The following is a 132,796-nucleotide window of genomic DNA, read 5'->3' as shown; positions in this document are numbered from 1 at the left end:
CCCCTCATAATCTTGTAAGTCTCTATCATATCCCCTCTAAGTCTCCTCTTCTCCAGGGAAAAGAGTCCCAGTTTCTCCAATCTCTCAGCATATGAAAGTTTTTCCATACTTTTTATCAGACTTAGGGTTGCCATATGGCTCCAGAAAAAGGAGTTATAAAGTATTACTACTTTTCCAGTGAATCCTAATAATATTATATTATCCACCTAAGAGCTAGCTATTTTTTCTATCAATAATACTAGGTGGAAAATTGCCTCAGACTTTGGGCTCCTTTTACTAAGCCGTGCTAGCGGGGTTAACGTGCGTGACTTTTCATCAGGCACTATCCCCCACGCTGGCCAAAAACTACCGCCTGCTCAAGAGGAGGCGGTAGCAGCTAGCGCGGCCGGCGGTTTAGCGTGCGCTATTACGCTCGTTAAACCGATAGCGCGGCTTCATAAAAGGAGCCTATAGTGTTGTGTTTGTCCAGAAAAAGGAGGACAGATTGAGACATCCAGGTTTTACTTCCACTAAAAGCAATGCAAGTAAGGAGAACAGATCAAGGGTGTCAGGTCAAAAGCGCGCCGGGACAAAGGCGCGCCCAGACAATTGAGCGCAGCACGCGCCGCTGTGCCAATCTAAATTACTGTTTTTAGCGCTCCGATGGGGGGCGTGGGGGGGAACCCCCCCACTTTACTTAATAGACATTGTGCCGCGTTGTGGGGGCATTGTGGGGGGGTTGGGGAGTTGTAACCCCCCACATTTTACTGAAAACTTCACTTTTTCCCTGTTTTTAGGGAAAAAGTTCAGTTTACAGTAAAATGTGGAGGGTTACAACCCCCCAAACCCCCCATAACGCCGGCGCGATGTCTATTAAGTAAACTGGGGGGGTTCCCCAACAAAACCCCCCCGTCGGAGCCCCTAAAAACTGTAATTTAGAGTGGCGCGGTGATGCGCGCTGCGCTCAATTGTCGGCACGCGCTTTTGTCTTTTGCGCCATTGTCTATGAATCCAGATCAAGACATCTGGGTTTTACTTCTATTGAAAGCAATGGAAGTAAAACCTGGATATCTCAATCCATCCTCCTTTTTCTGGACATATGGTAACCCTACTGCCGCTGGAAGGAGAGGTGACCGCTGATGCTGTGGGTTGTGTCAGGGGTGGGGCTATGGGTAATGCAGGATGGAGCTATGGGTGGACAGGGAGCGTGCCCTAAATCTCCCGCTGAAAAAGTTGGCCCCTGTGGCGGCTCTGTATTTCGAAATTTTTTATGTGCACTTTCCTATATTTTTACTTAAGTATTAAAACATGCTTTTACAGAGATTCCAAGCTACACAGTTCCAGGATGGAGACTTTGGCCAGTCCTGGGTTTGAACTTGTTGTTAGGTGCCATCGACGTATGCTCAAGTCCTAGCGACTCGATGAATTGCGGATCTAAAAAGAAATCATTTTTGTGCTAGTCCAGAAAGGTCCTCCAGCGTCATCCCCATGCTTGTTTTCAACGTGTCCAGCCATTCGATTGCAGGGTTCGGAGCTTAGGTGCCAGTATTTAGGCCAAGAAAACCCTGGCATAAATAGGAGGCACCTAACATTTTGATGCCTACTGACTTTTAAGTGCAATTTAGATGCCGCTAGATGCAATTCTATAAACAGAAGATTGACAGCTGCTGTGCGCCATGTTCCACAGTGGCTATATTTTTGGCACCTTTTATAGAATCGGGCCCCTAGGCCCGGATTCTCAAACTGGGGCCGATAGCAGCAACCGCCTTAAAAGCGGCCGCCAACCGTGTGTCAATCACGCATCGGCACCAGTTGTGGAATTGTGCCGATAAAAAAGGTAGGCACATGAATCACGCTTACATAGGCGCTTTAGGCTGTCTAATGCCACTCCTGGCATTGGCCACACCTACTTTGGCAATCGGCGGCTTAAAGCGCCTACATGCGTGCGCTGTGGCGTTGGGCTTGAAGAATGCTTTCCCATCATTTTACTTGCATTTGCAAGGATCAATAGGCAACAAAGTAAAAGCACTACAAATGGTTAAACTATTACTCTTACAAGTAAAAGTGCTGAAATATTTACTTTAGTAATGAGTTACTTAGTTACTAAATTACAACACTGTTCATATAAAATCTGATGGTAATGAAAACATTAGCTATTAAACCTGGATGTGAGAAATGCAAACACAACCAAAGAGCTGTTTTTCTAGTGCTGTGGGTGTAGCCCACAGTCTGAACAGGAATGAAAAAGTCAGTGTGCTGTTCGGTGACAGCTTGTGCCAGGATGAACTACCCGCAACCTCTTTCTCTCTCCTTGTGTATTGAAGGGATTGGTGGACAAAGAAAAAAAAAACCAACAAAAGACAAAGGGAAGAGGTGACACGTCAAAACCGCGGAGGACGTGCGCCGACAATCCCATGCTGACATTTGCACGTAGAACAATTTGCGCCTCCGCTTTGAGGCCTTCTCTTTTGTGCTCTAAGGGTATGTGTGTGGGGGGGGGATACCCCCACTACACTTAGAAGTGCAGGTGCTCTTGTTGGGGGGGGGGGGCAAGGAACCACCCCCACTACACTGAAAACTCCTGAAGCCCAAAATCAGGGAGTTTTCACTGTACTGGGGGGGGGTTTCCTCCCAACTGGAATGCCAGTAGTTCTAACTGTTGTCAGGGGAATGTGTTTCTCCTCCAACCCCCCCTCACAGCGTAAAAAAGAAGGCCTCAAAGCGGCAGACATGGTGGCGTGCATGTCTCCTGCGCTCAAATGTCGGTGCGGGATTGTCAGCACGCCGTTATCCTCCACACTTTTGACGGTGTACCAAGGGATGAGGAATTGAGGTGATCATGTCACTAACCCCCCCTCCTTTACAAAGCCGCGCTAGCGTTCTTAGCGCTGGGTTGTGGCGGTAACAGCTCGGACGCTCAGAGGAATTCTATGAGCGGCGGCCGGCGCTAAAAACGCTAGCTCGGCTTTGTAAAGGAAGGGACAAATGCAGTATTAAAAGAGAGGTGTCATCTCTGCAGTAATTGAGAAAGCTTTTTTTGTTTTTTTTTTTCCAACAAACGTTTCCTCGATATGTTTCTGCAATATTGAAGCAGCAGAGCATGATGAAGGTTTTCATTTTTGTCTTTTTATGTGATCTTTTGTGTTTTGATTATGCCTGTTATTGAGAGAGACATGGAGGAGCCATTGCTTGCCCTGGATCGGTAGTGTGGAATGTTGCTGCTCTGGGGATTCCACGTGGAATGTTGCTACTTTGGGGATTCCACGTGGAATGTTGCTACTTTGGGGATTCCACGTGGAATGTTGCTACTCTGGGGATTCCATGTGGAATGTTAATAATCTGGGGATTCCAAGTGGAATGTTGCTACTCTGGGGATTCCACGTAGAATGTTAATACTCTGAGGATTCCACATGGAATGTTGCTACTCTGGGGATTCCACGTAGAATGTTAATACTCTGAGGATTCCACGTGGAATGTTGCTACTCTGGGGATTCCACGTGGAATGTTAATACTCTGAGGATTCCACGTGGAATATTGATACTCTGGGGAATTCCACGTGGAATGTTGATACTCTGGGGAATTCCACGTGGAATGTTGATACTCTGGGGATTCCACGTGGAATGTTGATACTCTTTGGGGTTCCAGAATCTCACTCACTCATTGAGATTCTGGAATGTTGCTACTCTTTGGGTTTTGGCCAGGTACTAGGGATCCGGATTGGCCACCGTGATGGACCATTGGTCTGATCAAGTAAGGCTATTTTTATGTTCTTATGTGTTTTGTAAATTGCCCAGGACTGAAGAGGGATTGGATAGACAATGTTTTAAATAAATAAACAAACAAGCAAGCAAACAATATTAGCGCATGAAACAGACATTTGGCATTCCAGATACACAAAATTTAATGCGCGCAATGTATGCAGATGCAGCTCCTCCAGGTGCCAATACAATCCTTGCCCAAAATATTGATTCTGCAGCTAAGGTGTGATCGTGTGCATATTTCCACAGTGACCAGCTTGGTCTCCCATGTTTCTGCACATTTATTGACAGCATTGGATTAAACATTTTTTTGCACACTCTGTAGTAGACTGCGCATGGCTCTAACGCATGGCTTATTTGAATGTTGACTGCAGAAACTTACATCAGCTTCTTAGCAGGGATAGCCACTGCGGCATTCCTCCAGCTCAACCACTGCATGCATGGATCTGATAATGGCCCAAAATGATCTCAGCCTCGCCAAAATTTCTTGTACATAATACTTTTGTGAGATTGATATCTATACACAGAACCAACATTCCAGTTCATGCACAGATATCATTTTTTTCAGCTCTACACACACATATCTGAGCAATCATTATTGTTCCCTCTAGTCAGCCTAGTGGGAGTCCCCCAACTGCAATGACACCAGAGGGAGCCAGTGCTTCAATATTATCTTTTCTATCACTAGGTACAGACAGGTTCCCTGGATTCTTGCAGCATTTACCTAACTCTCACTATTGAAAATGTGATAGTGAAATAGCACCCCACTGGCAACAGCCTGGGTGAAGGACTCCCGCTCAGCACAGAGGGAACAGTGTCACCTTCTATTCTGTTCTAAAAACAAGAAAGCAGCAAAAAGAAAACAGATATTAAATCCTCTCAAACTCTACTGCAAAAGAATACTAGTAATTAGAGAATGACACAGGGACAATTTTTTTTTCCATCCCAGTGATTTTTTTTTCCTGTCCCTTCCCCGTTCCTTCAAGCTCGGTCCTCATCTGCACAAGCCTCAAACACGGTTCATAGACAACGGCGTGAAAGACAAAAGCGCGCGCCAACAATTGAGCGCAGCATGGAGGCGCGCGCTGCACAAAATTACAGTTTTTAGGGGCTCCAACGGGGGGTTTTGTTGGGGAACCCCCCCCCAGTTTACTTAATAGACATCACGCTGGCATTATGGGGGGTTTGGGGGATTGTAACCCTCCACATTTTACTGTAAATTGAACTTTTTCCCTAAAAACAGGGAAAAAGTTAAGTTTTCAGTAAAATGTGGGGGGTTACAACCCCCCACACCCCGCACAACGCTCCCACAACGCGGCACGATGTCTATTAAGTAAAGTGGGGGGGGGTCCCCCCCACGGCCCCCCGTCGGAGCACTAAAAACAGTAATTTAGAGCGGCACCCGCTTCCGCGCTGCGCTCAATTGTCTGGGCGCGCCTTTGTCCCGGCGCTCTTTTGACCTGACATCCTCAAACACTTTAAAATCATAAGTGTTTGCAGCTTGTGCAATTAAGACAGAGCTTACAGGAACGGGACAGGGACAGAGACAAAACTCATGGGGACGGGATGGGGGAAATTGAGTTCATGCGGGGTCAGGGACAAATTTGTCCCCGTCTCATTCTCTACTAGCAATCCACCCCCCCCCCAAATTGAATATAAATCTAATTAAAAATAAATAAATACTCAAGTCCACAAATTAAGATCCAAGAATTAAAGAAACTTGTCGAATAAAAAAAAAATAAAAAAAATAAAAAATTCTTGGATCTTAATTTGTGGACTTGAGCATAAATAGTATATTTGTTAACTTAGGAATTATATTACTATTGTATTTGATATCCATTCTATTCTTGCTTTCTGTACAAGTGTAATACTTGAAATTTAAGTTGAAAATAATAAAAATATAATAAAAAAAAAAAAATAAATAAATAAATAAAGGAAGACTCATGACAAGCAGTTCAGATATTACGTATTTATTTTTATTTATACTTTTAAAACGTATAGACCACCTAAGTCTAAGTGGTGTTCAAGTATTACATTTGCTGCTATGCAATGGATCTGTGAGATGTTTTAACCCTTTCAGGACCAAGGGACATATTTGTCCCATAACTTTAAAATCCTATAAATTTTGATTGGGATAGTCTACAGTTCTAAATTTGATATGTACGGATTCCATATGATACTGCCTTTATGTAAACAAACTGGTTCCGACATTCATTCATTAGCGTCGTTGCTAGATTGACGAGAAGATTCACTTGCCACACTGTCCATAAGCCAGAAGCTTGATTTTTTTAAATAAAAATAATGATATTTCACAAAAAAAATCAATTTTTTGGCATCTGCAAGCCCTTTTTACCATAAAAATGTCGTCAAAACCACAAAAATTGGCCTACGATCCTTATGGTCCTGAAAGGGTTAAGAGAGAAAAGCCAAGAATGCAGAAAAAATCGGGCTGCAAGAACGGGCAAGCAAAAGCAGCTAAAAGCCTGTTAGTGGAAGATGGGCATGTTTAATGCAGGTCATTAATGCATCAATCAATTTTAACACAGCGATTTATTGTTTTTGGATCGCAGAAGTAACAGGATACTTGGGAAAACTGGGCTGAGAACCAGGAAAGCCTGTTTCCACTTCCATGGCTGATCTTTGCAATCTTGGGCAAATCACTCGCATAACCCTCTATTTCTTAAGGAACAAACTTACGCTGGGTTTCGCCAAGCCGCGTAAGAGAATTTTTTTACCCTGGGTCAGCGAGGAAAGTGCTCCGGTGCCCATAGGTAGGGGCTGTCTGGGTGCCTGGAGGGATTTCCTAAACCGTGACAGCTTGTCCGGATTTTGGACGTTCCCGAGCTCGGGGCCACAACTGGAGGCCCTTTGCACATGCACAGACGTCGACGCGATTAGATCATATGCATGTGACATCGTTGGGTCAATGTCCTCGTATGCGCAGAGGACCTCCAGACGCAGCTCTGGGCTCGGAGACCTTCGTGTGGGGACAGGGTGTGGAATGGGACGGAGCTGGAGGCATAGGAATTCAATGAGCGTTGGAGCATTTACCTCACCAGCCTCCGGTAAAATATCTCACGTGAGCCCTTAGATTTTAAGCCTTCTGGAGACAGGAAAACATTTATTTATTTATTTATTCAATTTTTTAGCCCGTCCTCCCAAAAGAGCCCAGAACGGGTTATATTGGTGTATTAAAATTATAAGTAAGATAGGTACTTAGAAATTCCCTTACTGTCCCGAAGGCTCACAATCTAACTAAAGTACCAGGAAAAATGACAATTACAAGAGTAATAAAGAAAGAAACTAGAGATAGAGGAGAAAAATAAGAAAATAAACATAATAAACATCTACTGTGCCTGAATGTATCTTACTGAAAAAGGAGTACACTTCTCCCTCCATATTCGCTGTGATAGGGGATTAACAGACCTGTGAATACAGAAAAACCGTGAATAACTTTTTCATATGTTTTTTGCTGTTTTCTATTAAAAACCATCGTGAATATGGTGAAACTGCGAATACCGTGGTGGGAGACCTGGCCTGTTCCTGAAGGAGAGGCAAAACACGGTGAAGAAAGTGCCGGGAATCAGCAATTTTTCTCTGTAAATGCTTGGAATCGGTGATTTCTCTTTGCAAGCTGATGTAATTGGGGGGGGGGGGGGGGAGACAGCAAGCTAAAAACCGTGAATAATCAAAACCGTGAATGCTGAAACTGCAAATACGGAGGGAGACGTGTAAGCTAAACCTAAAATCTCTTTACAATTTAAATGCAAAGATTTGTGGAAGATAATATTTAACTGCTAACGTGGTTCTTTGCATCTATTCCTCGATTTCTGCCTTCTCTTCCTACTTATAGCTGTCCGGACCCCTGGATATGTCCTCGAAAAGGAGGCCATGTTCGGGGAAATCCAGACGTTTGGTAACCCTACCTTGTATTATCTTACTGAGAGGAGACAGATTCATAACGAATGCAAGGAAGTTCTTCTTCACTCAACGGGTGGTGGACACCTGGAACGCGCTTCCCGGAGAGGTGATAAGACAGAGTACAATTCTGGGGTTCAAAAAGGGACTGGATGACTTCCTGGAAGCGAAGGGGATAACAGGGTACAGATAGAGGTTTACCTTACAGGACATTGAGCGAATAGGGCATGGACATTTTAGGTTAGGTAGGGAACACTTTCAGGTCAAGGACCTGGGGGGCCGCTGCGGGAGCGGACTGCCGGGCACGATGGACCCCTGGTCTGACCCGGCAGAGGCAATGCTTATGTTCTTATGACCTTACTATGATCTTTTGCAATTTGTACTCCTGCGTTATTTGTACAGTATTTGTATTCTCAACTCTTATGTATGATTTTCAGTTAACTTCTGTTAACTGCATCGAACTCCATAGGGTGTCAGGTCAAAAGTGCGCTGGGACAAAGGCGCGCGCAAACCATTGAGCGCAGCGTGGAGGCACGCGCCGCAGAAAATTACTGTTTTTAGGGCTCCGACGGGGGGGAGCATGGGGGGAACCCCCCACTTTACTTAATAGAGATCGCGCTGCGTTGTGGGGGCGTTGTGGGGGGTTTGGGGGTTGTAACCCCCCACATTTTACTGAAAACGTCACTTTTTCCCTGTTTTTAGGGAAAAAGTTAAGTTTACAGTAAAATGTGGAGGGTTACAACCCCCCAAACCCTCCATAACGCCGGCGCGATCTCTATTAAGTAAACTGGGGGGGGCTCCCCGACAAAAACCCCCGTCGGAGCCCCTAAAAACTGGAATTTTCTTCGGTGCGCGCCTCCGTCTTGCACTCAGTTGTCGGCGCGCGCCTTTGTCTTTCGCGCCGTTGTCTATGAACCACTTCATAGTGTATTGTGGTATACAAATAAAAATTTATGTTATGTTATGATAAGGGCAGGAGCGGAAGCAGGAGCCTGGGGCGGCAAGAAATTCATAAACAAGAAGCACAATAGTGATAGGAGAAAGGACTTCAGAGACCTTTTTAAACTACTGCACCACATAGTCGGTCAAATCCCTATCATTAGTCCAATACTCCTACTAAACTCAAAGAATATTTAGAGTTTCAGATAAGTGCTTATAAATTTAAATTAAAGTGGTGTATTAGGCACATTTAAAGAAACTCAAAAATATTTTTAAAAACCTAAAAAAATTTTTTTTAAAAAAAACTCGAAATATTCTTTGAGTTTAGTAGGAGTATTGGACTAATGATAGAGATTTAACCGACTATGTGGTGCAGTAGTTTAAAAAGGTCTCTGAAGTCCTTTCTTCTATCACTATTGTGCTTCTAGAGCAGGGATAGGGAACTCCGGTCCTCGAGAGCCGTATTCCAGTCGGGTTTTCAGGATTTCCCCAATGAATATGCATTGAAAGCAGGGCATGCAAATAGATCTCATGCATATTTATTGGGGAAATCCTGAAAACCCGACTGGAATACGGCTCTCGAGGACTGGAGTTCCCTACCCCTGTCCTAGAGGGGTGTAATTGTTTATGGTCTGGTTCACTTATCCCCTCTTTTACAAAGCTGCGCTAAGCATTTTAGCGCATGTTATCCTATGGATGCGGCATGTTATCCTATGGATGCATTAGCACAAGGGTGTCCAATGTCGGTCCTCGAGGGCTGCAATCCAGTCGGGTTTTCAGGATTTCCCCAATGAATATGCATGAGATCTATTAGCATACAATGAAAGCAGTGCATGCAAATAGACCTCATGTATATTCATTGGGGAAATCCTGAAAATCCGACTGGACTGTGGCCCTCGAGGACCGACATTGGACACCCCTGCATTAGCGGTTAGCGCACACGTAGATTTAGCATGTGCTAAAATGCTTAGCATGCCTTTGTTAAAGAGGGCCTATATCAGTGGTTCGTAACCTTGTTGGAGGTACTGAACCCCACCAGTTTCATATGCGTGTTCACCGAACCCTTCTTTATTCCCTTAGTTTTGCCGGAGCTAGACTAGAATTACTCAACTTGGCATTGCAAATCATGCAATTAGGACGCTGACTCCCATCACGTTCCGTTATACATGTGAATCCATATTGTACATATTCGTCCGACCACTTTTGTATTTTGCTCGACATAGTTAGTAAGGGATTAAAATATTAAGATAGGTATCACACGACGTACCATCACAACAGTTACAATTCGACTACTGTGCGCATCAAATCCCTTGCAGCACAGATAGGCCAAGCGATGTTGCGTGATCACCTGCAGCCAATTATGGACAAGCGGGGCATATCATAAGCGCTTCGGTCACGTTCAATCATCTATCAGTTAAATCACAAATTTTGATCAGGAATTGATTGATGTATATAAGGCGTTAGTTACAGATTGATAGACCAAGAAACCGAGTACACGATCAGTCTTGATCAAAATCACTGAATAACTGATAGATGATTGAATGTGACCGTCGGAGGTGTGTTTTGACCTCCGCCGAACCCGCGAGACTGACTCACCGAACCCCTGGGGTTCGGTCGAACCCAGGTTAAGAACCACTGGCCTATATAGTTTGCACCTATAGTTGCTTTTTTTGCTTTTGCAGCAAGAAATTCACCAAGGACATAACATCTAATATCCTTGGGTCAGCCCTGAAAAGAAAACAGTAGCTATATAGAGTTGGCGGAACTGCCAAGTCCCCAGCCCCACGAGTACCCCGACATCACCTTTCCCAGATCAACCCTGGACACAAAGCACATCTTGCTTTGCTTTCTATATATTGAAGACCATTTCCAAAAGCCCATTTATCTGGGCAAACGGATATGTGAAAACCGCCCACCATCCCTACGGGTAAAAGTGCATTTTATAGACGACTGTCCTCTCATTTCTGATTACTGGTGCGGAATTTGGACAGACATCTGCTCCCTACCCTGTCGTTCGCTGTTCTCAGCATTGGCAGCTCTGAGACTCACGTATCTTTAACTGAGGATAATAACGATCTGTTACACACACTAGTGCTCATTGCAATTAAAACTATTCTCTCTAATTGGAAAGACTTAGCTGCGGTAGAGTATGGGGCATGGGGGGGGATTCGGTTTCCTGGGTGGCCGAATTCGAACGTGTTGCTACTGAGCGGACACATTCAGTGCGGAGATTTGAAAGACTTTGGGCTCCACTACTGGATTTCACCATCTCTCCTTATCGTTCTTCAGACTGATCTCTCTCTATTTAAACAAATGGGTTGATTAGATGGCTCTCAAAATGCTAGCATCATGCAAATGCATTTTATACCTTATATGAATATATGTTTCAGTCTTTTCTTTGTGTTCCCTTCCTTCCTTTATCCTTTTATGTTTTGCACCATCCGAAGTACTAAGTCAGTGTCTCTCAAACTCTCTTGAGCCGGGGCACCCTAAAGGTAGTGGCCACAGCTTGAGGCACCCAGAAGTGTGTGGACGTCGCCGTGATGACATCACATATGCGTGACATCATCATGCTGACATCCTTGCATGTGCAGAGGCCCTCCAGATGGACTCTGAGATGCCAGTAGGGGGCGCCAGCAGGGAAGAGGAGGGGAGAGAAGGAGAGGCACTGGTGTCAGTTGATTGCCTACAGCAGTGTTTCTCAATGACTTCAAGCTAAGTACCCCCTAAGTCTATCAAATATCAACTGAGTACCCCAACCACAGACCTCCCTAGGCCCACCCAAGCTCTGCCCCAGATCCCATCCCTTTTACGAATTGTAATGCAATTTTTTCCATTCATTTTTCATATACACAGCAGATATAAATTCTCAAAACTGACACATTTCAATCACTATATTGAAAATAAACTCATTTTACCTACCGGTGATCCTCTGTAATTAGCTTTAAAGGTGAGACCGGGAGGCCAGGGGGGGAACCATAGGACGTTAGAGAGAAGCGGGAAACATGCAGGCCTTCGGCGAATCGGACAGTGCTGGCGCTGTACCGCATAAGGAAGTCAGCTGGCAGGTGCCTCTCTTCCTCCTCAGTGTGGATCTCAGGAGGCACACAGTTTGAGATACACTGTACTATGGCAATACTACCAGTATGTCCAATGAAACTATGTGCTCGCTGATTCACGTCATATGTTTTGTTTCTTGTGGTTTTGCAAAACTCAATAAAAATTTCTTGAACTTATATAAAAAAAGTACATTTTGAAGATTCTCATCATTTGTGTGAGTGTTATTTTTTTTGCATTGATTTTGCATCCCGTGGAAGCTGCCGTCCTAGGTCACGGTCTGGTTTGTCTGTAGGTTACGCCAGCCCTAAGGGCAGGATTTTGGGCAGTTCCTGAGGGGAGTGAAAAACACAGCTACAGGTACAGACTAGCTCACGATTTTTCACGTTACACCTAATCCTATCCAAAACATCACGAAATGATCGGTGGCACAGATGAAGGTTTATGGTCGTGGCGGTGAGAATTGTAAAACCAAGATGAACAGGGAAGCAAAGATGGGCGTATGAGCAAACACGCAACGGGGAAGAGACAGGGCGAGGTTTTAAGTCGTTTCGAGCATCCCAGAGACAGCGATGAGGAGACAAGTGTACGGTCTGTACATGTGACAAAGTGTTGAAATGAGACTGAAGGAAGCAAATGTACTACCTCCGCTAGGAAAGCTAATTCTTTGCTTAGTGGTAGAACGAATGGTGAGAGGCAGCCTCCACCTTTGAAAAGGTGCCAGATTATAGCATAATTTGGAACAAGATCAGCACTAGGCTGAATTACAGAATGTGATGACAGATAAGGACCATAAGGCGTATGTAATCCCTGCCCAAATTCCTTACTTTTACAAGTGCCAGGGACTCTAATGGCTTTCCCTTCACTGATTCATGATTAAAGACCGTCTGTGCTTCTCCCAGTCTTTCTTGAATTCTTTAAGCGGATTATTCAGTTTTCTATACCGTTCTCCCCGGGGAGCTCAGACGTGTTTACATGAATGTATTCAGGTACTCAAGCATTTTTCCTTATCTGTCCTGGTGGGCTCACAATCTATCTAATGGACCTGGGGCAATGGGGGGGGGGGATTAAGTGACTTGCCCAGGGTCACAGGGAGCAGCGTGGGATTTGAACCCACAACTTCAGGGCTCATGAGTTTAACTATTCTCCGAGTGAAAAAATATTTCCTCCTATTGGTTTTAAAAGTATTTCCTTGTAATTTCATTGAGTGTCCCCTAATCTTTGGAATTTTTGACGGAGTGAAAAATCGATCCACTTGTACCCGTTCTACTCCACTCAGGATTTTGTAGACTTAAGAACATAAGAACATAAGAAGCGCCATCTCCGGATCAGACCTTCGGTCCATCAAGTCCGGCGATCCGCACACGCGGAGGCCCCGCCAGGTATACACCTGGTTTATTTATAGCCACCATATTTTTATATGCCTTTCTCAAGGAGATATGCATCTAGTTTGCTTTTGAAGCCTAGGACTGTCGATTCCGCAATAATCTCCCCTGGGAGAGTATTCCAGATGTCCACCACTCTCTGTGTGAAGCAGAACTTCCTGACATTAGTCCTGAACTTGCCCCCCCTTAGCTTCATTTCATGTCCTCTTGTCCGTGTCAAATTGGACAATGTAAATAATCTTCTCTGCTCTATTTTGTCGATTCCTTTCAGTATTTTGAAGGTTTCGATCATATCCCCACGCAGTCTCCTTTTCTCAAGGGAGAACAATCCCAGTGTTTTAAGTCGATCCTCATATTCCAGTTTCTCCATACCCTTCACTAGTTTAGTTGCTCGTCTCTGCACCCTCTCCAGCAGTTTTATATCCTTCTTTAAGTAGGGAGACCAATGTTGGACGCAGTATTCCAAGTGGGGTCTGACCATTGCCCTATAAAGCGGCATTATAACTTTCTCCGATCTACTCGAGATTCCTTTCTTTATCATGCCCAACATTCTATTTGCCTTCTTTGCCGCTGCCGCGCATTGTGCCGACGGCTTCAGGGTCCTATCTATCAGTACACCCAGGTCTCTTTCTTGTTCACTTTTTCCCAGAGTTGCACCTGTCATTTTGTACTCGTATTCCTTATTCTTACTGCCTAAATGCATTACCTTGCATTTCTCCACGTTGAACCTCATTTGCCATTTCTCCGCCCATTTTTCTAACCGACACAAATCGCTCTGGAGTTCCTCACTGTCCTCCTGCGATCTGATTGCCCGGCAGAGTTTTGTGTCGTCTGCAAACTTGATGATCTCACTGGATGTTCCGTTTTCCAAGTCATTGATATAAATATTAAAAAGGATCGGCCCAAGTACCTATCTCCCCTCAGCCATCTCTTTTCCAAGCTGAAGAGCCCTAACCTTTTTAGTCTTCATCTTGGTCGCTCTTCTTTAAACCTTTTCTAGCGCCACTATATCTTTCTTGAGATAAGGAGACCAGAATTGAACGCAATACTGCAGGTGAGGTCACACCATGGAGCAATACAGCCTTGTTAACCATCCTTTTTAAAAAAATTCCTAACATCCTATTTGCTTTTTTGGCCGCCACCGCACATTAGGTAGAAGGTTTCATCGTATTGTCTGCGATGATACCCAGAGCCTTTTCTTGGGCGCTAATCCCCAAGATGGACCCTAGCACCCGGTAACTGTGATTCAGATGATTCTTCCCAATGTGCATCACTTTGCAGCTCTACCTAGGCTTTGGCATCCCTGGTCAAGCTTGATCATGCTTCAGCGAGAGAGGAGTGACAAGCCCTACCTCTTACGGTTAATTTCGTATTTACTATACTGTCTTTAATGGGTACAATAAAACACTTTACAATCAATATATGACAGGGAAAGGCAAAAACAAACAGGAGAGGACAGAAAGATACGGTAGGCTGAGAAGAGAACTAGGGAAGGCTGAGAAGAGGCGTTAGCTTCCCTGCTCAAAAGAGCTTACAGTCTAGTCAAGACAGGCAAACTGGACAAGAAGGTGCATCAATACAAAATTTCAGGATTGATGTGTATTGGCCTTACCTATCCTAAAGTGTGCTGGCGATTGGTTTGATATCACACTATTAAACCCCCCCCCCCTCCCCAGGTATCTGCACTGCAATTACCGCTGTTTGCCATTCAGTGAAGATTTGGGGTCAATATTCAAACTGATTTAACCAACCAAAGATGGCTCCTGGCCAGTGAAATTGCCAACCACTCATTTTCACCAGCGCTTAACCAGTTAATGCCACTGAAAATGCCCGGTGAGTGCCCAACTCAACACTGGCTATTTTGGGAACATTCCGGGGTCAACTCAGCACTTAACCAGCCAAGGTAATCACAAAAATAGGGCCACATAAAAGCCAGTCCTATCTGCACGCATGTCACCATAGCCAATTATAACTGACTATGGGTTCACTGGCTCTGAAATTCCAGAAATTAAATGCTGGAGCCTGGACATAGAAACACAGAAACATGACGACAAATAAAAGCCAAATGGCCCATCTGCAGCATCCACTATTTCCTCCTCTTCCTATTGGCTAAGGCTCTTAACATTTGCATCTCCTCTTCCTATAGGCTAAGGCTCTTTACACCTGTATTGTGAGGTCATAGAGATTTCTGGTTATAGGCTAAGGCTCTTAACACTTGCATCTCCTCTTCCTATTGGCTAAGGCTCTTTACACCTGCATTGTGAGGTTATAGAGCAAATGGCCCATCCGCAGCATCCACTATCTCCTCTTCTCCCTATTGGCTAAGGCTCTTAACATTTGCATCTCCTCTTCCTATAGACTAAGGCTCTTTACACCTGTATTGTGAGGTCATAGAGATTTCTGGTTATAGGCTAAGGCTCTTAACACTTGCATCTCCTCTTCCTATTGGCTAAGGCTCTTTACACCTGCATTGTGAGGTCATAGAGCAAATGGCCCATCCGCAGCATCCACTATCTCCTCCTCTCCCTATTGGCTAAGGCTCTTAATATTTGCATTTCCTCTTCCTATTGGCTAAGGCTCTTTACACCTGCATTGTGAGGTCATAGAGCTTTATGGTCATAGATAGGGTTACCATATGGCTCCAGAAAAAGGAGGACAGATCGAGATATCTGGGTTTTACTTCTGTTGAAAGTAATGGAAGTAAAACCTGGATGTCTCGATCCATCCTCCTTTTTCTGAAGCCATATGGTAACCCTATACATAGCTGCTCCATATATCCATGCATGCCACACATTTCAACAACAACAAAAAAGATCTTCTGGCTGGTCCCTTTTCAGTGGAGGACAGGACGAGCTGGTCCTTGTTGCACCTCATTGAGTACACCCTCCCAAAATGATCAGACCCCATTTAAAGGCCTGTTGAAGCATTTTCATAGCTTTAGTGGTAACATATACTGCTCTTGCTTAATAACCTTGTTCCCCCTAGTGTCCCTGGACTCCCCCCTCCCTAGCGATAAGGTGCAAAGGTGCATTTCAAAACCCACATGGGCATAGATGGAATGATTAGAGTTACTATATGGCTCCAGAAGGAGGATGGATTGAGACATCCAGGTTTTACTTCCAGTGAAAGCAATGGCAGAAAAACCCTGATATCTCAATCCATCCTCCTTTTTCTGGAGCCATATGGTAACCCTATGGATCATTCACTCTGTCATTCTTTCCTTTACGTCAGATGGCAGCATGTCAAAGAGATAATCCTCCACTATCAGTCCGCTCCTCTTCAGAAAAGGACAGAGGCCTAACTCCAATGGGAGACCTTCCAAACTGTTCCCTTTCAGTTCCAGGCTGGAGATTTGAGTTAGCTCCCCGACCTCAGAAGGGAGGCAAGACAGCTTGTTATTCCCCAAATGCAGCACCTTCAACCTGATGCACCTGAACAGTTCACAGGGCAAGACCTCAATTTTGTTGTTACTCACAATGAAACTGTGTAGAAGTCCCAGTTGACCCATCGCTTGGGGAATGACACTGATCGAGTTATCGCTGAGGTCTAGGTGCCTCAATTTGTGCAGGGAAAACAAGTCATTTGGTAAGGTCTCTATCCTGTTGTGAGACAGAAAGAGCTGTTCAAGGTTCTGAATGTTGCCAATGGTGGCAGGGATAAAAGCGATATTGTTATGACACAGTTTCAAACAACTCAAACGTCGGAGATGATGGAAGCACTCCATATCCTCAACTCTCTGAATACCATTTAATTTCAGGTCTAGCATCTGAAGGTGGGTCAAGTTGAACACTGCATGGGGGATCTTCTCTAGCTCACAGTGATGAAGCTCTAACTCTCGGAGGTTGACCATCTTCTTCAGGTTGTTCATGATGATCAGCTTGGTCCCTTCATTCTGAATGGCTAGTCTGGAAAGGTGGCTGGCCAGTTCCACCACTGTGGATGGGATCTTGGTTAGGTTGGTCTTCAAGGTCAAAACTTTTAGATTCTTCAGCTCTTTCAGGGACTCAAGTGCTATGACTTTGTTATTTACAGAGCTCAGGTTGCCAGAAAGATGGAGCTCCAGAAGGCCTTTCAAGGAGTACGCCCACAATGGAATTTCATCAATGTCAGTAAACTTGATGTGCAGCACTTTCAGGTGATCCTTCAGAAAAGTAAAGGCAACATGTTCCACCTTGGCAGGACAGTGGTACAGATAGAGCTCCGACAGCCAGGTCATCTTGGAGATCTTTGATGGAAACTTCACATCTGAGATAAGTTCTAGCTTCAAAACCTCAAGGTCGGTCATCTGAAATACAGCTCTGGGCAGCCCAGGAAGCATGAACAACTGCAGCTCCAACCGGCCGTTGGCATCTCTGCTGACGTTCTGCCTCAGCTTCTCATATGTCCACTCATAATTAAGATTCATTTCCAGTAGCTTGTTCTCACTCACAGCTGACAGGAAAATGGCGAAACGTTTGGAATACAGCTGATCATATTGATCGGCCATATGAAGCAGGAAGGCAAAATCATTTCTTACATCTGGGATGTCACTGAAACTGCTCTCTTCTCGTACCTTCTCAAAGGAATATTCTCTCAATGACTGAGTGAAAATCCAAAACAAGGTATAGATGCCCACCAGACCATATATGCACACTAGGACCATATAAGTTATCAACAACTTCTGAAGTATAAATGCTAGGTTATGTGTGCAGAAGAACACAGAGTAACCAGTCAAGTTTTGTATGTCTGGTTTGCATATGTGCTTGAATTCAATGGCGCCTACAAACCAAGAGGTGTATCCCAAGATGAGCAAGAACTTGAAAACCTTGAACAGTGTCTGGCCAACATAGACTTTATAGATCAAGTCAGTGTCTTCAGTGTGAGCCCGGAACTTGCGGATCTTTTCAAAGAGGGCTTTCGCCTGCTCTCCATCCTTCTTATCCAGGATGGTAGCAGAGGAGATATCCGATATGGCAAATGGAGCCTCTCCTCTGTAGGAGGAACTAGGGGAAATGGGTTCATCAGTGGACCTATCCAAAATCCTAGACGTGCAGGCTTTTAGCCTCCTGGGTTCCTCCTCTGAGTTCTGGCAGGCTGTTTCAGAAAGGGCTTTGGTTGTCCACGGGGACTCAAAGCACTTCCTGAGGATTGAGAGGAAGTGCTCAATTTTGGAGGAAGTCTTGGGGTATTTAAACCAGAAATTGCTGCTTACCATTAAAATAAGAGAATGCATCAGGGCAAGGTATGGGGAATACTTCGAGTACCAAGGCAAAACTTTCTGGTAGCAAACACGGCTAATATATATATACTGCTGGTAGTCTAGGTTGGTAGGATGACCACTTTTTGCATGATCTGCCATGGCAGAAGTTGTGAGATGTGTAGTCCTACTGGCAGTCCCAGTCACAGAAGGCTGAGGCGTTGGAGCATGCGAAGAGGAAGCACTTGGATTTTTTCCAGCAGATGCATTTGGTAGGTCATCATCCACTGGCAGACAAAGCATGTTGTCCTTGTAAATGAGCAGCGTCCCTGAGAATATGGACGCCATGAGCATCAGTATGACCAGGTAGTCCATCAGCACGTCCCACCATGGCTTCAAGGTCTTGAAGGAGCTTTGGTCCTCGGTCAGAGAGGTTGCTTCCGTGATGGAAAGCATTCCTACAGGCAAGGGAGAAAAAACAAAAACAAAAGGGATCAGATTAGATCCTGGTCTCGACCTGCTTAAGGATGATCTGGAAGTTGTTAGAGAGAAGCTGTATCCTCACCTCACACCGCTTTTCAAAAGTACACTTGGCAAGCGCTTACCCTGCTGAAGGGAGCTTGGTTTAATGTCTGAGACCTTCTGAGCGCAACCATATTTGGGACGTGAAGCCTGATTGGTTCATGCCATGCAAGCCTGTATGTGATGTCATTTGTGACATCACAGCCAAGATGGCACAAACAGATAATCTCGGCCTGAGAGTCCTTTGCCAACATGGCTGCCTCCAGGGGTTCAGAGAAATTTGATGGGGTGATGCTTAAAGAATTTTGACTTCAGTAACAATAATCATTTATTTGATTGCTTGAAGGACAAAATTCCAAGCTGCTTCAGAATACGCCTGGGTTTAGCTTCCTAGAAGAGTTTATCGAAGACCTGGATCTCTCACCCCCCCCCCCCCACTCCTTTCTTTCCCAATCAAAATCCAGAGATTCTCTCTCTTTTGAAAGGTAGCTAGTATTACGTACAGAACATACCTCTCAAAAACTGACTTTTGAAGCTAGCACTCTCTTAACAGAAAGCAGTTGCTATTTTACATGAGCAAGGCGGGGCTCCTGTTGTTTTGGGCAGGTTGCATAGCACAGATTCATCTCTCAGTAGACCAGTGTGAGGCAAGTTGCTCCACAGCACATTTCAAAAACCCACTTCCTGAGGAAGTACGGCAGAGCACAGGCAAGCCTCCGTTCTGTTTTTACCTTTATGTAGTTATTTGGCAAAAAGAAATCACTGTATAAGACACCAGGACTCCAGATGGTGGAAACCTGCTACCACTATGTATGTGCCTTGCCTAACAGTGAATGCAAGTTATTGCTAGGCTGGGGTACTGCAGAGCCAACCAGTCTGAGGATAGCCAGGCTGGGTTCTTCCTCTTTCACATATCATCAAAGGGAAACAAGGTTATGGTTGCAGAATATTCTTTTGCTGGGAATTTCTGATTAAGTGTGGAGAAGAAAAGGGTTAATACAGTAATTATGCAAGTGTGATCCTAATGAAGGGCAGTGCTATTACAGTGGTAGTGCAGTTAGAGAATGACACGAGAACAAATTTTTCCCCATCCCCGTGGGAACACATTTTTCCATCCTATCCCGGTGAGTTCTTTTCCTGTCCCTGCCCCGTTCCTGAGCTCTGTCCTCATCTGCACAAGCCTCAAACACTTTAGAATAATAAGTGTTTGAGGCTTGTGCACTTAAGGCTGAGGAATGGGACAGGGACAGCGACAAAATTTGCGTGGCTGGGACGGGGAAAACATTTGTCCCCCATGTCATTCTCTAAGTGCAATAACTATTAGACTACTTCTCCATGTCTAGTAGAGAATGCAAGTTGTTGCCAGACTGAAGAAGAGAATGACACGGTGACAAAATTCATCACCGTCCCCGTCCCCGCGGATAACCGCGGGAAATAATCCCATGTCATTTTTTAGTGTCTATTTCAACCTCGGTCCTTCTACACCAGCATTCTTCAGAGCAAAGCTTGCGGGTCAGTGGTTGAGGCCATTCATACTCTGATTCTTATGGGAGCCATTGTGACATCACTGATGTGATTGGCTCTTAGGCACTGGTGGAATGAGGCATTATGACATCACATTTCTGCTCTGGATACCAGAGACTGTCATTCTGTAGTGTCTGTTTCAACCTCAGTCCTTCTACACCAGCATTCTTCAAAGCAAAGCTTGCGGGTCAGTGGTTGTGGCCATTCATACTCTGATTCTTATGGGAGCCAAGGATAATGAAGCCATTGTGACATCACTGATGTGATTGGCTCTTAGGCATTATGACATCACAATATCTGCTCTGGATACCAGAGACTGTCATTTTCTAGTGTCTGTTTCAACCTCGGTCCTTCTACACCAGCATTCTTCAAAGCAAAGCTTGCGGGTCAGTGGTTGTGGCCATTCATACTCTGATTCTTATGTGAGCCAAGGATAATGAAGCCATTGTGACATCACTGATGTGATTGACATCACAATATCTGCTCTGGATACCAGAGACTGTCATTTTCTAGTGTCTATTTCAACCTCGGTCTTTCTACACTAGCATTCTTCAAAGCAAAGCTTGCGGGTCAGTGGTTGTGGCCATTCATACTCTGATTCTTCCCTCTCTCCTTAAAGAATGACATGAAGATGGTTTCCCGCGGTTATCCGCGGGGACGGGAACGATGATGAATTTTGTCACCGTGTCATTCTCTAGACTGAAGCACTGCAAAGCCAACCAATCTGAGGATATCCAGAACTTCCTGAAGGGTCACTTTGCTGCTAAACTCATATGATTTCACTCAGACCTAACCATTATATAATTACCACTATCAAATATGTATGTATGTGCTATTAGCACTGAATGACTATTATGTAATCTGTTTATATTTGTTAACCAAAAGTTCCAACAGTGTAAAACCAATTACAATTGAACCTAGCAGAGACAAACTCCCTTCCAATCCAAAAGCATTGCAATCCCTGCAAAACCTGCTGGGAGAGCGTTCCAAAGTATTGCGGTCCATGTAGCCCAGAAGCCCATCTTTATGGTGGCCAATCCAGGTCACAAGTACCTGGCAAAACCCCAAATAGCAGCAACATTCCAGGTGGAATCCCCAAAGAGTAGCAAGATTCCATGCTTCTGATCCAGGGCAAGCAGAGGCTTTCCCCCCCCCCCCCCCCCCCCCATGTCTTTCTCAATAACAGACTCTGCACTTTTCCTCCAGGAACTTCTCCAAACCTTTCTTAAAACCAGCGACGCTATCCGCTCTTTCCACATCCTCTGGCAATGTGTTCCAGAGCTTAACTATTCTCTGAGTGAAAATTGTTTTCCTCCTATTGGTTTTAAAAGTATTTCCCTGTAACTCCATCAAGCATCCCCTAGTCTTTGTAATTCTTGAAGGAGTAATTATGCATATTTATTATAATTATACAGTAATTACTGGTTTGCTGCTTCAGCATTGCCTTGAGAATGAATGTGACTGTCGGACCACACAGGTCTTTGTCTGCCGTCATTGACTATCTTACTAAGAGACTCCCATTCCACAGCATAACCTGCAGTGGCTCTGAATGACCCCTTTCCCCTGATGTACCTTTCAGTAACACTGACGTTGGGGAAATGGGTAGGGCTCGGGCATGCCCAGTGGGGCCCGGGCACTGCACATGCTCAGAGGAAAAAAAAAAAAAATCTCTCTGAGCTATTGGAGAGCTTATCCGCAAATTGGGAGCTGTTGGGACAACACCCATATGTGGCTGACTCATCCTGCTTGTCCTAGGAGAACAGTGGCTTTCTGCCCCTGCACACCTTGCACCAACACTGACCAGTGAGCCCCCAGGCAGCATGCCCTGCACTAACACTGACTGATAACTCACCTAAATAATGACCACTGCCCCCCTCAACCCCCCTCTGTGCCAACAATATAGTGGCCTGAGAACCAGGGGAATTGGGTTTGATTCCCTCGCAGTAGATAATAACACGGGGATAAATTTGTCCCTGCCCCACTCCTGTAAGCTCTGCCTTAACCGCCTAAACCTCAAATATTTATGATTTTTAAGTGTTTGAAGCTTGTGCAGATGAGGACGGAGCTTGCAAGAATAGGGCAGGGACAGGAAAAGAATTCATGGGGATGGGACGGGAAAAAATGAGTCCCCAAGTCATTCGCTACCTCGCAGCTGCTTGTGACTCTGGGAGAGTCACTTAACCCCTCCATTGCCCCTATATATAAAATATAAAACTTCTTTGATTGTATTAACCACAGAAACGTGGTATATCAAATCCAAGCCCCTTTCCCTGTATTCTCTAGTTATACTTTGGAGACCTCCACAGCTAGGAACAGTTTCTTACATAAATAATCACTCCTCGTTGCCAAACATCTCCTGGTACTCTGACTCACTTTTGAAAGGCTGTGTCCTGTATCTTTAGGGTGTAATGCAGGAACTCGCTGCCACAAACAGAGGATTTTCTGTGCCAATTAGACAAAAGACTACAAAGCACACCCTGGCTGTATAGGATCAGGCTGAAAAGAAAAGACTGAATTAGCACAGGTGTGAAATGCAGTGCCTATGCAGTTTCAAAACCACTCTTCCTGCCCTAGGCCCTCCCCTTCAACTGCCAGACAGACACCTGGAGATCCTTTTTAAAGTGGAGAGAGCGCCATAAACTCTATGCCCCAGAGAAAGAAGTTTGGTCTTGAACACCTTATGAAGTAGAACAAATCACTTATGTGATAGGGAGATGATGCCGTACCAGAGCGTTTATCTATATGGGAGGGGCAGGAGGGAGTTTTATCTTTCTACCTGTAGGCTCAGATGGTCATAAGAACCAAGGCACTGTGATAGCTGAAGCCTGTGGCTGTGAAGAACATAAGATAACAATTGCCATACTGGGACAGGCTGAAGGTCCATCAAGCCCACTATGCTGTTTTCAACAGAGGCCAATCCAGGTCACAAGATGCCAAAGAGTAAAACAGATTTGGTGCTTCTTATATGAGAAATAAGTCCATCTTAATAATGGCTTATGGACTTTTCTTTTAGGAAGTTATAAAAAAAACAAACCCCTTTTTTTTAACTCTGCTAAGCTAACTGCTTTCACCACATTCTCCAGAAACGAATTCCAGAGTTTAATTACAAGTTGATTGAAGAAATATTTTCTCCAGTTTGTTTTAAATCTGCTACTTACTAGCGTCATTGCATGTCTCCTGGTCTTAGGTTTAGGCCAGGAATGGGAATGTTGAGCTTGTATTGCCATTTTGTTGATTCTCTTCTCTCTGTACTTTTATTGTAAGAGTTTTCATATCTAATTAAAAAAAAACCCTGACTATAGGGCTCGATATTGAGCGTGGTTTACGTGAGCAGGAGAGGCTCCTGTCTGTTGAAACCACGCTGAGCTGGTTTGCTGCCAATATGCAGTGGTGCTTAACTGGACAGTACTGGTGAGTATCCAGTATCCAAATCCAGACTTCCTTCCTGTCATCTAGCTGCCCCCCATGCCTGGAATAAATCCCTCGAGTTTGTCCACCAAAACGTTTGGGAGGATGGGGTGAATCGATTGGCTGATCCGGGACTTCCAATACCAGTATTTTTATGAAAGAAGATCAGGACTGCAAGTCCCAGCATGCACTGGACTAAGTTCATCCTGTCCTGCTAATACGCATGAATGGGGCGAACTCGTTTAGGTTATAGTGAGTGAGAAACATGAGTTGTCAGCCCAGGGGTACACTGCCAAAAGTTTGACTGACTGCAGTTCCCTAGTATTGAGGTGTCTCTCCTATAATATAATATAAATTCTTCACAATGCGCAACTTACGAACAATAAGGAAATTCTTCGACAAAGAACACTACAGGATCATTGTTCAATCCCTGGTACTAGGACTTGTGGACTACTGCAATATCCTATATCTACCATGTCCTACAAAAATGATCAAAAAACTACAGACCATTCAGAACACGGCTCTCAGACTAATCTATTCCCTCGGAAAATATGACCACATAACTAACGCCTACCTAGACTCACATTGGCTACCGATTAGAGCCAGAATCCAATTCAAACTAAACTGTCTAATCTTCAAAGTACTCAACGGTACAGCACCTGCCTATCTAATCGATCGCCTACACCGGAACCTTCCACCCAGAATAAGAAGAACACTGACACCATTCTCATACCCACCACTCAACGGCACTCATCGTAAAAAGCTTTACGATAACCTCATAGCAACGCATGCAGCAAAACTCGAACCCTCCATAACCAGATTGTTAACCTCAACATCTGACTTCAAAGCATTCCGCAAAGAACTCAAAACGCTACTTTTCAAAAAGCATATTCAAAACACCTAATCTCCTCTTCCACATACACCGACCAGGTCACCCACTCCCTGACACCATATCCTCAACCGACCAAAAAAAACCAAAAAAAAACCTAATTCATCCTACCGATTCATATTACCTACCAACGCCTGGAAAAAGATTTGATATGTAATGTAATATAACTGCTTTCATCCAATGTTACCAAGTCTATACTCATTCTGTAACTATGTCTTACCCTAAATGTCACGTACCCTCCTGGAAATGTCCAGCTTCTTCTTATGTAATCCGCTTTGAACCGCAAGGTACAAGCGGAATAGAAATCACAAATGTAATGTAATTTTGTCACTCTCTCTCAATTTGGGCTTCTATGGGTATTTTGGTATTCTGCTAAAACGCAGCCAGCCAGTCATTTTCACTTTGATTTGCAAGAGGAATTATTGTCTACCTCTTCTCACGTCTTATGTTTCTCCCCCTCTCTTTCCAATAAAACAAACAAAATGCTAGGAATTGTTAAAAAAAAAGGAATGGTTACCAAGACTAAGGCTATTATAATGGCTCTGTTTCGCTCCTTGATGCGACCTCACCTGGAGTATTGCGTTCAATTCTGGTCTCTTTATGTCATGAAAGATATAGCAGCGCTAGAAAAGGTTCAAAGAAGAGCGACCAAGAGGGTAAAGGGGTTGGAACTTCTCTTGTATGTGGAAAGACAAACGGTGAGGGCTCTTCAGCTTGGAAAAGAGACGGCCGAGGGGAGATATAATCGAAGTTTATAAAATCCTGAGTGGAGTAGAACGGGTACATGTGGACTGAGTTTTTTACTCCATCAAAAAATTAGGGGGACACTCAATGAAGTTACAGGGAAATACTTTTAAAACCAATAGGAGGAAATATTTGTTCACTCAGAGAATAGTTTAAGCACTGGAATGCGTTGCAGAGGATGTGGTAAGAGCTGAGTTTAAAAAAAGGTTTAGACAAGCTCCTAGAGCAGTGGTCTCCAACTCCAACCCTTTGCAGGGCCACATTTTGGATTTGTAGGTACTTGGAGGGCCTCAGAAAAAATAGTTAACGTCTTATTAAAGAAATGACATTTTTGCATGAGGTAAAACTCTTTATAGTTTATAAATCTTTCCTTTTGGCTAAGTCTTAATAATAATATTGTCATTTATAGCTAAAGAGATATGATCAAGAAACTGTTTTATTTTACTTTTGTGATTATGATAAACATACCGAAGGCCTCAAAATAGTACCTGGTGGACCGTGAGTTTGAGACCACTGAGTTAAGGGGAAGGGTTAATCTGCTGGCTGGGTGGGAGGGCAGAGGGGAGAACAGGACAATCAAGCCATTGTGACATCACTGATGAGGTTGGCTCTTATTGGTGGAATGAGGCATTATGACATCACAATCTCAGTTCTGGTTCCCAAAGACAAACAGGATGTCATGGTTACAGTTAAGGAAGTGGTCTCCAACTCCAACCCTTTGCAGGGCCACATTTGGGATTTGCAGGGACTTGGAGGGCCTCAGAAAAAAAATAGTTAATGTCTTTTTAAAGAAATGACAATTTTGCATGAGTTAAAACTCTATAGTTTATAAATCTTTCCTTTTGGCCAAGTCTTAATAATAATATTGCCAAAGAGACATATGATCAACAAACTGTTTTATTTTACTCTTGTGATTATGATCAACATACTGAGGGCCTCAAAATAGCACCTTTGAGACCACTGTCCTAGAGGAAAAGTCCATAGTCTACTTTGAGACAGACATGGTTTTGAACTTATACCCTAAGTCAAAGAGGTATTTGTGGTAGCTGCTGTGGGTCCCATAATGCAGCTGGATAGGTGTTGCTGGAAATCCAGGATAGGCTTAGAACATCCCAACTGGAACTGGGCAACTTGGCGACTAGGGTATAAAGATGAGAAATTGTTTCCTCATGTCCTCTCTCCCTTCTTTCACCCTTATTATTGTGATCGTAGCATTAAAGAATGGCACGGGGACAAATTTGTCCCCGTCCCGTCCCCGCGAGTTTTGTCGCTGTTCCTGCCCCATTCCTGCAAGCTTTGCCTTAATCGCACAAGCATTGAACACTTATGATTTTAAAGTGTTTGAGGCTTGTGCAGACGAGGATGGAGCTTGCAGGAATGGGGCAGGGACAGGATGGAGAAAAATGTAGCCCCATTCTCTACTTAGCATATCCAATTTCATACAAACCAAGCCCGCCTACATTATCCAGTTCAAAGAGGGAGATTTTTAGGCCAGTCCTTGATTTCTGATAACCTTCTGCTTGTGCATTATGGAACCTGTAGCACTGATCTACAAACAGGTAGATTCAGGGACTACAAATCCCACACTGCTTTGGGATATAAGTTCAAAACCAGGGCTGGCCCTAATGTCTGCCTCCTAGAATGGGTAACAGAAATTCTGCTAGAGGACTGAGTATGATAAGCGGTATAACAAATTTTAAATAAACTAAACTTAACCTGCCCCTAATTCCACTCCCAAGTGAATTGGCTGATCCAATCCTGATATTGTCTCATTGCATTCTGGGTATTAGATCTGGATTTTTCCCACTGATGCCCTGAGTAGATCAGAGCTTCACTGGGACAAGACCAGGACCAGATTAGTTTGGCTGACCCAGCTTGAATTGGCATCCCTTCCCTCTGGTAACCCGACCTTTGATGAAGAGTGCTTACCTTTAAAACTATCCTCACCTCCTCTCCCTTTCTAAGCTGCCTAATCTCCTGTGTCTCCGGGATGGATGCTGAAGGCTCACAAGAGATGGGTGCCCACCAGGACAGTCGCAAGAGACAAAGTATCAGGGGTGCCAGTGCTTATTTCTAGAGCGTTTTGCAAAGGCAGATGCTGGTGAGGGAACGGAAGTACCATCACGCTTGAGAGAAGGGGGGGGGGGGTGCAAAGGGGAAGAGGTTTGGTAGCAGGTTTCTTGGCTCAATGCCCTCTTCCTGTTCCTTCACCTCTGGCTCTTCATCAGTGGTTTTCAAGCCGGTCCTATAATACCTCTTAGCCAGTCGAGAGTTCAGGATTTCCTTGCTGAATATGGATGAGTGAGATCTGCACGTGTTTTCACGTTGGCTGTCCTGAAATCCTGGCTGGCTGGAGGTTTCTCCAGGGCCGGCTTGAGAAACACTGGTGTAACTGATACCACACGCTGCAACTACTTCACAAGATGCTGAATTGGTCTGACAGCATTCCATGCCTCTTAAGTGCCAACGCAGACGGAAAGGTTTTTATAATAACAGACCATAGGAAGTCTGGAGTTCTCTTGCGATGAGACCACGCCCTTGCCGTAGACGTGTCCTCCCTGGCAGAGATGGTTAGGTCTCGCATGCCAGGGCATGAGTCAGCAGCACACTGCGGAAAGCATTGCTACCCCCCGAAAGCTTATCTCGGTGACCTCGAATCTCTGAGCTGAAGAGGTGTGAGGGCGAGATCTGTTCCCCCCCACAGGCCTGAGGAGAGGGGGGTGCAGCTGGTACATCGCTCCAGGGCCTATGAAGCTCAAGGAGGCCCGATGAAGCCCAAGAAACATCACGATTGTTAGAAATAAATGATAATATACACACATACATGTGTGTAAAATTCTGTATAAGGTCCCACATACCTTCTTTGTACTGGGGCCCGTATTTTCTCTGAGCGGCCCTGATTCCCCCCATACAATTCTCCATATCTACCTCACTCCCTGAGAGCCTCGGGCCCAGGGAAGAAGTTATTATTTATTAGAAGTTTACTAAGCCACATTCCTCTAACACAGGAGTGGGCAAGGCCAGTCTTTGAGGGCCACAGCCCAATTGGGTTTCCAACATTTTCCTAATAAATAGGATTACCAGATTTTGTAAAACACTAAAATCTGGACACGTGGCCCTGCCTCCAGCCCCTCCCAGTCCTATCCCAGCCCCCAAACCTTGGCTCTACAAAGACGCAATCAAAACCTGAATTTCCCATGAGGCTGTCTTTAGCTAAATCTTAATTTTAATAAACAAAATGACCCCCTTCCTCTTGTTTTTCCCATTTCGGTCTCTTTTCTTTAAATTAAATTGTAGCTCCACCCTTTCACCTTCTGTACTTGTATGCATGAGATCTATTTGCATGCACTATTTCCATTATGTGCAAATAGATCTCATGCATATTCATTGAGGAAATCCCGAAAACCCAACTGGGATGCGGCCCTCGAGGACCCATGTTGCCCATGTGGTTCCAGCTGGCTCGAGGTGAGATTTGGGGAGAGGGGAGAAATGAAGAAAGAAATGCTATTCTGAATGGGGGGGGGGGAGAGGAGGGGGAATAAGACCACAATGTCTGGAGCCTAGAAGGTGCTGTAAAATTGTTTCTCTAAACTCTCCTTATTCGGAGCTCCGAGTGAGGCAAGTGAGCATGGACTCTGCACTTTCACTGCCTCGGAGTTAGACCTCCAATGTCGCACAAAAAAGACTTAAAGGGGAATTGTATAAACATGTGCCATTTTAATGTGTAAATGTAAGGAAAAGTGACCCTGACTTATTCATACAGGATGCTCATTATAAGCATTGGCGGAAGGCTAGAGAATGACACAGGGACTGAATTTGTCCCCGTCCCCGCAGTAAATCATGGGAAACCATCCCAGTGTCATTCTTTAAGGAGAGAGGGAAGAATCAGAGTATGAATGGACACAGCCACTGACCCTCAAGGACTGAGGTTGAGATGGACACTAAAGAATGACACAGGATGGTTTCCAGCCACTGACCCTCAAGCCTTGCATTGAAGAATGCTGGTGTAGAAGGACTGAGGTTGAGATGGACACTAAAGAATGATACGGGATGGTTTCCAGCCACTGACCCTCAAGCCTTGCATTGAAGAATGCTGGTATAGAAGGACCGAGGCTGAGAGAGACACTAAAGAATGACATGGGATGGTTTTCTGCGGTTATCCGTGGGTGGAGACCACATCAAACCCTTCTTTTGATTGCTTGAGAAACTGATGTCTGAAGAAGGAGCCGGTGTGATCTAGAAAAGCTATTCCAGCTACATCTTTGAAAAATCCTTAAACACTGAACATAAGAACATAAGCAATGCCTCCGCTGGGTCAGACCTGAGGTCCATCATGCCCAGCAGTCCGCTCACGTGGCGGCCCAACAGGTCCAGGACCTGTGCAGCAATCCTCTATTTATACCCTTCTATCCCCTTTTCCAGGAGGAAACTGTCCAATCCTTTCTTGAACCCCAGTACCGTACTCTGCCCTATTACGTCCTCTGGAAGCGCATTCCAGGTGTCCACCACACGTTGGGTAAAGAAGAACTTCCTGGCATTCGTTTTGAATCTGTCCCCTTTCAACTTTTCCGAATGCCCTCTTGTTCTTATATTTTTTGAATGTTTGAAGAATCTGTCCCTCTCTACTCTCTCTATGCCCTTCATGATCTTGTAAGTCTCTATCATATCCCCTCTAAGCCTCCTCCTCTCCAGGGAAAAGAGACCCAGTTTCTCCAATCTTTCTCTATCTATCTATCTCTATTTCTGTCTCTCTCCCTTTCTCTCTCTTTCTTTCTATCTCTCTCTCTCTCTCTTTCTGTCCCTCTCCACTCTCTCTATGCTCTTCATGATCTTGTAAGTCTCTATCGTATCCCCTCTAAGTCTCCTCTTCTCCAGGGAAAAGAGACCCAGTTTCTCCTATCTCTCAGCATATGAAAGGTTTTCCATCACTTTTAACAGACGTGTCGCTATCCTATGAACATTCTCGAGTAACTGATCAGATTACAGATGTTTCAGCCTGTAAGAATCCAACATAACACCATATAAATGTTACAGCTGGTCTCTTCTGCTTCCCTGTGTCAGAGTTTTCAACGTATAATTAATAGATCTTTGGAGGAAAGGCAGGAGAGGGAAGATATGATAGAGACATTTAAATACCTCCATGGCATAAATGCACATGAGGTGAGTCTCTATCAATTTAAAGGAAGCTCTGGAATGAGGGAGCAAAGGATGAAGGTGAAAGGAGAAAGAATAAGAAGTAACCTCAGGAACTATTTTTTCATAAAAAGGGTAATGAATGCATGGATAGACGTTTTGGAGATGAAAAATGTTTCTGAATTCAAGAAAGTTTGGGACCTGCACAGTGGACCTTTCTGTGCCCTTCTCTTCCTCTGCCAACTCCAGTCTCCGTCCCTTCTGCCTTGCTGCGCCGTATGCTTGTAACAAGCTGCCCGAATCCCTACGGCGGGCTCCATCTCTGGCAGTGTTCAAGACCCAGTTAAAAGCTCATCTCTTTGAGAGTGCTTTCGACTCCTAACTCCTCTCACCTTGGGTTCTGCATCCCCAACCCTATATGTCATGTCTGTCTGACCAAGTTAGACTGTAAGCTCTTCCGAGCAGGAACCGTCTATAAATGTCAAAATGTACAGCACTGCGCACGCCTTTCAGGCTAAATAACTGATAAGCAGAGAAGGGACAGCAGACAGAAACATAGAAACGTGACAGCAGATAAAGACCAAATGGCTCACCCAGTCTGCCCTTCCTCACCATCCACTATCTCCTCTTTTCCCTAAGAGATCCCAAATGTCTGTCCCACGCTATCTTAAATTCAGAAAGAGTCTTCGTCTCCACGCATCTATCACCCTTTCTATAAAGAAGTATTTTCTTACAATACTCCTGAGCCCATCACCTCTTCACTTCATCCTATGCCCTCCCCTTCTGGAGTTTTCCTTCATTTGATAAAGACTCACCTCCTGTATATTAACGGCACGGAGATATTTAAAAGTCTATCATATCTCCTCTTTCCCGTCTTTCTTCCAGAGTATACATGCTAAGTTCTCTAAGTCTGTCCCCATACGATTTATGGCAGAAGCCACTAACCAATTTTGGTGCAGCCCTCTGGACCGACTCCATCTTATTTATATCTTTTTGAAGGCGGGACTCCAATATTCGAAAAATACGGAACAATAAAAAGTGCTGGACTAAGTTTTGTAGCCCTCGATGGAGGCTGCCCCCAACTTTGTTGGTTGGGGCTGAGAACTTTTCAGCGGCCTGTGGTACGGTATTTTTTTTCCCCTTTAGTTAACGTGTCCTTAACTCTTTCTCTGCTGTCTGCCACACCCATTATCTAACATGAATTGAAGTGTTTTTCTAGTCATTATAAACATATACGATGTTTTGCTCTGCATCATAACGATATTGAGTCTTAATGTCTTGCCGGTTAAGCAATGGAAGGGCCGAGAGGCACCACGATTGGTCTGTGTTTATACCATCTTGCGGCGGGGCAGTGGGCGTGGGTGAGAGCTTCTCTCTCTGCGGCTACTGTTTTTTTGTCAAAATGAACAGAAACCTCGTCTTCTGCAGTACAGCAGATAATTAGTTGCAGTCACCCATTCTACCATGGAAACTAGGGTTTAGCAAGAAACAGATTCACTTGTTCCACAATGCACATAATATGGAAAAATGCCAGTCAGTGCTTGGACAGAAGTATTTGAAAGCCCACAGATAGTGTGTATGCATAGAACACATGTGAAATGACCCCCCAGTTATCCCATACCTCGCAAGGTGTCTGAACAAACTGATGCCTCTCTTAGGCACCCAACACAACACAGAAACCACTTCCAGTCTCCTGCACTCACCGGCACTTCCCGCACACACCCCCTGGCCCTCCGACGTGTCATTGTGGGTCCATCCTGCTCTCGGTTCTTCCTCCTGCCCCCTCGCCTAGGCCAGGTCCGATCCAATCCGATATGCTCTTGCCAACCCCCTCCGCCTTGTGGCACACGGCGGCCGCTTGTTATCTCTTTCCCCTGCCACTCACAGACTGCATAAACCACTTCCCTCACACACACAAAAAAAGTTTCTGCTCTCTTGGCCAGGAGCCCTGACTGTTTCTGACTCAGCCGGGCCCATGTGATGATGGGGAAGCCTGTACACCAGTTTCCATGGCTGTACTGTGCCCCGGGGCAGGATTCTTTGAAAAAGCAAAAGCATGCCTCTCTGACAGGATGCAGGGCCACCAGCCGGCAACTTCAGCTCTTCCTCTGCTCCTCTCCCTTTCCACCCTGTCTGATGTCAAACTATGCACTAGTGCTTGCCAAACTGACTTGTGCTGGTCAAACAGCTCTTCACAGAAAGGGCAGCAGGGGCACCCGGCAGCCTCCCTCTGGAGGTGGCAGGAGCCAAGAGAGCAACGGAATTCAAGGAAGTCTGGAATGGGCACAGAGGATCTTTAGTTGCGAAGAAAGGGAAGAGAAAGGCAGAGAGCAAGTGGGCGAGGTGGCATTGAATCAGGAAAAAAAATGAGCATTTTAGACAGGGCTGTATCTATAATCAGATCCTTGTTGTTTCTGCCTTTGTAAAGGGAAATTATGCAGAAAAGATAGGCTGAACCATTAAAAGTTTGAAATTTGTAGGCAGTACAGTATTTTAGAAAAATTGTGAGCCCACTGGGACAGACTGGGAAAAATGCTTGAATTCCTGAATAAATTAATGTAAACTTCAGAGCTTCCCTGTGAGAACAGTATAGAAAATTGAAGAAATAGTGTGAAAAGTTTCAGCCTTTGCTAACCAGAGCTGATATTGTGACATCATCATGCCTCATTCCACCAATGCCTAAGAGCCAACCTCATCAGTGATGTCACAATGGCTTGATTGTCTTATACTTGTCTCACTCTTAATACATTTTGATTTCTAGAGTGGCGCAGTGGTTAAAGCTGCAGCCTCAGCACCCTGAGGTTGTGGGTTCAAACCCCATGCTGCTCCTTGTGACCCTAGGCAAGTCACTTAATCTCCCATTGACCCCGGTACATTGCATAGATTTTGAGCCCATTGGAACAGACAGGGAAAAATGTTTGAGTTCTTGAATAAATGAATGTAAACCGTTCTCAGCTCCTCTGGGAGAGGGGTATAGAAAACTGAATACATAAATAATGTTAACCATCCAGGCTTCAACTCTTTCTCAGAGATACCAAGGATGAAGATTTTCCAGATGATGAAACATAGAAACATAGAAATAGACGGCAGATAAGGGCCACGGCCCATCTAGTCTGCCCACCCCAATGACCCTCCCCTACCTTGCTTTGTGAATAGATCCCACGTGTCTATCCCATTTGGCCTTAAAATCAGGCACGCTGCTGGCCTCAATCACCTGAAGTGGAAGACTATTCCAGCGATCAACCACCCTTTCAGTGAAAAATAATTTCCTGGTGTCACCGTGCAGTTTCCCGCTCCTCATTTTCCACGGATGCCCTCTTGTTGCCGCGGGACCCTTGAAAAATATCTTCTTCCGTCTCAATGCGGCCCGTGAGATACTTGAACGTCTCGATCATGTCTCCACTCTCTCTGCGTTCCTCGAGTGAGTATAGCTGTAATTTATCTAGCCGTTCTTCGTACGGGAGATCCTTGAGTCCCGAGACCATCCAGGTGGACATTCTCTGGACCGACTCCAGTCTCAGCACATCCTTATGGTAATGCGGCCTCCAGAATTGCACACAGTATTCCAGGTGGGGCCTCACCATGGATCTATACAATGACATAATGACTTCAGGCTTACGGCTGACGAAACCCCTGCGTATGCAGCCTATGATTTGTCTTGCCTTGGATGAAGCTTGCTCCACTTGATTGGCAGTCTTCATGTCCTCACTGACGATCACCCCTAAGTCTCGTTCTGCTACCGTTCTTGTTAGGATCTCGCCATGAAGGGTGTAAGTCTTGCATCTAGAACAGGGGTGAGCAGCGTGAATGTCAGAGCTATTCCTCACGGGCTGTTGCTTTATGTAAAGTCGAGGAACCAGAAATGCACAGAGCTCCAGAGACCTTCTGTGATAAATAAATACATCGATAAAAATGTAACAACAACAAAAAAAATAAAAGTGCTAGAATGGCATTTTCTGTGAATATTCCTATGGTCTTGTGGACCACATACAATTTATTGGTGGGCTACAGGTTGCCCACCTCTGACTTAGAGAACAAATCTAGAAAGATTTAAGTGTCCTATTGATTTGAAAAAAGAAAACAGACAGAATAAAATGAAAGTTGTTTTTCTTTGGTGCCTCTGAAAGGCTACAGAGAGAGGTCTATGGACCTGGAGGGCCGCCGCGGGAGCGGACTGCCGGGCACGATGGACCCCTGGTCTGACCCGGCAGAGGCAATGCTTATGTTCTTAAGTTTCGCTGCTTGCGTCGCTAATAGGTTGTCATATATCTTCTTGCGCTGAGTACCTTTGAATGGGGGGGTAGGTAAATGGGGTCGGTGTTCTCCTTTGTCTAGTTAGATTGTTCCAGTTTAGGTGATTGTTTAGATATGTGGGGGCATTGCCATTTATTACTTTGAATAATAGACACTACAGTTTGAATTGAATTCGCGCTTGTATAGGTATGCAGTGGTGATGTGGTCATATTTGCTTAGTGAATAGATCAGTCTGAAGGCTGTGTTTTGTACAGTCTGTAGTTGTTTTATCATGTTTGCGGGACATGGTAGGTAGAGGATGTTGCAATAGTCCACTAGACCTTATTTATTAATATTACACAAAAAGAAAAAAGGAGATTACAGACCATCCAAAATACAGCTATAAAACTAATATATAATGCAAAAAAATATGATCATGTCTCCCCACTACTTAAAGACGCTCATTGGTTACCAATAAGTCATAGGACTCTGTTCAAAACAATGCTTCTCATCTCTAAGACTTTATTGTCCAACGGACCTCAATTTATCTCAAAATCATTAATCCCTTATATAACCCAACGCCCATTACGATCATCTGAACAAAACCTTCTAACAGTACCGTCTCTGAAAATCATAGGTACACGAAGAGCCGACATGTTTACAGTAATGGGACCACAATGGTGGAATGCACTTCCCCAATATATTAGAACTGAACAGGACATTACAACTTTTAAAAAATTACTAAAAACTTATTTATTTAAAGACGCTTTTACTCCTGATTGACCTAAGAATACTTTTTAATATTGGCTTAAACCTTATCGTTTTATTCCTTTAAAAAAAAAAAAAAAACCCACTTACTTAAAGATCATCTTTAATCTCAAAGTGTTTACTTGCTTTAGAGACAGCCTTATCTTGTGTTTTGATAAAGTTAAACCTAGCCTTTTGTTTTTCCCTTTTTTCTAACCCAACATTGTAACTTTATTTTATTCCTTACCCCTCATGTATGTTTTGGATGAAATTTTTAGTGTAATATGTCAATATTTGTTATATTTTAGCTTCTTGAATACTTTTACTCTGAATATGTACATCGCCTAGAAATTTTTTAATAGGCGATTCATCAAATATTTAATAAAACTTGAAACTTGACCTAGGACTAGGGATTGGACCATAATAATAATAATAATAATAACAGCTTATATACCGCAATACCGTGAAGTTCTATGCGGTTTACAAAAGATTAAGCAAAGGTACAAATTGACTGACTTCAAGAGGGGAAGAAGAAAGAGAAGTCATTAGACAGGAAATTCATTGTGGAGGAGAAAAGTGATCAAAAGGACAGTAGGTCGCTATTGAGAGGAAAGAGATAAGTGGATCAGTTGTCAAGATGTTTTAGGAACAGGTTTCCTAAATTCCTCATAAGTAGAGGGCGAAAGTAATTGTTCTAGGTCTTTACCCCATGATGCTGCTTGGTGTGAGAGAAGGAATTCATGGTGTTTTTTCAGTTTGCAACCTCTCACTGGGGGGGAAACGAAGTTGGAATGTGAACTTCTCTTGCCTATATTGCTCTTAGTCGAATAATTTTCTTATTTTTCGCAGATTGCGCATGATTAAAGGCTTTCTGGGTGGTCTTGTTGATTACTCCATAATTGACAAAATTGCACTGGCTCCTAATTAAAGTTAGAAACAGGTTTAAATGTTATCATTATTTAAAATTTGTTGTGGAGAAGCTCCGGCCTATATGGTATCGTTAGTTAACTGGCAGAGATCTACTAAACATGATTTACGATTACTTTCTCTGTTTTGGTTTCCAGATGTGAGAGGGATAAAACAGGAGGGCGGTTTGAAAAGGGTTCATAGACAACGGCGCGAAAGACAAAAGCGCGCGCCGACAATTGAGCGCAGTGCGCGCCGCCGTGCCACTCTAAATTAGTTTTTAAGGGCTCCGACGGGGGTTTTTGTTGGGGAACCCCCCCAGTTTACTTAATAGACATCGCGCCGGCGTTATGGGGGGTTTGGGGGGTTGTAACCCTCCACATTTTACTGTAAACTGAACTTTTTCCCTAAAAACAGGGAAAAAGTGAAGTTTTCAGTAAAATGTGGGGGGTTACAACCCCCCACAATGCCCCCACAACGCGGCGCGATGTCTATTAAGTAAAGTGGGGGGGTTCCCCCCACGCCCCCCCGTCGGAGCGCTAAAAACAGTAATTTAGAGTGGCGTGGCAGCACGCGCTGCGCTCAATTGTCTAGGTGCGCCTTTGTCCCGGCGCGCTTTTGACCTGACACCTTGAAAAGTTCAGGAAAAAAAAGTCAAACAAACATTTTTTAAAAATTTAACAAAACCTATTTTTCCAAAGGGATAGAAAAACTGGACACTTTCTGGACTAACCCCTTCCTTTACAAAATTGCGCTAGCGTTTTAGCGCTGGCCACGGCAGTAACAGCTCAGAAGCTCATAGGAATTCTATGGGCGTCAGATCTGTTACCACCGCGGCCGGGGCTAAAAACACTAGCGCGGCTTTGTAAAGGAGGGGGTAAGTGTACAGCCCTCGATGGAGACCGTGTTGAGAAATATAACTTTTTTTTCCCCAAACATTTCATAACCACCCTCGTATTTGAAACTTTCTCAGTCCACTTGTGCGTATCAGGCAGCAAAATTTTGGAAAGATTTTGCAGGGTCATATTAGAATGATATGTAATTTGAAAATGTTTAAAAAGGAAGTAAAGACGTATCTTTTTAAGAAATATATTATAGGCTAATTGAAGGTGTGATGTTTTATATTAATGTGATTCTGGAGACTGGCTCCATATTGTGTGTTTATAAATCACTATGAACTAACCCCTTTTACAAAACCGTGAAAATGGTTTTTAGCATAGGCTGGCGCACTGAACGCTGTGCACTTCTCCCAACGCTCATAGAATTCCTGAGGAAGGCGTGTTCGCCGAAACACGGACCGTGTAGGGTCCGGTTGGATTTTTATCACTGTATTTTTTTATCATTGTACTTTTTAAATTGAATTTTCATGGTTTTATATGTCAGTGTTTAATAAATTATCTCCAGAACATCTGTAGCCACAGTTTTTGTTTTCATTGGCCACTGTTAGAAACAGGATTCTGGGCTTGATGGACCTTTGGTCTGTCCCAGGACGGCAGCTCTTATGTTCTTATGTGAGCCAAGTCTAGGACACTCAAGCCATTGTGACATCACTGATGAGGTTGGCTCTTAGGCATTGGTGGAATGAGGCATTATGACATCACAGTCTCAGCTCTGGAATGTTGCTACTCTTTGGGTTTCTGCCAGTTACTTGGGACCTGGGTTGGCCACTGTTGGAAACAGGATTTAGGGCTTGATGGACCTTCGGTCTGTCTCGGTATGGCAATTCTTATATTCTTATGTGAACCATTATATTCTTATGACAATCGAGCCATTGTGACATCACTGATGAGGTTGGCTCTTAGGCATTGGTGGAATGAGGCATTATGACATCACAATCTCAGCTCTGGAATGTTGCTACTCTTTGGGTTTCTGCCAAGTACTTGATACCTGGGTTGGCCACTGTTGGAAACAGGATACTGGTCTTGATGGACCTTTGGACTTTCCCAATATAGCAACTCTTATGTTCTTATGTGAGCCAAGAATAGGCCAATCAAGCCATTGTGACATCACTGATGAGGTTGGTTCTTAGGCATTGGTGGAATGAGGCATTATGACATCACAATCTCAGCTCTGGAATGTTGATACTCTTTGGGTTTTTGGCAGGTACTTGGGACCTGGGTTGGCCACTGTTGGAAACAGGAAACTGGGCTTGATGAACCTTCAGTCTGTCTCAGTATGACAGTTCTTATGTAATAAAGTAACATAATAACAGAGCAAATGACAGCAAATTGCGACCTGAATGGTCCACCAAGTCTGCTCAACAGTCACACTCATTAAGAATTCATGATTAAATTGTCTTTCTTTGACATTTCTGGGACATAGATCGTAGATGTCTGCCCAGCACTGTCCTTAGGTTCCAACTACTGGAGTTGCCGTCAAAGCCCCACTCCATCTTGTCATTTTGCGGGACACAGACCACGCAAGGCTTTAGTTCTTCACAACTGGAGTCACCATCTAAGCACCACTTGACACATCAAACACACATGCAACCATTTAAGAATCGGCACACATCTGCCCATGTGCTGGAATGTTACTGGGATTAAAATTTTGGCATCACATAAGTTTGTGCATAACATTTTTGCACTGCAGATAATTACGTCCAGAACAACCTTCCAGCACATGCGCAGATACGCTGCTTTTTCCTCAGACCTGTGCGCAAAACTGATATCTCACCCGTTCTGTCTTCAAAAGTTGTGGCGACTGCTCTGCCCACAGCATGAAGAAGACACTGGCATATAAACTGATTTTGCCAACATTTGCTTATTTCTGATCTGAGGAAGAATGGGTTACCTTTGAAAGCTAATCATAAACTACTTTAAGTTAGTCCAATAAAAAAGGTATTATTTTGTTTCCGTTATGTTTTTTGTTTAATTTCTACAATGTTAACCATGGAATCTGCAGGTTAAACAAAATGATGAAATCAGGATTATTGTTGTAAGCAAGTGCTTTCAATGAAAGTTTCTGTCGCCCCCTAATGGCCCTTTTCTATAACTCTATCATTTACCATTCCTTGTGATTGTAAGCACATAATTGAGACTTTGGATCTTTGCTGGCTAATTTTATTTCTGGTGACCATCGAGGATGTTTACATAAATATTCTTTTGGATGCAGCCTATGGAATTACTGAACTCATGCTACAAAACAGAAGGTTTTATATATATTTTCTATTATTTGCAAACATAGGTCAAAGTATCGGGGCCACCGCTGGCTCCTGAGGTCACAGATCTTTGAGCCAGTAGCTAGGAAGGCAAGTGGTTATCAGCCTTCCCCTGTCACAATAATATTTTCTTTTGGAAGAGGTACAATGATGACATGGGGGCTAGTCTGGGTGGGTTTATGCGTTGCATTTGAGGAAGAAGACTCTGGTCTTCCAAAGCTCAAGCCTTAATAACTGATTAGTTTATAAAGTGTTCCCTGCTTCTGTTCATTTTGCTACATCATACTAACACAGGTAACTTCTTTTATAGATTTTTTATTTAAAAATAGATTTTATTGCATTTTTAAAGTTAACAATGGAAGCACATAAACATATTTACAAGCAATATATGATATATGTATATCTATAGAGATAGTTACTTAAATATGAGACTGTGGTTGAGAGGACTGAAAACTATTCCAGCAAAGGATTATTTGAGTGGGTTTTTATAGACTTTGAGCATCGGGAGCAGCGCGGGCCATTCAGCGTGGCTCACCGCGCTAAAAACCGCCGGCGCAGTTTGATAGAAGAGGGCCTAAGTCAAAGTACATACTTAAAAATAAAAGTATATTTTCATAGTTAAGTAAAAGTACAGTGAAGAACACATAAGTGAAAATTTTTTAAAAAATTGCTTAATACTTTTTGAGTAAAAAGTAAAAGTATAGCAATTACAACAACAAATGCGATTAACATTTTTATCCCAATAACTCAATCACTTCAATTCAATCCACTTTGCTTTCAGTAAAACCAAATTTTGGAAAAAACTGTTGCTCAGGCAAACGTGTTTGTAATTTTCAGGCTGCAGTTTTACTGATGTCTTTTGACTAGGTCTGCAGATATTGATCAAGGGAAAGTCACTCTGAAACACTCTTCAGTATTTGATACTATTAGTCAGTAAAAATCTGGTTCTTTTTTTCAGTATCTTATATTATTTTTTTCAGTTGTTTTAAATATTTTCTTTTTTAGGACTTTGTATTGTTATTATTTAACTCTAATGTTTTGTTGGTTGCAATCTATGCATTTGAATGTAAACTGCTCTTAAACATGTATAGGGCAGTATATAAACAACTTAAATAGAATAGAATTGACTTCCATAGAGCAAGGAACACTTTATCACCATCATTGTTGTTATCATCTGTATTAGAAGCAGTGCAGTCTAATTCATCATTCATATCTTCAATATCATCGTTATGCTGTCCAGTTACAGAGAGGACTTTCACAAAGTTGATATCATTGTCTGATGTAGTTCTAACAATTTCTCATTTGATAGCAAACTCTGAATATCTTTGAGAACTGATACAAGGATGTCAAACATGTGGAAACTCTTCAGTCTTGCTTTCTGAAGACTTATCAATCCAGTGGACAGTCACCCCCATGCAAATTTTCCATGGGACGAACAGCAGTCTGTTTTTGGTAGAGAGAAATGTCTGTTCATCAAGAATTGCGTGACTCAACTCATCGTTGTTCTGTCTGACTGGACACCAGTTACCCTGAACCCCTAATGTTTGACCTGAATAAATAATCCCCACCATCTTATATTCTACACCTGAGCCTGACTCTCTGACTCCCAGGCTGGCACTGGGTGGATTTTCAAAACTCCATAAGAGAGGAAGAAGAATGGTCGGAGTGTCCCTGTGATGGTGCTGATGAAGGTGTAGAGGTGAGATTCATTATCTACATTGTAAAATGAGACCTTTCCTTCCTCATAGTCCAGGAAAATCCCTAGTACCTGGGGCCTCTCTTTTGAGAAAACTGGTATATTAGGGACGGTGAGGGCTGAGTATTTCCCTATGTCCCACAGCTGCATTGTCCAGTATCCCTCCTCTGGTGACAACATTTGGAATGCCTCCTTCCTCCTCACAGAATCTTTGCATACTCCCAATCTCCAGTGAGTTATATTTCCCACCTCCACCTCCCAGTAATGTCTCCCTGAGGTGAAGTTTTCACATCCCAGCACACACTTTTCAATATCAAATCTCTCAGGACTGTCCGGAAGATCCTGCTTTAATTCTCCCAGTTCTAAACTTTTCTGATCATCAGACAGGATGATCTGAGGATGAGCAGTTTTAGGATCAAGAGTCACATCCACTGCAGAGAAGAGAAACATTAATAAACATCAGTAGATGCTTCTCTTTTTTTTTTTTTTCCAATTCTTTATTCATTTAAAAAAAATTTACAATAAGTGTAACAGCATTTATATCTTCTGAGTCTTATTCAAACAAGGAGCTAGAAGCTTTAGAATTTTTAAAATTAATTACGTGGCCAAAAATTCCTGAACATATAAAAGGAAGTCTTGAGGAGCCTATATCGATAAAAGAATTACAAACAGCGTTGAAATCTCTTAGAGTTGGGTCCGCTCCAGGTGGTGATGGATTTACTGTAGAGTTTTATAAATCATTTCAAATCACCCTATTACCACATCTGTTAAATTTATACCAGGCTCAACTGACTAAAGGTCCTTACAGGTACTATGGCAGAATCCTTAACTAGTTTTGCCAAAGCCAAATAAAGATCCCATGTTGGTTTCAAATTACAGGCCTATTTCTTTAATTAATATAGATGGAAAACTTCTGGCTAAATTATTGGCTTTATGCTTGACAAAGGCTCTCCCTTATATTATTGGTATGAACCAAACGGGGTTCATTGCTCAAACAACACCAGACTGGCTTTTCAGTAGACTCTTTTCATTGGCTCCTCACATGATCTTCATTGACTCCTCACATACCCACTTCTAACTTTCATTGGCTGGTTCCTCAGTCACTCACTTATTCTAAGACAGAAACTTAGCTATTGGCTATTATTCACTGGCTGCTTCATAGATCCATTTATCCTATTGGATGTCAGGTTTTCAGTTGGATGTTGAGTGTGGATAAGACAATAGTTTGTTGGGTTCATTCTGGCAATTTTGATTGTGATCAAAATGTGAACTTATTTGGCTGAGATTATTCCATTACTGACTCTTTTCATTATTTGGTGGTCATGGTAGATGCTAAATTATGTTTTTCGACTCATGTTGCTGCTTTACTGCATATAGGATATATGTTGCTACATAAACTAGGTTGTGATGGAGGATTGCATATCCAGCAGGCATTTTAACTTTAATGTATTCATTGTTCACAACACATCTAGATTATGCAAATGCACTTTTGGCAGGCTTATCTTCTGCAAATTTACAGAAACTACACACTTTACAGAATTCTGCTCTTAGGCTATATCAGGAGGTGTTGGAAGATTCCATCATGTAACACCATTATTTATTTCTTATCACTGGCGTGTCAAAGTAGCTCCTGATTGGTGTAGCCTGACTTTAGTACCAGGAAGAGGCGGTCGGAAAATACCACAAAAAGACTGAGTCCGTAATTTGTGAACCGCAAATTCATGGGGGTATACTGTACTTATTCCTGAGATAAACATAGTAACATAGTAAATGATGGCAGATAAAGACCTGAATGGTCCATCCAGTCTGCCCAACCATACATGGTCCATAAATTAATCATTTAATTTAAATGGTCCTTTTTCTTAGATATTTCTGGGCCAGAAACCCAGCGTTCTGCCCGGTAGTGTGCTTAGGTTCTATCTACTGGAGTCTCCATCAAAGCTCCTCCAGCCCATCTTAACCATCCCCATCGAAGCCTTCCCCAGCCTATACTCAACTGAATGGCCTATACTCAACTGAATGGCCATATACTCAACTGAATGGCCTATACTCAACTGAATGGCCATATACAGGACAGTATGGAATCTATTTACCATTTTGAAACCCTGCTAGGAACAGTAAGGACATGTTCAATATAATTTAAATGAAGAAGGGACCTGGACTGTTTTAATAGAAGCAAAGTCTTCATAAAAAGACCATCTCTTGTTAATGTGAAGGGGGGTGGGGGGAGGAGACTCCATCCTGAGTGTGAAGGACCTCAAACCAAGGAAGGGGGAAGTGGGATGATTGATTATCTATAGAACACCAGGTAATAGAAGGTGTGGTAGCTGATCAGTTGCAAGATTATTTAGAGGCCCATGGATTATTGAGGATTCTCAATCTAGATTCTGTTCTTTGTTTAGCACCAAAAAGTATTTGCAGCAATAACGACAGAATTAAGATTATGGGTAGATAAAGGGATTCAGGTATTTGTTGTGCAGTTAGACTTATCTGCGGAGTTTGGCCCAGCGTACCATGATTATTACAGTTAGATGAAATTGGCTTTGCGAGGGAACTGTGAAAAAAGTGGTTTGAGGGTTTTTTTGAAATATAGAAAGTTAAGGGTTGTTTGGGTGAGAAGATCTGATGTGAGTGGCAGATGACTTGTGGGGTACTGCAAGGGTCCTCATTATCCCCCATTTTATGTAATGTTTATTTGGTTCCACTGGGGAGATTTTACATTTCATGTACGTAGATGATATTACACTGCTGTTTCCAACTAAAAATTTGACGTCTGAAATACTGTTGTTAAAAGCTGATGTGTTTAAAAAAGTAAAAGACTGGCTGGCAATGAATGCAATAAAAAATTAACCCTGATAAAAATACAGTGCTATGGGTGGAGGCCAACAGGGGTCAACAGGGAGTAAGTATTGGAGAAAAAATTATTAGGTGGCTGGATTGATGCTAGATTAACTAAGGAACCGCATGACAGTACGAAAGAACATTTTCAATTTAAAGTTGATGAGAAGAATTTATAAGTTTTTGAAACTTGATCATTTGTTGAAGATTATGCAAGTCTTAATATGTTATGTCATCTGGATTATGCAAATATTATGCTTTTGGGTTTGCAAGATAGGCAGCTCTATAGATTGCAGGTTTTGAAGAATGACGCTGTAAAAATTAGATGGGGGGGTGAAATAGGGTGGAACATGCTACACTGTATTTAATCAAAGCTCATTGGTTGCCATTGAGGTCATGAATAGAATTTAAAGGTTTAATATTTGGTTTTACAATTTATATGGAATGGCATCAAGTTATACAGTATGTCCAAGTTTCAAGCCACAAGGCAAAAAACTGTTATGGGTCATGGTCCTTTTTTGTGGAATTTGCTGCCGAGACAACTTAGGTTGTGTAAACCAGTGGTATTCAACCCAGTCCTCGGGGACCTCCTGGCCAGTCGGGTTTCCAAAATCTCTGTCATTCATATTCATTGTGGATATCCTGAAAACCCAACTGGCCAGGTGGTCCCTGAGGACTAGGTTGAATACCACTGGTTTAGACAACACTTGAAAACTTGGCTCTTTCAAAAACATTCTTATTTTCAGAGTTTCAGAGGAAATGTATGAGTGAAATGGTATGGTAGCCGTATTAGTTCACTTTTCAAGGTAATATCGTATATAGAAATAAAACAAAAGCAATAAGATAATACCTTTTTTATTGGTTTCTAACTCAATGCATTTTATGATGAGCTTTTGAAGGAAATGTATGGAATTATTTGGCTTCATTTTTATTGTGTAATTTCATGTTCTGTTGCATTATTTTGTGATCCGCCTTGAACCGGAAGGGAAAGCATAGTAGACATGCAGATGCTAATGTTAATGTTTCTATTTGGTGAAGCGGACTCTGTCTTTAATTGGCCATGAATTCCAACAGATACTATCGGCCTCTTTTACAAAGCCGTGTTAGCAGCTGCCGCACGGCAACAGCCCCAAAGCCCTTTAAATCTCTATGGGCTTCAGGGCCGTTAGCGCAGCACGGCTTTGTAAAAGAGGCCGTATATGTCATGTCTGTCTGTCCAAGTTAGACTGTATGGACCGTCTATAAATATCAAAATGTATAGCACTGTGTACGCCTTTCAGTGATTGGTAGCTGGACAGAGTGATAAAGCTGGATAGAGTGATAAACAAGAATAAAAGTGTTTCAGGAAAGGCCAAGAATATCAACATGGGAGGATGCTTTAAAAAGACAATGTTGGGAATTCTATGGGCTCTTTCTATTTCTAAAGTGTGCCCACTAGAGAGGGGAAGCAATTTGGGAATCAAAGCTTCTAAGAAAGACACACAATCTTTTCCTTCAGCCCCCTCTGCTAGTCCTAATACCCTCAAGTTATTCCAAATAATATTTATGTTACCTGTATAGATAATAGTGGAATATGTGGAATATCTTTTGTTCTTTCATTTGTATGACACTGTTTTTGATTAAAAATCAATAAAGAATTAAAAAAAAAAAAAAAAGACAAGGTTGGGTGGAAATGAGAAAGTAAGAATCTTTTCAAAATTTCAAAAGACATTTAAAGGCATATTTTTTTCAATTAGCCTTTTTAAATTGATGAGATGAATTCAGGACTGCATTCTCCATTTATACATTTTTAATCTGTATTAATTAATTTTTAATTTGTATTAACCTAATCTAATACTTAGGGCCTCGTCTACTAAGCCGCGCTAGTGGTTTTAGCGTGGGAAGCCATGCTGAACTGCCCACACTGCTCCCGACACTCCTATGAGCGCGGGCCATCCTGCGCAACCCTCTGCGCTACAACCGGTAGCGCGGTTTAGTAGAAGAGAGGGTTAGTTTTATAGACCGGGTCATCAACCACATTGGAGCTCGACTCAGTTATAGGATATTATGTATTAGAAATGCTATTCCTTTTTCTTTTCTATTTAAATGGAGTTCTCTTTATAATTTTGATTGAATTATATTGTAAACCGCTTTGATCCTTTCTGGCTGTATATGCGGTATATAAAGATTTTAATAAACATAAACATCTTCTCCCCCTTTGTGTTACTACCGACTTCAATGAAACAGTTAATGAGGGGTAGCTGATATGTAATTACCAAACACTTCTGTGGTCTTAACTAGAAGATTGAGAGAATTGAATCCAAACCCAAAGGGGAAGGGACTAGAGAAGAAGGACCGTCTTCTCTCCTTACCAGAAGGATCCCTCCCTAACCCTGCAGTGTATGACCAGGGGAAAGACACACACTCTTCTCTTATCATAGCAGAGAAATATTCTGTCCCTGTTCTCTCCTTTTGAGATAAAGATTTGACTTGCAACGCACCTTAGTTCAGAAACACTGCATATGAGCTGGCAAGACGCCATGTTTGTATTTTTAAGATCGTGCTTTTTTGCCTATTTGTGTCATTACATCGCCATCTACTGGATATTTACTGTACTCCTGAGGCAACAGACCATGTTGAGTTTACAAGATAGACTGATTCCAACAATTTGATTCTACAAGACATTTTGATTCCTATACTTTGGGGTCCTTTTACTAAGGTGCGCTATCTGATTTAGTGCGCCTTAGTCAAAGGACCCCTTTGCTTAATAATTTATACAGATTAATAAATTTTACATTATCTCTGGTTGATGTGGACAGTTCCTTCCCCGCTTTTTTGTTTTTCCTTTCTGTTCTCTCCTTACCAGAGGGATCCCTCCCTGACCTGCAACGTATTTTCAGGAAACACACATGCTCTCTGTGTTTCAAATACATTTTTTTCTCCCTAACCACACTGAGAATAGCCCCATAGGTGAAATAAGTCATCCCGAGAGCTCATCTCAAAGGGCACAAGTAACATGGGGCTGGAAGGCCCACGTGTTGGCCTGTTGGGATTGGCTCCCAGAGTGTGCATGGAGGGAGGTTCTAATAGGGAGCAGTGTATAGAGCTGCACGGGAACGGGGACGACGGGAATCCTGCGGGACCCGCGGGCATCCCGCGGGTTCCCCCTTTGGGTCACGGGGATCCCGTGGGGACGCCCCTAGGGTCGTGGGGATCCCGTGGGGACGCCCCCTAGGGTCACGGGGATCCCGTGGGGATGCCCCCTAGGGTCGCGGGGTTCCTGCGGGGCTGGATGTACTCAGTCGCGTGGCTCTTCTTCTCCCTACCTTCTCTGCTTGCAGCACAGAGCCGAACGGAAGTCTTCCCGACGTCAGCGCTGACGTCGGAGGGGAGGGAGGGCTGACGTCGGGAAGACTTCCGTTTGGCTCTGTGCTGCAGGCAGTGCAGGTAAAGAGGAGAGTAGCCTCGTGGTTCGAGTGGCTACCAAGGGAGGGGGCAGTCCGCCCCACCACACCCCGCCCCGGTTGCAGCACAGCCGGCCAGGTCCCCTTACTTTTGTGGCACTTCCCCGACCGACCGACAATAGTCCCGGTCCGACAATCCTCCCTGCCCTGTAGCCGCGAATCTAAATTATCTTCTTACAGCAGCTGTAATAAGGTAATTTAGATTCGCGGTTAAGGGCAGGGAGGTTTGTCAGATCGGGACTATTGTCGGTCGGTCGGGGAAGTGCTGCACCCGGGGCGGTAGAGAAGGAGTGGGGAGAAGGACGCTGAAAGGCCATGGGGAAGACGGGGGGGGGGGGAAGGACTCTGAAAGCACTTGAAGACAGAGGAGGGAGAAGGACGCTGAAAGCACATGGGGAATACAAAGGGGTGGAGAAGGACGCTGAAAGGCCATGGGAAGGGCGGGGGGGGGGGGAAGGACTCTGAAAGCACTTGTGGAAGACAGAGGGGGGAGAAGGATGCTGAAAGCACATGGGGAAGACAAAGGGGTGGAGAAGGACGCTGAAAGGACATGGGGAAGACGGGGGGGGAGGTGGAGAAGGACGCTGAAAGGCCATGGGGAAGACAGAGAGGGAGAAGGACGCTGAAAGCACATGTGGAAGACAGAGGGGGGAGAAGGACGCTGACAGGACATGGGGAAGATGGGGGGAGAAGGACGCTGAAAGGAAATGGGGAAGAGAGAGTAGGGAGAAAACGCTGGCAGGGAAGAAGACAGATGCCAGACTATGGGGGGAGCGGAGAGAAGAAGATGGGTGCCAGACCAATTTGGAAGGGGGGAAGAAAGGGAGAGGCACAGTAACAGAGCAAATGGAAGATGCAGAAGGAAGAGAGACAGTGGATGGAAGGAATTGAATGAGAACATGAGGAAAGCAGAAACCAGGCAACAAAGGTAGGAAAAGAATTATATTTCTTTTTTTTTATTTTGCTTCAGGATAAAGTAGTATATTAGTTGTGTTGATAAAAATTTATAAACATTAGAGGCTCTGGTAGAAACCCGTTTGCAAAGTATGTATTCTTCCCAATTAATATTTTCAAATTAATAAAGTCTTTTTGCTTATTTGTAAATGGGTTTCTACCAGAGCCTTTAATTCAGTAGCATAATTAAATGAAATAACTATTTCAGAAGTTTATAGGGACGGGCGGGGATGGAGGGGATTCCTCGCGGGGACGGGTGGGGACGGAGGGGATTCCTCGCGGGGACGGGTGGGGACGGAGGGATTCCTCACGGGGACGGGTGGGGACGGGTGGGATTCCTCACGGGGACGGGTGGGGACGGGTGGGACTTTGGCGGGGACGGGTGGGATTTCTGTCCCCGCGCAACTCTCTAATCGTGAGAGGAGCCACGGTGGCAGCTTTAAACTTTAAAAAAAAATCCAGCAAAGAACTAAGGGAGCCGTTTTCAAAGCCGCCGCCACGGCTCCTCTCATGAGCTGCACTTATATTATGTCGGAAGATGAGAGAGGAGCGGCGGCGGCGGCAGATTTCAAATTAAAATAACTTAGGCGGCCAGGGAGTTTAAGGGACAGGATTGTACAGCTGGACTTGCTCCTGGGCCCGTGTCTGCCCTCCCCCCCCTTTCCCTTCCCGCGGTCCGTCTGGCTGCGGTCCGGCCTGTGGAGGCGATCGGTTGGTGACGTATTAGCGCGCATGCGCACTCCTTCGGCCACAGACCTACACGCACGGAACACGCAAATAGGAGTGCGCATGCGCGGCTAGCTCTTTATTATATTAGATGATATGTGGTTGTAACCAAGACACCATCATGATTGGTTGTCTAAATGGTTGGCAAGATGGAGACTTGACAACCTGCACTTAAGCATGGCTGACTGGGGTTCGCAGAGTGAGGGTGTGGCTTTTGTTACCTTCTTGGGCAGACTGAATGGACCGTGTGGGCCTCTAGCTGTTGTCATATGTTGCATGGTGCTTATTTACACCTATGATTGACCTTGCATAAATGGTCATCCCTAAATTTAGGGACGACAATAAGGATTTGCACTAGCATTTATAATGGAATTTGGTGTCCAGATGCTGATACAGAATAGGTGCCCACCACATGGCTTTTGACATCATGGGGTCTGAAACATCAGGATTCATTGCTGACCGTACACCAGGCACTTAACTGTATTTCCCAACCCCTATGTGTCCTTTCTGTCTCTCCAATTAGATTGTAAGTTCTTCTGAGCAGGGACCGTCTATTGTTTGTTGACTGTACAGTGCTGCATACGCTTTTCAGTGCTATAGAAATGATAAATAGTAGTATCTCAGACCAGGAGTAAATTCTGATGTCTGCATACATGGCTTTCCATATGAAAAAAGTCCGACTTAAAATAAAAAATCCCTTCCCTTCCCCAATGAGACTCGAGTGGGTCATGAGCAGCACTTCACACCACCAGTAGAGGGGGCTGTGTCACTGGAAACCAGCTGCATGATCATATGAGTTCCCACTTCCCTCCCCTGGATTTCCTGGGCACCAGAAGGCTTGTTGATGGGCATGGCTGTACTTAAGTATCTGTAGTGCTGCCTGCCCCAAATTTTCAAAGGAAAATCTATCGGATATATCCTTTTGAAAATTAATTTGCAGGCCTCACAGAAATTTCAGGAATTACCCCAAAATTACAATGAATCCCTGACCCAAAGAGCTTACAATCTGTATTAATATTACTCTGCCCCTAGAGGATTGTATGTGGAGATATGAGCACATTGTGACCTCAGACAGTGAAGATCTCCCGGGAAAAATATATGGAAGGAGGATGAGGACTGACAAGCAAAAACAAATGGAAAATAGTCTTTTTATTCTTAATATTCCTCTTGTTCAGTATTTATGACAGATCACAACACAGTGACATTTAACACAAATTAGAGAAATACAATGAGTCTATGACCTGCTGAGCTTAGTCTAAAGCAGTGTTCTTCAACCGTCGGTCTGTGGACTAGTGCCAGTCCGCAGAAATTTTCTGCCAGTCCACAGGGCCAGCACATCCATCGGGAAGAAGACAGTGTTCTTCAGCCGCCAATCCATGGTGCGTTCAACACGGCGTCTTCGGGCCGGCTCCCTGAGTGCTGCAGTGCACAAAGCCGTGGGAAAAGGCTCCTACGCGCGTCCTGCGCCTGAACCAGAAGCCTTCTCTCTGATGTCGCAACGTCAGAGGGAAGGCCTCCAGATGAGGCATGGGACACTGCCCACAGCTTTGTGCAATGCAGCACTTGGAGAGCCGGCCTGAAGATGCCGCGTTGATCGCATCGTGGACCAGCCCGAAGATAACACCGGGGGCAGACCAGAAAGCAAGGCACAGCATGGAGGGAGAGAGACAACAACAGTAGGGGGAATGCTTTTATTTTTTTTTTTTATTTAGTGATTGATTTGTCTGTTCAGGAAGAAATGCATTTGTTTCTTTTCCTCTGGGGTTGTTCTGCTTGCAGTCTTGCATCTAGGGTTTGTTTGTATATATTAGTACTTAGTTTTTGGTCCTGCATTTGCATGGGGTTATCTGTTTTCTGGTAGGAATGAATATTGAGAAGCATACAGTGTGCTTTGTGTATTTTAATTTTGTGGTTAACTATTATATGTTGTTAATACGATTATATTGTGTGTGTGTATATATGTGAAAAATGAATGGAAAAAAATGGTGTTACAATTAGTACTATTATGGGGGCGGGGTCTGGGGTGAAGATTGGGTGGAGATGGGCACGACTTAGCCCAGTGTTCTTCAACTGCCGGTCCACAAAATAATTATTTTATTTCCGCCGGTCCATAGGTGTCAAAAGGTTGAAGAACTCTGCTCTAAAGTCCTATTCCCTCCTCTGAGAAGATACAGTTATAGATTTTCATGATATTCATGATGGGGGTAGTATTCAGCTGGCAGCATTCTGCATGTTGTGCCATGTCTGGGCACTGCCAATGTTCAGGCTATCACTTATCCCGTGAAGTGCATTATTCAGCTCTTAACTGCATAAGCTAAAAGGGACAAAGATAGGATTCAGTCTAATGCTGCCCAACTTGTCTGGCTAACTTAGCTGGCAAGTGCCAAGTACTGGCACATAGCTGCATTAAGTGCCACCTGCCCCAGACCACACATAAAATAGCTGGCTATGACTATCATGGCTAAGTGCTGCTTATTCCCAGAGAGCCCTACACAAGCGATTGAACCAGGCAGGAGCCTCTTCTGGCTGTTTAATATTGACCCCTAAATATTCAGAACCTGTAATCCCATCTCTGTCCCTTTCATGGTGTCACTGAGCCCCCCTCCTCACATTCACAGGCTCTCATTCCCAGGCTGCCACTGGGCAGATTGTGAGAGGTACGTAATAAGAATAGAAGAAAGGCCGGAGGGTCCCTGTGAAGGTGGCGGTGAAGTTGAAGAGATGAGATTTATTATCTGGATTATAAAACGAGACCTTTCCTGCCTCATAGTCCAGGAAAATCCCCACTGCCCGGGGGCTGTCGCTTAGGGACAGAGGAGTATCAGAGAAAGTGAGGTCTGAATTTTCTCCATGCCTCCGCTGCACTGTCCAATATCCCCCCTTAGGTGAGTGTAAGATCCCCCCCTTCCTCCTGACGGAGTCTTCACACACACCTAATATCCAGCAGCGCCCATCCCCCACCTCCACCTCCCAGTAATGTTTCCCCGAGGTGAAGCCCTGACACCCCAGCACACAAAGATCAGTGTCAAATCTCTTAGGATTGTCTGGCAGTATCTGTCTTGTGTATCCACAACTGATACTTTTCCGATCCTCAGACAGGACGAGATTAGGATGAGCAGTTTCAGGATCCAGAGTCAAGTCCACTGCAGAGAGGAGACACATTAATAAACATGAGCACACACACGCTTCTCATTGGCTCCCCACACAAAGACTCTAATCCTCATTGGCTGGGTCCTCAATTACTCACTAATTTTATAACACCAGTTCCACTATAAAAAGATTAGGTTCTTACCTTGATAACCTTCTTTCCTGTAGATTGGTGTAGAGGTCCTAAACAATTGGGTTTTTGCAGAAGGCATCTATCATTTTCTTTGGTTCCGCCTCCTTCCTTAGTGGGCTGTGCTGTAATCCTTCAGTTTGTACCAAAGCAATTAAATAGCACTCTATAACCAGAGAACATAAAAAGGAGGGGGTTCAGGAAAACTCCCCAAATAACAACTATTGTTCTATTCTGCTCTTTGAACAACATATATAAACCACATGAATCTTGGAACATTCAAACTTAAAACAAGGTGGACCAAACAAGCCACCTACCTGACTGCAACCCACACTAATAATACTCAGGTTCCTGAACTGAAGAAGCCTCATTGCTGTGTGTCCCTGCTTGATAGAGAAATAAAAACATCTGTTAAGCCATACCTGACTGGAGGCAGTCAACTCTACTGTATTACTCTTCTTGACATCCTAGCAGGTGAAACCAACCAATAGACAGGTGGGTTTCAGGACCTCTACACCCGTCTACAAGAAAGAAGATTATCAAGGTGAGAATCTAATCTTTCTTTCTAGATGCGGCCCCTAGCTTGGGGCCTTCCAAAACCCGGACAAACTGCTGGGTTTTGGAAATCTGTCCAGACACCTGGACAGTCCTCTAAAAGAGGACATGTCCGTCAGGCTCTCAATCTCTTAAGAGTCTTGGCACAACAGACATTAAGCATACTGGTTCACTTCTCTCAGTGAAACTTTCTCACCACCATAAACATTCGGAATGCTTTACTCTTTCCCCTTTTATGGCACACTAGACCCTACCTCTTCAGCTAACAAAACACCCTTGAAGCACGAACAGCCTTCTTATTCCACAAATCGCAACTTCCTCCCTCAAAGAAATCTCAACTGTTTTCACAAATCTCATATCCTGACACACCTCAGCATAATTATTGTAAAGCCTTAAGGTAAACACCTCACAGACCTCGGCGGTGCTTCTTGTGTGAATATCAAACTCAGGTAACTCAGGAAGCTACTAAGTGCAACATTTCGTCCCTTTGGGGCCAAATGCAGTTCCTGTTCACTCAGTCCTGCAAGGCTTACAAACAAAGATTTGGCATAGCCTATCTCTAGACGTTTAAATGCTAAATATAAAGTGTGGCCCTTTGCAGGGCATGAAAAAAACTCAGCTTCCACATCACTCTACAGTGTTTGAAATAGTTATAAATAAAATCTAAATCACAGAATTATCATCTTTCTTTTCCTTCTGGTAAAGAAGCTAAAACTCTCCATGCAGTGGGCAGGAAAGTTTTCTCAGGAGCTCATCAACTTCAAATCCTTCATGACCAACCTTCTAAGCTTTATTCAAAATTGGATTCGACCTTCTAGCAGCAGTTTGATCACATGACTCCGTTGCTCCAGAGTCTCCATTGGCTCCTGGTTTATTTTAGAGCTGGTGTTGTTTTTAAAATCCTCTATGGCATCTTTACTCCTCTCCTTCCTTTATCTTGGAACGCTTACAGACTTTCTTTTGCTAGAGGTAACCAACAATTTAAATGATCTCTTCCTTCCAAAAAAGGGATTAAAGGAGTCAAGATTTTTAGTCAGTCTCTGATCTTTAAGTTTTCTCAACTTTGGAATGATCTTCCATTTCTTTTGAGGAGTTCCGGCACACTTCAATTTTTTCGCAAATCTTTAAAAACTAATTCATTTGCTAAACACTTTGAAAATTAATTTCCCAAAATTTAGTCTATATTTGGTAAGTTAATTATTGTAAACTGAGTCGAGCTTTATATTAGATTAGATTTCTAATTTTCTTTCTACTATGGGAGAAATCACATTCCACCTCAGTACTAACAGATACGATTTCTATGATACAACTTCCCATCTGGGCGTGGTGTCTATTGCAGCCATATTTAGACCCTTCTCCCCATCCTGCTATTAGCTTCGTTCTGCCCACAAGATCAGACCTTTTCTTCTATTCCCCCCCATGTGCAAACATCCCTCTGGCACACACTGCATCGTATCTGCCCCCCTCTTGCAGCATCAGTTCCTATATCAGGCCCATCTCCAAGCTCCAGCCCCCCTATTCCCAATCCCAGCATCAGACTTGTCTTCCAGACCTATCACCAATATAAATCCTCTTCTCCTAGCCGCTCAGCACCTTTAAATCACCCGCAGAGCGATGGGAGTTTATCTTTCTGCCGCTACCACTCTGCTTCTTAGAAAGCTATGGTTGCCAGCTACATTTGGTTGTTAAAATCAGAGCAAGAACATTTTGATAGGGCTAAACCAGTGTCTCTCAAACTTTCTTTTAGCTCCGGCACACTAAACAGAGCAAATGTTTTCCATGGCACATTAAAATTAACATTATAAAATTGCAAAACCAACAAAAAATTAAATTTGAGAGTTATTTATTTAAAGTTCTTTAAGCTACTCGTAAATATGGGGAATTGTAACAACAGTGAAACTAAAGTAGATGGAATAGAATTGCTAATCAATGCGATGGATGGGCTTGGTTTTGAGCACAAATTAACTCAAAACGCGGCCCAGTAGTCGACAAGCAAAGACGCATTTTATCATCCACCATATGCAGTCGTTATCTTTTTTTTATTTTTAATTTCTGTCAAAGCTGAAAATCCAAGTTTGCAAAAGATAAGAAGATCCAAACGGTAACAAAGCTTTGATTACTTTGTTGCTCAAGTTAGGATGACTGCCGTTAGTTTTCAAGGACCAATCACGCCAAAGACGCTCATAATTTTAACAGACGTACATGTCATCTTTCCCAGTGTATACTTAGGAAGGGAATTTTTTAAAATTCTGGCATCATCTCATGGCGCACTCGGAATCTCTTTGGGGAACACCACAGTTTGAGAGACACTAGGCTAAACCCATGTGGCACTCTCCACTCCCCCCCACCCCATGCGGATGCTACAGAGGAGGAAATGTACTTTGCCATAGGTAGGATTGTATCACACTGTACCTGCATAGAATCTGCATTTTCTCCATTCTGAAAATCAAACGTAGAAACATAACAATCAGAGCCCTGGAAACTTTTCATTAACTTTTTTGATAAATTTAAAGAATCGAACCTTACCAAGTTCCCTGGAAAGAGATTCTGTGTAAAAACAGAAAAGGATAAAAGAGGTATTATTTTCTCTAAATTACTAATAGTATAACCACTTGAACATACAGAACAATGTTTATACAGGCATAAAAAAAATATGTATTTAGAAAGCATCAGGGTACATTTTTTAGCCAGCGTGATTTCTGTATTAAATTATAAATTCCAGGATGAGCTGGTGTTAGTGTACTGGTCTGTTCATGACATTTTCAGGGCATAGCCTGTAGAAGTCTGCCCGGCACTGGACACACTCCCCAATTCCTGGAGTTGCCATCAAAGCCCATCCCAATATGTCTAGCCATAATCACTGCTCGGATAGAAGTCTGTCTGTGCTCCTCTCCTCTCTTAGCCTGTGAGTTTCCAGAGATAGTAGAGGAATATTTTACCTTTCTCTTGACTTTCCTTCCTCAAGTAGGTAACGACCAACACAACCAGTAAACCACACGGGATTAGCACAGACACCAGGAGAATGGAGAGAGAGGTCACCCAACGGGACACGCGCTGGTAAAATGCATCTGAAAAGAAATAAAACCAGATAAGGTGAACTTTAAATCATTCCTGGAGCACATGAAAAACCTCTGCTATTCTTTAAAAGCTAGCTACGCTTCACTTGGCACAGGTTTTTATTTCCGAGTGCTTCTTGGGGTCTTCTGAGGGGACACCCACTTTTCCTACTATTGGCATTTCCAGGGTTTTTATCTAATCTTGAGGACAGACTTAAATATCTCAATCTGTATACTTTGGAGGAAAGACAGGAGAGGGGAAATATAATAAACATCTACATGATGCAAATGTGCATGAGTCGAGTCTCTTTCATTTGAAAGGAAACTCTGGAATGAGAGGGCATAGGATGAAGTTGAGAAGTGATAGACTCCGGAGTAATCTGAGAAAATACTTTTTTACGGAAAGGGTGGTAGATGCATGGAACAGTCTTCCGGAAGAGGTGGTGGAAACAGAGACTGGGTCTGAATTCAAAAGGGCCTGGGATAGGCATGTGGGATCTGTCGGAGAGAGAAAGACATAATGGTTACTGCAGATGGGCAGACTAGATGGGCCACTTGGCCTTTATCTGCCATCATGTTTCTATATTTCTATGTTTACATGCCTGTGAAGTAAATATTCTTTTGAACCTGATTTTTTTGTACAAGTCTCTGAGGGATAGATCTCAAGTGGCGAGCAGTTAAAGAGATCCTGGCTAATCTCCTAGATCTGCTACCTTGAAAGTCTAGCTGTGAGACCTGAGGGGTTTTGACCTTGTTCGACCTGTGAGAGAAACATATTTTCAATTAGCCATCTAGGATGGTCTCAAGCATTTTCTTTGTTTCCAATTCAGAATGCTCCCATTTGGTCTTGCCAAGGCTTCTTGCACCTTTACTTAGGCGATGGTGGTGGCAGTGCAAGTCCTGCATAAGAATGGGATCAGATTTCGCCTCTACCTTTATGACAGGTTGATTCAAATGAACTTGGGATCTAGAGTCCAGGAGGGCTACAGATCACATGGGTCGTCTTTCTGCAGAGTCCTGGTTGGGTTGTCAATTTTTAAGAGTCATCTCAAGCCATCTCAGGTCACTGAGTACCTGAAAGTTTGTTTCAATACCTGCTAGGAGCTAGTTTTCCTTCCTTCGACTCAGGTGAGCCAACAGAGGAAGTCTGAGCAGAGAACAAGCCTGTTGTCCAGTATCTGAGCCTTTCTGATGCATCGCCTTCATGGCTGGAGCCTACATTTGGGTATTGGAACACCACCTCTATAACCCACTTATGCCATGACTATCTTCTTCTAATCTCTCACATTAAGGAGGCAGTCAAGACGTAGCAGGAGTTAAGTATTTGGAATGGCCTCCAAGGGCATTTAAGATTAGTTGGTAATCTACAGTACTTCAAGAAACGTTTGAAAACTCGTCTGTTTGTTCAGGTTTTTTGTTTGGGTGAGTGAGGTGGGGGACTGATGTTGTGTAGCAAATTTAGACTTTGAATTGATTTTATTATAAGTTGCAAGTGGATGGCATACCTGGCATAGTACTGACTTAAAGTTAGATTAATCTCCTTCACAGAAAAGGAATCAAACAATAAACTAAACTAAACTAACCTTAAGTTTATATACCGCGTCATCTCCACAGAAGTGGAGCTCGACACGGTTTACAGGAATTAAAAAAGAAGGGAACTCCAATGGGAGGACGAAGGGCTTGGTAAACAGGAAGGAAAGAGGGGACTTAGAATAATGGAGAGGGGGGGAGTAGTTACATTTTGGAGAAAAGCCAAGTTTTCAGATGTGGAACACCACCTCCCTCTCTTTGCTATTTAGCTAAAAAAAGAAATACCTGCAGGGCAACATTGCCCTAGGTTAGCCAAGCATAGCAAAGAACCCATTCAACAAGTCCAAAATTATCATACTTCCTGAAAACGCCAAGGTGCAGTCACTGGTTGGGACAGGATAAAGCTAATCGGTGAATTATCTGAACATTCTCTAAGAACACTCTTAGGCCAGAATGGACGGTGGCCTCGAACAGTGGGATAGACTCAAACTGCTTGAGCCAAAGAGCAAAACACAGAAGAGAGTGTAAAATCAGGCTCAGAAAAATATTCGACGACTAGAAATCCACCAAGAGTGCCAAAGGAAACACACCCTGCTACTTTATTGCACTTATTTAGCGGTACAAACAGCATAAAGAATACTTGGAAATGATGGGTCACTTGTGTCACCTTTGGTTACGTGGGCAGAGCAGCAGAGAACACCAGAAAAACTCGGTTACTGGAAATACTGGACAGTAGGCTCCAGCCATGAGGACGATGCATCAGAAAGGCTCAGATACTGGACAGCAGGCTTGTCCTCTGCTGGCTCACCTGAGTCGAAGGAAGGAAAACTAGCCCCTAGCAGGTATTGAAACTGTCCAAACCTTTCTGGTACTAGTTAACTTACAGTCTGTTCTAGGTTGGTATTAATTTCCTACAATTTTGCCCTTGGGTTTAAGTTAGTTTTTTTTTTTTTTTTTTTTTTAAACTTTTCTTCTTAATTCTCTTATTTTGGGAGCAGCTTTGACACACACGAGGTGGATTTTATTGGGAATATGTTTGTTTAGAGAATGGCTGTTCCTGCTATACATGCCATCATTTGTTTTCACCACAACTCAAAGTTATTTTACAAAAAGCTCCATTGTCAAAAAGGTTTTTTTGTAAAATACCTCACAAATTGTAACCATCCTAACTTAAGAGTTCAATTTTTCTATCTAGATTGCTTATGTAAATTTGGGCTTTTAATTCTTAGGATTCTTAATCTGACCAAAATATAAAACTGTTCACCTGGGGGAAAAAACGAGGTAAAGCTGTAGAGAAGAGATTAATGGGGTTGAAACAGGAAAGAGGACAGGGTTAGAGAGAGTCCAATTTTTGATAGGATAGAGGGTTAGGAAAGGCGGGGAAGCATCATAAGTAATTCCTAGGACGTCTTGAAGAAAGAGATAACTAAGACATAAGAAGGGAGAGGGCAGACACCGATTATAGAAAAGAAGGACATTGGCTTTATGCATCTTCAAACAGGAAAGTTTTAAAATTAACCTTGAATTTATCTAAGGATGATTTGCGTTGTAAGGATGTAAACCTCTTAGATAACCTTGATACCTAATAAATAAATAAACAGTTTGATCTTGAATCCTAAATAAAGAATGTTATATGCTAATCTGTGATTTATTGGAACACTTTTCTATTACTGAAAGTTCTCTCTTTGCTGTAACTGACCTGCTATAGAAATAGCCATTTCTCTCTCTTGGTTCAGGAGGGCGTTTCTGATGTGACAGGAAATCTTGCCATACTGATTGGTTCTCATCAGGAGGGACGTTTTGACCTTGATTAGGCCATCGTGCTCTTGTGTCTCTGTGTCAGATGCTGGTATCGGCCTCTGTCCGTCTTCTTGTCTCCAGATCACTTCAGGCTCCGGATACCATCCAGAAGATTCGCACAGGACCCTTATCCCTCTGTCCTGATGGTCGATCACTGAGATAGAAAGAGCACTGCCCAGACCTAATGAAAAGTAAGAATATGACAGATTCATTTTCTGATTAGTGGCATATTTTAAATGCGATAGTCAAGACAAAGAAGGAACAGGAGTGACTTGACCTATGATGTTAAAACTTTTTAACAAGCAACCTGAGTAGCCTATCCCAGTATCACTTTTCCAAGTGGTTTTAAAGGTCACCTGTGCCCCCATCAGAGGCATACCCATAGTATTTTACGTGGGCACACAATTCCTCCCCACCCACCCCACACTTTCTGCCTCCTGCCCTAACCCCTGCACCAGTGACCCCCGCCAACTAATAAATACCTGAGCTGGCAGGGATCCCCCCAGCACTAGCTTCTCCCCTCTTGCACATGCTCAGTTTTCAGGCATGGACAGTGCCACCAGCTACAGCAAGTAGGGGAATGACCTGTTCTGGCAGCCGGAGGATCTCTCCCAGCAGGCGGGGCTCGAATTTTGGGTGGGCCACCTGTGCCTACACCACTAGTCCCCATGTATCCGAGTATTCACAATCTTCATATTCCTTATGTCCCTTCCTGTTCTTCTAGCTCATCCTCTCGTAACCGTCCTCTCCTTGTTTGAATAAATCCCGAGAATCTGCTTTTAGCTACCTGGGACTCAAGCTTTGGTACTCTCTGCCTCCCCATCTCAGACTGCAAATCTCTCTGCCTGTTTTCAAGTCCCTAATGCAAACATCTTTCTCAGGACACCTTTCAGTCCCCCCTCCGCCTAACCTTCGCTCATTGTCTTTCTTCTTCTCTCATTTTCTCTCTTTGCTACCTCGCCTGTTTAAATTGAAGCTCTGCTGATTTTAATTGGCTGGGTTTTTAAAAAAAAAAAAACATTTTTGCTGTTTTTAATTGCTTTGTCAACTGCTTAGTTACCATTCCTTGGCCCTTTTAGTGGTAGATGTTCCAAATGCAAAAAAAACAAACAAACCCCAAATAAAAACTCAAAAGCTTAAGCAAATTCATTACATACTTTGCAGCTTTTTCTCTGCTGGATTTCAAAGAAATATTTGCTTACAAAGTAGTTACTTGATTTATGGGTCCTTCAACTTTTTCTGAACACCAACAAGGGTTTAACAATAGAGAAAGGGACAAAGCACCACCGACAGGGGTAAGAAAGGCAGGCTTTCACTCTGTCGGTCTGGAACCGGGTCTGGGAAGAGTGCATTTTTAAAACTGTCAGGATCAGTGTGTTGGGGTCCATATAGGCATGTGAACGTGACCGTCTCTGCTGTGGTAGTGGGCGTCATTTAGAGCAGTGTGCCGCAAACGTTTTAAAGCCACAGGACCGCGGCTGGAGGGCATCCGGAAGCACACGGACGCTGACGTGATGATATCCCGCGCACATGGGGCATCATCACGTAGATGCCTGCGCATGCGCGGATGTGCGACTCCTACTGCTGCCGGTGGCGGGGTTCTGGAGAGGGAGAGGTGCGGAGAGCAGGAGAGGGACCGGTGCCGGCTGACTGCATATAAAACGTGCCTCTCACAGCGCCGGCACCTCTCCTCCTCAGGCATGTCGTAACACACCTGCCACAGCAGTTTACGATACACTGATTTAGAGTATGCTATGGCTACATGTGTAACTGGGAGACGCACCAAAGCCTATAAGCCCCCCCCCCACATGTAATGACCCTTCACAGTTACTTGTTATGGTACGTGATACCTTATAGAAAAGGACCTAGTGCATACTGGCACCTGTCAAACACGTGTCAAAGATGCCAGTATAAATGGTACGGACCTCTAGGAACCAGTTTGTAGAACTGCCCCCAATATGGCGGTGTTGCGTTTCCTGCGATAAAGGCTGCTTATGTCTTTCGATCAACGTAAGTAAAAGAGAAAAGATGGGGAAAATTAAAAAAAAGAGTCAGAAGAGAACGGAAATCTACACCTACTGGCTCGTTTCAGCTCCACATTTGCTTCTTCGTAGTTTTCGGGGGATTGAAAGAAGCAAGTGTACGTTCCTTCATCGTTGAATCCAACGTTGTTTATCCTCAGCGACACACTTCCATTGATGTGATTTGTGATCAGCTCCGTCCTGCCTTGGTATTCTGGGCTCTGTTGCCCGATTTGATCTTTCTGATTCTCATATAGGTGAACCACGTCATGGAATCCATTTCGGAACCACCTGATGTGCATGTGCTCGGTACTCATGGGTGGCAAGAGGCGACAGGATAACATGGCATATTCACCCAGAACGGCGACCACTGGCTGATCGGGGCCAATGACTTTAAAGCGTTCTACTAATTACAGGATAAACAAATGGAACAACATTAATTAGCATATTCATTGCTCACATGTAATAATGTAAATGTAGAGTTACATTAGCTTTACATAAGTTTGTGCGTTCAATTTTAAAACTATAGACCATAAACTATTACAAAGCATTCACTTAATCAAGGTTCAGAGAACAGAATGACATGAGACTGGGGACTTGTGCTAATTGCAGAATTACCATAGGAATGGGGCGGAGTCAAACCTTGTGGAGCCAAGGTGGGGCTGGAGTTTGAGTTTGCGGAGATAGGGACCAACTTTTTCCCTGTGTTATTCTTGGGTGAGAAAACAGAAACAGAAAATGGAGTTAGATAAAGACCATACGGCCTCTCCATGCCATCTCTGCCCCCCCCCCCCCCCGGGCACTCCGCTCATTGGATAAGTCTCTCTTCTCCTCCACAGCCAATTGCCTAGAACAAACTGCCTGACTCGACACGTCAAACTCCGTCTCTGACAGTCTTCAAATCCAGACTCAAGAGCCCAGTTCTTTGAAGATGTTTTCAATTCTAAACTAGAATGAGCATCGAAGCATTTATCTCGCCAACCTGCGCTAAAACACTCTACCGCGGCTTGATAAAAGGGGCTGTTAGGATATACAGACTATGAAAATGAATCGCAGGCATTGCAAGGGGCTGAATAGATCAGAGGGAGTCCTTTTCCCCCAAAATCCAACCGAAACAGCAGGAGTCACTGAACACATTCTACTCCGTTAGTATCTAAACTGCACACGTGCAAAGACCACTTGTGAAAACGAATCCGCAGATCTGTTTTCTGAAAATTTTCTCCAGAAATGAAAAGTCCAGAAAATGTTAAGTGAGTAACTCTTACCCGCATTTATAATTTGCAACGGACGAAACATCAGAAGAATGAAGAAAAATTTTGTTCTGAGGGAGTTTGGCAAAGGCATCGTCGGGACCTGCGAAAATACAATAATCACATCACGTAGAATAGAGTGAAATCAAATTATACTGCCTTAGAAAGATCTGGAGGCTGCCAGGAGAATGACTCAGCAGGACACGGCAGAGCTGTCTGTGTGTCTAAGTACTACCATGTTTCCCTGAAAATAAGACAGTGTCTTATATTAATTTTGGGTCCAAAAAGCGCATTAGGGCTTATTTTTGGGGATGTCTTATTTTTTTTCATGTACAACGATCATCTCTCCCTTCCTCTCCTCCACCCCAATTCACCCTCTCTCCTTTCTCTCCTCCATGTGCAACGTTTTGCATCCCCTCTCACCCATCCCTTGTGCAACATCTTTCTATCTCTCCCACTGACATCAGGCATGAGGGTCGGCGAGGTTCTGATGCGCGGGGGGACGGGAGGGAGGGATGGAAAGATGCTGTGCAGAGGGATGGGTAGGAGGGTTGGCGGGGTTCTGTTGCACGGGGGAATAGGAGGGATCGAAAGATGCTGCACGAGGGTGAGAGGTGAGTTATTTGATATACCGCCATTTTTAAAATGCTGCACATGGGGGGGGGGTTGAGTGGGGAGAAAGCGCTGTTGCCAGCGAATCGGGCAGCACTATTGTCTGGGATGGAGTCGGGGACATTCGGGAGGGGCTTCGAGGGTCGATCTAACTAGGGCTTCTTTTTGGGGTAGGGCTTATTTGGGGGGAAACACAGTAGGAAAGCAGAGAGCAGGATGGAGGAGCTTCTCTGGTTTTGCTGCCTTTGAAAGTTATGCGCAGGGGCTGAAACGGAGCATGGAAAGCAATCTTTGATAGAAGAAATTCTCCAGTGCTTCATATCTTACACTGTCCTATTTTTAATTGAAGTCCTTACTCCGGCTATCTTATCGCTAATTTATGTATATAAACTTGTTTCCAGGACGGGCTAAAAAATGGAATGAATGAATGAATGAGGTACATTGACGAGTCTCTATAGGAATAACCAGGGGCACTGCAGGGCAGGAATGAGGTGTACAGTAGAGGTGCTGTCTCTGCGTTTCAGTACCAGCACAGTAGGGCCCAGTGTGGAAATGTTTCAGATTAGCTGATTATTTACTTCTGGAAAACTGTATAAACATGAAAAAGGCCCTGCTGCACTGTGAGCATCTCCCTTCTGCAGGTTGATGAAAGGAGGACTCACTATCTAATATAATAAAACGGTAAGCCGCACATGCGCACTTCCTATGCGTGCGCTGGTTTTCCGTGAGCTGTAGCGACCCGCAGGTAGGAGTGCGCATGCGCGGCTTACGGTTCAGTTTTTCGGTCTGGCCTGCTCCCTGCCGAATTGCATTTTTTAGTTGAAAGACGCAGCGGTGGCTCCTCTCACGATCTTTGTCTGCGCCAGACTTCCGAGAGGAGCCACCGCCGCGTCTTTCAATTAAAAAAAAAATACGGCAAGGCGAGCAGGCCAGACCGAAGCTCAAGACTGTGGGAAGGGAAGGGAAGGGGGGCTGACAAAGAAGAGGACTCCAGCCGCGAGGAGCCGAACGGAGCAGCCAGATCGCAGCAGGCCAGAACGCGGGGGAGGGGCCGAACAGAGCAGGCAAGATCGCGGTAAGAGAAGGGAAGGGGTGGGGGAAATGCTGCAATTGCTGCACAGGGACCTGGAGGGGAAGACATATACCGCTGCTGCTGCTGCACAGGGAAGTTGGGGGGAGGGAAATGCTGTTGCTGCTCCACAGGGAAGAGGGGTGGAAATACTACTGCATAGGGAAATGGAGGGAAAGAATAACAGACAGACAGCAGAAGGGAGGGAGACAGACAGAAAGGAAGAAAGACACAGGGGCAGGGAGAGGGACAGAAAGACAGACAGAAAAAGGAAGCCAAGGAGAGAGAGAGAGAGAGAGACAGCAGGAGAGAGAGAGAGACAGAAAGACATATATTCTAGCACCCGTTAATGTAACGGGCTTAAAGACTAGTTATGGTACAAGATTGTTGTTTGGAAATGCAGATCCCCCCCCCCCCCCCCAGTCACTCCCAGTAGCAAAACTCCCCTCCTCTCCCTTGGAGCCTTTTATCCTACCTCTTGAGTTCAGCCTTCAGCCCAAACGTCTCTTAACAGTTTTGGCCTGCAGAATCCGGAGCCATTTCTCTCTGCAGTTCTGAAACAGAAGAACAGGATATAATTGTCTCTTTGAATATCCAAATGTCAAAAAAAAACAAAAAACAACCCATTAGGATCCAAAGAAGGTCAGCCAGCAATTTCTTTCTTGTTTTTTTTAACTTTTGCAGCATAAATCAGTTTGGTTTTCTCTTACTTCCTATCAGCTCGTTCTTCATTCTTTTTCTGTAACTTGAAAGTGAAAGTGTTTTTGTGACTTGGGAGGGCTGAGCCTCCTTCAGGCTTTATTGCTGATACCATATTTGTACAGGAATTTTCTTCTTCCTGCCTTCTAACTACACACACAGACAGCACTGATGAGAGCAGAGTAAGCAGGGTAAGAGACGGTCTGTATGTATGAACAGAACTATTGATTTAAAAAATATATTTAAAATTTCAGCGTTACAAAATCTACCAAATAATCAAACAAAGCATGCTTTTCAAAACAAAACATAAGAACATCCTTACTGGTTAGACCAATGGTCCATCAAGCCCAGGGGCCCATTCTCACGGTGGCCAATCCAGGTCCCTAGTACCTGGCCAAAACCCAAGGAGTAGCAATATTCAATACTACTGATCCAGGGCAAGCAGTGGCTTCCCCATGACTTTCTCAATAACAGATTATGGACTTTTCCTCCAGGAACTTGTCCAAACCTTTCTTAAAACCAGCTACGCTCTCCGCTCTTACCACAACCTCTGCCAACGCGTTCCAGAGCTTAACTATTCTCTGAGTGAAAAAATATTTCCTCCTACTGGTTTTAAAATCAGGGCTGCATTTCGAATAAAATGTAATCACGATCACGAATGATCAGGTGATTAAAGGTAAGTTGCTCCGCATGATTCTGGGCAAGTCATTTACTCCCCTCCTTTTACAAAACCGTAGCGTGGTTAATAGCACCGTCCGCGGCAGTAACAGTTCCGACGCTCACAGAATTCCTTTGAGCATTGGAGCTGTTACCACCGCGGCTGGCGCTGAAAACCGTGCTGTGGTTTTGTAAAAGGGGGGGGAGGGGAGGGGATTAGGGCCCCTTTTACAAAGCCACATTAATCCATAGGAAATGGATGGGTTTCGGTGTATTTGCTGCAGGGGAATCGCTGCTACCAAGGATTTGTAAATGGGACCCTTAAACCTCAGTTGCCAAAAGTTACAAGGAGCTACAGTAACCGCAGGATAAATTTTTCTTTTTTTTTAAGGGGGCATTTCAGTCAGGAAAACCCGGACATGTCCTCTTTGTAGGGGATGCCTACATTAGACGCCTCTAGGTGCCCTGGTCGAGGATGCCTAGCGACACCTAACTTCAGAATCCGTGCTCAACTTTTAAAAAAAATTGGCATGGTAATTACCTGTGACGGTTTTCCGTCAATCCCCCCCAAATTTAAATAACCAATCAAGAGACTGGCGCCGACCTTGAGTTACCAAGAACGCCTCAGAAATCTGGGATTATTCACCCTTGAGAAGAGAAGTCTGAGAGGGGATCTAATAGAGACTTTTAAAATATTAAAAGGAATCGACAAAATGGAGCAAGCTCACTCACCGACAAGGGGAAAGGATGGAGAGCAAGAAACAGCGTTATTCACTTTGTCAAATGTGGCTCGGACAAGAGGTCATGGACTGAAGCTGAGAGGAGTCAAGGCCATGACAAATGTCAGAAAGTTCTGCTTCGCACAGCGGGTGGTGAACGCCTGGAACTCTCTCCCAGAAGATGTGGTGGAGGAAACCACCATTTTAGGTTTTAAGGTAAAATTGGACGCACTTCTTCTTGCGGGACACATTGAGGGATACAAATGATTAAGGTATTCGCCCAGGTACGCCTGGCTGAGCCTCCGCTTGTGCGGACCACCGGACTGGATGGACCCCAGGTCTGATCCGGTGCAGGCATTTATGTTCTTATGACCTCTTAGGACACCTAGTGATGCCTGTGGAGAGGGGTGGCGAATAGGTGTGGTTGTCTTAGGGATCACGAGGTGTCTGAGTTCAGTGCCAGAAAATTAGACCAAGTACAATCAGGCTTAATATACAAGTGCCATCCTCTAGAATGCCTAGCAATACCTAAGTTTGTGTAGGTGCTGGTAGGTGGCGCCTAGTGCTTGATTGACAACAGATGTGCTTAGGCGCTGTTTAGAGAATCTGACCCAAAATCCCTTCCCGTTCCCAATAAGCCTCATGAAAAGTATGTGACGAATACTCCACACCACCACTAGAGGAGGCTGTGTCACCAGAAAGGAACTCTGGCAGGCCGGCTGCATCATCAAAGGAGTTCCCCCACCTCGCACCAAAGCCAATCTTACCGCATCCCCTGAACTTCCCGGGCACCAGCAGGCCTGTTGACGGATATGGTCATACTCTGCCTCCAGTTTTCTAAGAAAAACCTCCCCCCAAAACCTCTATTACAATTAGTTAGCAGGCTCCATGGAAATTCTAATAATTACTTCCAAAGTTGAATGAATCCCTGACTCTAAGATCTTATAAGCTATTCTATATTAATATAGATCAGTGTATTGCAGACTGTGTGCCGCAGCAGATTCCAGTGTGCCACATGGTGCCAGCGAGGAGGAGAGGTGCCAGCGCCGGCTGACTGCTTATAGGATGAAAGGCACATCCTGTAGTCGGTCAGCCCGCACAAGCGCCTCTTGTCCTTCTCTTAACCTCTCTTTCTGCAGCAACTCCCAACGGCGGTAATAGGAGGCTCAGGGCCGTGGCTGGAGGACATCGACATAATGATGTCATACAAGCGTTTGATGTCATCGTGTCGACGTTTGTGCATTTCCGGGTACCCCGCAACTGCGGCCCCGAGATTAGTGTGCCATGGCCTAAAAGGTTTGTGACACACTGATATAGATGGATCACACAGGTCTTTATCTGCCGTTATCTACTATGGTAATAGGACTATGAAGGAATTGAACAAATGGCGCTGAAGAAACTGAGTGAAAGCACTATTAGGTAAAGGGAGTGTTCGGTGTGGATCAGGTGCCTAATTTCTGGGTGCCATACTTACACCTGCTAAAAGTAGGTAGAAATGCTGGTGCCCTACTTAGGCTCGATTCAGGCGAATTCTGTGACAACGTTTTGGAACGCCCCTGGCCAGACCAGGGCCCTTTTCAGATCTGCACAATTAAAGATAGGCGCCGTGTTTATAGATGCGCACACAGATTTTTTAGAACGCCAATTATTGATGTCTCTGTGCTCATGGGTCAATTTATTTGCGCCTGCACATAAATTTTGGCGTGATGAATAGAATCTGGGGATTAATGGGGGTATATGTGAACAGCGTGACCTCGGACAGTTAGGATGTATTGGGAAAAATGTATGGAAGGAAATTGAGGACAGACAAGCAAAAAAAGTGAACGGGAAAAACTTTTATTCTTAATATTCCAGTTGTTACTGTTTCAATATTTATGACAGATCATAAAACAGTGAGATTTAGCACAAATTACAGAGAAGTACAATGAGTCCCTGCCCTGCTGAGCTTACAATCTAAAGTAATATTCCTCCCCCAGACGACTGAGCTACAGATTTTCATGTCATTCATTATATATTCAGAATATGTAATCCCATCTCCACCACTGAGCCCCCTCCTCACAGACACAGAATCTAATCCTATGTTTGTCATAAAGTAGAGAGCTTTTCCTGGTTACAAGTTTTATAGAAATAAATAAATATATTATCATACTAAAGCCTCAGAAAATCTTGCGATTATTTCATTGTTTCTCAGGGCACTAACATAGCAAAGTTCAGAACTGAAGGATTAACACCAGGGGCAGGAGAATGGAACCTCAGTTAGTGGACCAGAACCAGCAGAGAGAGAAACAGGATCCAGTTCTAGGCCATATCCAGCAGGAGTGTGGGATATGGACAGGAAACTAATTTAAAAAAGAGCTAAGTAGTTTACCATTAAGCAGGAAGGGGTAAAACGTGGACCTCACGGACCTGATGGACCTCGCAGATATAAAACCACACGTCCTTAAAAATCTGAGGTCCGTGCCTCTTGTAGTTAGTTTCTGGGTCTGACAGACCTCGGTGACAATTTAGCTCTGACGGATCCGTCTCAGCATAGGGAGGGAAAAGTATTAGGATCTGTCAGCGCTACAATGTCATCGAGGTCTGTCAGAGCCATGGACCTCGGATTTTTAAATTTACTGGGGCTGCAGGAAACCGGTTTAAAGGATTCGATTTAGAGCCGCTCCAGCACTAGTCTCTGGCTCTGAAAGACCTCTATGACATCTTAGTGCAGACGGATCCTAATACTTTTCCCTCCCTATGCTGAGACGGATCCGTCAGCGCTAAATTGCCATCGAGGTCTGTCAGAGCCAGAAACTAACTATAAGTGGCACGGACCTCAGATTTTTAAGGACGTGCAGTTGTAGATCCGCAAAGTCCGTCAGGTCTGTGAAGTCCACGTTTTACCCCTTCCCTCATTAAGCTTTTGCATAATGGGAGGGGGTGCTTTGGGGCCTGAGCCCCCCCATGTCAGGCTCAGGCCTCCTCCGACACTGTGGCAGCCAGCAGTGCTCCCTCTAAAGATTGGCTGGGCACGTGCACATTTTTTGACTTGTGAGCAACAAGTTAAAAAATCCAACGATTTTCCAGATTTGCGTGAGCGACTGTGTAAAGTCTGTGAGCGACACTCCTAGAATGCATGAGCAATTGCTCATTTGCTCAGCTTAGAGGGAACATAGGCAGAAAGTACATGGCTGGCGGGGGGTGGGGGGTACTCATGTTCCGCCAGCTGAAGAGTTTCCCTGCGGGAGTCAAGCCTGTATGCGTGGAAGTGCTGGGTGTCAGGGGCCAGAGCAGCCTGATGACTTCTGCAGCTCAGGCAGTGTAGGCCGAGCTCCAGTAGGGAAACTCTTTGGCAGGCAGGTTTGATTGGTTGGTGGAAAGGGGTGGCAGGGGAGTGAGAGAACATGCTTGGTCCCTCCAGTCCCCTCCAATCAATTTCTGACTACACCCTTGCCCCTCCTGATCTAGTGACCGCCACTGAACTGGGCAGGAGCTGCTTCTAACTGTGTAAGTGTCTTTAAATATTCACTCGTAGTATTTCTGGTCAGGGATTTCTTTGACTATGTTCAACATCTCACAATCCTGCTAGAAAGTGGAGATGTTAATGCTGGGCCCAAGTCTTTCATTCCCAGGTTGCCACTGGGCGGATTGTGAGGGTTTGAAAATAAACTGAGAAAAAAGGTCGGAGTATCCCTGTGAAGGTGTCGGTGAAGGTGAAGAGATGAGATTTATTATCTGCATCGTAAAATGAGACCTCTCCTGCCTCATAGTCCAGGAAAATCCCCACTGCCCGGGTTCTCTCAGTTAGTGAGATTGGAGTCTTAGGAAAAGTGAGGGCTGAGTATTTACCAAACCTATTCTCCACTGTCCAAAATCCCCCCTCAGGTGACTGTTTTTTGATCCCCTCCTTCCTCTTGACAGAATCTTTACACACGCCCATTGCACAACCAGACCCATCTCCCACCTGTACCTCCCAATAATGTCTCCCCGAGGTGAAGCCCTGACACCCCAGCACACAACAAGAAATTTCAAATCTCTTTGGACTCTCTGGCAGAGTCTGGCTTGTGTATCCCCATCTGAAACTTTTCCAATCCTCAGACAGGATGAGTTTAGGGTGAGCAGTTTCAGGATCCAGAGTCACGTCCACTGCAGAGAGGAGACACATTAATAAATATGAGCACACGCTTCTCATTGGCTCCCCACACACCCAACTCCAATTCTCATTGGCTGGGCTCTCAATCACTCACTAAATTCTATAACAGCAGCTCCACTATTGGCTATTATTCACTGGCTGCCTCAGGTTTTCAGGGATCCCATAGGACTCAGGAGAAGATTCTCAAAACTTAGCGTGCCTTTAACGTGGTCGCTAAACCTGCCCCAGCTGGTTTAGCGGGGCAGAATTTTACCGGCTGATTATCAGAACGGCTCACCATGATCTTTTCCGAGCTTCCTAGCTGTCTCCGAATCTGGCATACAAATGTAATACAATGAGGCCATCAATATTAAAATGTTAGTAAAATGTGCACTCTGGGCCATTCCCTAACCTCGTTGTAGCACATTTGTGGGCAAATTTTTCCAGCAAGATCTGAGCTGTCATTGCCTTACTTTCCCTCCCACTGCTGCCATTGTATAACCCCCCCCCCCTCGACACCCCCTTCTGGAAGTGGGAGGGATGCCCATTCCCTCCTGCCGCCACAGTCACACAACTTACTGCCTCCCTGGCAGTGGGAGGGATGCCCACTCCCCCTGCATGCCCCCAATGACCCCCCACCTCCCTACCTTCTTCATGAAGGCCAGCCAGAGGGATGCCTACTCCCTCTGGCCAATAGGCCTGCCTCTTCAAAATAGAGGGCCTTTCCCTTCCCGGTGCATCCTGGGATACACTAGGGAGGGCCCTAAGGCTTTGATTGGCCCAGGCACCTAAGGCCCCTCCTATGGGAGGGCCAATCAGAGCCCGGTGCATCCCAGGATAAACCAGGAAGGGAGTAAGCATCCCTCCGGTCAGCTTTTGTGAAGAAGGTGGTGGTGGGGTCATCGGGGGCACAGGGGGGTTGTCAGAGGGATGAGTGATGGTAGGTTGTCAGAGGGATGAGTGATGGTAGGAGGGAGTGGGCATCCCTCCTGCTGCAGGGGTGTGTGTGTTTGTGCTGAGATAGGAGCAGTGGGAGGGAGTGGGCATCCATTCCCCTGCCAGAGGGGTGGGTCAGGGGGTTGTACAGTGGTGGGAGGGAGTGGGCATCTCTCCTACCAATCTTTGATTTGAGGTCTCTTTTTTAATTATTTGCAGGTGTATTCTGCGCATGTATCGATCACTATCAGCAGCAACTCATCCCATGCAAAATTAGCGACCCTCCTTGACTCTTCGTGAACCTCATTGGCATGCGCTGTTTTTAGAGAATTACTCGTCTTTTTCAAATTGTTAAATTTATAGCCGCGGCAGCAATCTGTTGGATTTTAGCGCGAGTTTTAGAGAATCCAGTCCTGAGTGTATTCATACGTACTTCAACGAATTCATAAAAGAGAAGCTCTGATTGGTTAATTCCCTGCCAGGCTTCCTGTAACTCACAACCCTACTGGCTCCCTGTATCCAATCACATTCTAGATGTTAGGTAAAGGATCTGTACACCAGTCTCTCCTGAGCAGACAGGAGAAGGGCATCTGCACAGAAAGAACCCTCTCCTCAATTCTCTTTTCACCTTCCTGGTTCCTTTCCACTTGACTTCATTCATTTGCTTGATCACCTATCGTATATAATTCAGAGGAACTTCATCTTCATCTAAAACACAGATCTAAATTCCTGAACAATTACTGCACAGTGAGAATAAAATACAAAGCTCAAAATGTGCGGCTATTAGAGAAATAAACATACTGAGCTTTGTACTCTCTCCTTACCAGAGGGATCACTTCCTGACCCTGCAGTGTAATGTCAGGAAACCCACAGCTTCTCTATCACAGGTGATACTCTCTATGAGTCTAACACAACCTCTACAAGTGTCCTGTGAGACCACCCCGAGAGCAGCTGCAAAGAGGAGGAAATTCACCTTGCCAGGGAGATTGTGTCAGACCCTTACCTGCAAAACTACAGCGTCTTCTCCACTCTGAAATCAGAGAAACACAACAGTCAGAGCTCAAAAAATCCTTAAGCAACTCTTTGATATATTTGAGAATAGAAACTTACCAAGTTCTGCATGAAGAAATTCTACAGAAAAATAGAAATAGACAAAAATTAAAGAAGCCAGTTTATGAAAGAAAAAAAAAAAAAAAATGTCCACCACTTTACTACCCTTAACAAGGTCATTATTCAAAAGATTTATCTGGGTAAGTGTGGAAGTCATTCAAACAAATCACTGGATTTTAAACCCTCTCCTGCGGTTCATAGACAAGTCGGCGAAAGACAAAGGCGCGCGCCGACAACTGAGCGCAAGACGGAGGTGCGCGCCGAAGAAAATTACAGTTTTTAGGGGCTCCGATGGGGGGTTTTGTTGGGGAGCCCCCCCAGTTTACTTAATAGAGATCTCGCCGGCGTTGTGGGGGGTTTGGGGGGTTGTAACCCTCCACATTTTACTGTAAACTTAACTTTTTCCCTAAAAACAGGGGAAAAGTGAAGTTTTCAGTAAAATGGGGGGGGGGGGTTACAACCCCCACAACGCCCCCACAACGCGGCGCGATCTCTATTAAGTAAAGTGGGGGGGTTCTCCCCCCCACACACACCCCCCGTCAGAGCCGTAAAAACATTAATTTTGTGCGGTGCGCACCTCCGCGCTCAATTGTGCTGCGTTCAATTGTCTGCGCGCGCCTTTGTCCCGGCGCGCTTTTGACCTGACACCCTCTCCTGCTCCGTAGTTAAATGAGTTCAAAGAAGCGTGGGATGAACACAGAAGATTTAGAATCAGAAAATAATATTAAAGATTGAACTAGGCCAGTTACTGGGCAGACTTGTACGGTCTGTGTCTGTGTATGGCCGTTTGGAGGAGGATGGGCAGGGGAGGGCTTCAATGGCTGGGAGGGTGTAGATGGGCTGGAGTAAGTCTTAACAGAGATTTCGGCAGTTGGAACCCAAGCACAGTACCGGGTAAAGCTTTGGATTCTCGCCCAGAAATAGCTAAGAAGAAAAAAAATAATAAAAAATTTAAATTGAATCAGGTTGGGCAGACTGGATGGACCATTCGGGTCTTTATCTGCCGTCATCTACTATGTTACTATGTTGTCGTGACATAATTTAGCCAGAGAGTGCTGTACAACTAGAAGTGGAGTGAGAAGGGATACAGGGTGCGGTCATGGTTTAGTTCAGTGCTGCCCAGCTAAACTTACTTGGATAAGTCTGATCAGATAATATTCAATAGCAAGAATTATCAGGATAAGTGGAGTTGCTTTCCTGTAACGAGGGTTCCGCGTAGACCAGCAAACTGTGTGCCGCAGCAAATTCCAAGTGTGCCCCGATGAGATGCCAGTAAGGAGGAGAGGTGCCGGTGTGGGCTGACTGCTTATAGGATGTGCCTCTCGCAGTGAGAGCTCTTCTATTCGCCGGTGTCTCTCCTGCTCTCCCCACGCCTCCCCTCCTGCAGGATCCCCCACCAAAGTGACGGGTTCAGGGTTGTGGCGAGATGGGCCTTCACGCACTTCCGGGTGCCTTCCAGCCAAAAAGTTTGCAGGACACTGGCGTAGACAGAAGAATGCAGCCAGAGCTTTTCTGTAGAAGCCTTTAGGTTCCTTCTGAGTGTTAACTGGCCATAATAATAATGACCACATCACAGAGGCATACCACGACTCACAGTGGCTCCCAATACAAGCAAGAGTATTGTTCAAATTCTGTTGCCTACTATTTAAAGCTATAAATGGAGACAGTCCAACCTACTGGAAAAACCGACTAACTCAATGCACCTCTACCAGATATAGGAGAACCCACACACTATTCACACACCCACCAACCAAAAATGTCAAACGAAGAAAAATGTATGACAACCTACTGGCCACCAGACCAGCAAAACTGGACAGACAACTCACCAATCTGCTGTCTTTGACCACAGACTACAAAACCTTCAAAAAAGAAACAAAAACCCTACTCTTCAAAAAAATACATAAAACCTATATAACAAAACCAGATCCGTCCCAAGCTCCACCTACAATATGATATATTCCCTAACAAATCAAAAAGGCTCAAACCACTTCTTATGTACCCCACCTATGTATCTCCAAATATCATGACAATTCTCATATAATCCGCCTTATGTATCTATATTATCGTGACAATTCGTATGTAATCCGCCTTGAACCGCAAGGTAATGGCGGAATAGAAATCACTAATGTAATGTAACTTTATTTTTCTATACCGCCAACACCCAAAAAGTTCTAGGCGGTTTACAGAGAAAAAGGCAGATTGTTGAACCAGGTCGTCTAACCATACTTGAACTTGACCTGCTTGATAAGCCAAAGATCGAGCAAAATACTTTTTATAGCGGCAATTTTGGGGATTAGGAAAAGTAAAGCAACCAGTACGTCGATTAGACCTAGTCGAACAGTTTACATACATATTAGTATGTTTTTATACTGGGTGTTGACAAACATGGCATGGCAGGACATGGTCTAAAACACATATGATCCATTTACCATTATGCCTGTTTTAAAAAGATACATTTCAAATGAGGCACTACCAGTAAACCAATGTAATTGTGGGTTATCAGCAAAATATAAATATGGAAACCAAGGTAACTGAGAAAACAGTATGAAAGACACAATAAAAGCATAGTAAGGTTTTTAGCACCAGCCACAGAAGTAACAGCTCTGACGCTCAGAGAATTGCTAAGAGCATCGGGGCTGTTACCGCCTTGGCCAGCGCTAAAAATCACGCTACGCTTTAGTAAAAGGGAGGGGAGGGAGGGTAAATCTGTTCAAATATATACATACAGAATAGATAGCATTGGTATTTAGTTAGATGTGCATTTTTTTCTGGTTTTATATAGCTACCTGGTATTAACCTATGTTTGTCAGCCGGAAGCCCGAGGTCATAATACAATTGTACAGAACCATGGTAAGACCTCATCTGGAATACTGCGTACAATACTGGAGGTCACATTACCATAAAGATGTACTGAGAGTCGAGTTAGTTCAACGAATGGCCACCAGGATGGTCTCGGGGCTCAAGGATCTCTCGAATGAGGAGAAGCTGAATAAATTGCGGCTGTACTCTCTCGAAGAACGTAGGGAGAGGGGAGACAGAGTTCGTAAGTCAGGTATTCTTAAACCGAGGACAGCCTGTATATCCATATTTATATTTGTTTTTTCTTTTGTCATTAAATATATTTTATTGAGCAAATACAAAATCAAGAACAAAAAAAGAACAACAAGGTAGCTCAAAATTGTATACAAAAACCATCAAACCCACCCTACCTCCCACCCTCCCCTCTCACTGATGCCAAACAAAATGAGGTAAATAAAAGAATAATATCCTAACAGTTCAAAAGGCGGCTACGAGCCACCGGAGATAGTGTAGACCAAAAGGGCTTCCAAATTCATTGGAAGGCTCGTCTAGGCAATGAAGAAATGTCCTGAATACCTCTTCGCTCCCAAGAAAGCAACGTAATCATATGACTACGCCAAAGGGAATAGTCAGTAGCCTCCACTTCCATCCACTTAAGCAAGATGCATTTGATAGCAACCACAGCTATCCAACGAAGAAATGCAGAGGCTCCAGGTCTACGAGGATGAAAATGCAAAGAGGCTCCAAATAACACCAGGGCTGATCTCTGAATTGTAATGTTCCAGATGTCATCCACAAAAAGAAAAACAGCATCCCAAAAGGTCTGTATAGATGAACAAGACCAAAACATGTGGCCAAGACCAGCATCCGGAGTACCACAACGCCGGCAATCCGCAGTTGAGCAGAGCCCCGCCAAAAAAGCCATTATTCCATTTTATTTTATCCTTGCTAGGACACTGTGCTGGAACATGGCTGTATTGGGTCAGCCAATTAGTAAAGGTTCCTTATTGGCCCCTATGGCTAAAGTCTCCACGTCCTTCAGCTACTTTCGCTCTTTGATTTTCTACCCAGATGTACTATAGCCGCTAGTTCCTCACCAGCACTGTCTAAAGCAGTGTTTCGCAAACTTTCTGGCAAGCAGCTCACTAAGCCCAGTGCCCTGGCCAGAAGGCACCTGGAAGTGCTTTATCACGTCAACGTCTGCACATGGGTGAAGGCCCATCTGGCCGTGACCCACTTTGGTGGAGGGATCCGGGAGGAGGGGAGGTATGGGGACAGAAGGAGAGATGATGGCGAGGAGGAGAGTCATCCGCACCATTTGACTGCCTACAGGATGTGCCTCCTACTGCGAGAAGCACGTCCTTTAGGCAGTCTGCTGGCATGGATGACTCTTTTCCTCGCCACTGTGTTGTGGCACACCTGAAATCTCAGGAGGCACACTGGTGTGCCATGGCACACAGTCTGCGATACACTGGTAAGTTACCAGGAGATCCTCACACCCACCCAACCAACTGATCAATCAAGGCCTAGAATAGCTTCAGCCTCAGTAAATAATTATAAAATTACTCACGAATGTCAGCAGAAAGCGTTGCTATAAGAAAATAAAACAGGGAAAAATCATGCATTCATTATGTACCTCAGGTCCTCTCCCACATCCACTATAACAGCTGGCTCCTCTACCACACTCTCTAAAATCTTATTAGGTGATAGTAAAGTCTGCCACTTTCATGTCAAGAAGACAAGTTGCCATCAGCCACCGAACTGTCTACATTTCTATTCAATGACTTAGGAATTGGAACAGTTTCAGCCTCAGAAAATAATTTTAATATTACTTACCATTATCAGCCGAAAGCTTTGCTACAAGAAAACAAAAGAGGAGAGAATCAGAGCAGGCAATCCGCGACTTGAAAATTCGCCCAGGACTTACTCTCAGGGGATAAAATTCATTCCTTATTATCTCAGGTCAGAAGCGTAGCCAGGTTTTGATGTCAGGAGCACCATTTGGCGGAGCGGTCGCACCCCTTTTGCCCCGCCTACAGTAGCTATGCATCTGTTTCAGCCCCTCTCCCACATGTACTGTAACCACTGGCTCCTCCCCAGCAGTATCTAGTGACACATGAGGTCCACCATCTTCACACCAAGCAGACAAGTTACCAAGGGATGCTCCCACCCACCAGTCCCCCAGCTACCTATATTTCTAATCATTGACTTAGAATAGTTTCAGTCTCAGAAAATAATTTTAATATTACTTACCATTATCAGCCGAAAGCTTTGCTACAAGAAAACAAAAGAGGGGAGAATCATTGCATACAACTGAGCTGTACAGATTTCTTCTCCATCTGGAGTGTCCACCAGTTGCAGATCTTCAGATCGGTTGCAATTATGAAAAACTGAGCAGAATCAATCCCAGGAAACGGCAGAAGGACTTCTCTAATACATTCAAAGTTTTGCGAGATCCATGGAACAAGAAAAGTTGCATAATGTACAAGTCTGTCCCCCAGTACCTCTAATTAGTGCCAATTAGCATTAAATATTGGCACCAATTGGTTTTGTTAAATAATTAAGTTGTGTGCATTGATTTGCACATGCAACATATGGCACTACTGTATATATAGGATCTGGGGGGGCAAGTGAAGAAATACTTCCTCTGATTTGTTTTAAAAGTACTATCTCTAAGCTTCATGGGATGTCCTAGTACTATTTGAAAAGGTAAATAATCACCGCCCGTTTCTTCATCCTCCCCTCCCCCTTTCTACCTGTCACTTAAGTGATGAAATGCATTCACCGTGGACCTTGGCCCTCATCCCACAAATAATTTGCTTTTCAGATTCCCCTTCTTGCATTTTCTTATGTTGGTGACAGCCAGCTCTTCCTAAAATGCTATCTAGGTGAGATCCACCACCCTCAAACTAGGCAGTGAAGTTACTGAGCAATCCTTGCATCCATTGGCCGTCCAGTTCTCTACATTCCTAAGGACTGATTTAGAAACTGGGAGAGTTTGAGCCACACAAAATAAAGACACAATTACTTACCAACATCTGCAGAAAGGTTTTCTACAAGAAAACAAAAGGAGAGAATTAATCGGTGCTGAGAGACAGCAACATTAGAAGAGAATATGAACTTTCCTTTAAGACTTACTCCCCAGAGGTGAAATGCATTTACTGTAGACCTTGGTCCTCATTCCCCATATACACTAACTTGCTTTCTGGAACCTCCCTCATGTATCTTCCCATGATGTTGATAATCTATTGTGGTGTGATAGCCAGCTCCTCCCTAGAACTTCCTAAAATCTTATATTGGTGAGATCTACCACCCTCAAACAGTCAGTCAAGTTACTGGGCAGTCCTTCCATCCATTGGCCATCCAGCTCTCTACATTCCTAAGGATTGATTTAGGAGCTGGGATAGTTTGTGCTATGCAAAATAATTACACAATTACTTACCGACATCTGCAAAATAGATTTCTACAAGAAAACAAAAGGAGAGAATAAATCAGTGCTGAGAGACAGCAAGATTAACAGAGGATTTGAACTTTCCTTTAAGACTTACTCCCCAGAGGTGAAATGCATTTACTGTGGACCTTGGTCCTCATCCCCCCCCCTAAACAGTAATTTGTTTTCCAGAACCTCCCTCATGCATCTTCCTACGATGTTAGTATCTATATGTGGTGTGACATCCAGCTCCTCCCCAGCACTTCCTAAAAGCTTATCTAGGTGAGATTTATCATCCTCAAAGCAGGCAGTCAAGTTACTGAGCAATCCTTATATCCACTGTCTATCCAGCTCTCTACATTCCTAAGGACTGATTTAGAAACTGGGAGAGTTTGAGCCATAAAAAATAATGATACAATTATCTGCCATCATCTATTATGCATGTTACTTTGACTATTCCTTTAAGACCAGAGAATTAGATCAAGGAAGTACGCTAGATATAATTTACTTAGATTTCAGCAAAGCCTTTGACACGATTCCTCATAGGAGGCTCTTGAACAAACTTGACTGAAGTTAGGACCCAAAGTGGTGAATTGGATTAGAAACTAGTGAACAGACAGATGGCAGAGGGTGATGGTTAATGGAATTTGCTCAGAGGAAGGAAGGGTATAATACCTCAAGGATCGGTACTGGGGCTGATTCAGTTCAATATGTTTGTGAGCAATATTGCCGAAGGGTTAGAAGGAAAGATTTGCCTTTTTGTGGATGATACCAAGATAGTAACAGTGGACTTGCCCCCCCTGAGGAGATGCTGACCCATGCCGCTATTGCTATACCCATGGTGGTGGTGGTGGGGGGGGGGGAGGTTTTCTGGCTGGCTCCAGAGCTGGAGCTGAAGGACAGTGCTGGATCTGGGCTGGGGGGAAGAGAGGTGTTAGACCCCTGGGGTGGTTGGGGCTGGAGGTAAGGGAGAGAGACACTGGACTTATGTGGAGGGGAGACTACAGCTGAAGAGAGAGGTGCTAGACCTAAAGCTGGGAGCTGGAGGGAAGGGAGAGGTACCAGATTCACGGTTCAGAGCTAGAGGGAAGGGAGAGAGGGGCTGGATCCTTGGGGAGTGTTGAGAGAAGGAAGAGAGGTACTCTATATGGCTTCTCTGGGTATAAAATTATCAAAGCTGAAACTGCAAATATACATCTATGCAGATGATATTACTATTATTGTGCCCTAGTACCTCACCGTCTCATGAGGTGAAACATTATATATCATCTATACTTGATCTTGTAGAAAAATTGAATTCAGAAAAAACAAAAGTCTTTCTGGCAAGTCCATCTAATAAAATTAAGGAGACTTTAAAATTGAATGGGAGGGATTATCCCATCAATCCCACCATAAAAATTCTAGGAGTCACTCTAGATCAAACTTTAACCTTTGAAGCCCACACTGATGTTTTGGTTAAGAAATGCTTTTACACATTATGGAAACTGCATTCTTTGAAATCATACTTTAATTTTGCATCTTTTAGATTATTGGTGCAGTCTCTTATTTTGAGCACTTTGGATTATTATAATATCATCTACTTGGGATCTTATAACCATCAAGAGATTGAGAATCATTCTATATACAGCCATATGTTTAATTTTGGGTTTGAAAAAATCTGAACATATTACACCATATTATAAAAAATTACATTGGTTTCTGGTGGAGGCCAGAATTGCATTCAAATTTGTGTGTTGCGTTATAAGACACTCTTAGACCTTGCACCTGCTTCTCTTTTAAATCACTCTCTTTCCAGTGAATGCTCACTGCATACATGGAACTCCCTTGTTCTCATTTTCAACTTCAAAAGGATAGACTTAGGTATCTTATGGTGAGTGGGAGTTAGGTGTTGAAAGCAGCCTTGAAAAAAAAATAGGTTTTTAGCTTAGAGGTGAATACTGCTAGATCTTGACACTGACTCAGGAAGTTTGTTGCAAGCATAAGAGTGCAGCAAGATAGAAGGGACAGAGTCTGGTGTTGGGAATGGAGGAGAAGGATATAGATAAGAGGGACTTACCTGATGAATGGAGTTCATGGAGGTAACATAGGGGGAGATGAGTGAGGAACGGTATAGGGAAGTTGCAGAGTGGATACACTTGTAAGTCAGTAAGAGGAGTTTGAACTGTATATGGATAGGGAGCCAATGAAGTGACTTGAGGAGAGGGGTAATGGTGGAATATAAGTCATGCAGCATAATTTTGAATGGATTGAAGGGGAAGAGATGGTTGAGCGGAAGACCTGAGAGAAGCAAGAGGTGATAAGAGTGTGGATAAGGGTTTTGGCTGTGTGCTTGGAAAGGAGAGATCGAATTTTGGTACTATTATAGAGGAAGAAGTGACAGGCTTTAGCGGTTTGTTGGATCTGAGCGGAGTAGGAGAGAGAGGAGTGGAAGATTACCCCCCCAAGGTTGCAAGCTGACAGGACAGGGAAGGGAAGATTGTTTTCTGTCCCATCCCTATCCGCTGCTTCTCCGCCCCCTCCTACTGCCCATGCGTGAGTGGACCCACTCCCACTCCTTCCTCGTATCTCTTTAACATTTGTGGTGTGAGCAGCTAGACGTGTTGTTCCAGTTCAGGCACATATATAAGATACACTGCCCTGCCAAAGAAGAACAGAGGGCTTCACTGAAATGTAGGCATTCTCAAAGGAACCCCTTGTGTGTTGATGTTGATTAAACTAAGATCCTTTCAGGAAAGTTCAGAAAGACCTCAGGTATTGTTGAATAACTAGCATGCATTGTGTGTTCCTGCAAGGGGTGCTATAATACATCTCAATTCTGTCATTCCTCAAAATGCAAAAGCAAACAAACACAACTTTCAGACAACACTACTAGAACCATGCACCAGGTCCTACCGGCAGAGCATTATACCAGCAGGTTCAGGGAGCCTGCGGGGAACCAATTTTTTTTTTTTTTAATTCAATTTTCTATACCGTTCTCCCAGGGAAGTTCAGAACGGTTTACATGCATTTATTCAGGTACTCAAGCATTTTCCCTGTGTGTCCCGGTGGGCAATGGGGGGATTAAGTGACTTGCCCAGGGTCATAAGAAGCAGCATGGGATTTGAACCCACAAACTCAGGGTGCTGAGGCTGTAGCTTTAACCACTGCACCACTCTAGAAATCAAAATGTAGTAAAGGTGAGCAAAGTATAGGACAATCAAACCACTGTGACATCACTGATGAGGTTGGCTCTTATTGGTGGAAGGAGGTATTATGATGTCACAATACCAGCTCTGGTTTTCAGAGACTGAAGCTTTTCACACTATTTATTTATTCAATTTTCTATACCGTTCTCCCAAGGGAGCTCAGAAGAGTTTGAATGAATTTATTCAGGCACTCAAGCATTTTCCCCTGTCTGTCCCGGTGGACTCACAATCTATCTAATGTACCTGGGGCAATTAAGTGACTTTCCCAGCGTCACAAGGAGCAGCGTGGGTTTGAACCCACCACCTCAGGGTGTCAAGGCTGTAGCTTTAACCACTGCGCCACCCTCTCCCCCTAACCAATCTACTGTAACGATGTTTCACTGATAACACAATACAGACCTACATGAAACCAAACAAAACTTCTACGGTTTGTACCTTGCATATAGCTGGTCAGAAAAGCCAGTCCTGAGTAGATTTCCAAAAACAATGCAGGTTCTGGAATGAAGGCGCCTTAGCATTAAGCACGCGCTAAATCGGTTAGCGAACCTTAATAAAAGGACCCCACCAACCCTCACACCGTAAACCTGACATGCCATCCTAAAGGGGGTGCAGTATCTTCAGCTGGTAGACACCTTCTCCCTACTCTGACTCTGAGGTTCCTAAAGAAATCCTTACAGGGGACGGGACTTGTATACCACCATTTTGTGGTTATACATTCAAAGTGGTTTACATATTTTGTAGCTGGGGCAATGGGGGGATTAAGTGACTTTCCAGGATCCCAAGGAGCAGTACTCGGGGTGCTGAGGCAGCAGCTCAACCACTAGGTCACTCCTCACCTGTCAGGTGACAGGTCTCAACTAAAGTTCAATTACCAATCTCTGCAGGGACCCTCCCTCCCTCCTCTCTCTTCCTGTGAGTCCACTGAGGCATTGATAGAGTTTGGGGGGAAGGGGTAAAACGCGGACCTGACGGACCTCGCGGATCTAAACCCGCACGTCCTTAAAAATCTCAGGTCCGTGCCGCTTGTAGTTAGTTTCTGGCTCTGACAGGCCTCGGTGACAATTTAGCGCTGCATAGGGAAGGAAAAGTATTAGGATCCGTCAGCGCTACAATGTCATCGAGGTCTGTCAGAGCCGCGGACCTCAGATTTTTAAATTTACTGGGGCTGCAGGAAACCAGTTTAAAGGATTCGTTTTAGAGCCGCTCCAGCACTAGTCTCTGGCTCTGACAGACCTCGGTGATGTTTTAGCGCTGACGGATCCTAATACTTTTCCTTCCCTATGCTGAGATGGATCAGTCAGCGCTAAATTGTCACTGAGGTCTGTCAGAGCCAGAAACCAACTACAAACGGCACGGACCTGAGATTTTTAAGGACCTGCAGGTTTAGATCCGCGTTTTACCCCTTCCCGAGTTTGGGAATGACCATACCTTCCTTTTGTCTTTTCTTCTTCAAATGGTAAACGACCAACACAACCAGCAAACCACATGAGATTAGCATCGACAGCAGAATGAGGATGAGAGAGACCATCCAACGGGACACCTGCCGGTAAAATGTGTCTGAAAAAGAAATTAAACCAAGGGACGTGAACTTTATTACGCTAGGATATCGCTTATAATATTTGAGGATCCTTCATCTGGTAAGGGATCCGATTCTAGGAGGTGCAACCAAGTTCATGACATACGGCTAAATTCCAGATAGGCTGGTTGACGGCACTAGGCAGCATTTCTTTCATGGCAGTTCCACGAGGCTCAAAAGCTACTGTAAATTCTCGCTCCCAAGTACCGGCAATTGGGTGTGTAAATGACAGTATCCTATAATATTATCACGCCCACTTGCTTACCACACCCCTGCGCCATTCATGCCTCTCCCGGTCCACATCCCTGACCCACCCGCACCCTGATTTGCCCATCCCCTTTCCAGGTCCACACCTCTAACCTATCTATACCACTCCCAGGTCCCACCCCCTTTAAAGTTGCACACCATAGAATGTAGGTATTCAATTTATGGAATAGGGGTAAAGGTCAGTTACATGCGTGACCACAAGTTAGTATCGTTCCTTTGCTTGTTAAAGCCAATTGATACTTCTCGCCAATTAAGTGGAAATACTTTTTTACAGAAAGGGTGGTAGATGCATGGAACAGTCTTCCGGTAGAGGTGGTGGAGACATAGACTGTGTCTGAATTCAAAGAAAGCCTGGGATAGGCACGTGGGATCTCTTGGAGACAGGAAGAGATAATGGGTACTGCAGATGGGCCATTTGGCCTTTAGCTGCCATCATGTTTCTATAGTTCCATAATCAGAAAGTTCTATGACATCACAATGCAGGTGTATAGAGCTTTAGCCAATAGGGAGAGGAAAAGATAGTGGATGCTCCGGATGGGCAGACTGGATGGGCCATTTGGCCTTTATCTGCCATCATGTTCCCATAATCAGAAAGTTCAATGACCTCACAATGCAGGTGTAAAGAGCCTTAGCCAATAGGAAGAGGAGATGCAAATGTTAAGAGCCTTAGCCAATAGAGAGAGAAGAGATAGTGAGCTGCGGATGGGCAGACTGGATGGGCCATTTGGCCTTTATCAGCCACCATGTTTCTATGTTCCTATTAGCAAACTAATTTATGAACATAAATGACTCTATTCTATAACTGTTTGGCCAATTGTCCACTTAAATTTGGCCTTTATAAAATTTGGGGGGTAAAGTAGATCGTTTTATATTCCTGAAACGTTTCTCTGTTACTTTAACTGACCTGCTATAGAAATCATTGATCCTCTGCCTTGGTTCAGGATGATGTTTCTGATGTCACAGGAAATCTTGCCATACTGATTTGTTATAAGAAGGGACGTTTTGACCTTGATTAGACCATTCTGCTTTTGTGTTTCTGTTTCAGGTGCTGGTATCAGCCTCTCTCCATCTTCTTGTCTCCAGGTTACTTCAGGCTCTGGATACCATCCAGAAGATTCGAATAGGATCATTATCCCTCTGTCCTGATGGTCAATCACAGAGATGGAAGGAGCACTGCCCAGTCCTAAAGGAAAAGAATATCCATATTTCTTTCTTATTTCATAATCAAGGCATAATCAAGAAGGGTATTACAACAAAGACAAAAGAAGTTATCCTGCCATTGTATCGGCCGATGGTGCGCCCGCATCTGGAATACTGCGTCCAATATTGGTCGCCGTACCTTAAGAAGGATATGGCATTACTCGAGAGGGTTCAGAGGAGAGTGACACGTTTGATAAAAGGGATGGAAAACCTCTCATACGCTGAGAGATTGGAGAAACTGGGTCTCTTTTCCCTGGAGAAGAGGAGACTTAGAGGGGATATGATAGAGACTTATAAGATCATGAAGGGCATAGAGAGAGTAGAGAGGGACAGATTCTTCAAACTTTCAGAAAATAAAAAAAACAAGAGGACATTCGGAAAAGTTGAAAGGGGACAGATTCAAAACTAATGCTAGGAAGTTCTTCTTTACCCAACGTGTAATGCAGGTGGATACCTGGAATGCACTTCCAGAGGACGTTATAGGGCAGAGTACAGTACTTGGGTTTGAGAAAGGATTGGACAATCTCCTGCTGGAAAAGGGGATAGAAGGGTATACATAGAGGTTTACTGCACAGGTCCTGGACCTGTTGGGCCACCGCGTGAGCGGACTGCTGGGCATGATGGACCTCAGGTCTGACCCAGCAGAGGCATTGCTTATGTTCTTATGTTCAGCCGCCACTGCTGCAGCCAAAGCAAGAGCTTCCTCTTCTCTGCACACCCCCCCAAACACAGATAACAACAATCTTTCTCTAATCCTGCCTCAGAAACACCAGTAATCAAAATTTTGCACTATATTTGTCTATTTTTCTATAGTTGTTACTGCATATTTTAAAGTCATCTGGCTTGACCTCTTTGAAAACCCCCGAATACAAATGATAATTAACATTTTCTCTGCGTACAGTGTGCTTTGTGTTTTTCAAAAATTTTGTGGTTGCCATTATGTATTAAGATTATATTGTATATATATGAAAAATAGATGCATTACAATTAATACTATTATTATGGGAGTGGGGTCAGGGGCGGAGTCTAGGCGGGTCTGAGGCGGAGCTTGGGCAGAGGTATTTGGCTGATATTTATTAGACTTAGGGGGTACTTGGCTTGAAGAAGTTGAGAAACTTTGACCTAAACAGCAGCATTTGGGAGGTGGCAAAGAGCAGCTGCATGCATTGCAAAGCAATACGGTAGATCCTGCCAGCCCCAAAACTCAGTACATAACTTCACCTGCAAATGGACAATTTTCAAATAGTTCACTGACGTGAATAAATGACTTTTCAAAATGCCCATTTTTACACACACAATTATTTATAGATAAATAGTATATGTAAACCATTTTGACTGTACCCACAGAAAGGTGGTACATCAAATCCATGACCCACGGCCGTTAAGTCAATATTAGAACAAACGGCGAAAAGATGGAAAGTCAAAAAGAATCAAAGTAGAGAATGACACGGGGACAAATTTTTCCCCATCCCCACGGGAACTCATTTTCCCATCCCGTCCCCGTGAGTTCTTTTCCTGTTCCTGCCCCCATTCCTGCAAGCTCCATCCTCATCTGCACAAGCCTCAAACCCTTTAAAATCATAAATGTTCGAGGCTTGTGCGGTTAAGGCAGAGTTTACAGGAATGGGGCAGGGACAGCGACAAAACCTGAGGGGATGAGACGGAGAAATTGAGTTCCTGCAGGGACAAATTTGTCCCCATGTCATTCTCTAAATGAAAGCTTCCACTTACCAGCTACTTTCAGCTCCACTTTTGCATCTTCATAGTAAGCATCTAATTGAAAGTAGCAAGTATATATTCCTTCATCATCGAGTCCAATATTTCGTATCCTCAGTGACACGCTTCCACATGAAATGTCATTTCTGATCAGCTTTGTCCTGCCTCGGTATTTTGGGTTCTGATGCTCGCTCTGATCCATCCCATTCTCATACCGATGTACAATAAAGTTGAAATTGGTTTGGAACCACCTCATTTGCATGTCCTCAGCGTTGAGGGCTGGGATAAGGCGGCAGGGTAACACGGCATCTTCACCCAGAATGGCAACCACCGGCTGATCAGGGCCGATGACTTTAAAGTCTTCTGTTACTTGTGGGATAAATAAATGGAAAGAAATGAATTAGCAATGGAAGATATGGGACAGATTGATGGGTTAGTTAAACTTTATAGTTTATAATTCATATTCTGCCTTTATACAACGCGAATCACAACATTACATACATAATAAGATACAAAGCCAAACAGTATACAAAACATATTACAAAGCATTTGTTAACAAACAAGCATCAACAGAAACTCATTGCCTTAGAGGAAGAGGGTCTTGATATCAGTCGACAGCATAAGAGTCCACCACATCAGGAGGCATATTTCATCTGGCGGAAAAGATATAAAGAAATATATAACTGCCAACGCCAGGGGTCTCCAAAGTCCCTCCTCAAGGGCCAAATCCATTCAGGTTTTCGGGATTTCCCCAATGAATATGCATGAGATCTATGTGCTTTCAATGCATATTCATTGAGGAAATCCTGACTGGATTCGGCCCTTGAGGAGGGACTTTGGAGACCCCTGGTCTACACTAATTGCAGAGGCCCTGTGACAAGAAAATGATTCATAATTCCAAATATTCTCCTCTGTAAAACTGGAGAATCATTAAAATGTTCTTATTGGATTGAACAAATACTTTTACAGCACCCACTGCTGGAAGAACGAGCCACAGAGGGACAGGCAGAGCCTCCTTTGTCCTGACCCAGACAACAAAACATTACTCTACAAATCCAAGCATGAGGCCAGTTATAAAGTCAGGTAGTTAAAGAGCTGATGATCCGAGGACTAGATTTACTAAAAGGTCCTATCATATTAGCAAACACTAACATGTATTATTGTCCATAATTTACCATACTCAAGGTCCTTATTTATGCATTGAGACCTATTTACTAATGTAACATAGTAAAGGATGGCTGATAAAGACCTGAATGGTCCATCCAGTCTGCCTAACCTTACCCACTCCTTAAATTACTGATTTAATTTAAATTCTCCTTCTTCTTAGCTATTTCTGAGCAAGAATCCAAAGCTCTGCCCGGTACGGTGCTTAGGTTCCAACTACTGAAGTCTCCATCAAAGCTTAGTCCAGTCCATCTACACCAGGGGTGTCCAACCTGCAGCCCGAGGACCACATGCAGTCCCGTGAAGTATTTTGTGCGATTCCAGTCGAGGGCGATGCAGTGTTTTCCTCTGCTGCCCCTGGGTGTTTACCATCTTGCCGTCTTCCTCCTCTCTCTTGCCAATGCAGCCCAGGGAAGCCAAAAGGTTGGACACCCCTGACCTTTACCATCCCAGCCATTGAAGCCCTCCCCAGCCCATCCTCTACCAAACAGCCATATACAGACACAGACCGTGCAAGTCTGCCCAGAACTGGCCTTAGTTCAATTTTTAATATTATTTTCTGATTCTAGATCCTGTGTTCATCCCACACTTCTTTGAACTCCGTCACTGTTTTTCTCTCCACCACCCTCTCTGTAAATAAGAATTTCCTAACATTGCCTTTGAATCTACCACTCCTCAACCTCAAATTCTGTCCTCTGGTTTTACCATTTTCCTTAAAAAGATTTTGTTCTACATTAATACCCTTCAAGTATTTAAACATCAGAATCATATCTACATGCTAACATGGCTTTGTAGCTGAGGTACTAGTGAGTGAAGTCACTTGCCCAAGGTCACAGGGAGCAATTGAGGGGGGGGGAATAAGATATGATCCTGCCTTCCCTGGTTTCGCTCTGCTGGTCTAATCACTAGGCCACTCCTTCACTTTGCCTTCTCTCTCCCATTGTGGCCATGGCTGCTGCAGGCACATTTGGAATGAATTTTCAGGGGTTTAAGAGCCAGCTTTGGTACAGAGATGTCAAAATTGACCCCTGTAAAAACCAGCTAGGGTTGCGTTCTGAAATTTAGGATCTAGAGCGTGGACAGTTATGGGGGTGGAGTTGGGTGAGGAAAGGTTCTATGTTTTGCACTGATTTTCAGTACCAGGCACCTAACTTAGGATGCTTAAACTATGAAAATGAATTTTTTGGGGGGGAGGGGTCCCATGGGCTGTAATAGATTAGAGAGGTTTATTTTTCCCCAAAATTCAGTCCATACAAACAATAGGTGTGAGTGACTACACATACATTAAACTTCACAATATTCAAAGACAAGCATGCATGAAAAGAATCCACAGATTAGTACCAAAATACACTTTCTGAGAATCCACCAGATATGAAAAGCCCAGAAAATCTTGAAGTGACTCTTACCCGCATTTCCAGTCTGGAAGTGATGAGAAATCCACAGAAGAATAAATCTGGGAAGAGAGGACAGAGACATTCTCCAGGGGGATTTAGGAAAACCCATCTCCAGTGGCCCTGAGAAGAATACAATTATGTTACCTAGAAAAGAGTGAAATGAAGTTACTCTGACATAGAGAGCTCTGGGGGCTCAGGGGCAGGAGAAGGTTCCAGAAGGATGTGACTGAGATGCATTGATAGAGCTGTGGTGGGGAAGGAGGACCTCAGGACTAAAACAGTTGGGGAGAAGGGGGGTCGGGTGGGGTGTGGGGCTGCAGGATAATGGTGAGAGGTGCTGTCTGTATATCATTCTTTAACAGGACAAAATCATTTAAAATATAACAAAGATAAACTTTTCCCCATCATATTCAGCCAGCTGTGATCATCATTCTTATTAACATTGACTACCAGATGAATGAATTTATTTATTTAGATATCTTACCCACCTTAATGAAGAGCTTCCCCCCTCTATATTCATCACTATCTTTACCTGGACATTAGGTAAATGTCTGGGTCTTTCATGGCCATCAGGAGTTACCCAGGTCCAGTCAGTGTTGAAAGCCAGCACTTGGATACGTTTCTGGTCAAGGCATGGCTGCTATTTATCTGAACACCAATGATCAATATCTGTACTGCCAGATAACTTCAGGATCTACCCAACTTCAAGCTGAACCACATCGGTACCAACCAGATAATGCTATGGTGGTCCAACGTCATATTCAGTGGCACTCTCTGATTAAATGCCACCAAATATCTCGCTGGGCCTCAGTCAGAGCTATATAACCGGGTAGCAGTGACTCCTCCCCAGTTAAATCGGGTTATTTGTTCCCATTACTAATAATAAACTGGATGTGTTATAAATTCCTCTGATACGATGAGAAGGGTGGTTAAGAAAGTGTAATAAATACCAACAGAGCTGTGTCTGGGTTTTAGCACTGGATTATTAGGATCGGTGTTCAAAAGTCCCTGCTCTGGTCACACCAGATTTTAAGAACATAAGAGTTGCCATCCTGGGAGAGACCGAAGGCCTAGCAAGCCTAGTATCCTGTCTTCAACAGTGGACAACCCCAAGTTACAAGTACCTGGCAAGATCCCAAGGAGTAAAACAGGTTTTATGCTGTTATTCTAGGAATAAGAACATAAGAATTGCCACTGCTGGGTCATCGTGGTCCATCGTGCCCAGCAGTCCGCTCACGCAGTGGCCCTCTGGTCAAAGACCAGCGCACTAACTGAGACTAGCCCTACCTGTTTACATTCCGGTTCAGCAGGAACTTGTCCAACCTTGTCTTGAATCCCTGGAGGGTGTTTTCCCTTATAACAGACTCTGGAAGAACATTCTAGTTCTCTACCACTCTCTGAGTGAAGAAGAACTTCCTTATGTTTGTACGGAATCTATCCCCTTTCAACTTTAGAGAGTGCCCTCTCGTTCTCCCTACTGTTTCCCCAGGCCATCTCAGTAATTCACTTGGTTTTATATCCTGTCCTCTCAGGAAAGCTGAGAACGGGTTACAACTTTACATACATAGCAATGCATGGTAAAACATTTGACAAATATGGTATGGTGTGACATAGCATGACGAGCATTGTATGACAAAACATAAGATGGCAGCTTATATATACAAGCTTAGCATAGCATGACAGACATAGTTTTACAAGTGTGGCTAGCATAGCATGGAAAACAAAGTATTATATATACAAGCAAACCATGGCAGAGCAAATCAGGCCAGTAGAAGGCCGCGAAGCAGCGTGTTTACAGTGCTGCGGCCCCTGCTGGAGTCAGGACATTTGTTGGGACCGCGGGAAGGGAGCGGCAAGGGACTAAGGGAGCAGGCCACACCGCGGGATGGGAGGGAAAGGGAGCTGCTTTGGGGGAGGGGTGTGCTGGGAGGCAGACAGCTTTGCTTGGTGGGGGAAGACAGAAGGGGGGGACACGGAGAGACAGTCAGGGAGGAACTGGAGGGGGAGAGGGAAAGGGGGCTGCTTTGGGGGAGGGGTGTACTGAGAGGCAGACAGCTTTGCTTGGTGGGGGAAGACAGAAGGGGGGGACACGGAGAGACAGTCAGGGAGGAACTGGAGGGGGAGAGGGAAAGGGGGCTGCTTTGGGGGAGGGGTGTACTGAGAGGCAGACAGCTTTGCTTGGTGGGGGAAGACAGAAGGGGGGGACACGGAGAGACAGTCAGGGAGGAACTGGAGGGGGAGAGGGAAAGGGGGCTGCTTTGGGGGAGGGGTGTACTGAGAGGCAGACAGCTTTGCTTGGTGGGGGAAGACAGAAGGGGGGGACACGGAGAGACAGTCAGGGAGGAACTGGAGGGGGAGAGGGAAAGGGGGTTGCTTTGGGGGAGGGGTGTACTGAGAGGCAGACAGCTTTGCTTGGTGGGGGAAGACAGAAGGGGGGGACACGGAGAGACAATCAGGGAGGAACTGGAGGGGGAGAGGGAAAGGGGGCTGCTTTGGGGGAGGGGTGTACTGAGAGGCAGACAGCTTTGCTTGGTGGGGGAAGACAGAAGGGGGGACACGGAGAGACAGTCAGGGAGGAACTGGAGGGGGAGAGGGAAAGGGGGCTGCTTTCTAGCACCCGTTAATGTAACGGGCTTTAACTCTAGTAATAATAATAAAGCTTTATTTATATCCCGTCATACCATGTGCTATGCAAAACTGCAGTTCTGGTCAGGCTGATTTAGGACAGTTGCCAAATTCTGAAAGCAGCAACTACCCGGACTAAACAGGAGCCTGAGAGTCCTTGGTTTAGAACTGTGCTCTATGACCCCCTGGGGGAGAACCCTCCCCTCCATCCATAGAAACCACAGACTAATCTGCTGCTCTGGTTTCTGGAGACCTCATTTATTTATTTGGTATGAAGCAATAAGCTATTTGGAAGAGAGACAATTTCTCCTTTTCACCCTACATGCCATTCTTAAGAGCACCAAGTCCCAAACTCTGCTCCCAGTAGCAAAATCCCAGTTCCTCCCCTTCTGTAGGTCTACTGAGAGCTTAACAGCAGGCAGTGAGGTTTAGGAGAATAGGGGACATGGAGGGGGTGGATTCATCCTACCTCTTGTGCTCAGTCTTCACAGAGGAAGTCTCGGGAAGATCAGCTCTCTCAAAGCTGTCCTGTCTTCCTTCCATCATGTCCCAGCAGTTTGGAAATGTGAAAACATATTTGTCCACCTAAATGTTTAGAACTCCAGGATGTCATCCACAGGTTTTCTTTTACCTTTTCCAGCACAAACTTTACTTGTTTCTTAAGTCTGCTTCCCTTCTCTATCTGAAAGTGAAAGGAACTGGAACCTCGTGACTTTGAAATTTTGTGTTTGCTTTATAGCAGGATATACAGGTGGAAGAAACTCTCAGACAACCATCCAGCATTGACTGGAAAATGTATTTTCATACTAAAGAGTCTACAAAACCATACATATCTTTTTCTCTTTTCTCTTTCCTTATGAGTGGATGGCTTAGATCTTTTCTATCTGATTTTATGGTGTTCCTTTCTTTTTCATATGCTTTATTGTAAACCACCTGAATCTTGGTAGGCTACACAGTATATCAAATTTTGAATAAACTGTAATCACACATGAGAATAAGAGCTCCACAATCAAAGTAACTATTGGTTTGTTTGTTGAGAACTGCAATCACAAGGGAGGTGATTTGAGGTTTAGCAGCTGAGTTACCTGTTCTCTACATCAGTGGTCTCCAGCTCAAACCCTTTGCAGGGCCACATTTTGGATTTGTAGATATTTGGAGGACCTCAGAAAAAAATAGTTAATGTCTTATTAAAGAAATGAGGTAAAACTCTTTATAGTTTATAAATCTTTCCTTTTGGATAAGTCTTAATAATAATATTGTAATTTATAGCTAAAGAGACATATGATCAAGAAACTCTTTTATTTGACTTTTGTGATTTAGATATACATACCGAGCGCCTCGAAAGAGTACCTGGCGGGCCGCATGTGGCCTCTGGGCCTCGTGTTTGAAACCTTAGCAAAGAGTTTGGTGTTGACATTAATCAATGAGATTGGTCTATAATTTTTCATTTCTTGAGGATCCTTATCAGGTTTCGGGAAAACAATTATCATGGCTTCAGTGAAGGAACCAGAGGAATGGCCCTGGGAACATAAATGATGAAAATAGGACAGCATATGTGGGAGGAAAGAGCTGAGGAAGGCATTATAAAATTCGGTTGTGAGGCCATCAGGGCCCGGTGATTTATTTGTAGCTAGGGATTGGATGGCATCCTGAAGCTCAAGGGCTGTAAAAAGTTGATCTAATATAGCGTGGTCATCAGAGTCTAATGAAGGATGAGATAATTGAGAATAAAGATCCATATTCTCAGTCGAGAGAAAAGATTCAGAGGTATATAGATGTTGATAATAAGAAAGGAAGTTAGATATAATGGTGGTCGTAGTAGTGAGTAATGTACCTGAATGGTCTTTAATAGCAGAAATGAGATTCTTTTCATTTGATTTTTTTAAGATAATTTGCTAAGAGGTGTCCAGTTTTATTGTTATCAGCATAGTAGGAAGCGGCTTGCACAAAGGTACAACGTGCGGCCGAGTTACTGAGAAGGGAATTATATTGAAATTGAAGATTTTGTAATTTAGTAAAAGTAGGCATGTCAGATAAGTTGGATAAATGTGCATATTCTGTGTAATGAATAAGTTTTTCCAATTCAGTTTGGCGTCTCTTCCTGTTTGAGCTTAGGCGGCTGAAGAATTGAATTATAGTCCCCCTAATAAATTCCTTAAAGGCATCCCAGGTGTTGGTCCAATTAGTATGATCGGGGAGGTTAAACTTTAAAAAATTCCAAAATGGCTGTGTTGATTGTGTCTATAAAATGGTCCTCAGTAAGAAGAGAAGCATTAAATCTCCAGTGTTTCAGGTGGGGTTCTAAAGAAAAATCATTGCAGCGGAGAGTGATAGCGGCATGATCAGATATAGTGATATCTTTAATTTCTGCTGTGAGAAGATTATCATTTAAGGATGAGCTAACAAGGAAATAATCAATCCTGGTATATGTGGAATGTGAGGGTCGAAAAAATGGTATATTGATTGGTATCTGGATATGAGATTCTCCAGGGATCAATGAGTTGCAGTTGGTCTATAATATCTCTAAGATCATACCATGATTTTGTTTTCTTGTAAGGAACTCTCGATTCTCCTAGGACAAGCAGGATGAGTCAGCCACATATGGGTGTTGTCCCAACAGCTCCTAATTTGCGGATAAGCTCTCCAATAGCTCAGAGAGATTTTTTTTTTTCTCTGAGCACGTGCAGTGCCCAGGCCCCACTGGGCATGCCTGAGTCCTACCCATTTCCCCCTGCTTTCCCATAATCCCCAGTCTTTAGTTTCCGCCCGTTCCCATCGGTCGGATTTTCTACAGCTCTCCATTACAACTTTTCTACTCATCACCTTGAAGATGCCTAAATCATCTAAAGAAACGACTGGCTTTATCTAAAACCTTGTTTTCTCAACTTCACCTGCTTCGCCTGATTACCCTGCACGGCTCGGTCTCCACAGCCAGGCGAGGGATGCACAGAGCGCTAGGCGCAGGTCCAGTCGGTACATCCCTCGGCTAGGGAGTCACCTATATGTGGCTGACTCATCCTGCTTGTCCTAGGAGAAAGTGTAGTTACTTACCTGTAACGTAGGTTCTCCGTGGACAGCAGGATAGTCAGCCACACAACCCACCCGCCTCCCCATACGGCCGACCCGGCCACAGCTAGGAACATCCTGGGGATTAGGGGGAAGCAGGGGGAAATGGGTAGGGCTCGGGCATGCCCAGTGGGGCCCGGGCACTGAAGAATATGATTAGCAAGGCTGTGAAAGAAATCCAATGCATTCAGGTTAGGTGAGGGTCTGATCAGAAATGGAGAGTGTAACACTGACCCAGCGCCCATGTGTGTCATGAGAGCTGTGAAGCACTGTCACTGCAGAGTTTTCTTTGATCAGTGTAAGTACACCATTTATACCATTGATAGCAGGGGAGTAACAGGGAGCAGAGAACCCCTTTTTAGTGAATGGGTCTCCTGAAGGAGAACAACATCTGGAGTAAAGTCATCTAAGTAAGATTATATTTTCCTTTTTTTCATGATATTGTTAAGACCTTTGACATTAAGAGAAATTATTATTATTTTTAAATTCTTTATTGATTTTCCAAATGTCAATAGTGCAAGACACAATAATATATAACACACATTCAACTTACAAATGTACATAAGCAATCATTCCCCCCCATCCAATGCTTAATCAATAAAACACAGAAACATAGATTTTCCCAATAAACTTGCATTAAACCACCTGCCGCGCCAGCTGCAGGGGTTAGCGCATGATAAATGTCTGATGCGCTAACCCCGCAAGCGCGGCTTGATAAAAAGACCCCATAATGGGGACATCATTTGACACTCTAAATATAACCAATCAGGGAGATGTTCCATGAGTTCGGGGAGGATCCAATACATATCCTGATGTAGTATATAGGCCTTATGATACCTATAAAATTAGGAAAATTTACCCCACCCACTGCAATTGGTTTTTGAAAAGATACTAAAGCAATTCTTGCAGTTTTACCCAGCCAAATAAATTTAGTAAGAACGCTATTTAATTTCTTATAAAAGGACCCCTGAAAATAAACTGGCAACATACCCATTTGGTAACAAATCACAGGCAAAATTATCATTTTAACTCTCTGAACTCTCCCCCACCAAGACAGATGCTTCAACATTTCTGATACCTTTAGCAATAAGGATCTTTCATTTACTGTCATCATTTCTTCCAACGTTTTCTTAATCCAAATGCCTAAGGGGTCCTTTCATCAAGCTGCGGTAGGGGTTTAATGCGCGTAACACCGCACGTTAAACCACCTTCCGTGCTAGCCACTAATGCCTGCATTGAGCAGGCGTTAGTTTTTTAGCTGGCCGCGGGGGTTAGCGCGTGATGAGATGTCCGATGCGCTAACCCCGCTAGCGCGGCTTGATAAAAGAAGCCCTAAATATTTTATACCCTCTTCCTTCCAAAGAAAAGGGAATGTGTCAAATAATCCTTTTGGACAGTGTACATTTAGCGGAAGAACCTCTGATTTACTCCCATTTATTTTATATCCAGAAAATTTTCCGAATCTATCAATCAAATCTAGTAATGATGGAATGGTAGTTTCAGGATTCCTCAAATGAAGCAATATATCATTTGCATACGGAAAGACTTTATATTCCCAACCTGCATAAGGAATACCCTGCATCTCCTTTACCTGTTGAATAGCCAAAAGCAAGGGTTCCAGAACAATATCAAACAGCAAAGGAGATAATGGACATCCTTGTCTAACTCCCCTCTCCAGACGAAAGCGTTCTGAAAAAGTATTATTACTATATAGTCTAGCAAAAGGGGAACTATACGAAGTTTGAATCATTTATATAAATCCGGAACCAATACCAAACCAATCCATTGCTTGATACATGAAGGTCCACTCCACGCGATCAAAGGCCTTCTCTGCATCCAAGGACACAGAGAAGGCCGGATCTTCAATGGCTTTTGTTAAATTTAACATGTGAAAAGCCAGCCTGGTGTTGTTTGAAGAATGCCTTTGAGCAACGAACCCCGTTTGTTGCATACCTATAATATAAGGGAGAGCCTTGGCCAAGTGCAATGCCAATAACTTAGCCAACAATTTCCCATCTACATTGATCAAAGAAATTGGCCTATAATTTGCAACCAACATGGGATCTTTATTTGGCTTTGGCAAAACAATAGTTAGAGATTCTGCCATAGTACCTGAGATGCAACCTTTAGTTAGTTGGGCTTGATATAAATTTAAAAGATGAGGCAAAAGGGTAATTTGAAATGATTTATAAAACTCTACAGTGAACCCATCACCACCTGGAGTGGATTCAACTCTAAGGGACTTTAACGCTGACATTAAGGGAAATTATTGTGAGAGGCATGAGAGATTATTCAAAAGCGTTTGGAGCCATGGTATAAAGACAGGTTGGATTAACGGAAAGGAGCTCTGAAAAGCAATAACAAGTATTAGCATTAACATCCTGAAAGAAAGAAGTACTAAAGCATACAATAAGGCAAATGAAAATAGCCTGCTGCACACAGCAAAACTCGGGTGGCTGGAAAAACAGTGGCCAGACAGTCAAGTGAAAGAAAGCAAAACCAGCAACCAGATGAAAGATATTACATATATGCAACTTCCATATAGCAAATAGCTAATAAAGTAGATAAACAACTGAATATAAAAGTCCAAGAAACACTGTGAATATTAGCGATACCAGTCAAGGAAGGAGTCTGGTAGACAGCCAGAGCAGAGCACTGTGTTGTAAAACAGTGGGAGATAAGATCTCCATTAGGCACGTGTAAACAACGAGTCAGAGTGAGAGATCAATTGTCAGGATCAGACAGAGTCAATTGGAGTCGGTAGCTTGTCTTTGATGAAGGAGGATAGCTGCTCGGGATCAAGGAAATCCTTGGTCTGGTTTTGGTATGTAAATCGCATCCGTGCATAGTAAAAAAAGATCAAAGCGTGTGCCTATTTTCTTTAGCTGAGGTTGGAAAGCAAGGAGCTGTTGTCACTGTGGTTTTATGGAGATCTGGTAGCATCATAATAGTGATACCTTCATAAGTGAGGGGTGGAAGCGATTGTGTCTTTTGCATAATTTCCAGCACCTGTGGATATCTTAGAATTTTAAAGATGATAGGTCTGGGGTGTCTGTCTCACAGTTGGTGCGAAGATGGAGTCCTGTGCACGCATTCAATTTCAAAGTCCTTTGAAAACTGCAGGTTTAAGAGTATAGGAATGAAGGATTCAAGGAAGCTAATTATATTATTGCCTCTCTTCCCTCTGGAATGCCGAGTAAGCGGACGTTATTCCTCCTGGATCTATTAATGGCTTCCTCGAGTTTTCTTTCAATTGCTAACATGCGCTTCACGTGGCTTTGGAGGGCTTTGATGTTAGGTTCAGATGTCACCATCTTTATTTCCAAGTCAGCAACTTTTGCTTTGAGTGTTGTAAGTTCAGAATTCATCATTGCCAGTTCGTCTCTGATCTCATTAGTGGCATCTTTGGTTTCAGTCATAATATCCTGGAGAGCGTTAATTGCCTCCCAAAGATCATTCTTGGAGGGAATTTCAGGATTGCTAGCAGGTGATTTTGCAGGAGATTGAGGCTCTGGCTTGTGCCTTTTGCTGGTTTGTTTAGAAGCCATCAATTAAGCAGTTGATGAGGCAGGATAATTTAAATTCCAGTTGAAGTAAATAGGTCGGAAGATAAAGATAATAAAAGAGGTTGCTGGAGCTAAGCAATCAAGTGACCATCTTATTCGGGCTCAACAGCGCCCCCCGCAAAGCAAGGTTTTACTGTACTTGAGACTAGAAACTTGCCAAGTTCTGAATGAAGAGATTCTGCATAAAAATAGAAAGAGATAAAAATTGAAGAAGCTAGTTTGTATAAAAAAATGTCTATCATTTTACTACCCTTAGCAAGATTGTTATTCAAAAGATGTATCTGGGTACCGGTAAGTGCGGAAGCCATTCAAACAAGTCATTAGATGTGGTTGGGGGTAGACGTAAGAGTAATGTTAGGAAATTCTTTTTCAAAGAGATTGTGTTGGATGCCTGGAATGTCCTCCCAAGGGAGGTGGTGGAGAGGGAAAAGATGATGAAGTTCAAAAAAAGTGTGGGATGAACACAGAGGATCTCTAATTAGAATATGAATGATCAAACGTTCACAGTCTGAATCCTACAAAGGAGATGGTTTCCATAGGCCAGAGTGAGCTTCAACTCCAGTAGTTGAATTAGTGACGTAGGGAGGATGAAAGGTGCCTAGGGTGGTGCCACCTCCCCTCCTTCCCCACCCCCCTGTGGTACGCACTCATTCCCTTCCCTTTCCCTTTCTCCGTACCTCTAACTCCGCCGGTGTGAGCAGCATTACTAACTTGATGCCACCGCCAGCTCTCCCTCTTGACGTCCCTTCCTAGGCACAGTACCGAAGTGACGTCAGAGAGCACTGACGCTGGCATGAGGAGCAGGTTGGAGTTGTTGCTTGCACTGGTGAAGAGCTACAAGTACAGTGGAGGGAAATAAAGGCGCGCACACGGTGGGGGAAGGAGTTGGGGGGAGGGGGCGGAATGGAGGCGGGGTGCCGGTGCCCCCAGTAAGACGGTGCCCAGAGTGGACTGCCTCCCCTTACTATGCCACTAGTTGGAACCTAAGGACAGTATTAGATAAACCTCTAATGTCTTTGACCCAGAAATAAGAAAGAAAAAAGACATTTTAATTTAATCATGAACTTGTATTACATGTGATTACAGGGTAGAATGGATGGACCGTTCAGGTTTTTATCTGCTGTCATTTATTGTGTTACTATGATATTAATCCCTTCTCTCCTGCTCTGTAGTTAAATGTTGTCTTGACATAATTTAGTCAGACAACTAGAGGCAGAATTAGAAAGGATCCAGGGTGCAATCAGTTTAGCTAAACTATGCTGATGTTCAATGCTGACTTTCTAAAGTTACTTGGATAAGTTTGATCAGATAATATTTAATAGCAAGAATTATCAAAGGAGTCGCATGATGGTGGACACCCGAGTGGACGCTTCGAGGGTGAGCTTCGCTTCCCCTGCTTCCTCCGACTGCTTTATTGCTTGTAATGCAAATGGAACAAGAGAAACTTCTCACTATTCTGTTAGTCTAGACCACAGCAATTGCACTGAAGGATAGCAACACCTCTCCCAGTTACTAGATGATAAACTTGCCAAACTGCACTTAGTCCTAGGGGAACGAAAGGACAGTATTTCTGGATATGCGAATCGGCTCCAGCAGGTAGAAGAACACCTCTCAACCCAAGAGGATCACTTGGGACAGCGTGAATCCAAATACCAGAGTTCAAATTAAAAATTATGGAAGACCCGGTGGAGGACCAGGAGAACCGCGGACGGCATAACAACGTGTGGGTTAATGGAGTTCCCACAGTGGTGAGAGAGAAGAAATTAACGGATCTGGTGGAACAATGCATACCTCAGGCTTTGGATCTTCCACAGGATGCGGAGCCTGCCCATGTGGAGAGAGTGCACAGTTGATCTGTGGCATGAAGAGGGCACGAGGCCGTGGCCTGTAATTGCACGCTACTTAAATGATGCCATCAAAACCAAGTTGTTGGAACTATATCGCCAGCACAGATCCTTGGAACATAAAGGCACAAAATTGCTATTATTTCAAGATTTTTCAGCTAAAGATTTGGCGCAGTGTCAAGCTCTTGCACCGTACTGCTCCCAATTGCATGCTCATAGCATCAAATTCACACTGAACTATCCTGCCAGATTACGGATCACGCATAACAATAGCTTGGTGACCATGAGCACACCTGAGGAGCTCCGTGTTTTCCTAGACAAGCTACCTTCTTAATTGGGTTCATAGACAGTAACGCGGAAGACAAAGGCGCGCGCCGACAACTGAGCGCAAGACGGAGGCGTGTGCCGAAGAAAAAGACTGTTTTTAGGGGCTGTGATGGAGGGTTTTGCTGGGGAGCCCCCCCCCCCCCACTTTACTTAATACAGATCGCGGCGGCGTTGTGGGGGGTTTGGGGGGTTGTAAGCCCCCACATTTTAGTGAAAACATAACTTTTTCCCTGAAAACAGGGAAAAAGTTAAGTTTTCAGTAAAATGTGGGGGGTTACAACCCCCCAAACCCCCCACAACGCAGCGTGATCTGTATAAAGTAAAGTGGGGGGGGTTCCCCCCCAACACACCCCGTCGTAGCCCCTAAAAACAGTCTTTTTCTTCGGCGCGCGCCTCCGCACTGCGCTCAGTTGTCTGCTCGCACCTTTGTCCTGGCACGCTTTTGACCTGACACCCTTAATTGGGATGTTACAATAGCTTGCGATTCTGAGAATGAGGTAAGGGGCCAATGTTGTCCAATCCTTTAGTGCTATTTGGGTTTTGCTGTTTTACCCAATCCTGTTTGAAATATACTGCCAGATACAATTGGTGAACAGTGTGTCAAGAGCCTGAGAATCTCTGTTATTTCCTATCACAGATCCTCTTTGGGACCTTTGAGTTCCGAGTAGGTATTTTTCTTTATTTTCTGGCTAAACGGACCTTTTTTAAGGACTTCTGAGATTTGGGTCATGTTGACTCACTTGCTCTCCATCTTTGTTGTGCTGCTAAATGTCTAGTGTCTGGAGGGTATTCTTTCCTTGACTAAGTGGAACAGCTTATAGTATTCATTATGTGGGCACACGTAGCCATCACTCTGTGGTCTGCTTTTGTGTTTTCGACTACCTTGTGCACCTTGCAGGAGTTTCCCATTTAATGGGCTAACCTACTATCCTTTTGCTCACCTACGTAACAAAGCTGGCTGCAGATGAAACTCAGACCTATCCATAGCTAGGACTGTCTCACCACTGGTTGGAGGAGACCCTTCCAGCTTCAGCTGGGACTTGAGGTGGTGATCCCGGCGTACAGACAATTACAGTGGAAGTTAGAGGCTATTTGTTTCAACAAACTGATGGATTTATTGTTTTCTATCTGTGTGTGGATAGGGAGGGAGGGAGTGGGCTGAGTGCTATGTGGGCTCATAAGAGTTTGGATTGTGGTATGAGGAAGGGAGGGTTTCATATGAGGATGGATGGATGGGGGAAGAAGTTTGTGAAAAAGAGTATATGGTTTGATATTTGGGTTTCTGGTTTGGACAAGGATAAGGAGGGGGAGGGTTAGGCATGGGGCTGTTAAGAGTTCTTGTTTGTGCGGATAGGTGTTAAGGGGGATGGGTGGGATGATTCTGAGAAAAGGGAGGGCAAATGTAGCTAGCATACTCTTATCCCCTCTGCTACAAAACTGCGCTAGCGATTTCTAGCACGGGGAGCCGCGCTGAATGGCCTGCGCCGCTCCCGACGCTCATAGGACCTCAATGAGCGTCAGGAGCAGTGTGGGCCATTCAGTGCTGCTCGTTGCGCTAAAAACTGCTAGCGCAGTTTCGTAGAAGAGGGGGTTAATGTCTTGGGTACCTGTGCATTATAATGATGGGTCAAACACTGGGGAGTCTCTGCTGGCTGGGAGGCCACTCCTGGGGTATCAGTGTCATCTTACTCTTGATACGATACTTTTTGCTCACCAGTGGAGATGACTAAATTGCGCATTACATGCTAAACATGGATGGAATTCACTCCCCTGTGTTACCGACAGGTCTGCCTGGTTTTTTCTTTTACTAAAGCAATGGTCATCTTCATCAGCCACCCAGCTCCCTACATTTCTATTCATTGATTTAGGAAGTGGAATAGTTTCAGCTTCAGGAAATTATTATAAAATTACTCACCATTATCAGCAGAAAGATTTTCTACATAAAACAAAAGAGAGAAAAATCACTATATACAATCAGATGATGGTTTGAAAATTCCTGCAGGACTTACTCTCATGGGGAAAAAATTAATTCTCTGTTTATCTCAGCTCCTTGCTCAACAGCCAGCTCCTCTCCCACACTCTCTAAGATATTATCTAGGTGACATGTGAGATCTTCCACCTCCACACCAGAGGATCCTCACACTCACCATCCACCCAGATACCCACATTTCTATTCATTGAGTAGAATAGTTTCAGCCTGAGAAAATAATTACAAAACTACTCACCATTTTCAGCAGAAAGCTTTTCTATAATAAAGAAATAGAGAAAATCAATGCACACAGTGACTTGAAACTTTCTCCAAGACGTGCTCTCAAGGGATAAAATTAATTCCCTGTCTACCTCAGATCCTTCCTCAAATAATCACAGCAGTCAGTTTCTCTCCCACACTCCCTAAAATATTTCTAGGAGACATGTGAGGTCTTCTACCTCCACACCAAGGGGATCCTCACAACCACCTGCCAACCAGATACCTACATTTCTATTCATTGACTTAGGAATTGGAATAGTTTCAGCCTCAGAAAATTATCATAAAATTACTCACCATTATCAGCAGAAAGTTTATCTACAAGAAAACAAAAGAAGGGATAATCAGTGCACACAATCAGACGATGACTTGAAACTTCCTCCAGGACTTGCTCTTAAGGGATAAAATTCATTCCCTGTCTACATCAGACCCTTCCTCACATACACCACAATAGCCGGCTCCTCTGCCACACTCTCTAGTCTAAAATATTATTTAGGTGACATGTGAGGTCTTCCACTTCCATACCAAGGGGATCCTCACACCCACTTACATTTCTAAAGATTGACTTGGAATAATTTATGTTACAATAAATAGTTATAAAATTACTCACCAACATCTGCAGAAAGCTTTGCTACAAGAAAACATAAGAGGGGAGAATCAATTACTAAAGCAATGGTCATGTCCATCAGCCACCCAACTACCTAAATTTCCTTTCACTGACTTAGGAACTGCAATAGTTTCAGCCTCAGAAAATAATAATTAGTCACAATTATCAGCAGAAAGATTTTCTAAATAAAACAAAAGATTCAAAAGTAATTTAAAAACATTTCTTTTTAAAGATGCCTTTGATATTTAATCTTTTAATACCCAGGTCATTGATTTTATTTTATTAATATGCCTTTATTTCTTTCCCTCGTGTACCTTTCCTTTTTTGTTCTACTTTTCTATATTACATTGTATTTCACATCCCCTTTTTACCTTATGTTATGAATATGATGATTTAATTTTTAACCTTATTGTATTGTTCAAAGTTTGTATTGTATTGTATTGCATTGTTTCCCTTTGAATGTATTTTAAATTGTTCATCGCTTAGAACTATGATTAAGCGATTAATCAAAAGAATTAATAAATTTGAAAAAAAAAAACCCAAAAGAGGGAAAAATCACTATATATAATCAGATGATGATTTGAAAATTATTTTCAAGTGAAACAAATTAATTCTCTGTTTATCTTAGGTCATCACTCACTAAACCACAAAAGTCAGCTCCTCTCCCACATTCTCTAAAATATTATCTAGGTGACATGTGAGATCTTCCACCTCCACACCAAGCAGACAATTACTCAGGGGATCGTCACACCACCAGCTACCTACAATTCTAAGGATTGATTTGGAATAGTTTCCTTTACAATAAATAATTATAAAAAGACTCACCATTATCAGCAGAAAGCTTTGCTAGAGCAAAACAAACTTGCGGAGAATTAGAGCATACTAATGAATTGTACAGATCTCTTCTTCTTCATCTGGAGTGCTCACCTGTTACAGATCTCCAGATCATTTGCAAAGAGGCAGAATTTTCCTTGTAGATACCTCTGCAGAATCTATCCTAATCTAATTCAACACTTATAGACCACCGTACCCCTATACTTGTGCCAAAGCAGTTCATAATAAGATCATCAATACATGTATAACAAAGAAATTTTAAAAACAGTTATGCCCGAAATCTATAAATGACACCATTGTCATTGGCTGCCTTAAAAGTGGCCATTGATTGTGTGTCTAGCACACAATGACACCATTTAGAGAATCGCACATTTGGGAAAGGTAGGCGCCAGAAATGTAGGCCAGGGTTTTCAAGGCCAGTATCTCCAGTGCCTACCTTTGAAGTGAATTGTTCCTTTAAAAAAAAATGTAGACAAAAGAAGAAAAAAAAAAGGAAGATTATTCCAAGTCTGAACTGCTTTATAAGAAAGAATAATAATCTTAATATTTTTTTACAATGAGCTGACTTGAATTATGGAAAAATCAACAGATAGCAATTCTTTGTCCTATAGGGAACTCATCCAGTTGAGATAAGCCATCAGGAGCCATACCATTAAAAAAAAAAAAAAAAAAAAACACCTTTGGCTCTACAACCTGCTCTAAGGCACATACAAAGCGTGAGCCTGAACCAGAACCCGTAAAGGCTGTAGGACCCCCTCCCCCCTTCCCCACACATATACATATAGTGCCCCTCCTCTTATAGGGCAGCATGACCACTAGTGGTGGTACTCTGAGTTTACCGCTAAGACCAAGGTACCTGGCAGATTCAAAATGGCACCTTTAGGCTCCTAGGAGAACGTCCTCCATCTCCCAGGTTAGAGCTAAAGGGATTATCTCTCGTAGAAGCCCATTTTCAGGTAGTACTATCTGCATTCCTGAAATCAGAAATTCCTAATGTCTCTGGCCGTGGCACCACAATTTCTGGCAAAGAAATGCTTTCTTCTGTTTCCATATAGAATAGAAGTTTATATTCTGTCTTTTATTTTATTTTATTTTTGTTTTGTTTCATTTTAAGCTAGGATTGAAAGATGGATCAAGGTCCCTGGAACAAGAAAAGTTGAGTAAGATGTGCAAGTCTGTCTCCTACTGGGAGCAGAGTTGGACTTTTTATAGTCTCTGATCATTTTAATTGCACCCCACTGATACCACTCTACCAGAGCTTCTGAGACCACACCAGAACCTTCCACCAGGAAGACAAACATTTGTCAGACATTTATAAACCAGGAAATATGTGGATAACGAGCTAAATAGCCACATAAATTTTTAGAAAACTACTTACTATTATTCTCAGAAAGATTTGTTATAAAAAAACAAAACAAAAGAGAGACAAGGAAAGAATTAGTGAACGTAGAGACATTGACAATGTTTTGAACATTTTTCTAGGGCTTACTCATGAGAACATAAGAATTGCCATTCCAAATCAGACCAAAGCCATGAAGCTCAGCCTTTTGTTTCCAACATTGACCAATCCAAATTATAAGTACCCAGCAGGATTCCAAAGAGTAAATCCACTACACCTCTTAGGAAAGATGTATGGACTTTTCTTCCAGGTACCTGTCCAACTCCTTTTTAATCCCAGATCCAATTCCAACCACCTATTCCAATAACAAATTCCATGAGTAAATTGTTCCCATCCAGCTGTTCCTCTCATACCCTGTGAGTCTCCAAAGACACTGTCAAGGTTGGGGGGGGGGGGGATGGAGGGATGGAAGAGGACTATTTTACCTTTCTCTTGCCTTTCCTTTCTCAAAAGGTAAACACCCAACACAGCCAGTAAACCACACAAGATTATCACAGATATCAGGAGAATGATGAGAAAGATCACCCAACGGGACACCCGCTGGTAAAATAAATCTGAAAAGAAATAAACGAAATAAAACTAGATAAGGTGAACTTTAAATCATTCCTGAAGCACATGAAAAAACTTTGCTATTCTTGAAAAGCTAACTACACCTCTCTTGACATGGTCCTATTTCTTGAGTGTTTCTTAGCTTCCTTCTTTCCTGAAGCAGCAAAAGCATTGCGAAACAAGGCTCTTGTTGAAGGGGGAAGACTGTGCCCTGATCCCTGGCTTCATTTGGATTACAATCTTGTATTGGGGACAGAGTGTTTATGGCCACCATTGGATCCTTTAAGACTTTAACCTGGCAACCATTTGGCAATAAGTACTGATGGAGCAGCAATTTTGACTAAATCTGTGTGATTTTGCGGGGTTTTTTTTGTCTTTTTGCTGTTATTTTGTGTTGGCCAAGGTCTGAGTTTTTTCTTTTCTGTATTTAGCTCAACTGGTGGATGGAAGCAAAGGTTTTTCTCATGAGGGGGTCTTTAACTAAGGCACGCTAGCTGATTTAGCATGCACTAAATGCCCATTATATCCTACGGATGTGTTAACATTTAGCACGTGCTAAATTTGCCTTAATAAAAGACCCCCTATGTTTATTTGCCTTTTGAGTTTTTTACTGTGCTCCCCCCACCCCAGTTAGAGGAGCCTATTATTTGAACATTTTGAAGCCATTTATGGTTCATTTCAGAAGCAGTGCTTGGTTCTCTGAGGTTCGTTTTGTATTAAGATAAACCTTTGTTTCTAGAGTGGTCTTGGCAAACGTTCTGTGTGCCTAGTAGGAGTGTTTAAATATTTTGGGGGCAACAGCACCAGTTTAAGCATTTACTATAAAATTTTATATCCCAACAGAATATGTTATTTTGGGGGGAGTCTTGTTCTGGCACCAGTTAGCCTACAGTATGTTCTAAGTTGGTATTAATTTCCTATAATTTTGGCCTTGGGGTTCAGTTGGTTTTTTGAAAAAATTTCTTCTTAATTCTCTTGCTGTTATTGGAGTGGCTTTGAAATTAGCATGAAAGGTTCCTAGCTGCACCTCTCCTTATAGTGATTATAATCAGAAACCTCTGTCTCCATCTGCTGGCAAGGGGACAAAACCCATAGGTTTTGGAGTAGTCTGTCAGGATTCAAGGAAAGGAAATTAAGGATAAGAATAAATCTCATCATTTACACCTGATCCCATGTATGTTTGGAGTTGGGGTTTGGAGGGACAATTGTGCTTACTTCTCTGGCTTTTAAAACCACCTTGAAAATGCATGATTTTGATGTTTGGAGCTTGGCTTCTTAAGTAGCTTTCTTTGGATATGCAGGTTTGTAAAATCTGGCTTTCACAAGTGTAAATGTTGGCACTTAGAATTTTAGATTGCAAAATCCACTATTTACCTGGGTAAGTGTCATGCCGAGCCCACATGCTACATTTCTTTGGGAAGGAGGGGATGTAACATGTTTGTTTGGAGAATGGCTGTTCCAGCTATACATGCCATCAAATGCATTTGTTATTACCAAGGCCTCAAAGTTATCTTACAAAAAATTCCATGGTCAGAGTTTTTTATAAAATATATTACAAATTGAAAATATCCTAACTTACCCCTCCTTTACTAACGTGTAGTGCGGGTTTTAGCATCGGCAGTGGTAGTAACTTCTCCAACACTCATAGAATTCCTATGAGTGTCAGAGCAGTTCCCTTTATCCCACTTTCTTGGAACTCCTCAAATCCTAATACCACCAGACCCACCCACAAACTAAAACTATCTTTCCCTTCACTAAAAGGCATTTCCCGTGCAGGAAAACTAGGGACCTCCCTCCCCTTCAGAATCACTGAGCTCTGGAACAACCTTACCTCCCCTCTTCGGAACCTGAGCTCTCCAACTTTTCTGCAAACATCTGAAAACCTGGCTATTCTCAAACATGTAATACTTACTCCTTCTCTGGCATTCTAAGCTCTCCTAATATTCTTCTCACTTTATCCTTTAACCTTCATTGGAGTTCCTTTCTCTCCCAACTCTTGTAAACCCGTGCCGAGCTCTACAATTGTGGTGAGGATGCGGTATACAAACCTAAGGTTTAGTTTAGTTTAGCAATTACCACCGCAGCCGGCGTTAAAACCCATACTACGCGTTAGTAAAGGAGGGGGTTAGAGTTCAATTTTTCTACTTAGATTATTTATTTATTTAAAAAATTCCTTTTCCACTTAATAACTACACAAAACATGCATATTTAGATACATACAAACATTGCAAAAACAGTATCATAAGAACCCCTTTCCATAAACGAATGTGCTTACAAAGCTCTAAAATAACTTTCACAATAAAAAGCCTTAACAAATAAAAAGGTTTTTAGTTGCTTTTTAAGACATTTTTAAGTTAGCGCGCCTTAGTAAAAGGACCCCTTTGTCCCTACATAATCTCAAGTATCCTGGCAGTGCATTCCACCAACGTGGACCCGCTACTGAGACTGCTGATATTGTGTCTTCCTAGAGTGTGTTACTTCAAGTGACAGTCGCTTTGCAGACTGAGATCTCAAGGATCTAAGAGGTGTATAATGTTTCAACATTTGAGTTAGATACCAGGGAGCCACCCCGTAGATCACCTCAATCCTCATGCCAATTGGCAACCAATGCAATCGTTTCAATACTGGACTGATGTGCTCATTCCAGGCCATTCCCGTAATCATTCTCGCTGAGGCGTTCTGAACGACTTGCAGTGTTTTAATATTAACTTTCGCAATGTCCATCAACAGTGAATTATAGAAATCCAATTTTGTCACAATAATACTTTGTACTACAGATTACTTATGTTAACTCAGGCTTTTAATATTTGAGATTTTTAAAATCTGAACAAAATACAGAACTTTTCACCTGGGGAAAGACTTTGTATTACTGTGCTATGTAATAACCATTACCATGTAATAACCTTCTCTGGATCTCATTCTAGTTGTTTTGCTGACTTCATGATATAAAGTAGATTTCAGTCACATGAACACTTTATATTACTAAAACTTCTCTCTATTACTGTAACTGACCTGCTTTAGAAATCACCAATTCTCTCTCTTGGTTCAGGAGGGTGTTTCTGATGTGACAGGAAACCTTGCCGTGCAAATTTGTTCTCATATGAAGGGAAGTTTTGATCTTGAACAAACCATTCTGCTCTTGTGTTTCTGTTTCAGATGCTGGCATGAGACTCTGTCCATCTTCTTGTCTCCAGGTCACTTCAGGCTCTGGATACCATCCAGAAGATTCAAATAGGACCATTATCCCTCTATCCTGATGGTCATTCACAGAGATGGAAGAAACATGGCCCAGACCTTATGGAAAAGAACATCAGAGTAGAAGGAGCCATGTGAGAGGGGCTAGTGATATATGCTATGGAAACTCAATATTAAGTATTAATAGACTAACAACATAGCATAGGCTCCTCAGCTTATTTGGTAGCGTCTTATTGTCCATAACTGTGTTTCCATAACTTCCAGTTTACATTTCATTTTTTTTTAAATATTGTATAATTTATTTGTTCACTATGTTTGTGCATTCTAAATGTTTTATTACGGGTATTATTTCTGCTCTGTGTTTTATGTATCTACTTAATTTTTACCCATATTGTTTTCACATTAGTTGCCTCGCACATTAAGACACACATTTGTCCTACCCATATCCCTCTGAGATGTATGATCCCTATGAAATACAAAGACCTGACTGGTAAGGGGGTATTCCAGGACCAACTTGGGAGACAGTATGTCTGGCAGCTCATGGAAGTTATCTAGGTACCACAGGCCCCCTGGGGCTCATAGTCAAAAAATAAAGATGTCAAAAATACGTCATAAGTTGGCACTTGCATGTCCTAATTACAGGATGTCCAAGCACTGATTTTTTTAAAGCCATTTTTTCTGGATGTCTAGCGAGGCATTTAGCCCACTGTACATCCAGAGTTCCAGGGGGGATGTTGGGAGGCATATTATGGATGGGCTTTGGGTGTGTTTAATGTGGACATCTTCCTATGATAATTGAACCTTTCCCAAGACATCTTGGATGGAACTTAGACATTCTGAAGTAGATCTGTTTTAGAAGTTCCTAAGTGCCACAAAGGCACCCAGTCTGACCAGATGACAACTAGATATACAAAGGTATGACCCCACTGGTCACTGACTCTTCTCCCATCCCCCAAATATCTGAATGAAAGAGTACATACCTGTCTCTAGAACAACAGCACCTGGTATGGGAAAGCCTAGTAGAGCTGCTCACAGGTGCCTTAAGAAGCCTGATGGGTGGGCTAGTGAACCATAGAGAGGAGAACCCAGGCCCATAAGCCACTCTAGATAGTCAGATGCCATCGACTTGTGTTCAAGTCTTAGCGACTTGATGGATTACAGATCTAAAAAGAAATCAGTTTTGTGCCAGTCTGGTAAGATCTTCCGGTGACATCCCCATGGTCGTTTTCAACATATCCAGCCATCTGGTTGCAGGTCATCCTCATACACAATCCTCCGCCTCCAACACTACCCATCTGCTGCTTCATCATTAATCTAACCACTCCATTTATTGTGGAAAGTATGAGGCCACCAAAACTCTACTATACTGCTTTATAGGCTTTTGGGATGGTAGACAGGTGGATCTAGTAGGTTTTGGGGGAGTTTTGGAGGGTTCTGCATAAATTATAAGGGGTTATGGTGAGATATACATCTAGCACTCTATGTGACGTTCATATCAGTACCCTCTAAGGTGCCCCACTGCTCTACTGGCATGTCTGTATGGCCAGTCCATCACAATGATGGCCACTCCCATGTCCAAATGGTCTAGATTTGGACGTTTTCAACTTAAACAATTCTGCGGTTGAAAATGAGGCATAAAGAAAATATTTTTGGATGTCTAGTGGTTCGGCTTTTGAAAATAGACATTTCTCTGTGCTTCCAACTTTGGCCATTAAACATCCAAGTCTGACTTCAATATCCTTTTTGATAATGGCAATTCATATATCATATATATATATATATGGGAATGCTGTAGTATTAAAATAATTTTTCCCAAATATTTGAGATAATCCATATATCTAACCTTGGCATACTTAAAAACAGTAATTTATGTAGTCCCATAAGCCCAGTTCATTAGCCAGGTACTGTCACTGAATATTTGGGGTACCCAGGTAACTTACAGGTCTGATCCCTGACCACCCCTGTACTAACTAGACAATACCACAGCAGAATCCCTGGATTTCCAGTTCCACTGTCTGGACAGAGCAGGAGATACCTGGTAATTGGTGATATTCAGTCTGTTAACAAGGTAAGTATCCAAATAAAGTTAGGATAGCAAAAAAAACTGTCCTAAACTTTATCTGGATTTGGTTCTGAATATTGTTGGTACCCAGATAATTGCTGGCAGCCAGGGTGTACCCCCAGAAATTCCTCTATGGTACAACCCAGTGCTGAATCTCCAGCTACAAATAGAAATGCCAGAGTCGGTGTTTGCAATCCATGCTGACCACAGTGTTTAAATAATGCCTGAGTGTAGTTTGATGGCACGGTTGCACATTTAAGGGAAGACATAGATATTTTACAAAAGACTTCACATTTGGTAGCTTTTTATAAAGCAGGCTGGACTTGGTCGTTCCATTTCTGACCTAGACACTACAGAAAATAGGAGCCTTATTTGTCTCAGTGTCAGAGAGCCCTGCAGTGTATCCACAGAGTAATAAAGGCTCCTTTTGTCCTCCTATCAATGTTATAGAAAACAGAGAAAGGATGGAAAGGCAGAAAAGAATGAAACTTCCACTTACTGGCGACTTTCAGCTCCACTGTTGCTTCTTTATAGTGAGGATCGATCCGAATGAAACACGTGTAATTTCCTTCATCGGATAATGTTATATTACGTATCCTCAGTAACACACTTCCATTGGAAATGTGGTTTATGAGCAGCTCTGTCCTGCCTCGGTACTCTGGGATCTGATGCTGCTTCTGATCCACCCCATTCTCTTGCAGGTGCACTACTGAGTCGAATTGGGTTCGGTACCACCTCACCCGCATGTCCTCAGCACTGGAGGCTGGGATGAGGTTGCAGGGTAACACGGCATCTTCACCCAGAACGGCAACCACCGGCTGATCAGGGCCGATGACTTTAAAGTCTTCTGTTACTTATGGGATAAATAAATGGAAAGACATTAATTAGCAATAGACAATATGAGACAGATTGATGAAACATGCAAAGTGATGTATAGTATAACTTTCTACGCTAATTGCAAAAGAAAATGATCCATAATTCCAAAAATATTCTTCTTTGTAAATCTAGATAAACTTTACAGTGTTCTTGTTGGATTGAACGAATACTTCTACAGATTCCAGTGCTGGAAGAACGAGCCAGAGAGGGACACAGAGGATCCCTTGTCCTGACCCAGTCAACAAAGCGTTAGTTGGATTAAGGTTTTATTATTCACCTTCCAAATCCAAGCGAGAGGCCGGTTATAAAGTCAGGTGGTTAAAGAGCTGACGATCGAAGGGTTAGATTTAGTAAAAGGTCTTATCATATTAGCACACACTAACATGTATTAAGGTCCTATTTTATGCAGTGGGACTTATTTACTAATAACGTGTTAATATCATTAGCACACGCTAACATGGCAGCACAATTTATTATATGTAACCTTAGTCTGTAGCTGAGGCACTAGCAGGTGAAGTGACTTGCCTAAGGTCACAGGCAGCATCCGGAGGGAACAAGAGATGGTCCTGCCTTCCCCGGTTCTGCTCAAGTGCTCTAACCACTAGGCCACTCCTCTGCTTTGCCTTCACTCTCTCATCATGACTGCCGAGTATTTTACAGGTGCATTTAGAATGATTTTTCAGGGGTTTAAGAGCTATCTGTGCTACAAAGATGCCACTTTAGAAACCGACTAGGTTCTAGAGCAGGGGTGTCCAATCTTTTGGCTTCAGAGGGCCGCATTGGCTGAAAAAAATGTTTCTGGGGTCGCACTAACGTGCAAACGCTGCAGCAAGACAGAGGAGGGAGCCGGCAAGACAGTAAACACCGGGGGACAGCAGAGGAAAACACTGTATCGCCACACAAAATACTTCATGGGGCCACATGCGGTTCTCGGGCCACAGGTTGGACACCCCTGTTCTAGAGCATGGACAGTTAAGGGGGTGGAGTTGGGTGAGGAAAGATTTTCAGTACCAGGCACCTCACTTAAGGCACCTCACAAAGTAGGAGAATGAATTGGGGGTGTTCTAGTGTGGTTTGTATACTTTGCCCCAAATGTTTAGCTCACACAAACAGCAGGTGCGAGTGAATGCAATATTCAAAGAGAAGCACACTTGTGTAAAGACCACGCGTGAAAAGAATCCACAAATTTGAACCAAAATACTCTTTCTGAGAATTCCCCCCGATATGAAAAGCCCAGAAAATCATGAAGTGACTCTTACCCGCATTTCCAGTCTGGAAGTGATGAGAAATCCACAGAAGAATAAATCCGGGAAGAGAGGAGAGACACATTCTCCAGGGGGATCCAGGAAGGAAGGAATGTGGAGACTGCTGCCACATAAACCACAAAACGTGGAACAACAGAAGATACAGCAAAGTGGAGAAAAAAAGACTTCAGTAGAATCTGCAACTACATTAATATAGCAATGCCAAAAAATTGCAAGAGCAGTCAAAAAAACCCATCAGTGTTTAATCAAAAATTTTGCAGACAGTCTCCCATTACCTATGGGCAGTTCAGATATAAGGAACACAGGAGCTATAATGCTCTCTTTAAAACTTCCAATGAAGCATGAAAAGGCAGCAATCACTTAGCTCTGTAGCTTGAAAACAAATCCTGCTCCACCTGTCTCGACAAGAGCCTGTTTTGCACAACGCATCTTCAAGAGTCAGACACCTTCGCATAGGATGGTGATCAAAAATGGCAACAGAAACGTTGAAATTTAAAATTCCCGCCTTGCTATCTATCGTCACATCCAAGAGAGCAAGGCGGGTGTTTTAATTCTCCACCTCCAGAATCTTTCACAATTGGGCATCCTGCCAGAATAGAGAGCTAGACGAAATTTATCATAGGATAACTTCGCACAAACACTTTCCATTCCTTCGGTATCACTGTCTGAAAGTAGAAAATCCATCTCTGTTCTTTCATTCCGAGTCTCTTCCGGATGTCGCTCGATGTTGATCATAAGGGCAAACATTCCTATAAACAGAACAGCAACTTGAAGGATCTTTTGTGTCCTGCAGTGGTTTGGCAGAAGGAGGGACAGGTGAGGGTTCAGGGTTTTGTCTACCTTTTCCAGCATAAACTTTACTTGTTTCTAAAATCTGCTTTCCTTGTTTTTCTCAGAGAAAGTGAAAAGAAATGGCACCTCTGGACTTTGACACTTTGTCGTTATTTTATGGCAGGTGTAATTTATACAGTTGAAACCTTCACCCACCCATCCAGTGCGGAATGGAAAATTATTAACCTACTGAGGAGTCTACAGAAATGTACACTTTTTTTCTTCTCTTTTTCCTTATGAGTAGATGGCAGGAGTGGCAGAGTAGAGCGGGAGGTTCTGTACCCAGTATATCGACTATGCACCCCTTTAGAGCTTACACCCGGGGCCGACCGCCCCTATGCCCCCACCTTGGTACGCCAATAGTGTTGACTTTGTAAGCAGTACCACACTATCCAAAACGGGGATAAATCTATATAGATCACCTTGTAATTGCCAGATAGATTCTATAAAAGACACCTAAAGTTAGGTACCTAGATTGGCGCGTAATTTAATTATTTAAAAAGCTTAATTGGTGTCAATTATGAGCAATTAGCACCTCCTAACTGGCTTAAAATTAATGGGATGGTAGGCACCTAGATCAGTAGACATCTGCCAGGTTTAGGTAGGTGCCCAGTCCAAGGTGCTTAGCAGAAAGTGGGCGTGGTTAGGCTTAGATCGTGGGTGCGTTTGTCATGTTGGTGCCTATTTTGACTTAGGTGCTGGTATTTAGGCAAGAAAACCCTGGCATAAATAAGGCACGCCTAAGGTTTGGATGGCTACGTCCACTTTAGGTACTGCTAGGTGCGATTCTTGAAATGGTGTCTAACTTAAGAGTGACATGCGCTATGCGCCGTGTTCCTTGGCGCCTGTGTTTATAGAACTGGCGCCTAAGTGTCGATCTTGCAATGGCGGTTCTGTCTGCTGGTGCTGGATCAACGACTGGGGTAAATGCTCACGTCTTAACTGCAAGTATTCTAGAAGATGCACAGATAAGTGCCAGGCAAACCACTGACCCACCAGTGCCCCCCCCCCCTGGTTCAAGCCCCTCCATATTGCATGCTATGGAATATGTATGCATATCTTCTAAATCCTTACATGTACACACGTAACTGCTAACCAATTAATAGAGGTTATATTCAATACTTGGTTGTTAATGTCAATTAGCAGCTTGTATCCAATTATGTTACACAAATAATTACCAGTATTCTATAACCTTGTGCAGCTTTGCACACTAGTGGCAGTTGGCATGCGGCTTTATAGAATCAGGGGAAAGGCTGTAATTGTCTATATTTGGCTTAATCTTGCTGAATGCCACCTTTCCAGTAGCACATTCAACAGGTTTTCACTTATGTGAGTGGTGTGGCCACACAGGGCACAGAATAACCTAAGAATAACCACACGGGGTCGGACCCAAATAGTAGCAAGATTCCATGCTACCAATTCCAGGGCAAGCAGTGGCTTCCCCCATGTATGTCTCAATAGCAGATTATGGACTTTTCCTCCAGGAACTTATCCAAATCTTTTTAGAATAAAAGAGTAGTCATACCGGGTCAGTCCAATGGTCCATCTAGCCCACTTTATTGTTTCCACAGTGGACAATCCAGGTCACAAGTACCTGGCAGAAATCCAAAGAGCAACAACATTCCAGAATTTCAAAGAGTAGGCAAGATTCCGGAACCCCAAAGAATAACAACATTCCAGAATCTCAAAGAGTAGGCAAGATTCCGGAACCCCAAAGAGTAGCAACATTCCAGAATCTCAAAGAGTAGGCAAGATTCCGGAACCCCAAAGAGTAGCAACATTCCAGAATCTCAAAGAGTAGGCAAGATTCCGGAACCCCAAAGAGTAGCAACATTCCAGAATCTCAAAGAGAAGGCGAGATTCTGGAACCCCAAAGATTAAAAACATTCTAGAATTTTAAAGAGTAAGCAAGATTCTGGAACCCCAGAGTAGCAACATTCCAGAATCCCAAAGAGTAACAACATTCCATGGGGAATCCCCAAAGAGTAGCAAGATTTCATACTATCTATCCAAGGGCAAGCAATGGCTTCTCCCATGTCTGTCTCAAAAGCAGACTCTGCACACACAAAGTTTTAAGAAAGCAAATTAACATCCAACACCCTCATTACTGATGTTTCTGAGCTCATTATTTGCACATGCATCTTGATGTGCACATAAGGTCATGCACAGAATTTTGACATGATGTTTAGAATTTGGGGGTTCATGGGAGTATATGTGTACAGCGTGACCTCAGACAATGAGGATGTACCAGGAAAATTATATGAAAGGAGGATAAGGAATGACAAGCAGAAAAGTGAAAGGAAAAAAACTTTTATTCATAATATTCCAATTCTTAATGTTCCTGTATTTATGACATCATAAGATAATGAGATTTAATACAAATTGCGGAGAAGTACAAAGTCCTGTCCCCTCTCACAATCCTGCCAGTGATAGGAGATGTGAATCCTGAGCCAGTTCCCTCATTCCTAGTCTGCCACTTGTCGGATTCTCAGAGTTGTATAAGTATAGAGAAAAGGTCGGAGGGTCTCTGAGAAGGTGTCCGTGAAGGTGAAGAGATGAGCTTTATTATCTGCATTGTAAAAGGAGACCATTCCTGTCTCATAGTCCAGTAGGATCCCCACTGCATGGGGGAAGTCCTTTGGGTAGAATGGGGTCCTGGGGTGGGTGAGGGCCTGGTGTTCACCACTATACATGAGTGCCACTCCCCAATACCCCTCCCCTGGTGACTGTGGGCTCCTCCCCTTCCTCTTCACAGAGTCTTTACACACTCCCACAGCCCAGTCTTTCTCAGCCCCCACCTCTACCTCCCAGTAATGTCTCCCTGAGGTGATGCGCTGACACCCCAACACACAAAGGTCGGTATCAAATCTCTCGGGATCGTCTGGCAAAATCTGTCTTATGGCTTCTTTTGTGACGCTTTTCCGATCCTCAGACACCAGGAGATAGGGATGAGCAGTTTCAGGATCCAGAGTCACGTCAACTGCAGAAAAGAGACATATTAATAAATATGAGCACACACTTCTCATTGGCTCCCCACACACTGTCTCTAACCCTTATTGGCTGGTTCCTCAATCACTTACTAATTCACAAAAGAACCTCAACGAGTTAATGAAAGGGAGGATCTGATTGGTTAATTCTCTGCTTAATAAATCAGCAGTTACAAAAACAACATCTCCCTCTCCTCTATTCAGTTTTTCTCAATGATACTAAATCAATGCGACTTTTACATCTTGGACTCTGCTATACTGTTAGATCTTACTATTTTTTTATTGCATGACAGAAGTGGTTCTGAGGTTAGCCTTGGAGGCTGCCATGGCTCTGAGGAAATTAGCCTTGATTTTGGATGGAAGTGAATCATTGGACTGATGCAATTGGACACTCAGGAGCATATAATGCGCTTGGTAGCCGGCCAGCCTGGGTCAAAGGTAATGAGCAGCTGTGATGTGTGATTTAGGCTTTTGGTCTCCCATGGGCAGCATAGAATGATCCACTTATAGTCATGTTTACGCAGGACTTCTTCTGCTGGTGTCGCATGCGGAGTGGGAAAAAAGTTTGGAAGCACTATGAACTGACTGATGTAGAATTCTGAGATTATCTTGGATAGGGATTTGGAATAAGTATGTAGGGTTAATTTTTCTGGGAAAGAACTGAACGTAAGGCAGAGATAAGTCACTAATATCTGGTCATCGTTGCCCCCTCTGGCTGATATTACAGTGAAAAGGAAAAGAGTAATCCGGGTGAGAAGCTGGTCCCAGCAGTTCAAAGAGTGATCACATTAAGCAAAGTGAAGACTACATGAAGATCCCAGGCTGGTGATAGGCCCAACACTGGTAGTTTTATGTCTAGGAAGCCCCTCATGAAGCAGGACACAAGAGAGAGTGAGGAGAATGATGGAAGTGAAGTAGTTAAGACAAGACTTGAGGCATAGGGCAAGTGAATGAATCTTGGACTTTGGATGCAGCCCAGTGCCAGAAGCAAGTCCAATTGAACTAACAGGACCTCCCTGTAGAGGGTCTTGAGGCTGCAGGGAGGATGTCTTTGTCTTGAGCCACAGGAGAACTCGAGCACACTGGATCCCTCAGATGATGACACCCTACGATGTGCCTGCATCTCCCCTGCTTGTGTGCTGCTCAATATATTGCTTGGAGGGAAGTTAGTCTGATAATTCTTGCTTCTGAATTTATCTGACTAGACTTTTTACATTACATTACATTAGAGATTTCTATTCCGCCATTGCCTTGCGGTTCAAGGTGGATTACAAAAGAATTACAACAAAGGTATTACATGAAGAAGATATCTGGTAATTTCTAGAGGAGATACGGAGTAGATGAGGTTGTTTTGGGGAATCGGGAAGGTATTAGGGAGTGGTATTGGGAAATGGGAAGGAGTTAGCGGTATTAAGTCCGAGTAAGTTTAGCTGGACAGCGCTGAATGTTGGCGGACTTTAGCTAAGCCATGACTTTACCCTGGATCACTTTTAATGATTAACTACCAGTAAAAGCATTCATGAATATTGAAACTGATTGGGCAAAATCCATATCCAATTAAATCACCCATTTATGCCTGTTTAAAAAAGATACATATTCAAATGAGGCACTACCAGTGAACACATGTAATTGTGGGTTATCAAGAAAGTATAAATATGGGAACCAAGGTAACCGAAGAAACAGTATAAAAGACACATGATAAAAATGTATAATTCTGTGCAAGTATATACATATTTATTTTTAAAATTTCTATACCGTTTTCTCCAAAACGGTTTACACGGGATTACATATGGAATGGATATCATTGGTATTTAATTAGTTGTGCATTTTTCTAGTCTTATACAGCTGTTTATATGTTTATATATTTTTAATATGTGATTTTATGTATATATCCATATATATGTATTAGTTTTTTCTTTTATATTGATTGTTTTTCCATTTTATTCTAGCCTTGCTAGGACCCTGATGCAGACATTGTGCTGAAACACGACTGCGTTGGGTCAGCCAATTAGTAAACAATCCTTAATTGGCACCTGAAGCTCAAATCTCCACTTCCTTCAACTACTTTCGCTCTTTGGTTTTCTACCCAGTTTCTCTAGCCTCTCATTGTACAGCAACTCCTCCAGTCCCTTAACCATTTTTGTCGCTCTTCTCTGGACCCTTTCGAGTAGTACTATATACCATAGCGTGTAATTGTACCATAGCAGCTAGGTCCTCACCAGCACTGCCTAAGAAGTTCACTATCGTTGCACGATAAAGGTAAGTTACCAGGAGATCCTCCCACCCACCCAACTGACTGACTAATCAAGGCCTAGAACAGCTTCAGTCTCAGTAAATAATAATAAAATTACTCACGATTGTCATTAGAAAACTTTGCTGCAAGAAACAAAACAGGGAAAAATCAATGCACGCAAACAGGCAGTGACTTGAAAGTTCCTCCAGGATTTACGACCGTGGGATAAAATTCATCTATGTATCTCAGGTCCTCTCCCACATCCACTACAGTAGCCGGTTCCTTTACCACACTCTCTACATCATACCCAGGTGATGCCACACCAAGAAGACAAGTTGCCAAGCAACAGTTATGTCCACCAGCCACCTAACTACCTACATTTCTATTCATTGACTTTAGGAAATGGAAGTTTCATCCTCACAAAATAATTCTAAAATAACTCACCATTATCAGCAGAAAGCTTTGCTACAAGAAAACAAAAGAGGGGAGAATCAGAGTACAGTAATGAGTTATACAGACCTCTTCTTCTTCATCTGGAGTGTTCCACCTGTTGTAGAGCTCCAGATCATTGGCAAAGAGACAAATCTTTATACAGTATCACTTATGAAAAACTGAGCAGAATTACACTCAGGAATTGGCAGAATGACTTCTCTAATTCTGTTTCCTTATAGAATATAAATTTTTCAAGATCCATGGAACAAGAAAAATTGAATGAGGCACGTCTGTCCCCCAGAAGGAGCAGAGTTGGACTTTATGTAGTCTGAGATCATTTTAAGTGGTCATTTTAACTATTACACTTATGGTGCACTTTGTGAGACTTCCAAAATCCACCCAGATTCCACTGTATCTACAAAAAAGTGATATCTGCAAGCATAAGAGTTATTGGTGTGATGTACAATTGGGTGGGTTTTGGATGGCACGCCACGCAATCTTAGGGGGTTATGGTAAACTGTGTGCCTGGGACTTTTTGTGTGAGCTTCACTGCATGCGCCTCAAGGTGTCCCAGTGCTCTGCTGGGATGTCTGTATGGCCAGTCTACTAAAAATGCTGGCCCTCTCCTACGTCCCAATGGCTTCTTTTGTGCATTTTTTCATTTGACCTATTTTTTAAGGTTCAAAAAGATAGACGCACTGAGGACAAGCACATCTGAAATATCGCCATTTAAAAAAAAACAAAAAAAAAAACACCCCTCAAAATAGATGTTTTACAGTTGGGCATGTTTGGTACTGGATTCTTGTGCCTGTTTTGCAAAATATCCAAACTCATATTTGGACGTCATATTGAAAATCCCCACCCCCGGCACATGCTATTTTCACAATTCCTTTAGGACTTTCTCTTTAGAAATGAAATGCATTATTTATGTACCTCAGCCCTCTAGCCACAAATAATCTGGATTTCAGGACATCCTTCCAGCATTATCTTAGGTCATTGGTATCAATGTGTGCCATAACAGTCAGATCCCTCCTGGCACCCAAAAAGATCTGAGTTCTGCCATCTTAGAACAAGCAGGCAAAAGACCAAGAAATTCTCATGCCCAGCTATCGACATTTCTAATGGCTGATTTAGAAAACAGTTTCAGCCCCAGTAAATAATTATACAATGACTCACCATTAACCGCCAAAAGGTATTCTACAAGAAAACATAAGAGGGAAGAATCAGTGTACACAAACAGAGACACTGAAGTTAGCAAAGAAGTGAAGATTCTCCATGGACAAGCAAGATGAGTCAGCCATATATGTGTGGCTGACTTATCCTGCTGTCCACGGAGAACTCCTGTTACAGGTAAGTAACTACGTTTTCCTTCAGCACTTAATCCCCAGGAATGCAATGCAGTACTATATACCATAGCGTGTAATTGTACCATAGCAGCTAGGTCCTCACCAGCACTGCCTAAGAAGTTCACTATCGTTGCACGATAAAGGTAAGTTACCAGGAGATCCTCCCACCCACCCAACTGACTGACTAATCAAGGCCTAGAACAGCTTCAGTCTCAGTAAATAATAATAAAATTACTCACGATTGTCATTAGAAAACTTTGCTGCAAGAAACAAAACAGGGAAAAATCAATGCACGCAAACAGGCAGTGACTTGAAAGTTCCTCCAGGATTTACGACCGTGGGATAAAATTCATCTATGTATCTCAGGTCCTCTCCCACATCCACTACAGTAGCCGGTTCCTTTACCACACTCTCTACATCATACCCAGGTGATGCCACACCAAGAAGACAAGTTGCCAAGCAACAGTTATGTCCACCAGCCACCTAACTACCTACATTTCTATTCATTGACTTTAGGAAATGGAAGTTTCATCCTCACAAAATAATTCTAAAATAACTCACCATTATCAGCAGAAAGCTTTGCTACAAGAAAACAAAAGAGGGGAGAATCAGAGTACAGTAATGAGTTATACAGACCTCTTCTTCTTCATCTGGAGTGTTCCACCTGTTGTAGAGCTCCAGATCATTGGCAAAGAGACAAATCTTTATACAGTATCACTTATGAAAAACTGAGCAGAATTACACTCAGGAATTGGCAGAATGACTTCTCTAATTCTGTTTCCTTATAGAATATAAATTTTTCAAGATCCATGGAACAAGAAAAATTGAATGAGGCACGTCTGTCCCCCAGAAGGAGCAGAGTTGGACTTTATGTAGTCTGAGATCATTTTAAGTGGTCATTTTAACTATTACACTTATGGTGCACTTTGTGAGACTTCCAAAATCCACCCAGATTCCACTGTATCTACAAAAAAGTGATATCTGCAAGCATAAGAGTTATTGGTGTGATGTACAATTGGGTGGGTTTTGGATGGCACGCCACGCAATCTTAGGGGGTTATGGTAAACTGTGTGCCTGGGACTTTTTGTGTGAGCTTCACTGCATGCGCCTCAAGGTGTCCCAGTGCTCTGCTGGGATGTCTGTATGGCCAGTCTACTAAAAATGCTGGCCCTCTCCTACGTCCCAATGGCTTCTTTTGTGCATTTTTTCATTTGACCTATTTTTTAAGGTTCAAAAAGATAGACGCACTGAGGACAAGCACATCTGAAATATCGCCATTTAAAAAAAAACAAAAAAAAAAACACCCCTCAAAATAGATGTTTTACAGTTGGGCATGTTTGGTACTGGATTCTTGTGCCTGTTTTGCAAAATATCCAAACTCATATTTGGACGTCATATTGAAAATCCCCACCCCCGGCACATGCTATTTTCACAATTCCTTTAGGACTTTCTCTTTAGAAATGAAATGCATTATTTATGTACCTCAGCCCTCTAGCCACAAATAATCTGGATTTCAGGACATCCTTCCAGCATTATCTTAGGTCATTGGTATCAATGTGTGCCATAACAGTCAGATCCCTCCTGGCACCCAAAAAGATCTGAGTTCTGCCATCTTAGAACAAGCAGGCAAAAGACCAAGAAATTCTCATGCCCAGCTATCGACATTTCTAATGGCTGATTTAGAAAACAGTTTCAGCCCCAGTAAATAATTATACAATGACTCACCATTAACCGCCAAAAGGTATTCTACAAGAAAACATAAGAGGGAAGAATCAGTGTACACAAACAGAGACACTGAAGTTAGCAAAGAAGTGAAGATTCTCCATGGACAAGCAAGATGAGTCAGCCATATATGTGTGGCTGACTTATCCTGCTGTCCACGGAGAACTCCTGTTACAGGTAAGTAACTACGTTTTCCTTCAGCACTTAATCCCCAGGAATGCAATGCAGTACTATATACCATAGCGTGTAATTGTACCATAGCAGCTAGGTCCTCACCAGCACTGCCTAAGAAGTTCACTATCGTTGCACGATAAAGGTAAGTTACCAGGAGATCCTCCCACCCACCCAACTGACTGACTAATCAAGGCCTAGAACAGCTTCAGTCTCAGTAAATAATAATAAAATTACTCACGATTGTCATTAGAAAACTTTGCTGCAAGAAACAAAACAGGGAAAAATCAATGCACGCAAACAGGCAGTGACTTGAAAGTTCCTCCAGGATTTACGACCGTGGGATAAAATTCATCTATGTATCTCAGGTCCTCTCCCACATCCACTACAGTAGCCGGTTCCTTTACCACACTCTCTACATCATACCCAGGTGATGCCACACCAAGAAGACAAGTTGCCAAGCAACAGTTATGTCCACCAGCCACCTAACTACCTACATTTCTATTCATTGACTTTAGGAAATGGAAGTTTCATCCTCACAAAATAATTCTAAAATAACTCACCATTATCAGCAGAAAGCTTTGCTACAAGAAAACATAAGAGGGAAGAATCAGTGTACACAAACAGAGACACTGAAGTTAGCAAAGAAGTGAAGATTCTCCATGGACAAGCAAGATGAGTCAGCCATATATGTGTGGCTGACTTATCCTGCTGTCCACGGAGAACTCCTGTTACAGGTAAGTAACTACGTTTTCCTTCAGACTTAATCCCCAGGAATGCAATGCATTCGGCATGTACCCCAGCCCTCTCACTACAAATGATTTTACTGTTACGTATTCAGTGGCATTTTCCTGGGTCACAGGAGTTGCTGCAGGATAAGGGCCACCCAGATTTTGAATGGCTTTATCTGGATCACTATCCAGACGGCACCAGGGTAGTCCAGAGACAGAATCAATGTTCACCATTAGTATCTAAATAACTGGATATGACAGGATAAAGAGTGTTAAATTATCTGGATGGTTATTCGCAGAATGGCACTAAATATCGCTGTTTAACCTGTTGCTTGCGCCAACATCACTTCCTGGTCGTGGGACCAGAAATTGATGTCAGGCCGGTGAAGCAGCAGGTTAGAGATGCTGCTCACTGCCGGCAATCATTTAAAAAGGTAAAACTAGGAGGAAGGACATGTGTAGTATGGAAGGAATATGGGAGAAGAGCGACTGCAGTGGGGAAGAGTAAGAGAGGTGCACATCACAGTGATGCTGGATGCTTATTGCCACAGGTGCCTCCTTCCCTCACCGCACCCCAAATATTTGAGTATATATCTGGCCAGTACTCAGATATTTGGGGATAAATCCAAATGCTAACAATGACGACAGAGATTGAACATTGACCTAGAAACAAACAGATAATTATTTAAACACTGTGATTGGTATGTTATTCAAATACCAGCCAAAGGATTTAAATATAATACATATCTATTCAGGGTCAAGCTGTTTCTCCACTTCTTAATTAAATAGCTAGCAGAGGGGAGGGTAAAATCTCTGTCTCTTAGAGTCACTTCCCACTGGACACAAACACAAACTCAAGGGAGGCTTCAAACCCAACTAGGCCCAAAGGCTGAGCCCACACACATAGTACTTCTTCTCTTAACACATCTTCCATCATACTGTCAGGGTTTGGGGTTTACTGTACCTTTCTCTTTTCTTTCCTTTCTCAAGTGGTAAAAAAACAACACGACCAGCAAACCACATGAGATTAGCACAGACATCAAAATGAGGGTGAGAGAGACAATCCATCGGGACACCCGCTGGTAAATTGTGTCTGAAAAAGAAAGATTAAACCAAGTGGCGTGAACTTTAATTATTCTAGGATATTGCACCTAATATTTGACAATCCTTAATTGGATAATGGAACTGAACCTGAGGAAAGACATGGTAACAACCTTCTCTGGATCCAATTCTAAGATATGATATAGGGCTAAATTCAAGATAGATTGGCTGAAGTTATGTCCCAAATATTTGGGTGCTAAGCGGCATTTCTTTCATGGCAGTGCCATAAGGCTCAAAGGCTGGAGTAAATGCTCACAACTAAGGACTGGCAGTTAGGTGTGTAAAAGACATAGAAACATAATGGCATATAAAAGCCAAATGGTTCATCCAGTCTGTCCATCCACAGTAACAATTATCTCTTCCTCTCTCTAAGAGATCTCACATGCCTATCCAAGGCTTTCTGGAATTCAGACAGTCTCTGTCTCTACCACCTCTTCCTGGAGACTTTTCTACGCATCTACCACCCTTTCTGTAAAAAAAAGTATTTCCTTAGATTACTCCTAAGCCTATCACCTCTTAACTTCATCCCATGCCCTCTCATTTCGGAGCTTCCTTTCAAATGAAAGAGACTCGACTCATGTGCATTTATGCCACGTTGGTATTTAAATGTCTCTATCATATCTCTCCTCTCCCGCCTTTCCTCCAAAGTATACAGATTGAGATCTTTAAGTCTGTCCCCATACACCTTATCACGAAGACCACGCACCATTTTAGTAGCCTTCCTCTGGATCGACTCCACCCTTTTTATATCTTTTTGAAGGTGCAGCCTCCAGAATTGTACACAATATTCTAAATGAGGTCTCACCAGTCTTATACAGGGGTATTAATACCTCCTTTTTCCTACTGACCATAGCTCTTCCTATGCACCCTAGCATCCTTCTAGCTTTCACCCTCACCTTTTCAACCTGTTTGGCCACCCTAAATTTTGGCGCCTTTTATAGGGGGGATAAAGTAGATCTCATTCACATGAAACTTTATATTACTGAAACTTCTCTCGGTAACTGACCTGCTATAGAGATCACGGACTCTTTGTCTTGGCTCAAGATGATGTTTCTGATACGACAGGAAATGCTTCGATGCTGATTTGTTCTCAGAAGAAGGGAAGATTTGACCTTGAATAGGCCATTCTGCTCTTCTGTTTCTGTTTCTGATAATGACATCAGGCTTTGTCCATCTTCTTGTCTCCAGGCCACTACAGGCTCTGGATACCATCCAGAAGATTCACACAGGACCCTTAACTCTCTGTCCTGGTGGTCATGCAGAGATATGGAAGGAGCACTGCCCAGACCTAAAGGAAAACAGAATGTTCTAGATTCATTTTATGATAGTGACATATATGAAACAGAATGAAGATTTTACCACCTGTAGCTGATGGAGATAAGGCCCAGAAATCCTGATCAACAGCAAAACTGGAAATACTAGAGGTCCAGAGCACTGATAAATTTCAGGTGTTAGGGCACCATTTGACTCCCTGGCACCTATGGGGTTTTTTTTTGTCTTGCATTTCTATATATTTTTTTTTAAGTGATCACTGCTGAAACCAAAACAAGAACCTCCTCTCTTCTGCATACTATAGCTATCTGAGAGTTTCAGTCACTTGGTTCAGGAATTCTCATGCAGATAGGAGGCTGAAATCAAGGCAAGTTGTTTATACAGTTAAACAAGATATAAATATATGAAATAAAATGTAAATTTAAAAGAATGATATGCAATTATGATTTTTTTTACAGGGTGTTCTTGAGCCCATCATGTTTATTGAATTTGATTATTGAACTCTTGGAGGTACCGGGAGATTAATGAGCTGAACATTAAGTGAAGAGTGTCTTTTCATCTAAGGTACCCAGTATTCTTACAGCAGCTTTGGTGTGGTGTCTCCTGCAATAAAGTGTCCTTGAATCTTTCAGTCAACAATAGAATAAACAGAAGAGAACAAAAGCTTCCACTTACCGGCTACTTTCAGCTCCACTACTGCTTTTTCATAGTAAGTATCAAGTTCAAAGAAACAGGTGTATATTCCTTCATCATCGAGTCCAATATTTCGTATCCTCAGTGGCACGCTTCCAGAAGAAATGCAATCTTTGATCAACTCTGTCCTGCCTCGGTATTTTGAGTTCTGACGCTCGTTCTGATCCATCCCATTCTCATACCGGTGTACAATAAAGTCGGAACTTTTTCGGAACCACCTCACTTGCATGTGCTGAGCACTGAGGGCTGGGGAGAGGCGGCAGAGTAACACGGCATCTTCACCCAGAACGGCAACCACCGGTTGATCAGGGCCAGTGACCTTAAAGTGTTCGGTTACTTATGGGATAAATAAATGGAAAGACATTAATTAGCAATAGACAATATGGGAGAGATGGATGAGACAGGCAAAAGATGTATAACTAAATACGCTAATTACAATAGCCGTATGTCAAGAAAATGATCCATAAGTCCAAAAATTCTCCTCTTTGTAAAGCTGGATAATCTTTAAAATGTTCTTTTTGGATTGAATGAGAGAGAGACAGAGAGGCAGGGACCCCTTGTACTCTCCTGACCCAGGCAACAGTTATGGGGTGGAATTCGGTGAGGGTAAGATGTATGTTTTGTATTTGATTTTCAGTACCAGGAAGCTAACTTAGGATGTTCAGACTATGAAAATGAATGGGGGGGTGTTTCGGTGTGGTGTGTATAGATCAGAAAAGGTTATATTTCCCCCAAATTCTAGCTCACACAAACAGCAGGTGTGAATAACTGCACATACATTTAACTTCAGCGATATTCAAATAGAAGCACACACACATAAAGATTACACATAAAAAGAATCCACAAAATTAGTACCAAAATACACTTTCTGAGAATTTCCACAGGTATGAAAAGCCCAGTGACTCTTACCCGCATTTCCAGTCTGGAAGTGATGAGAAATCAACAGAAAAATAAATCCGGGAAGCGAGGAGAGAGACATTCTCCAGGGGGATTCAGGAAAACCCATCTCCAGTGGCCCTGAGAAGAATACAATTATGTTCCCTAGAAGAGAGTGAAATGAAGTTACTCTGACATAGAGAGCTCTGGAGGCTCAGGGGCAGGAGAAGGTTCCAGAAGGATGTGACTGAGAAGCATTGATAGAACTGTGGTGGAGAAGGAGCACCTCAGGACTAGAATAGTTGGGGGAGGAGGAATTTGAGGGGGGGCTGCAGGGTAATAGCGAGAGGTGCTGTCTGTACTAGTATTCTCCTATTATTTATACCAATCTTTATCTTTGTTATATTTTAAATTATTTTCTCCTGCTAAATTTTTCCCCACCATATTCAGCCAGCATTCTTATAAATACAGTGACCACCAGCTAAATGAATGAATTTATTTATTTAGCTTTCTTAACCACCTTAATGAAGAGTTTCCCCTGGATATTCGTCACTGGTCTTTACCTGGACACCAGAACTAAATATCTGGGTCTTTCATGGCTGTCAGAATTTACCCAGCTCCAATCTGTATTCAGAGTAAGTGTCTGGATAGCTCTCCAGCCAAAGTATGGCTGCCTTGGATCTGGACACCAGTGCTGTTATCTGTGGTGCCAGATGACTTCTGGATCTACCCAACTTCACCATCAACCATGCCAGTGCTAATCAGATAATTCCATGGTGGTCCAACACCATATTCTAGGCACTCTCCAATCAAATTCCACCATATATCATGCTGGGATCCAGTTAGTGCTGTATAAGTGGGTAGGCGTGATTCTTCCCCAGTTAAACCAGTTTATTAATTTTTTCCTATTACTACAACTACTTCCATTCAGTTGTGTCTGACCCTTTGGACACTCTTTAGGCCAGTCCTCGCCACACTTCCATATTTTCCACAGCTTCTTTCAATTGCTTGATGTTCATTCCCATGTCATTCTTGATGTTAACCAGCCAATGGGCCTTTTGTCTCCCCTGCTTCTTTTTACCACTGACTGTTCCGAGAAGCACCTCCTTTTCTAGTGAATTTGCTCTTATCGCATGACCAAAATAGCTCAGTTTCTGACTGGTAATTTGTCTTCCAGGAAGAGTGGTAACGACAGTGTAAGAAATTCTAACAGAGCTGTGTCTGGTTTTTAGGAACCACAGACTAACTTCAGCCCTGATTCTGGAGACCTCATTTATTTGGTTTGAGGCAATAAGTTACTTGGAAGAGTGACAGTTTCTCCTTTTTACCCTACAGTTGCTCACATCCCACTCAGCATGCACATCCAGTCACTCATAAGAGCATAGAATATGACGGCAGATAAAGACCACACAGGGTCTCCAGTTTGCTCATCCACACCAACTGCTAAACTCTGCTCCCAGTAGCAAAATCCCAGTTCCTCCCCTTCTGTAGGTCTACTGAGAGCTTAACAGCAGGCAGTGAGGTTTAGGAGAATAGGGGACATGGAGGGGGTGGATTCATCCTACCTCTTGTGCTCAGTCTTCACAGAGGAAGTCTCGGGAAGATCAAGTCCCTCAAAGTTGTCCTGTCTTTCTTCCATCATGTCCCAGCAGTTTGGAAATGTGAAAACAGGAACATATTTGTCCACCTAAATGTTTAGAACTCCAGGATGTCATCCACAGGTTTTCTTCTGCCTTTTTCAGCATAAACTTGACTTTTTTCTTATATCTTTGTCTTTCTGAGAGAAAGTGAAAGCGACTGAGACCTCTGGACTTTAAAACTTTCTCCTTACTTTATGGCAGGTGTAGTGTATACAGGTGAAACCCTCACCCACTCATCCAATGTTCAATGGAAAATGTATTAATGCACTAAGAAATCTATAGAAACATATATCTTTTCTCTTCTCTCTTTCCTTGATTGCATGGCTTTGGTCTTTTCTATCTGGATTTTATGGCGTTCCTTTCTTGATGCAATCACACATTCATTCTGCCATATACAGTAATAAGGAGCAGAATGAATGTGTGATTACATCAAGCATTTCTAAATGGTGTTTTGAATATTGCCCTTATTTTAAGTCTAAGATTTAAGAGTTAGTGCCAGTAGCCAAGTTCCTTTCTATATGACATGCTTTATTTTAAACCGCCTGAATCTTACTAGGCTAGACAGTCCACGCCTCCCTTTCAACTGCAGGCTATGGAATTTGTGTGCATGTCTTCTAAATTAGAGAATGACACGGTGACAAAATTCATCACCGTTCCCGTCCCCGCGGATAACCGCGGGAAATAATCCCATGTCATTTTTTAGTGTCTATTTCAACCTCAGTCCTTCTACACCAGCATTCTTCAAAGCAAAGCTTGCGGGTCAGTGGTTGTGGCCATTCATACTCTGATTCTTATGTGAGCCAAGGATAATGAAGCCATTGTGACATCACTGATGTGATTGGCTCTTAGGCACTTTTGGAATGAGGCATTATGACATCACAATATCTGCTCTGGAGACCAGAGACTGTCATTCTGTAGTGTCTGTTTCAACCTCAGTCCTTCTACACCAGCATTCTTCAAAGCAAAGCTTGAGGGTCAGTGGTTGTGGCCATTCATACTCTGATTCTTATGTGAGCCATTGTGACATCACTGATGTGATTGGCTCTTAGGCACTGGTGGAATGAGGCATTATGACATCACAATATCTGCTCTGGAGACCAGAGACTGTCATTCTGTAGTGTCTGTTTCAACCTCAGTCCTTCTACACCAGCATTCTTCAAAGCAAAGCTTGAGGGTCAGTGGTTGTGGCCATTCATACTCTGATTCTTATGTGAGCCATTGTGACATCACTGATGTGATTGGCTCTTAGGCACTGGTGGAATGAGGCATTATGACATCACAATATCTGCTCTGGAATGTTGCTGCTCAATCTCAGCATTCTTCAAAGCAAAGCTTGCGGGTCAGTGGTTGTGGCCATTCATACTCTGATTCTTCCCTCTCTCCTTAAAGAATGACATGAAGATGGTTTCCCGCAGTTATCCGTGGGGACGGGAACGATGAATTTTGTCACTGTGTCATTCTCTATTCTAAATCCTTACAATGGACATTTGCACATGTAATTGCTAATTAATAGGAATTAGCGCCAATTAACACCAATTATATTCAATACTTGGTTGTTAGTGATATGGGATCTCAATCCAGGGATCTCAAAGTCCTTCCTTGAAGGCCGCAATCCAGTCAGGTTTTCAGGATTTCCCCAATGAATATGCATTGAAAGCAGTGCATGCACATAGATCTCATGCATATTCATTGGGGAAATCCTGAAAATCTGACTGGATTGTGGTCCTCAAGGAAGGACTTTGAGATCCCTGCAATCCGTTTAGGCTATAAGGGAATAGAAATTTTTTTTTAAATAAATGAAATAAATTAGCAGCTTGTAGCAGTTGGGCACACAGCTTTCTAGGATCAGGGGAGATGCCTTAATTGTCTCTGTTTGGCTTTTTCTTGCAAATGGCAAAACAAAGAGGGAAAGAGAGCGCAAACCACAGGAATAAAGATAAAAAGCACATGGAGGTTGTTGATGCCCAACATGTGAGATATACTGTCACCCTGCACATCTCTTTCTAAATTGATGCATTGTTCAAAGAACATATGTTTTCTCAAACGTATGTGCTTTTTATTTTCCATGTAATGAATTAATGTTGATTTTATTATTTTCATATAGTCATTTTATGATGATGGTATTTTATATGTAAATTTATTTTGTATAGACTCCTGACGCAGGCATATTTGCCAAAACACGGCCCATATCAGGTCCAAGAAATAAAGTTTGGTCACCTGGACATGGAAGTCTTTTATTTCGAGATACCCACATAGCAAACTAGTCCACAATTGCTGCCTATCATGACCCAGTGACTAGCAAACCTTTTTCTCAGCATCTTCTGGTGACACGGTTTCTAAGGGCCCTCACTAATCTCCGGCCTCTCCTTTATTGGATCTCATCATTGTCTTGAATTGACCCATGGACACACCCTTTAAACCTCTAGGTACTGCTTCTCTCACATATCTGACACGGAAGACAGTCTTTGTCACAGCTGATCAAAAAGAGATAAGTGCCGCTGGATATCCCCTACCGGCCGACTATTTAACGAGGCAGGATCTTCTTCTGTCTTGATTAAATGGCTTTAAATATCAATCCAAGCTATTTCTGTGACTGACTTTTCTTATCATGTTTAACACCAATATGGGAAATCTTCTCCCCTCTCAAGCTCCTGCCAGAGACTGGAAATGTTAATCCTGAGCCCAGTTCTCACATTCTTAGTCTGCTACTGGTCAGATTCTCAGAGTTGTATAAGTATAGAGGAAAGATCAGAGGGTCTCTGAGAAGGTGTCTGTGAGGGTAAAGAGATGAACTTGATTATCTGCATTGTAAAAGGAGACCATTCTTGTCTCATAGTCTAGGAGGATCCCCAATGCCTGGGAGAAGTCCCTTGAGTAGAGCGGGGTCCTGGGATGGGTGAGAGCCTGGTGTTCCCCACTATACATGAGTGTCACATCCCAGTACCCATCCCCCCGTGACTGTGGGCTCCTCTTCTTCCTCTTCACAGAGTCTTTACACACTCCTACAGCCCAGTCCCTCTCAGCCTCCACCTCCAC

At 43.4% G+C, this 132,796-nt stretch overlaps 6 protein-coding genes across 17 annotated transcripts; all 6 read right to left on the bottom strand.

The window, feature by feature from the left end:
• Positions 1–15,767: 15,767 nt before the first annotated feature.
• LOC117350574 (volume-regulated anion channel subunit LRRC8D-like) lies at positions 15,768–32,300 on the bottom strand. Of its 2 annotated transcripts, XM_033924908.1 has the most exons (3): positions 32,136–32,300; positions 22,632–22,754; positions 15,768–18,670 (listed from the first exon to the last, which is right to left on the bottom strand). In XM_033924908.1, exon 3 carries the CDS (start codon positions 18,666–18,668, stop codon positions 16,239–16,241), a length of 2,430 nt encoding a protein of 809 aa, XP_033780799.1. In that variant the 5' UTR covers positions 18,669–18,670; positions 22,632–22,754; positions 32,136–32,300; the 3' UTR covers positions 15,768–16,238. The 2 variants fall into 2 exon arrangements, with proteins under 2 accessions (XP_033780799.1, XP_033780800.1); XM_033924909.1 differs by lacking the exon at positions 22,632–22,754.
• A 7,617-nt stretch (positions 32,301–39,917) lies between these two features.
• Positions 39,918–50,647, bottom strand: LOC117349916 (E3 ubiquitin-protein ligase TRIM39-like). Of its 2 annotated transcripts, none has more exons than XM_033923646.1 (2): positions 49,612–50,647; positions 39,918–41,602 (listed from the first exon to the last, which is right to left on the bottom strand). In XM_033923646.1, coding segments are annotated over exons 1-2 (549 nt in total). In that variant the 5' UTR covers positions 49,613–50,647; the 3' UTR covers positions 39,918–41,054. The 2 variants fall into 2 exon arrangements, 1 of the variants encoding a protein (XP_033779537.1); XR_004537202.1 differs by having other exon boundaries at positions 41,466–41,602; positions 49,542–50,647.
• Positions 50,648–51,141: 494 nt separating this feature from the next.
• Positions 51,142–65,087, bottom strand: LOC117349914 (butyrophilin subfamily 1 member A1-like). 2 transcript variants are annotated; one of them, XM_033923642.1, is made up of 9 exons: positions 65,013–65,087; positions 64,778–64,856; positions 62,637–62,724; positions 61,430–61,777; positions 59,250–59,531; positions 55,904–56,032; positions 55,491–55,511; positions 55,377–55,403; positions 51,142–52,275 (listed from the first exon to the last, which is right to left on the bottom strand). In XM_033923642.1, the coding sequence occupies exons 3-9, from the start codon at positions 62,713–62,715 to the stop codon at positions 51,755–51,757; spliced, it is 1,407 nt and encodes a 468-aa protein (XP_033779533.1). In that variant the 5' UTR covers positions 62,716–62,724; positions 64,778–64,856; positions 65,013–65,087; the 3' UTR covers positions 51,142–51,754. The 2 variants fall into 2 exon arrangements, with proteins under 2 accessions (XP_033779533.1, XP_033779532.1); XM_033923641.1 differs by lacking the exons at positions 64,778–64,856; positions 65,013–65,087 and adding an exon at positions 61,990–62,083 and having other exon boundaries at positions 62,637–62,723.
• A 4,005-nt stretch (positions 65,088–69,092) lies between these two features.
• LOC117349913 (butyrophilin subfamily 1 member A1-like) lies at positions 69,093–92,572 on the bottom strand. 5 transcript variants are annotated; one of them, XM_033923635.1, is made up of 13 exons: positions 92,360–92,572; positions 89,278–89,409; positions 86,723–87,076; positions 84,696–84,974; positions 83,377–83,505; positions 78,776–78,796; positions 78,366–78,386; positions 77,587–77,607; positions 77,170–77,190; positions 76,904–76,924; positions 72,535–72,555; positions 72,428–72,454; positions 69,093–70,502 (listed from the first exon to the last, which is right to left on the bottom strand). In XM_033923635.1, exons 2-13 carry the CDS (start codon positions 89,372–89,374, stop codon positions 69,979–69,981), a joined length of 1,536 nt encoding a protein of 511 aa, XP_033779526.1. In that variant the 5' UTR covers positions 89,375–89,409; positions 92,360–92,572; the 3' UTR covers positions 69,093–69,978. The 5 variants fall into 5 exon arrangements, with proteins under 5 accessions (XP_033779526.1, XP_033779528.1, XP_033779527.1 ...); XM_033923637.1 differs by having other exon boundaries at positions 86,723–87,070; XM_033923636.1 differs by having other exon boundaries at positions 89,278–89,385.
• A 4,275-nt stretch (positions 92,573–96,847) lies between these two features.
• On the bottom strand, positions 96,848–114,608 carry LOC117349915 (putative selection and upkeep of intraepithelial T-cells protein 1 homolog). 4 transcript variants are annotated; one of them, XR_004537201.1, is made up of 10 exons: positions 113,720–114,608; positions 112,084–112,437; positions 109,340–109,621; positions 106,204–106,332; positions 103,549–103,569; positions 103,236–103,256; positions 102,919–102,939; positions 102,609–102,629; positions 100,314–100,477; positions 96,848–98,700 (listed from the first exon to the last, which is right to left on the bottom strand). XR_004537201.1 is itself a non-coding variant. In XM_033923644.1 (9 exons), exons 1-9 carry the CDS (start codon positions 113,835–113,837, stop codon positions 98,615–98,617), a joined length of 1,053 nt encoding a protein of 350 aa, XP_033779535.1. In that variant the 5' UTR covers positions 113,838–114,608; the 3' UTR covers positions 96,848–98,614. The 4 variants fall into 4 exon arrangements, 3 of the variants coding, with proteins under 3 accessions (XP_033779535.1, XP_033779536.1, XP_033779534.1); XM_033923644.1 differs by lacking the exon at positions 100,314–100,477; XM_033923645.1 differs by lacking the exon at positions 96,848–98,700 and having other exon boundaries at positions 99,868–100,477.
• A 2,370-nt stretch (positions 114,609–116,978) lies between these two features.
• Positions 116,979–128,806, bottom strand: LOC117350213 (butyrophilin subfamily 1 member A1-like). 2 transcript variants are annotated; one of them, XM_033924328.1, is made up of 14 exons: positions 128,684–128,806; positions 128,154–128,285; positions 127,227–127,580; positions 126,286–126,567; positions 125,143–125,271; positions 124,011–124,031; positions 123,689–123,709; positions 123,280–123,300; positions 122,116–122,136; positions 121,794–121,814; positions 121,385–121,405; positions 120,221–120,241; positions 119,899–119,919; positions 116,979–117,536 (listed from the first exon to the last, which is right to left on the bottom strand). In XM_033924328.1, exons 2-14 carry the CDS (start codon positions 128,248–128,250, stop codon positions 117,022–117,024), a joined length of 1,545 nt encoding a protein of 514 aa, XP_033780219.1. In that variant the 5' UTR covers positions 128,251–128,285; positions 128,684–128,806; the 3' UTR covers positions 116,979–117,021. The 2 variants fall into 2 exon arrangements, with proteins under 2 accessions (XP_033780219.1, XP_033780220.1); XM_033924329.1 differs by lacking the exons at positions 119,899–119,919; positions 120,221–120,241; positions 121,385–121,405; ... (1 more) ...; positions 122,116–122,136; positions 123,280–123,300.
• Between the last annotated feature and the right edge of the window lie 3,990 nt (positions 128,807–132,796).

The sequence above is a fragment of the Geotrypetes seraphini genome, chromosome 16 (genome assembly GCF_902459505.1).
Source record: "Geotrypetes seraphini chromosome 16, aGeoSer1.1, whole genome shotgun sequence".
Lineage (NCBI taxonomy): Eukaryota > Metazoa > Chordata > Amphibia > Gymnophiona > Dermophiidae > Geotrypetes > Geotrypetes seraphini.
The sequence above is the reverse complement of the archived record's forward strand: the minus strand, read 5'-3'. Positions and strand labels throughout refer to the sequence as shown.

What these genes read in the sequence shown, in the direction of transcription:
- LOC117350574 (XM_033924908.1), bottom strand. Translation starts at nt 18,668, where the DNA reads ATGCTTTCCATCACGGAAGCAACCTCTCTGACCGAGGACCAAAGCTCC.
- LOC117349914 (XM_033923641.1), bottom strand. An exon ending in TGTGGAGCTGAAACGAGCCA is followed by an intron (nt 59,532 to 61,429) that starts GTAGGTGTAGAT and finishes ACTTTTCATTAG; the next exon opens with GTCTGGGCAGTGCTCTTTCT. An exon ending in AAAATGCAGATTCTATGCAG is followed by an intron (nt 52,276 to 55,376) that starts GTACAGTGTGAT and finishes TCCTCTCTGCAG; the next exon opens with TGGACTTGACTCTGGATCCT.
- LOC117350213 (XM_033924328.1), bottom strand. Translation starts at nt 128,250, where the DNA reads ATGGGTTTTCCTGAATCCCCCTGGAGAATGTCTCTCTCCTCGCTTCCC. An exon ending in ATACCTTTTGGCGGTTAATG is followed by an intron (nt 122,137 to 123,279) that starts GTGAGTCATTGT and finishes GTTTTCTTGTAG; the next exon opens with CAAAGCTTTCTGCTGATAAT. An exon ending in AAAGCTTTCTGCTGATAATG is followed by an intron (nt 121,815 to 122,115) that starts GTGAGTTATTTT and finishes TGTTTCTTGCAG; the next exon opens with CAAAGTTTTCTAATGACAAT.
- LOC117349915 (XM_033923643.1), bottom strand. Translation starts at nt 113,837, where the DNA reads ATGTGGCAGCAGTCTCCACATTCCTTCCTTCCTGGATCCCCCTGGAGA. An exon ending in CTTCCAGACTGGAAATGCGG is followed by an intron (nt 112,438 to 113,719) that starts GTAAGAGTCACT and finishes TTATCCCATAAG; the next exon opens with TAACAGAAGACTTTAAAGTC. An exon ending in AGTGGAGCTGAAAGTCGCCA is followed by an intron (nt 109,622 to 112,083) that starts GTAAGTGGAAGT and finishes CTTTTCCATAAG; the next exon opens with GTCTGGGCCATGTTTCTTCC.
- LOC117349913 (XM_033923635.1), bottom strand. Translation starts at nt 89,374, where the DNA reads ATGGGTTTTCCTAAATCCCCCTGGAGAATGTCTCTGTCCTCTCTTCCC. An exon ending in CTTCCAGACTGGAAATGCGG is followed by an intron (nt 87,077 to 89,277) that starts GTAAGAGTCACT and finishes TTATCCCACAAG; the next exon opens with TAACAGAAGACTTTAAAGTC. An exon ending in AAAGCTTTCGGCTGATAATG is followed by an intron (nt 76,925 to 77,169) that starts GTAAGTAATATT and finishes ATTTTCTTATAG; the next exon opens with CAACGCTTTCTGCTGACATT.